We start from the raw sequence: 144,179 nt of genomic DNA, 5'->3' as shown, positions 1-144,179 counted from the left end.
CTATAAAAACAAGGCTCCACGCCCAGCCTAGGAGAGCTCCTTTTTGGACTTGGAAACTCAACCTAGCTTTTCTTCCGAACCCGATTTTTGAACTTTGGAATTCACGCCCCCTTGAGCTCAGTGGAGAAGATGCAGTGAAGTGCCTACATCGCTCGTGCAGTGGCCAATCTGATTCAAGCGTGGGTCGATCTTGGTGAATCATCCGAAGCCCGGATCGAAGGACGAACGAAGCTCGTGATAGTCGTCCCTTTCAAGAGCTTCAAACGCTGCATAACGAAGCAAGGTGCACCTCTTTTCCTCTTGATTTCATATCATGATTTGATTCAAGAGTCGTTTGAGGAAAGAGCTCATCCGAGGGATGGATTGAGCTATTCTCATAAAACGACATATATAAAAATACATGATTATGCTTCCTTGATGATTTTTAGCATTCATGCATTTAGCTAGATTTAATTTGGATTTTATTTCGTTAATTTAGCATGTTTCATGAGTTAATTATGATTAATTTAGCATTTATTTCAATTCTGCTCAGTTTCAGTAGTTCTCTGTTTTTAACAGTTAGTCCACACGTCATTTCATGCATTTATATTTCATTAAAATTTCTAAAAAAATCATGGAATGCCCCCTTAGCTGTTCCTAGAAACGTGCCAAAAATTCGGAGAGATTTGAATTCTTTTACTATTGTAAATGTTCAAAAAGGTGAGTCGGGTTTTATTACTCGGGATGCATTTTAAAATATCTTTTTCGACTTGTAAAATCGAGATCGCCATCATGGGAGATCCGATTTTTATCTGAAAAATGTTCTGAACTCGGGAGGATGTCTAGTTTGTAACATGATTTTCTCAGATATTTCTGTTTTATTTAATGTCTGAAAAAAATCCGAGAGTTTGGGACACGTGTCAGAGCCTGATTTGGGCCTCTGAGACTTTGGATCGACTTAGGTCGATGGGTTCTCTTTGAGTATTGATCTAAATCCAAATCTGTAAAAAATGAATGTTATTTTTAAGATGTCTTCTGTTTGAATATGAAAGCCTGTAATTTTTAGAATAGTTGTGATATCTGTTTCGGATTTTTCTAGACAGTCATCTGTTTGGTCACATTTGTCTGTTCTGTTATTTTAGGCGTGAAAAGTTATATTTTTATCTGTGTTTATGTTGATCAAGCACCAAAGTCATGAACATAAAAGTTGTCCATGTAGTTGTCATGAGTAGCTCTGTTAAATATCAGAAATTTCCATGGCTGGTTTCTATTTATTTAACATTTTATATTGGATTAGGTCGATTTTACCTCCGTCAGAACCAAATCCCTGTTACCGAACTCACCATGGCTCAAATTCTGAGGCTGTAAAAACCAAAAATGTTCCATTTCGGGTCCTTTAGCAGTCTGCAAAATATCAAAAGTTTTCATGATGTAAATTTTGCATTACCATATTAAGCATTGCATTTGGTTCGGGTCCATAGGCGAAATCCACCCTTTTTAGGACTTTCTTTAAATTTTAACATTCAAATCATATCATTTTGTAATTTTTAGCATTCTAGAATGTCTATCAGAGTAGTTAGATGCTTCATACCGAATTTGGTGTGATTTGGAATTCATTTGAGGCTTGATTTAACCATATCATCAAAACAGGGCCCCGCGGGACCCAGATCCAAGCGAAAAACAAGCGAAATTCATTATTTTGGATAAATTGCAAAATGTCAAATTCTGATTTTACAGTTCTAATGTGTTTAGCAGCTTGTCATCATATCTCATTATGCATTTCATCATCATTTGATTCAATTTGAATTTCGAAATATCAATTTTACCAAATTTTTCTTCAAAAAACCTTGATTTTAAAGGTATAACTTTATAATTAGGGGTATTTTGGTCATTTTGACCACCATTTCGAATTTCGAACTATTTTCTACTGAATTTCCTGCATTTACATCATTTCAAATATCAAGGAAGCATGGGGATAGGGTTTATATCCAATTAAATCTAATAATTTCATAATATTATTGGAAAATCTTGGAAAAACCCGCATATTTGAGCTAACCTTATTTCAAGTTTCGCAGGGACATTCAAAAGAAGGAATTAAAGTCTGCAATTTCTTTTATTTCATTTATTTAGTGATGTAATAATGTAAATTTTGGAATAAGATTTTAATTTCCTGCTTAGACTAGGATGCATATCATATAGTTTGAATTTATGCAATATCCTGCTTAAATGATTCATGCATTTTATTTCAAAAGCACTATGGATGTACACGAATGGCACGTGCACCAACTCTTAGGGAGTTGATGAACTCGGTGGAATCCATATTTACGGCCCTAGTCGGAATATGGACGAGACCCAGATCCATCATCTTTGTACCGGTCACACTGAGCCTACACTCTTAGGCTATCTTAAAATGCACATCATATTTCCAATTTTGCAAAGTATTGTGCATTAAATCAATTAAACTCTGAACATATTCATGGCCACAGTCAGAATATGTGAAGGATTTATTTTGACTTAATACACATTTTTTCAACAAATTTCTTAGAAAATCTTTCAAAGTGCATTCATTCACTCATATCATTTGCATCATGAAATCATTGGTTTTCTCATAATTTTCTTAAGAAAACTTCATTCTCAAGAAATCAATTTCTCAAGAAACTCTCAGAATTTTTCAAAATCGGTTTTCCCAAGTCAAGTTTTTCCACAGTTTTCCATGGAAAAGGTTATTTTCCCAAGATTTTCAAAAGAAGTCTCTCACCTTTCTCAAAGATCAAAATCAATTTCCAAGTATTTCAAGGGTTAGATTCCAAGGATTTCAATTTCCCAAGTTCAGTTTTTCTTCTCCAATGAGTTCTCCTATAATTTTTCCATCATTTTCTTAAGAAAATTCTCAAAGTCTGAGTTTTCCTGAGAAGTGTTTCCCTTTTCAAATGTTCTCCCTTTTCTCAAGAATCACTTCTATTTTCCCAGAATTTTCAACTATTCATGATTTTTCCACATCTTTATGAACTTTCTCGTGATTTCAAAAACCCTTTTTCATCCGAGTTTCCTGAGAAATTGACCTTTTCCCTGATAAATATCTTTCAACTCCAAAGGTTTTCTGAGCATACATCATGTTTTCCAACTTACATTTTCTAAAGTCTCATAGCACATGCCTGAATTCTCTGTGCATTTAGGATAGAACACGATTTCGATAATTTCACTAAAGTCAAGCACAATTTTGGTGCTTGGTTCGATTACCTCTGTTAAAGGCGGCAGGAACGGTCGAACCTCGTACCGACAGGTCGAGCCCCCATCCCATGGATTTTCCCGCAAATTTTAAAACGGAGGCGAGTATTTCAAAACAATTTCCAAAATCCGGTCAAGTTTGAAGCGCGAAAGCATTTTCCCTCTCTCTTTCGCAAGGAAGAGAAGACGGAGAAAAATTTTGCGACGATAACAACATCTAACTTTTATTATTGTAAATCGTTGTAATGTTTAGCATTCTCAAGTAATCATTGCATTCAACATTTTGTTTTCTTTAGTACAAATCGTTATCACATTCACATCTAACTTTCATTACCGTAAATCATTGTAATGTTTAGCATCCTTAAGTAATCATCGCTTTAGGATTTTGTCTTCTTTAATGCAAATCGTCATCGCCTTTGCATCTAATTTTCATTATCGTAATTCGTTGTAATGTTTAGCATTCTCAAGTAATCATCGTGATTTCATTATCTTTAGTTAAATCGTTATTGCATTTGCATCTAACTTTCATTACCGTAAATCATTGTAATGTTTAGCATTCTCAAGTAATCATCACATTCAACATTTTGTTTTCCTTAGAACAAATCGTTATCGCATTTGCATCTAACTTTCATTACCATAAATTATTGTAGTATTTAGCATTCTCAAGTAATCACCGCATTCGACACTTCATTTTCTTTAGTACAAATTGTTATCGCATTTGGATCTAACTTTCATTACAGTAAATCGTTGTAATGTTTAACATTCTTAACTAATAATCACATTCAACATTTTGTCTTCTTTTGTACAAATCATTATTGCAATCAACATTTTGCATGAATAATTATATTTATATCTAAACCACAATCTTGATTATACAAGTTGTGTGGAGACCTTATGGGGATGAGGAGGACGAGGATGATGAGGTTGTTGTCGAGGTTGTGAGACTGTCTGTATGCGATATTTGGCTCTTTAACCAATGTGAAGCCGAGATGTAGCATGCTTTTCACTTTTTTCGCGAAAAGCTCTCAAAATCTTCGTGTCTGTTTTTAGAAAAATCAAAATTTCAGGAGTTTCAGTCGAATTAGGACTCTGTCTCAGAGTTTTGATCGGATCAGAACTCTGTTCTGATGTCTATTTTAACTTCCATTCTTACCTGTTTTTAAAACCTTTTCGCTTGTTTTCGAAAAAAATCCAATTTTGTAGAGTTTTAGTCAACTTAAGGCTCTATTTCAAGTGTTTCAGTTGAACTAGGACTCTGATTCTAACTTCATTTTTTCAGCTCATTTTATCAAATTCTAAGAAAACCTTTTAAAATTCCTTTATTTATCCTTCAAAAATGCCAAAAATCTAGAGTTTCAGTCTGATCAGGACTTTGTCCCAGAGTCCTAATCCAGTTAGGACTCTATTCTGAATTTATGTTTCTATTTCCATTTTCATTATCTTAACTTATTTTTTAAAAATTAGTTCATTTTGCATATTTCCAGATGATTCTAGACTCTATTTTAGAGTTTCGGTTGAGTTAGGACTCTAACCGTGACTGCATTTTCTGACTTATTTTCACTAGTTTTGAGAAGATCCTTCAAAAACTTCTTCGTTTGGCTTTCAAAAACCTCAATTTTAGAGTTTTAGTTGGTTTAGGACTCTGGTCTTGAATTTCAGTTCGCTTAAGACTCTATTTCAAAACCTCTGATTTTTATTCGGTGATTTTAACTCTGTTTTAAAACCATTTCCAAACTTTATCTCAACTTTTTCAAAACCCTTATGTGGGGCCTACACAGTTGGTGCCATATCTGGAGGAGTCCCGATCCATTCAGAACTTCGATGGATTCGAAACTTTCAGTTTTAAATCCAATTTCCTTTTAACCTCTTTTAAAATATCTTATTTTTCAGTTTTAAAATCGTTTTGAAAATCAAGTGGGGCCCACTCTGGGTGGCACCACATTTGAAAGAGTCAGGGTTTGATTTGGGTTAGTCAGTGTCCTAATTAGGTTAGGAGTTTGAAAAGGTTAAAATTGATTTTAAAACTTCATTTTTCTTCACTATTTTTAAAACACATTTCAACTTTTAAATTCAAGCCTTTAAAAAACCAAATGTGGGCCCATAGAGGTTGGTGCTACATTTGGATTAGTTTAGAGTTTAATTAGGACTTAGGTAGGTTAGCTAGAGTCCCACCTAGGCTAGGAGTTTCTCAAAAAAATCCCCCCGTCCCCCATATGCTTAATCTTAATTAATTAAGAGGAGTTCTAGTTAAACTAGAACTCCCTCTAATTAAACCTAAAAATTTTCTATAAAAAGGGTGGATAGGAGGGGTTGACCCCTAGGTTTTCTTCTCTCCTTTTCTTGCTCCCTCTCTCTCCTCCAGAAACACTCCCTCCGTTGTTGCAGCAACATCCAAGGTGAGTTTTATTTAAATTATTTCATTAATTTTATAAGTTTTTTTGCTTTTTTATGAGTTTTCACCATTGCCGCTCCCTTGTGTGTTGGATTTAAGCTTGGCTTTCACCCAAGAATCATAAAATCGATTCAAGAAAGTCATCTAATGCTGTTTGAGGGCATTTTCCATGATTTCAATCCGTTCAAATAATTGGAAATACCGTCTTTTATATTTAATCTCATTAAAAGATGAGATTCATTCGTTAAATGGGTGAAATCTCTCTTTTTGAAGGCTAAATCAAATCCAATCATGTATTCCATGATTTTTTTTATTTTCTTATTATATTAATATTTATTTTACATATTCAAGCATCAAATCCAATTTTGTTGTGTTATTTACATATTTTTTCATTATTTTTCGTATTTAGATTATGATTTTTAATGTTTTATCGAATATCCATGTGTTTCAATCCCGGGCACGCAAAAATTATGTTATTTCATGTTTAAGTTTCTTTCAAAAAAATATAATTTTTTTAGGATTGGTCCACGGGTTTGTCAGTGACTTTTCATAAAAAAATTAGATTATTTTGGGTTCTGGAACCTTGTCAAAAAAATAGAATATTGAACCTTGTTTTTTACACTGTGAAATCGCTATACGGATTTGGGAACAACTTGCAGAGGCGATATCTCTCTTGTTAAAGATTCGATTGACAATCCGTAAGTTGTAGTGGTTTTTTCTTAATGTCTAGTATTTTTATGCATCAATTTACTATTTTTCCTTTGTCAGAAAGTATAATCAATTTTTCAGAGCTTGTTATACTTTGTTTAAACCCTAGATCGACTTGTGTAGCTTGTATCTCCTTAACTGGAGATCCAATTGATGATCCATAAAAAGAAAATTCTTCTTCTATATATTTGTTGTTCACTGCTAAAATTTTATAATTTTTTAATATGATTTGTTATATTTTCTTGTTCCCAAAATCGGATGTACTTATTTCAACTTGTTATATATTCGTCAGAATTGAGCCTATATTGCCGGAATGATATCTCTTTAACCAGAGATTATTTTATCAATATGTAAATAGGTAAATCTTTGTTTTTCTATCTAGTATTTTTCTGTAAATTTTTATAAATTTCTATGATGATTTGATCCCTGATTTGGGTCTCACACTGTGACAGTTATGTGCCCACGAGCAAAATTGCATATTTTGGGGGTTTATTCAATTTTTGTGTTAAAATAATGTTAGAAACATATTTTTTTGAATGAAATTTAATTTTAGGGTTATCATAAGTGTCCATGTTGATTTTTATAGATTTTTGAGTTCATTTGATATATTATTTGATTAAATCGTGAAAAGGGTGCCCGTAGAGTCCCGATTCAAGTAAAACACTCGCAAAAAATACTGTTTTCATGATATTTCAGTTTTTTTAGAAAATGTTTTATATTTTTAGGGTTTTATCATGTTTATAATCATCTTAGGGTACTTCATACCCGATTTGGCTTTTATTTGAATCCATTTGAGCCCTAAATCTAATGTTTTACAAAAATCTTTTCTGAAAACCCTGATTTCAAGGCCATAGTCTTGTTTTTAGGGGTATTCTTATCATTTTTATCCAAATTCTAAATTTTAAAGTTATTTTTATTATTATTTCTTCAATTTTACATTATCTTTTATTATGTTTATCTCAGTAAAATATGAAAAAAGGCTTATATTCGGATAAATCCAGTAATTTTCAGATATTATTGGATAAATGCAGAAAAGCGAACATATTTTTACTAACAAGTTTTTCTAGTTTTGCAGGGATATTCAAGATTGTATTTTTTTTATTTAAAATCAATTAGTGATGTAAATTAAATGTAAACTTTGGAATAAGAGTTTAAATTCCTGCTTAGATTAGGGTTTGCATGTGCATATAGTTTAATTTTTTAATAAATGTTAATTTGTGATGGATGATGATTCATGCATATTCGAATTCACCATGGTCTACACGAATATCATGTGCACTAGCTTCTAGGGAGTTAATAAACTCGATTGAGTTCGTATTTATGGCCATAGTCAGAATACGAACAAAATCTAGATTTATCTTCTTTTAAGCCACAACTAGCCTACACTCTTAGGCTATTTTCAAAAACCATTGTATATTTCAAAGTTTTCTAAATATTTTTTTGCTTTTAGAATTAAATGGATTAGATTCAATACATATATATGGCCATAGTCAGGGATATGAGAAAAATCTATTTTATTGAAATTCTATAAGGCACATAAAAATTCTTTTTTTTAAAACAATTTTCTCAAACGTTCTTCAGAAAATGTTTTCTCAAATTGCATTCATTCATTCATCTAGGTTAGATTACACCATGAAAGGATTTTCATAGGGCGACACACCCATCTCTTCTGATATATTTTCCAAATTCATCTCAAAAAAATCAATTTTCTCAAAGTTATTTGAATTTCTCCAGAAATTGATTTTCTCAGAAAGCACTCCTTTTCTTCATAAATAATTTTTTTTCTTTAAATTATTTCTCAAATTCTGATTCACGGTTTTCAAAGCTTCTACTTTTTTAAACATTCTAAAGTATTTCAAGCATACATCATGTTTTTCAATAAAAAATTTATCTAAGTCGTAGCACATGTCTGGTTCTTTGTGCACTTAGAAAATAAAACATTGATTTAGACAATTGAGCATAGCAAAGCACTTGATTGAACCTTGGTTCAATTACCCCTGGTTATGGTGCCAGGAATGGTTGAACCTCGTACCGCCAGGTGAGTCCCATTCTACGAATTTCTCCTTATTTTAAAAATAGAGGCAAGTTATTTTAAAACTTTTTTAAAGGTCAGTTTGACTTGCAAAAGTAAAATTTTGTAATGATAACACCTGGTAAATAAAATATTGTTGAAAATATATTTTCATTTAGAATCTTTATTTTGTGTATTTTTTTTCAGATTTCTTCATTTTCTTGGTCAAAACTGAGTGGCAAGATAAAGTGCCACCGATGAAGTGTCATTAATTAAGCGTTGTTGATGTATGTTTCGACATAAATAGTCATCGGGGGAGAACGGGGTTTGAGGACCACTGGTTGGGGACCATAAGAGACCCTAGGTTAAGCAAAAATAGTCCTGGGTTACGCAAAAATAGATTTAAGAAACAAAACATCGTATTTAGTGTTGCAATTTTCGTAATAATTTTTGCAAGTAGTATCACGATTCAAGAATTTTGCAACCAACGTGAAACTCTTGACGAAATTCACAAGTAGTGTGACAATTTTCGTACTATAGTACCATGATTTTCGTATTTGAAAAGGAATTTTGCATTTATAGTACAAAAATCATGATACTACTTGCGAATTTTGCGTTATTGGTTGCAAAACTTCTCAAAAGTTTGCGAAATTCACTAGTTTCTCATGAGGTGATGCGGAATTCCTTTTCAGATACAAAAATTATGGTATTATAGTATGAAAATCGTGACATTACTTGCGAATTTTGTCAAGAGCTTCATGTTGTTCGTTGCAAAATTCGTGAAAAATTGCAGAATTCCTTAAAGGTTTGCAAAATTTATGAGTTTCGCATATGGAAATGCGAAATTCCTTTTTAGATGTAAAAATTATAGTACTATAATACAAAAATTGTGATACTACTTGCGAATTTCATCACGAGTTTGACATGAGGTGATGAAAAATTTTATTTCAGATGTGAAAATTATGGTACTATAGTACAAAAATCACACTACTTGCGAATTTCATCATGAGTTTCGCATGAGGTAATGCAAAATTTATTTTCAGATGCGAAAATCATGGTTGTGACATTACTTGCAAATTTTGTCACGAGTTTTGCATGCAGTAATGCGAAATTCCTTTTTCATATGCAAAAAAAGTGGTCGCAACATTACTTGTGAATTTTATCATGAGTTTCGCATGAGGTGATGCAAATTTCTTTTAGGCTGTGAAAAGTGTGGTACTATAGTACAAAAATCTCGACATTATGAATTTTGTCAAGAGTTTCACATTATTGGTTGTGAAATTCCTGAAAAGTTTGCAAAATTTTTTAAAGGTTTGCGAAATTCACAATTTTCGCATGCATTTTCAAATGCAAAAATCGTGATACTATAGTATGAAAATCTCAACACTACTTACAAATTTTGTCAAGAGTTTCGCATTGTTGATTGTGAAATTCTTAAAAATCATGACACTACTTGCTAAAATCGTTATGAAAATTGTAACACTAAATGCAACGTTTTGTTTCTTAAAATCTTTTATGTGCAGGGCTATTTTCGCACAACCTTTTGAAAAGTTTTTAGTTGGAAACCAAGTCTTTTCTCAACTATCTGTTGAAAAATTTCAGGTGCATTAGATTTTTGAGCCAACATAAAGATCTAAGAGAACCATGATCCACCATACCCTTCTCAAGAGAGCGGGAGTTGGACCCTAGAAGTCAGCATGCGCGATCTCTAGTGGTGCTTGAGTTTCAGTCTTTTTACTTATTAAATGGAAGTTTGTGACACTTCCCAAGGAAACAACTTGAACACACTGAAATATTAAAGTCACCAGTCACTTAATAACAACTTGAACACACTGCAAAGAAAATCTAAAATTTTCAGATGTGGATGCCTGAGAAGCCGATGCCAACCTTCCAGCGTTATTTTCTTGCTTAGAAAAGCTGCTAGTCTTTTATTAACGCCAGCCCCTGCCTGGTCTTTATTTTTGTTGTTAGGAATGAATGTGTATAACTCTTCATGCATTGGCCCTTGGTGTAACGTTCGACCCGTTTGTTGATCCTTAATAGCAAAGACAAATTTACTGAAAATAAAAGCACAATTGTTGTTGGGTAAATTTTACTATCGAAAGAAGATTATGCACTATGTTCTGAACATACAAGACATTTCGAAGAATGAACTTATTACTATTGAAGGCAAAAAGAGAGTACCAATGTTTGATATTGACAAGTGTGCTCCATTTCCTACCATCACCAAGTTTGGTCTTCCATATTCAGCCCTTTGTATCAGATCTTGGTCATCAGAGGTGACATGATGAGTGGCTCGATGCCACATCTACTCAGAGTTGGAAGGCACGGCTAAAGCAGAAAATACCTTTCCAATGTTATGATTTCAACGTCCACAATACTAATACATAACACTCCCTACAGATCCATTTTGTTGTTGGTTCTGATTGGCTCAACTATTGTTTAATGAACCCCCTTGAGATCCACCGTGAGACTAGTTAGTAAATGGCCAGTTGTTTTCTTGGGATTTATTGCCCGCATGATCATTGTAGTAACCCTTTCCTTTCCCTTTACGGTATCTTTCTCTTTGAGAAAAGAAGGGCAACCATATTGGATTTAGCAGGCTAAAGAGATCAAATCTATTCAAGTCACCGCTCTTGGTTTACCAACATGTAAATCTCATAAAATGTTGGTAAAATTTTGTCGATGGTGATAGTAGTGATGAACATAATCTGACGAAAGTCCATTGTTAGCATATTGAACACGATCACCTTCTCATATCAGTTCATTCACAACAGCCAATGAATCAGCCAAAAATATCACTTTGTTAAGACGAGAGACCACATTGTCACTTCCCTTCTTAATTTCACAGAGTTGATCTTTAAGTTGGATAATGCATAAACTGGAGTTTGACACATGATTTCCCGAAAGCTAACCAAGATTTCCTAGTTGTTGACATCCGAATAATATGTCCAAGAACATATTCAAAGACACTGGCCTTGGTCCAACTCAAATCTAGTTGGTCAGATCTACAATAGGCCAAAAATTTATGATCATATGACCGAGCTGATTCATCAAGAAACTTAGTACGAGCTGGACAAGTTCTATCAATGAATTTTAACAAATCCTGTCTTAGCATCACAGATTCGATCGGTGATCTCCATAATAAATAGTTGTTATATCAAGTTTGATAGAAACCGAATTAGCAAACTTGATATGTGATCTGGACAATAAATAGTTGTTTCTATTGATTGAAGCCAAATTAGCAAACACATTCTATTGTTATGATCGACAAGGATGACAACAATCCATTTGTAGATTCCATGACCACTCCTAAAACACACCAATGAGAAAGGAGAACAACACATAGATCACCACATAGAACAACAACACGAACACATAGAACACCACCTCTTTGATGGGTTTGATACCATCCAAGAAAAATAGAAAAGTGAAAAGATTGCACACGATGTAACGTGGTTCAGTTCGAAATGAACCTACATCCATGGTCTAAACTCACTGATAATAATCTCTCATGAGTGATTATTTTCATTAGGTTTCTTAAGGGGAGATTTACATGAGTTGTTACAAAAAGAATTTCTTGTAGCTTCTGCTACATTATTGGGACATCTTCATTTGATCATAGGAAGTGCATAATAGAAAGATTATCTTCTTGCCTCATCTGTTGAGTTGTACTCAAGTTATCTTGATGTCGCCTTCCATGTTGAACAATCTTGCTCATTTGGTGGATCTTACTCTTTAGATCTTTTTCATAAACATTTGATTGTCCTGCTCCAATATCTCCAACAACCTCATGGATGTGTTCAACATGGTCAAAATAGTAGGACTCGACCTTTGGATCATATACTTTTCACGTAAAAATATGTTGTTTGGAGATTTGAAATTTTGTTAGATTTTAGATTGTTTATTTTTAACCCTAGTAAAATTTTACATATACATTAGAAAAACATGATCCTAAGGTCATTTCTACTAAACTTGATATAAAGATAATATCTAGAGGGTCAGATGTGCAAAAAAATGAGAAAAAACATATTACATTTTTCACTAAGGGTTAGTGGAGTGTTTAAAAGATGTGAAAGTGGTCACAATCGGACTTCCGCATTGCATAAGGTTAAAAACTCGATTTGGATGGTTGATCCACCTTTTTATCGATATCTTTTATTATGATATCTTCATCTCTTAAGATTTATATTAGAACATCTGCCATTTTTCTTGGTTTTAATAATATCTAAAAATTGGCAATATAAATAGATTTTTCATGTCATTGACATACTTAGTTACATTCTTACGCATTTTTGAAGAAGAATGGTCTTTATTTCATTGAAATAAGAGTTATATCGAGCCTAGTATGCACTTTACAAGTTTTAGGGGTATTTTAGACAATTTTTGTCCTTACGAGACACACATCATTTCTGATTTGTTTTGGAACAATTCTACACGTGAGAGACACATCCAAAATTATTTAATTTATTTGAATAGCATTTATGTAGTTTTTGGTTTTGGAAAAGGTTAGAAATGAGCCTAAATGACTCATTTAGCCAGGATTCCCTTTTTGAGGGCATGTTTGTTTTTTTGTTGGGGCTGCCGCCCAGCCCAGCCAATCCCAGCAGGTTAGACCTACCAGGTTCAGCTGGACCCAACCAAGTTGCAGGGCTTTTCTGTTGGCTGTCCTCTTTTTTGGTTAGGCCAACTAGGTAGGAACCTAGTTACCCCAACTAGTGGGCTAACTAGGAACCCACACCCCTAGTTGGATCCCAATAAGATCTAGACCTAGTTTGCCTAGATCCATACCCATGTTATGAAGTTTTATTTGAACTTTCCTAAGGCCACATCCCTCATTTTCTCTCTTTTGGCTGAACTTTCTCTCTCCTATTGCATACTCCCTACACTCACCTTTCCTCACTCCCACCTTCTTTTTCCTCACCTGTGGAGCTTTGTTGCAGCTAGAGCAGCATTTTGGAGGCACCCCAATCTGTGTGAAGGCCTTGGGTTGGAGGAACAACCTTCCTAGCTCGTGTGTTGCATTTGGAGAACTCGAGTTTGTGTGTGTGGGAGCTGTGTATAGTGTGTTGGTGTTATTTTTTTAGGATTTAACGAGCAAGGTATGCACTCGATTTTCCTGTTGTAGATAGTGAGCATGTTAGGATTGCATGTAGTTTGTGATGTGGTTTTGTGAAAATAGCATGCTTACAATGTTCTCATATGTTAGAATATCGATTTTGAGGGATGTTTTAGTTGAATGATGTGTTTAACCGATTTCAGACACTTCTAAGAGTGTTGGGGATGATTTTTGTTTGAGTTGGATGCATCCAACCCTGAGTTTTTGGTGTTCTGAAAGTGTGGAACCGAACTAAAATGTCTCGGAGATCCACTCCTGCATCATAAGGGTCGACTTCTCATTCTTAAACTCTGTTTAGTGTTGTTGAAAGACAGCGAGAGTCAACTCCTGTAATTAAAGAGTTAATTCTTGCATCTTGTGAGTTGACTCCTAAAGTGAAAAAGTGGACTCTGAAATAAGAGAGTCAACTTTTATATGTTATTCAAGTACTATCCAGCCTAAGGATCAACTTATGAATCAAGAGAATCGACTCTTGTGTGCTATTTTGTTATGTTTGGCTCATGAGTTGATTCTTAAACCTAGGAGAGTCGACTCCTGAGTGAGTTATACGATGAATATAGCGGATTTTTGTGTGATTAAGGACTGGTTAGCTGGAGATTTGGTGGAAACAGCCCGCAACAGTCACACACAGGTTGGTTGGACCAATGGATGTTATTGTTTTGATTTGCACCCATGTTTTCATAAATTTTTGGCTACTCGGTTGGTCGGAGACTTACCCGAGATGACTACATGCTCATCGATGGTGGCTTTGTGCCTGTCCCTCTTTTCTAATTTGTCTCTTTGTTACCCTCTGAGACTAAGATTTACACACCAAATTTGGTGGTGTCTGCATCCCCTTTGCTTGATGTTATGCTCATCTACACCCTTCTTCGGTGTTCAATGATTTTCGATGACCCGAGAAATGATTCCTTTGATTTTTAATCTTGTGCTTTTTTATTTCTCTATTTTTGATATTTTTTTTGTTTAACAGAAATCAAATATGGTGGCTGTTGCCAGACATGGCTATAGCGTTTGTCGGTGATAGACCTGAGTGAACGTAGGTCATCCAAAAAATTCTGGTATATAATTTTTTTTGTACGCTAAACAAATCAGTGCTTCCACAACAGGAATCCTTGGTTCACTGTTTGCCAAAAACAGAAATTAAAAATCAATGACCTTTTTAGCTAAAATTCCCCTTTTTTGTTTTATTTTTATTTTCATTTTCTGGTGGTGACTGAGACTTCGGATGCGCACATGATCACCAACAAGGGAGGGACCCACCAGACTCTTTATACCACTATAAGGAGTTGAAAATGCCTACGGAAGGGTGAATTCAAGGTTTTGGGCTTGCACAGTTATGCAGAAAATCACTAGTGATAGTTTACTCTAAAACACATCCTCATGCCTTTCTTGATTTATGTAAATCTAAAAATATATGAAGACTAGTTTTCTTGTGTATTGATTCACTTCTTGTGTCTGTAAATCCTCCTCTAAGGGCCATATATACCAGAGTTATCGTAAGCTTCTTAGGTAGGTGGGAAGCTCGCTTCTCGGAAACTCGCTTCGAAAGCACAATACTCCTCGCTTCCGAAACTTCATGGGAAGCTCGATTCCCCCACGCTTCTCATACAAATGGTCTATGCATACTATATGTTTTTCTCACATTTCTTTTCATCTTTTTCATGTATTTTCTCTCACGCTTTCACTCACTTTCCATGTACTTTCTTTAAATTGGTAACCATCATTGTTAGATTTTAACAAAAATTTAACTCAAAATCATGATATATAAAAATGATTAATTATATTTTAGTTTTTATTTGTTTCTTGTTTGATTTCATATTATTTTATTTTTTATTTATATTTCGCTTTTAAATTGAAACTTCACTTCCCGCTTTGTATAAATTTTAAAATGCCTCGCTTCCGCTTCCCATATCATTTTCCGCTTCGGCTTCTTAGTTGGGCAACCTTGATATATACACTTGAAAAGGGGGTGGACTGGGGTCATGTCCAATGAAGACCCTTTACCCCAAGGATAACAACCTTAATCAAACTATGTAATCATGTCTTTCATGTAACTTGATATATTATCTTGGTTTATGTTCATTTTTAACTGTTTTGATAGTTAATTGTCTTATAGCCATTTATTCTTACAATCTAATCATGCACAAGAGTGTTGTGGACCCTGAGAATTACTCGTTAAAATATAAATCCTTCTGTTAAAGATAACAACGATAGAGATAAGGATCATAATGATAGGGCCAAAGATACTGGTCAAACCAAGACTCTCGTAGCCCTGAGGACTCCTCAAGATTGATCATCGTTACGTTAGGAGTGTTCTGTTAAGGTTATAAATAGTCTCAGCCAATATCGGCAAGACAGTATTTTCTTCAACTGGTTTACGTGGTAACTGGCGTCTTTTCAAACCCTTTATTTAAAGTTTTTTTTTTCTAAAGATGTTAACTAAATATCTGCTTCTGTCCTTCATCACGAGGCAGACCCCAAATATTATAATTGGGATGTGCTGTTAGCTAGCTAGCAAGAATAGAAAAGTATGCTCAACCTCGTTGACTCTGTCAAAAGATGAGATAAATGTTAGGTCGATATGGTCCAATCGGATGCTTGTTAGTGTCATGGTCCTTAGATTTTGCCTGCGTTTGAATCCCTCGGGTATGAGATCTGAGAATCTCTTGTTCGACCCGACTTGCCATTAATTGGTCGGGTATAACCCCATCCTAACCCATATTGGATCCAGCAGGGAAAGATTTGGTAACAAAGGAAGGGTTCCAACCCCACTTGCCAATCTCGTGAGGTTTGGTATCATATGGGCTAGGTATGGTTTGCGAAATTTTATAAAAATCCTGGATCTGACCCGAGGGATTCAACCAAGATTTGCAAGTTTTCAATGCAATTAAAAAACATAAAAAATTTATTTTATCAGGTTTGGTTTATGTAAGTCTTATCGAGTCTGGATATGATTTTCTTATAAAAGATCTGATCAGAGCCAGATCCAAATCCGACATCAGCACCTCTTAGTCGGATTCAGGTCTAGACCCACCCAATTTGGTGTGGGTGCAACCCTTAAAAACCCTTCTCCGTCTGCCAGGTTGGATTTCAAACTCAAACCTTTCTCCTTTTGGCTCACAAAAGCAAGGATCTCAAATTCAAGCTAACATCGGATTTTTTCTTTTTAAAGGCAAGCTGGGGTTAGGCAGACCCCCCACCAGTTACACAAACATACCATTGGGTTTTGAACTTGCAAAGTCCCAACACATGGTGACGTGCACTAACAGCTCCTACCAAACAAGCGGAGCTCTCGTTGGTAGATACTACATTAGTGGTTTTTTAACAATATGAAATTATACACTTTTTTTTTAAATCATAGTCACAATATTACACTTTTTTTAAACATCGATCACAATATTAAATTAGTTTTTGGCTGGCATTAAAAATTGTACTCACAATATTACAATTTTTTTAAAATTATTGCAATTTTATAATAGTATTTTAACAATATGAAATTATACTGAAACAATGTGATATTTTTTAAGTGTTGCCCATTTTAAAAATATAACATTTTTAACCCAATATCAATGCTAAAACATTTTTTTCTTATTTATATTTATATTTCTATTTCTATTTTATATATTCATATTCTAATATTTTCTTGAGATTTTCCAAAAAAAAAAAAAACTTTTGTTAAACTACCGCATGATTTTCCTTCACTGATATTTTCCAGAGAACAAAATAGAACATGACCAAGAAGTTCTATTTAAAGTTCTCTTTCTTTTTTCTTATTTTTGGAAACATGCACATGTGAAGATGAGTGGTTATTATTGGGACTAGGATAAAAATTCACCAGGCGGTTACGAGGGTGAGAGAACTGGAAAGGAAAAATTTTCTATATGGACTTTGACATTAAAAACAAATTTTAATTCGAATAGTTCTCATTGTCGTTATTGTGTTTGTTTCATGCATGAGAAATAATCGTTTTCACATAAAAACATCGATTCTTACACAAAGTGCAACCTTTAGTGTGAAAGACACGCCCTTCCAAATATAGCACTGCCTCCCATGAAAATGCCTGGAGGGAGGGAGGGAGGGAGGATATGAAATGGTTTTCATAGGAAACTGACCATTTCTTTGGAAATTGTGGGGCCCACTTCTTATATGTTACGCCATTTATTTCGCCAATGACACCAAAAAAGGACTCACTATTGTTCGTGGCTTTTCCCATGAAACAAAGGAGACGAGGGTTGCAAATGGGAGGGTGTTGTGTGTTCTCCTCCGAAGACGCAGGGTTTGCTACAGTGCATGTTCAGGGGTCCGAATGAGCATCACGTATATAAGCACGTGGGGCTTGTATTCCTGTGTATGTCGGCATCACTTAGCATCGGAGTCTGGTGCGGTTGCAAAGACTTAAGTACCCTTTTCTGCTATTCTCGCTATGAAACGATGGTTCGAGCAAAATGACAAAAATGTCCTTCATTCAAAAAAAAAGGAAACGATGATTTGAAAAAATAACAAAAATGTCCTTCATCCAGAAAGTCGAGGATGATGTTAACTTTTCAAAGTCCAAACGTTCTGTTTTCACCCTAAGCAGTAAACTTTTGCACCATTTGTTGTAACAGGAGCTCCCTTTGACGACATACCCTTTACCGTCGTTTGTTGTTGCTGGAGCATCCTTTGTCGTCGTCTCGAGTCCAGGTTCCTGCCTTGGTTTTTAGCTTGTATTACAACACATTGCCGCCTTCTCGTTCCTACCTCGTGTTACAAAACATTCTCGGGTTCATGATCGACTGGTTCGATCATTGGTGGGCATCATAGGGGCATTTGTCGGCCATCTCTTTTTACAATCTTCTCTTCTTTTTCATTGTCGTTAGGCAGTATGAAAGAAAACAATGACGCACAAACAGTCCAACAAGTGCCATTAAGGCGTCGTGAGTACCTTTCCATGTCATCATGCTATTGTTAAAGAACGTATGTCATCGTGAGTGCCATTAAAGCATTATTTTGTTATTGCGGATGGATATTGTTTGTTCGACTGTTGGAAACTTAACGATATTTGTAAGATGTTGGGACCTGTTGACAAGAATGCTTATTTACAGATGTGAGGAAGGGCCTCTACCCCATCCGGTATCGTCCATTCACTTAGTATATGCAATGTATCATAAATCATGGTTGTAGTAACATACTACCGATTTGTGAGATATTATTTTGTTTGTTAATATCGATTTGTAAGCTATTATGCTGAATTTCTGTATCAATTTGTAATATATTTTGTGATATGTATATCGATTTGTAAGATATTATGTGTTTTGTAGTGTTGATTTGTAAGCTATTATGCAGAATTGTCGTATCGATTTGTAATATATTATGTAATATGTATATTGATTTGTAAGATATTATGTGTTTTCTAGTATTGATTTGTAAGATATTTGTAAAAAGAATTTTAAAACGTGTGCATGCGGAAATACATTATTGTGCGCTTGCGATGACGATTTTTGTATTCAAATCACTGCTCATTTAACAATTTCTATTAAAATCACTTCACAATGTCGTAGATATAATTAAATCGTTGTCACGTGAATCGTTATCGTCAACACACATATATGACAAATCGTTTCTTTTATTGGTATGGTAAATAACAACTCAATGCATAGTATAAGCAAATAACAAATCAATCTTGCTTTTATACTGTGATTCATTCAATCATTTCTTTGACTTGATTTTGACTTGCTTAATCTTATCAGTATCCATTTTTATATGCATCTTGAATAAATCGTAGTAAACGTATGTGCTGACTAACGCAAATTGATATCTTGATTATAACAGTGGTGAGCTTATCATATGGTTGTAATGAAGATGATCTATCTCAATCAATGAAAAGTAATGGAGAAGTAAACATTTGTACTAATGACGCACCCAAAGAAGTGAACATGTGCACTAATGATGCACATGATACGAAGGGTGCAGGCATTGGATTCACTCTTGACTTGAATGTTCCAGCAGAAGAAATATAATTCGATAATGAGGTAGACGATTGTGACAATACACTTGACAAAGGTGTAAGCACTGGGAATGTACATGATAGTACACCTGACTCTATTCCCGTAGAAGAAATGCATTATAATAATGAGGAAGCTGCATATAAATTTTACAATGATTATGCCTTAAAACTTGGCTTCAGTGTTAGAAGATATCTTGGTCAAAAAATGCATAGGGTATCGTAGTGAGAAAGACATATGTTTGTTCGAAAGAAGGTTGAAAGAAGTCAAGTGGAAATCCAATAAGGAGCAAGTTAGATTCAAGATGTGGATGTCCAGCGAGAATGGTGTTAAAAAGACTTTCAAATGGGAAATATGTAGTTTGTACCATAATTAGTGATCATAACCATGATTTATCTGTTTCATTTATGACTCCTATATTAAGGTCACATCATAAAGTAACTGCAGTGCATGCTGCAATTACTGAAATAGCTGATAGCGCCGACATTGCACCAAGGGAGACATACAATTTATGCGCGCACATAGATGGTGACCACGAGAATGTGCCATTCACACCTATGGATCTAATAAACTACTTGAGAAGAAAGAGGACACATAACATGAAAAATAGAGAAATATGTTCTTTGGTTGATTACTTACAAAAGAAATCAAACATTGACTCTGGTTTCTTTAGTGCAATGCAACTAAATAAAGATGGATATGCTGTAAATATGTTTTCGGCAGATTTAAAGTCAAAAGTAGATTATAAATGCTTCAATGATGTGCTTATTTTTTATATGATAGTGAAGATTAATACTGAACAATGGCCATTTGCGCAGTTTGTCAGAGTGAACCATCACTCACAGAGTTGTATATTAGGTGACACTTTTTTGTATGACCAAACCAAGGAAGGCTTTGAATGGTTGTTCAAAGTATTTACACAGGCAATGAATAGGAAGCAACCTGAAGCTGTACTTACAGATGGTGATCACATAATTGCGGTTGCAGTGTCTCATGTATGGCCAAATGCACATCATCGCCTATGTTTATGGAATATCCTTCAAAATGCAACAAAGAACATAGGACACATATTTAATCAAAAGACAAGGTTTGGCAAAAACTTTACAAGGTGTGTACTTGATAGCGTAGACGAGGTTACCTTTATGTCTCATTCGGAGGAAATGATTCAGATGTACGACCTTGAAGACTGTCTGTGGTTACAAAATTTATATATAGAAAAAGAGAAATGAGCATTGGCATATGGAAGATGATACTTTTGTGTAGGTATGATAAGTACACAAAGAGCTTACTCTATGCATGCCACACTGAAGAAAACCTTGTATTCATGTTTAACAATATTTTACTTCATGGAACAATATGAATTATTTGTAGACGGTTTTAGACAGAATGAGCTTGAACAAGATGTGAAATGCTTCAATACACGCCCTGTAACTTTGGGCATGAAAATATTGATGTGACCTGCAGATTTGTATACACTAACTGTATTTTAATGGATTAAGAATGATGTTATATAGGTCATGAATTGTAACATAGAAGGATGCGTGCAAATTGAGAATATGTATAAATACCATATTGTATGGGAGGGCAAAGAGCATAAAAAAAGGCAAGAAACACATGTCACGTATAATGTTGACAACAAATAAGTTGAATGTACGTGCAAAAAGTATAAATTCAAAGGTATTTTATGTCATCATGCATTAAAGGCACTTAATCAAGAGAAGATACAAGAAATACCTGAGTCATATTTAATGCGAAGATAAAGGAAACAAGCAAAGATTGAACTACTGGATACAGATAATGTAAGTCAATCTGGTGTTGATGAGAAGTGTCACATAGTCTTCCGTTACCAACAACTGTATAGGTCATTTATGCATGTTGCAGATTTGGCATCAAAAAGTGAAGAAGCCTATATATGCATGAGACAAGCGTCAAGGAAGATACTTAAAAATGTGTAGTTAATTTACCATCAGTCTATTGTAGTTCATGAAGACCAATCCAAGAAAATGGGAGCGAACAACGGAGGTGAAAATCATGCTTCCCTTGACACTCATGAGAAGTTGCACCGAAGCGTAAACATCATCTTTAATAAGTCAGGAGTGATCGTTGTAGATTATGATAAAAAAATTCACCAAGGGAAGGGTATCAAAAGAAAACCTGCCTTTGATCGCAGTTGTCGAAAGACAAATGGTTTACTAGAATTGGTTGGCAAGAAAAGGTCTAAGAAACAACCAACCTTTAAGCAAAAGCAACGAAGCCCTTCGCATGAACATGTATGTAAGACATTATATTGCTTCTCATGTAAATTGCATTATGTGCAGCTTATCAATATCTAACTTGTGTAATTTTCAACATACAGCAATACCCTACAGACGTAATTTCTAATGTTATAACCTTCAATCATCCCGACCAGTTTTTTGAGAACGACAGCTTCAGTTTTACAAGTCTTTTGGTATGTAATCAATGTTTAAAGAATGTTTGCATTTCTTGTGAAACTTAATGTAGAGTCTTATATTGCTCCATTTCATGACAGGTTCAGATCAATTCGAAAGCGAGCTATGGAACACAAGAATCACATATGAATTTTGTTTAAGTCTTACCATAAAGTTAGTTGTCATGCCTCTTTGCATGACCCAATTTCCACATTGTCGGATTTGTTAAGAGTTTAACAAATCAGGAGGTGAATATGCTTATACACTGGATGATTTTATCAAGAAAGAGTTTTTGAATGAATCCATTTTTATGAATCGTGAGCCACAAAAATAAAATTATTAATATTTTTGTGGAACATCATTCATGAAAAAGGCTTCATCTAAAAAGCTATGAAATAAAGGAATCGAGTGTGAAATTTGTTTAATAATGTATCATTCACATGTATAAATCATTGTAATATGTATCATTCACATATATAAATCGTTGTCTCATCTAACATACAGAACTACAATTTTGATGCCGTAAGTAAATTGTTATTGCTCAGTGCTTATACAATTAGTGAAAATCATTATCTTATCTAGCCTTCACATATACAAATCATTATACATATACTGCAACATCTATATTGTATGGGAGGGCCTCTATACCATCCAGTATTGTCCATTCACTCAGTATATGCAATGTATCACAAATCGCAAATCGCTGCTATAGTAACATAATACCGATTTGTGAGATATTGTTTTGTTTGTTAATATCATTTTTTAAGTTATTATGATGCATTTTTGTATCGATTTTTGTAATATATTCTTCCATGCGTATAACGATTTGTACAACTGGATGGAAATCGCAATGTGCATGAGTATAAATCACGATAAAAGTGCATCTACAAATCGTTGTCTCATCTACAAATCGTGTTAAGATGAAAAAAATTGAGGTAAATTCGAAGTGATTTACAACATGATACTGATTTATGTTTTATAAAAAAACAATATTATAGTAACAATTGTAAATCGATGAGTAAATCGTGATATTATATATCGATATCGTTCACAAAGACAAACAAAGATATATCGTTGTCGCGGTAGCTTCTTACATATTAGTATCTATTTACAATACATCATGACCAATGGCCGAAAAATGACTGATTAATAAATGACCAAAAAGAAAAACAATAAATAAAGTCACACGATGTATAGACTTAGTAAAGAACAAATCGAGAATAATTCAACGATATAAATTAAGGTAACTTTAAAAATACAAATCAATTTCGTTCACAAAGACTAAGAAAGACATATCGTTGACGCTGTAACTTCATAAATAAAAATTGATTTCGTTCACAAAGACTAACAAAAACATATCGTTGTCGCGGTAACTTTAAAACTATAAATCGATGTGATTTACAACCACAATCATTTACAAAAAAACCTAGTCTTTTTTACTTGACCACAATGGTTTGGCTTAGATAAAATACATGACCATCATCATAAAAAAAAACATATATCATCACCAGTAGATAATTAACGAGACATCTAATTGTATTTATAAGTAACTGCGACAACGATATGTCTTTGTTTGTATATATGAACGATATCGATATGTAATAAAGCGATTTACTCATAACGTTATACAACTGTTACTTAAATCAATTTATACTTTACTAAGTCTAAACAACATGTCGATTGTTGTATATGTGCGTAAAACCCTGCAAAATGTAAAACCCTAATATAGATCTATATATAAAACCCTATTTGACCGGACCCGTTGTTCAGGTCTAAAACCCTAATTTATTTAACCTGTCTTCCTTTTTCTTTTCTACGGCGACACAACTTCTTCTTCTTCTTTTTTCTCCTCCGCCTTCGTCTTCTTCTTCTTCTTCTCTTTTGTCTTCTTCTTCCTTGTATTTTTCTTTCTTCTTTGTTCTTCTGTGTTCCTTCTACTTGTGCTTGATAGATGGGGTTTGATGCTGATAACGTAGTTATTTCACGCCATGGGAAAAGATTTGTATAATCTTTGATATACTTCATGACAAATACGTAAAAGCGATTTATCATGTAGCCCTTCGGCTCCTTCAAGGGAACGGTGCCTGAGCTTAAGTTGTGAAGCTTATTGTCAAGAGCGCACCAATGCTAGAGTCTCTAAGAATTGGCCTCAGTCCGAGAAAAATGGTACAGTGTGTTGCCATTACTAATGATCTCATTTTCTTGGAGCGGATGTATCCTCAGCTGCACATAGAATCACTTTGCAGCATAGATATGTTTTGGTGATCTCTTTTGTAAAAATGGGATTCTCTAAAAGATAGATATGTGCTTGACGAAAATGTCATCCCATAGATATTATAACTAAATACTAATATTTTTTCTATATGAATGTGGTTGTAAATCATGTAAATAATGTAAATCATGTAAATCTTGTAGATTTGTAGTTACAAAGTTATGATGAGAACGATATGTCTTTGTTTGTATTTGTGAATGAAATTGATTTGTATTTAAGAATTTAACTCATTTTGTATCGTTGAAGTAAAACTCAAAATCCTTAACCCCTCAACCCCAATCGCTCGTAAAAGCAATTAGAAAATATTGTTAACATAGACATAGCCCATAAAAGCAAATCGTGATAGCATGTAGCCTTCATATGTCACTGTATAAATCATGATGGTACGTATCATTCACTTAGACAAAACTCATTGTCTAAAAGACATACATCATTGTGTAAATCGTGATGGTATAACGATTTACACAATGACATATATGTCGGCCACAACTGGATGAAAATCACACTATGCATGAGTACAAATCATGGTAAAAGTGCACGGTCAATGTTTATGCAAATCGTGATCACCGTTTATGAATGTTTGTACAAATCATTTCACCCTTAAATAAATGTTTGTTCGATTTTAATTTACAAAGGACGATCATTACAATGATTTTTTTAGTGACATTTGTGTGCTACACTGATTAAAATAGATTTATACACTTATAGACAATCACGTTAAAAAAAACAGCTCGTTTTCACTGTACACAATGCTAATCACTTTTACGTTTTTCAATTACGAAGGGCGAACATAACCATGATTTACTTTTACTATATAACAGTCCAACTTTTGGCCTGTTTAGTAAAATTGAAATTTTATTTATTTCAACCAATAGATATTTACATAATTTGTATACACAGTCTTACAAATTTTTTTATACAAAATTTGGTTGTACATTCTAAAAAATATGTTAGAAGTCAATGTACATCATATTACTCCTGGGTGGGGGGGGGGGGGGGTCGTGTCGTTCGTTGCCTTCTAGGTATTCTTGCCGGCTGGTTTTTTTTCTCTTCCGCAATTAGAAACTCCATTAATGTTTCACATAGTTCAGTGCAGAATCTCGGTATATCATCAAAAAAAAGTAATGTGACACCAATATATAAATTGAGTCCCCAATAATAGAAGATAATAAAGAGCATACAACGTCGAAATCAGGTTCTCATCCATTGTATATTGCTTCAATATACTTCATTATAAATACGCCACAATCGATGCCATTATTTTGTAAAGGAGAATCATGTGCTAAGCGAAACCTCTACTCGCCAATGTCGAGACCCAAAACATCTTTGACGAATCCCACCTGTGGTTAATGCAAAAGAAAGTAAATTCATTGCCACCGTACATGATACGATACCCTTATAGATGGAAACTTACCAAATGCAAAATGTCACGATGTACACCACTGTGTAAGTCCAATGAATTGTAGCACCATAGTTTTTTTCTCGTAAATCCATCACGTATAAGACTCAATGCTTATCAGTTTGCCAGAGTGTAGAAATCAATATCTGCAAATCAATAGTACACATTGTGTTAGGACTGTTATGCCTAAACCTTGGACAAGAGGTTTGTTCACATACCTTTTCACTTGACCAAAAGTCTCTGAAATGATCATCATTACCCCCGTATGATAGTCCATCTTGAAATCCAATGGAGTATGGCAATCAACGAATGATACTCTGTTGAACAAAATAGTGATGATAGTAATGCTAAAACACGAAGCAACAAGAGTAAATCAAAAAAGAAAATAAACATATAAGAGAACCAATATATCATGAAATAAGGGCTGCTGATGCGTCTAGTATTGGTTGTTGTGTTGCTTTGAATATACATGACAAAATCGGATATAGTCTGTTTGCAACAAATATGAACTTGTTAACATACATACCCATGGCATACATAAATATATAACTGATAGTGGTTTCATACGTACAAAATTACTGAGAGTGTTCCCTTCTACAATTTCGTTTTGCATCCGTTTGATGTTATCTTGGAGTTCTTTCCTGGGTTTTTGGGCACTGCTTTTTGTGGATGTTCCACTGACATGAGCAGAATATTCAAGAAACGATATTGAAATTCCATTCTATAGTACACAACACAAATCGAATATACACCATAAAAAAACAAAATTTGAAGAAAATCGACACAATGTTTAGACAATATATGTATGATTGACCATCGTTGGTCATGTAGATGTCATCTTCTCCTTCCTCGTCTTCTTATTCAATATCGATTCACAAACACATCGTTTATAAAGGAATCGTCGGTTTGTTTGTTCCTTGTTCACGAAGCAAAGCAAAGCCACACTGTTCTGAACTTGTGCGACGTGTCATTCATATATAAACGAAACATCGTTTCACAGACCGCCAATTTTCAAAAAAATATTTCATGTTTTCAAAAAGCATGAGCAAATAAATTGTATTGTGCATTAATTAAATTAAAAATTGTCATTCCATCTGCCTTTTACAAATCACGATAGGATATATCAGTCAAATCACAATAGCACGTCTCATGTCGATTTGTTTTTCAACCTCATTTTCAACTTTTATCTATCATTGTGTAAATCACGATCTGAAAATCGTTAACTTAGACAAAGCTCGTCAAAACAAACCATGATAAGAAGTTTGTCACAAATCATCAATCGCAATATTATATATCGATATCCTTCATAAAGACAAACAAAGCTATATCGTTGTCTCGGTAGCTTTTTAAACCCTAAACCCTAAATCCTAAAACCTAATCCCTAAACCCTAAACCTTAAACCCTAAATCCTAAAACCTAATCCCTAATCCCTAAACCCTAAACCCTAAACCCTAAATGTCTTTGTTTGTTTTTATGAACGAAATCGATTTGCATTTAAGAAGTTAACTCGTTTTGTATCGTTGAAGTAAAACCCAAAATTTTAAAACCTAAAACCTAAACTCCAAATCCCAAACCCTATTTCCCAATCGATCGAAAAGCAATTAGGAAATATCGTTGACATAGACATTGCCTTTATACGCCATTGTGTAAATGGCGATGGTATTACTGGAAGAAAATCGCATTGTGCATGAGTACAAATCGTTGTAAAAGTGCACAGACAATGTTTGTGCAAATCGTTTCAGCCATTTATGAATGTTTGTGCAAATATTTTCAGACTTATATAAATTCTTATTCGATTTTAATTTACGAAGGCCGATCATTACATTGATTTGTTTAGTGACATTTGTGTGCTACACTTATAGAATGTTACGTTACAGAAAATAGTTCATTTCCACTGTACACAACGCTAATCACTTTTAGGATTTTCATTTACGAAGGGTGAACATTACAAGGCTTTATTCACTGAACACTACAAGGCTTTGTTCACTGAACACAATGGTAATCGTTTTACGATTTTCATTTACGGAGGGTGAACATTACAACGATTTGTTAACAATATGCAACGATATTTGCTTTTATGATTTTCATTAACAAAGGGCAAACATTACACCAATTTATTCACCGTACACATTGCTAATCCCGTCTACGATTTCATTATCTTAGTAAAATGCCTATAGTATTCTCTACCTTTATCTGGCCTGACTACTTTTATAACTTTGCCAGTATGTTTCTATAGTTTTCTATTGAAGTCCTTAAAAACTTGAAAGACTTCAAATTTCTCAAATTGTAAGTAGACATACATGTACAAAGAATAGTCGTCTATAGAGGTGACAAATAAGAGTCCAACTTATTCGCATGTTTAGTAAAATTGAAATTTTATTTCAACATAGAGAGATTTACATAATTTGTATATAGTCTTACAAAATTTGTATACAAAATTTGGTATACAGTCTATAAAATCTGTTAGAAATCTCTGTACATCATATTACTCCCGATGAGGTCGCATCGGTCATTGCCTTGTAAGTATTCTTGCCGGCTGATTTTTTTTCTCTTTTGCAATTAGAAACTCAGTCAATTTTTGGCATAGTTCTGTGCGGAATCTAGATATATCATCCTACAACAAAAATGTAATATGACACCAATATATAAATTGAGTCCCCAATAATAGAGGATAATAAAGAGCATATAACGTCGAAATCAAGTTCTCGTCCATTGTATATTGCTTCAATATACTTCATTACAAATATGCCATAATCGACACCATTATTTTGTAAAAGAGCATGGTCTGCACAGAGCAAGCTCCACTCGCCAATGTCGACACCCAAAACGTCTTTGAAGAATCCCTTTTGTGGTTAATGCAGAATCAAGTAAAATCTGGGCCACCGTAAAAGATACAATACACTTATAGATAGAAACTTACCAAACGCATAATGTCACGTTGTATACCAGAGTGAAAGTCCAATGAATTGTAGCACCATAGTTGTTTTTCCTATAAATCCATCATGTATAAGACCCAATGCTCCACAGTTTGTGAGAGTGTAGGAATCAATATATGCAAATCGATAGTACAAATTGTGCTAAGACTGTTAGGCCTAAACCTTGGACAAGATGTTTCTTCACTTACCTTTTCACTTGACCAGAAGTCTCCGTAGTGATCGTCGTTACCCCAGTATGGTAGTGCATCTTGAAATCCAATGGTGTATTTCTTTCGGCAGATGCAAGTCTCTTGAACGAAACAGTGATAATAGCAAGGTTAAAACACAAAGCAACAAGAGTAAATTAAAAAAGAAAATAAACAAATAAGAGAATCGATATACCATGAAATAAGGGTTGACGATGTGTCTAGTATTGCTTGTTGCGCTTCTTTTAATATACATGACAAAATCAGATATAGCTTGTTTGCAACAAATATAAACTTGTTAACATATATACTCATGGCATACATAAATATATAATTGATAATGGTTTCATACATACAAAATTACTGATAGTGTTCCCTTCTGCAAATTTATTTTGCATCCATTTGATGTTATCTTGGAGTTCTTTCCTGAGTTTTCGAGCACCACCTTTTATGCATGTTCCACTGACATGAGCAGAATATTCAAGAAACGATATTGAAATTACATTCTAGAGTACACAACACAAATCAAATATATGCCATAAAAAAGATAAATTTTGAAGAAAATTGACATGATGTTTAGACAATATACGCCTGATTCACCATCGTTGGTAATGTAGTTGTCATCTTCTCCTTCCTCGTCTCCTTCTTCGATATTGATTCACAAACACGTAATTTATAAAGGAACCATCAGTTTGTCTGTTCCTTGTTCATGAAGGAACGCAAAACTACACTGTCCTGAACTTGTCTGACATGTCATTCATATATAAAAGAAACATCATTTCACCTACCGCTCATTTTCAAAAACTGTATGCAAATTAATTGCATTGCGCATTAATTAAATGACAAACTATTGTTTCATTTGCCTTTTACAAAACTAGTCAACGTGATAGGACATATCAAGCAAATCGTGATAACACTTATTGTTACAGTTAAATCGATTTGTAACTAAGTCTCCATTTGTAGTTTACTAAGTCTAAACATCGTGTACATTTATTTAGACGGTGTTTTTTTTTTTGGATTTTATGAATCCATAATTATGTAAATCGCGATAGGATAAATCGTTCACGCAGACAAAGCTCGTCAACGCAATTCGCGATGACATAAATCAATTTGCAACTCTTACTTAAATCGGTATCAAGTTATAAAACGATTTGTATTTATGAAGATACCTCAATTTTACTTTGTCTAGTCTGAACATCGTCTCGATTTGTTTTTTTTTCTTTTCCGCTATTTATGAATCAATCATTTTGTAAATCACGATAGGATATATCGTTCACATTGACAAAGCTCGTAACAACAAATCACAATAGAACAAATATTGTTAAATTATGAAACTTAAAGTATTTTTGTTGTAAGTCGATTTGTATTTATTAAGTTACCTAGATTTATAGTTTACCAATAAACATCATGGCAATTCGTATTTATGAAGTTATCTCAATTTTTACTTTATCTAGTATGAACAACATCTTGATTTGTGTGATGGGTTTAGGTGGGGGAGTATCCCGACCTGACCCGTTGTCCCGGTCTAAAATCCTAATCTATTTAACCTCTCTTCCTCTTTTTTTTTTGAAGCAGAGCAACTTCTTCTTTTTCTTCTTTTTTCTCCTCCGCCTTCGTCTTCTTCTTCTTCTTTTCCTTCTTCTCCTTCCTTGTATTTTTCTTTCTTCTTTGTTCTTCTGTGTTACTTCTACCTGTGCTTGATGGATAGGGTTTGATACCGTAGTTGTTTTATACCGTGAGAAAAGTTTTGTATAATCTTTGATGATGATTATAGTGGTTATTTTCTGTGGATACATCAATATATTCATGATATATATGACTGTGATGTATTTGTCATGAAGTATATCAAAGCTTACGGAGAATATGATGACCATAATCATCTTCAATCTTTGCTGCCATACCAAAGCAAGCACATATATTCTGCATAATAGACAAGAGGATGTTGATGACCATCTATTTGATCTATTCCTACTGCCGGGCCCTCAATCGTTCGCAAACCATACTTTGAGATAAGGACCTCCATTAGTAGATAGATTTGCCTTCTATCGTTCCCAGTGACTAGCAAAGGCTACTTAGTAAACTGAAGGTGTTGATGATGATGATGCTGATGATGATGATATCTGTTTCGAAGCACATCACTATTTGGACGTGGGGATGGTGTTGATGATGATGATGGTCATATATTGTATCTAAGCCAAACCATTGGTGATGATGTATTGTAACTAAATACTTATGTAAATGAATGTGGTTGTAATGTATCGTTGAAGTTAACTCAATTTGTATTTATCAAGTTACCTAGATTTGGACTTCACTAATAAACATCGTATCGATTTGTTTTTTTCTTTCTACTTTTCGCTTTTTATCAGTCATTGTGTAAATCGGGTTAAGACAAATCGTTGTACATATATTGTATCTAAATCATTATACCAGATATTGTCTCAGAGCGATATACACAATGACATCTATATCGATGAAGTTAACTTAATGTGTTCTTTACTAAGTCCAAACATCATGTCAATTTGTTTATTTTTTCTTTTTCTACCATTTTCGAATGTCATTGTGTAAATCGCGATGGAACGTATCGTTCTCTAGGACAAAACTCGTGAAGGAAAATCGCAATAGGATAATCAAACAGGTTTGGTTCGATTATTTGATGGGTTTAGGTGGGATGACTCTACAGATCGGGATAGAACTGTAACACCCCAATTTTTATAACCTGAAATTGGTGGAATTTTTTTTTTTGAAATACATTTAAATCTTTTAGCAGTTAACAACAGAAAAACACATTGGGCATAAACTTGGCGTGCTACTTCAGATGAATGCTTGCAAGCATATACTTATGGAATTTAAACTTTAATAACTAATTAACTATGCATGAAATAAAATTCAAATTTCACAATATCCAAAATTAATCACATTTGTCATTGAATTAAATTAAAGTAAAATCAGAGTTCAGAATTCATAAAGCAGAGGAAAGGTAGGCTCAGTCCCCGTCGCAACCTTCCGCCTTCACACGTAAGTACCTACTCATTACCTGAAAATTTTTATACCATATAGGGTCAGACAACATGTCTCAGTAGAGTAATAATGCTAAACTTGTAAAACAAAATAACAAGACAATGATTTCAATAGAAATTTCATGGTTTAATATTTAATTTAACTTAACCAATCATACAACAATCATGCATGTTTAGAATTTTCATATTTAACAGAAAGACATAAATTCATATATTCAAAATACAAAATGCATGTACCATTAAAATGCATGACTTACCATATGCAGAAGCTCTTTCAATGCATGCATATTTTCTTATATTTAGTTACATTTTCTTAATTAGATGATGCATGTGATGCCAAATTAATGCACACACCATTTAAGTTATCACTTCTTAGCCCTGCTTATATGACACAAGCATACATTTTCAGATCAGAACCATGACACAGAACGTGTTTTACATACAGGGGTGGCTTTAGCCTGGCCAAGTCCATTCACTAAGACAGGGTGAGGGACGTTAATACGAGAGAGATTTCCAACACCTTTCAAACCGATGCATCAGTTTTTCCTCATGAGTACTATAACCTCTACGCTGCAGTCTAATGCAGAGGTTTTCCCCCTAAAATCGTGGGAGGGGAGGAGCAACCTTCCGTGCCCGTAACAGAACTTGCCCCACGAAGTTTTGTATCACCTGCTACTCTCCAAACAAGTATCTTGAGTTTAATGTCACATGATTACTTGATTACAGTCATACTTTTTATGCAACATCAAACTTAAACCACTTTATGGTAATGGATGCATTCTTATAAAGCATTAGACAAAGTCATATAATTAAACTTGTAACAGACATTTGAGCACATGCGTAGCATAAACATCTTATTCATTTTCACACATCATAATGCATATGCATGTACATGGCCAATGCAACAAGGAGAATATATATGAATATCCATATCAATGAAACAATCATATCATCACGATATCATGGACATACATGTAGTCAACACATTTTTAGAATTTAAAACATAAACTTGTATTCATTGGACCTTTTGATCCTAAATCTTAAATGTGTAACCTTCCATTTACAATTCATGCCATAATCATATAAGATTGCATAAAATCAGACCTGCATAATCATTCACATAATGCATACTAATTCTATAAAGAAATTGAATAAAAACATATATACTATGCACCCTTTGAGCCTTGATTTATGAATTTGCCCTAATTTTTTTCCAATTTCATAACTATGTCCGACTGCTATAGAGCTCACAAAAAATTTTTGGCTCCATAAACAAAGCTAAAATTTTTACAGTATATAGGAATTGTTGTCAGCTATCCATAGCCGCAAACCGTTTGTAAAAACTCCTCCGTATGAGAGAGTTATGCATGTTTTACTACAGACCTATTTGTTTTTGTTTCGACTGTCACAGAGATGTGCTCGGTAGATGAACAGAGCCCAAATTTCTACAGTAGATGCACAATGGAGTTAGATTTCAAACGCAATAATCCGTTCATCAAAACTCCTTTGGACAAGAGAGAAACGACCATTTTACTGAATGGAGGTCAAGTGGAAAACCTGGAATTCCGAGATTTGCATTTGGGTGAATCAAACCGAGTCACCCGAATCCCAATAAAAATTAAAAGAAATAGGGAATACGTCTGAAATAAAATTTTAAAAATTCTAAAATATTCACAGTAGATGGAACACTTCATAATATATCAATCCAAACTAATATTTGCATAAAAATCATGGAATAAATCAAATACAAATATATTTTACGAATCTATTTCTAAGAAACCGATTTTTATGATAAACCCGATTTCAAAAATGGTTTTCTTCAAGGAAAAACGTGTTTTTGCCATGGATCATTAGATTTGAGTCAAACCCACGATTAGGAGGGTTTGATCATGATCTAAACTCATGAAAAAGCATCAAAATCCATGCCAAGAACTCCGTTCTTGCAAGAAAAGCATAGAAACCCTACATTTTGTTGAAAAAAATGTATTTCTTGATGAATGAATGGCCCTTTTTGCTCGATCCACCGATCAGCCCTTTCTTCCAGCAAGGTGAGGACCTTAGATCTCCTCTTCACACCCCTTGAGGCCTGGATCTTGCACTCAAGAACCAAAAGAAACCCTAAAAGAAGAGAATAGGGAAGGGAAAGACAGGAGAGAGAGAAGAGGGTTTTGGGGGGAGAGAGAAGCTTTCCTTTTTTTTCCAGCACAAATGAGGAGGGCAAGGGCTATGGGAGGGTTTTATAACCCTTCTTAAACTAGGTTATGTGCTGGAATTAATTCCAGCCCTTGATCTCATTAATGAAATTCATTTGGAGCCCTTGATCTCTACTTTGACTTTTCAAACTTTAAATAACCTTGAAAATCACTATACCTTTATTTTCAATTTGAATTTGAAGTAAGATGTCACATAGGATGGGACGGCCCACCTATGGGCTTCTACTAAACTAATAAAAAATGGATTTTAATTTATAAAAAAAGAAAACTATTATATTAAACTATTATTGAATAATCATAAAATTCAAATTAAAAATTGTTTTTTGTTTTATATAACCACAACTCATGTGAAAATGTAAAGGAATTTAATATAAGTTAATTCCATCTTATTAAGCATATTAATATGTGTATTTTTTAAAATCTACTTTTGTTAATTTACTTTATTTAAATAATTTTACTTAAAAGAAAAATCAACATTTTCTTTTTAAGTAAGACGTTTTTAATTAGACATCACTTAGAATTTTCTCATATATCCAAACCATGTAGGGTTTATATTTACTATAATTCAATATAATTAAACCCCTTAATCCTTACGAATATACTCAAACATTAATTTTTTAAAGAAATTATGGTTCTATATTGGCACGAAATTCAAGACATTTCATAATGCTATAGAAAAGAACTTAGAAATTTTCGGATATTACAAGAACACTTTCTATAAAAAACAAATCACGCTCTCAATCATGATCTCTTATAAAAAACAACTGCAATCACTTTTATTTATGAAGATCAAACATTACAACAATCTGTTCAATGGCACTTGTGTGTTACACTTATTAAAAAAAAATTAAAGAATGTCACGTTACAAAAAATAATTATAGAATTACAACAAAGAATTATAGAATTATAATAAATAATTATCGGGATAAAAAGAATCACAATCATTTATTCAGTGGCACTTAACGACTCAGATGGGCTATGACGACATACAAATCGTCTCTTTCTTTTTCTTAGTGGACTCTCTATCCTTGGTGGCCTCTTGGTTTCCTCGATCTTATTATAAACACTGGTCATCATCTCTACTAGTGACCACATTTTGAAAGTGCACTAGGATCGAGGCAACGAGCACTAGAGGGGGGGTGAATAGTGCTTTTAAAACTCTCTGCGGAATATTGAATGATTTTGCAAATCTCAAAGCAAACACACAAAGAACACAAGATTTTATCCTGGTTCGGTCAAACCCGACCTACATTCAGTCCCCAAGCAAAACCCGCTTGAGATATTCCACTATCAACCTTGTAAACTACAAGATCACACAGACCATAACCGGTCCCACTTTCAGTAACAATCCTACTGAAAGCAAACAACTCCTTTACACTAAGGAGTCCTTCTTTTTACACAAAAGAAATAACAACTTACAATACAACCTATGAGCCTTCCTTTTGAATGCAAATGAGATGCAATTGGCTATTAAAGTTGTTGAAACACTCTACTCACGAATTCACTATCTCTCAAAGTGATTTGAGTGAAAAACTGAAGTGAAAATATCACGTGAGTGAGAAAACAAATACTTGAATGAATAGGAGTGAAAAGCAAGATTCAAATCGATTGAATTGTTGTTTTTTAGTGTAAAATGCACTCATATTTACAATTAAAAGATTCCATACGTTGAGAGTATGAAAGGGTGTCAAAACGGTCTATTTTGAACGATCAAAACGTTTGAAAAATGAAAAGACACGCCTTTTTTGAAGTTTCAGGAAAACGACAAAATTAGTCGACTGAAACATCAGTTAGTCGACTAGTAGTTAGTTATTAGTAGACTGACAGTTATCGTCGGTCGACTGGTCTGTTAATCGAGCCGTTTGAAAATCTGAACTTTTGAAACTTAGTCGACTGGAGAAAAGTTAGTCGACTGATAATATCATCAGTAGACTGAAAAACCTTTTAGTCGACTGCTGCTAAAAACTTCTGAAAATCAAACATTCTGTTCGGTCGACTAATAAAAAGCATTAGTCGACTGCTGCTAAATTTTTCAGAAAAATACATGTTCTGTTCAGTCGACTGAAAAATCATTAGTCGACTGCTGCTAATTTTCTAGAAAACAGACATTCTGTCCAGTCGACTGATAAAACCTTCGATCGATTAATTTGACAAGAATGACTTTTTAGAAAATATGGCGCGAAAGGATTAGTCGACTGATAAGTCTATTGGTCGACTAATAAACATGAAAATTTAAGAAAAGAGTTTTCTAAAAAGTTTTTCAAAAGAGTTTCTTTTAGAAAAGTTTTTCTAAAGACTTTTAAGGTGAAATGCAACCTAAATATGCACTCTAAGTAAGGCTCTTACAAGAATCTAAGACTTTTAATGAATTAAACATTTGCACACTAGTCTTCAAGGATTCTTCACTGAATTCTTCAATTTCTTCATAGCCTTAGCTGAAATGCAGTTGATTCTACTTGCTCATCATCAAAACCTTGTACTTGAAGTACCATGTATGGCTTCATTGTCGTAACACATTTGTCTCCCCAAATTCCTCACCTCCTTTCGAAAGTCCTTATTCTCCCTCTCCAATATCTCGAACCTTGTACCGAAGACTACATTCTCTTTTATGAGTTGTGTTCGCTCCTCATCGTGTACTATTACTGAGGTAATCATTTTTGTAGCCAGAGGGAGACGATGGACGTGCTTTCTAAGCTGGGATGCGTATGATGGGGGACAAAAGGGAGGCATGGGTTCTCAATATTCTCAATCTCTAGATTTCGATGCATGGGTTTCCAATATTTTTAGAAATAGTTGGGATCATATTATCGTTTGTTATAATCATACGCTATGGCACGAACACCTCATTTGTTCCAGCCATCCAATTATTCCCTGTAGCATTCGTGTCAATTCACGTTCCTGGCTCCACCACTATTCATCTTCCTTCTCTCTTCTACATGCTTCTTTGGGATAGACTATCCCAAGCCAGATTGTAGGAGAACTCGACTACCATGCTGCAACTCGGCTTCAAATTGCTAAACAACCAAATATCGCGGTGAGACAGTCTCGCACCCTCAACAACAAGCTCTTGGTCCTCGTCCTCCCCATCTTCATACAGTCTCCACACAACCTGTACATTGGAGATTATAGTTTGGGTATATACAATTATTCATGCTAATGAAAGTTAAATATTAAAATTATTTATAATAGCATGTTAAATATATTACAATGATTGTTACTAAGAATGCTAACGATTACAACGACTTACACTAACGAAAGTTAAATGCTCAAGAGATAACGATTTGTACTAAGGAATACAAAATTCTGCAACAATCATTACTTAAGAATGCAAACGATTACAATGATTTATAGTACTGAAGGATAAATGCTAAAGCGATAATGATTTGTACTCACAAAGACAAAATCCTGTAGCGATGATTACTTAAGAATGCTAAACATTTTAACGATTTATACTAATGAATGATAAATGCTGAAACGATCGTAAACGATTTTAAACCATTTACCATATTTAATTGCAAACCATCTAAAATGAACTTAGCATTATCCTCCTTGACATTTATTCTAGCCCATCGACCGATCTTTGGAAAACCACAAATTGCAGGGCCACACTGAGGATGCAACGCGACAATATGCTTCCATGCCCAGGTCTACAAAAATAATAAATTAGTAACACTATAACCTTCAACGAGCTTAGTCTACAAGTATTAAATATGTAATAAACAAATACATGAACAAGTAGCCAAAACTCTGAGACGATTTTTGTACCCTTACTCGCACAATAAAGTTGACTGTAGAAGTGTGCGAGCATAGCAGCACCCCATGCCCAATTATCGACTTCATCTAAGTCTTCGAGGAACTGCAACCACAAGTAACTTATTCTAGAACCAAAACAATCGAAAAATAAAGTCCAAAAAATAAAGAAGGAAGTTGTGCAACTCTTGGTAAGCTCTTTCATATGCATATGTAGCAGACCGACCTTCTCATTTATTACGAAAAGAAAAAACTTTCATCGATGTGGAATTACTTCCACTAAAAATACATTGACTCCAGTCGTCCATCGACATTCTTAGAAGGGTCGTGCACTTTTTTCTTGCATTATAGTTTGAATCCCGTAATAGGACAACACTTCCATGATACTTAAGGCCAGTAATCCGCACCACATCTTATAGGGTCATGGTGATCTCAAAATAATCAAACTAGAATGTGTTCGTCTGATGATTCCACTTATTTACTAGGTGGGTCATAGTGTTCCAGCATGTTTTAAAATAATGCTGGTCTAGAAGGCCGCTGGAGTGCATATTTTGTAATCGATCATTCTGATATTCACCCAGTTGTCCATACCAAGACAGAACTACAGGCCACTGACACCGCTATCCGAGCTTTTCACCTGGTCCTCTACTTCTCTTCTAACCTTCCTGTAACACAAAATAACATATTATTCATATAAATTATAGATTAGTTCCAATTGTACTTATATACCTCATTCTACACAATAATCGCTATAAATAATAATTATTGCACACACGTTATCACAGTAATCACTATATATAGTAATCGCTATCACAATAATTGTTATACATAGTAATACATATTACAGTAAATCATTCACAGTAACCGCTATCACAATAATCACTATACATAGTAATCACTATCACAGTAGTACCTATCACAGTCAATTGTGATAGACAAGAATGATTTACGTACCTTGATCACACTTTTCTCTTATTCATCTCCTCTTTTTATCCTCTGTCTTTCTTGTTGCTCTGTCGCCTTCCTCCTCTGCTTTTCAATTTATTTCTTCCTTTCCCTTTCTTTCTCCTGCTTTTTTCTTTCCATTTCCTTCTTTTCCTCCTCCTTCCTTTGCATTTCCTTCTCTTCCTCGTCCTCCTTCTCCTTTCTTTGCCTTTCCTTCTCTTCCTCATTCTGATGCTTCTTCCTTTGCCTTTCCTCTTCCATCTTCATCATTTGCCTTTCCTTCTCTTCCTCCTCCTCCTCCTCCTCTTTATTCTTTTTTTGTTTTTCTCTCTTCTTCGCCTCCGTCTTCATTTGCCTTATCCTTTTTTGCTTTTTAAAATATTTCAGCTTCATCATTTGCCTTTCCTTCACTGCCTCCTCTTTCTTCTTTTTTTTTAATTGCCTTTCCCTCTCCTCCTCCTCCTCATTCTTCATTTGCCTTTTCTTCTTTTGCTTTTCATTCTCCTCCTCCTTCTTCCTTTGCCTTTTCCTCTCTTCCACCTTCTTCCTTTGGCTTTGCTTTTCATTCTCCTCCTTCTTCCTTTGCTTTTCATTCTTTTCGTCATCCTTCTTCTTCTTCTTCTTCTTCATCTTTAGTTCTTCCTCATTCTTCTTTTGCTCTTCAGCCTCAATATCTGATGGATAATCCTCTACATAATATAATTCAAACGCTTTGTCTTTGTCTTTATCATTCTCAATCTTCATTATATTTTGGTACATTTCATAACACTCATATAGATGAGACTCGCAGATAACTTCTCTAATAATCATCCCATAGAACGGTGAGGGATTTCTTAACTCACGAGCTTTAGACATTGCTAACCTGCACAACACATAAATTTAACCTCATCATTATACGTTATAACTGCTTCCCCAAGTATATAATAATACAAATTATCCCATTTGTTACACAATCACCAACATTACAAATCGTTGCAATATTTGGCTTCATAAGTAAACATCGTTATAAGATTTAGCAAACTTAAGTACAAATCGAGGTAACTTCATAAATACTCATCACTAGTGCTTTAAATGTATAAATCGTTGCTGCTTCAAACTTACAAATCTATAAATCGCAAGCTTCATAAGTATATATCGTTGTAATGTTTGGCTTCATACGTAAACATTGTTGTACAATTTATCAAACTTAAGTACAAATCATGGTAGTTTCATTAAATCGTTATTGTTTCAAACATATAAATTGTTGCTGCATCGAACATACAAATCGCTACTGATTTAAATGTATAAATCGTTCATGTTTCAAATGTACAAATCATTGTAGAAATTTAGCCTTTATAAGTACATATCGTTGAAATGTTTGGCCTTCATAAGAATAAATCATGCTAACTATTTTTCGACGTCTAGAAGGTGGATATGTACATATGATTTATTTCAGTATGAAAATAGGTGTTATTTAGCATGAATAGTAAAACCAATTGTAAGATTTAGCATTCAGATTTATAAATCTATTTGTTTGCATAATGAAACCTTGGTGATCCGACAGTGGAGGAGAAACACCCAGAAGGTAGATGCAGCTGATGGTGGTAACGATGCTGCCACTACGCAGACGACGACAAAAGAATGCTTCGACTGTAGCAGACGACGACAAAGAGTGCTCCAATGGCAGCTTTCGACGACAAAGGATGCTTCAGTGTAGACGACGACAAAGGATGCCCCAACGGCAGCAGACAACGACAAAGGAGGGTCGGGTGGCAGCAGACGATGACAAATGGTGCATCGTCAAAGGGAGCTTCTGTTACAGCAGATGGTGCAAAAGTTTAATGCTTAGGGAAAAAATGGAACATTTGGACTTTAAAGAGTTAACATCATTCTCAAACCGACATTTTAGTTTTCTAGATGGAGGATCTTGAACCGTTGTTTCCCTTTTTTGAATAAAGGACATTTTTGTCCTTTTCTGCTTAGGGCGAAAATGAAACATTTGGACTTTGAAGAGTTAACATTATTCTCGAACCGGCGTTTCACTTTTCTAGATTGAGGATCTTGAACCGTCGTTTCCCTTTTTTGAATGGAGGACATTTTTGTCCTTTTCTCAAACCGTCGTTTCATGGTGAGAATGGAGGGAAAGGGTACTTATGTCTTTGCAACCACACCAAATTCCGATGCTAAGTGATGTCGACACACACGGTGATATGTGCCCCATGAGCTTATATACGTGGCGCTCATTGGGACGCCTGAACACAGACTATAGCTAACAACTGTCTTCGGGGGGGGGGGGGGGCATATAACCTGCTTCAGTTTGGAAATGGGATGATTTTACAAATTTTGACTGTCCCAGATTGGAACTGAATAGAACAAACTCTCCAGTATATTTTCTGATCCGATCTGAATCATTCTGCAACACGTTTGGAAGAGAAAAACTCTCATAGAAAAAGAAAAGTTTGCCTATGAGAGTTTTTGATATAATAAGTTTTTCAAAAGAAAGTTTTTTGCATGTTTCTTAGGCATGAGAAAAAACAAAGTGGGAAATTGTGAAAAAATGAGAGAGAGGATGCGGAGGGTGGCGGTGGTGGTGGTGAGATGGGTGGTTGGGAGTATAAAAATAAATTTTCTTTTGGTAGGAAACATTTCATCACCCCCAAGAAATGTTTCATATGAAAAAATATGTTTTTTAGAAAAACTCTTTCAGTGAAAAAAGTCTCAGGTTTGGAAGGGTCGAAAAATCCATACATATTCTTCATTTTGCATCACTTTTCTAAATTCTTTCTCGCTTCAAAAATTCCTTAACAGGATCCTAGTTGATAACAGTGTGACAAATATCGTGAGAAATTGCCTGAAAGTTTAAAATGGCAGTTTTTTGCGAGTTTTTTATAATATTGCGAGATTTATGAAAAAACATAAATACCGTGATGTTTACGTTTTAAACGGCTATTTATCATGAAAAAAATCCTATATTTTTATTTTTAAATAATTTTATTAATATTTTCTTATAAAAAATAATTTTTATATTTTTAAATTATTTTTTTATTGCCGAGATTTTGCCAAAACAATGAGAGATTTATGAAATTTTTTCAATTTCTCACGAGTTTTTAAAAAAACGAGAAATTGCCGATAAAAACTTTTGTCACTATGGTTGATAACAAGCCTTAACTGAATAATCCCTCAAAAAACAAAACATCCTTATCCTAAACAAGAACGGAAAAAGGAAAAAACTCATATGAGATAAGTACATTCTTTTTAACTGACGGGACGTAACTTGAGACTGGCACTCTAATCCCAAAATTCTAAGTCCTGTTTTGGGATCTGAATATGGATCTGATGTACCCCCACAGATGGCAGTAACTTGCTGAAATTCATAAGTAAGCAGGTCACGTCATAGTTAGCAATACGTGAATATTTTTTGGAAAGTATGAATACATAATTAAAAAACCTCTTGCATAATAAATAAATAAATATCATTCAAAATTAATTTTATGAAATGAGATTAATACGTGCTTATGGATGCACTGAGAATTGGTTTAATGAAATATTTTCTTGTCTTCCAAAAAATAGGAATTGAGGACTAGATCTGCTAAACTCACATCTAATTAAAATATTGTGAGAAGTATATTAGGAAATATAATTCTTTGATTTCTAAATGTTTTTGGCGAAGTTTTTTTTAGGCATTAAAAAAAAGTACGTCATACCATTTTATGTTTTTTTTTTAAATTCATTAAAAATTACATGTTTTAAACAAATTTGCTAACCATGCCATGTTTTCAAAGTCAAAAGTCAATACCGAAATTCTTATACCCGTCCGTATCTGGATCTGGTGAAACCACAGAAGGTCGGGTCCAGATCCCGCTCATGTTCAACCCGTTGAAAAACTTGGGAATTCCACAAAGCATGTGGGACCCACTTGACAATTTGCAGCTTAGTCCTTAAAATCGTCCTCTAACACCACTCATCCACGTGTCAAGCCAAGGACACAACTGCCCAAATGACCAAACTGCGTTCATACCTCTCTCATGTGCGACAATCTTTCGGGTGCCACCCCCACTTTACGATTGCAGCTTTAAGCCTCCAACCACCCATCTCTCCACGTGTCGGTCAGCAATGCAACTCCACAAATCACCAAACTGCCCTCGCACTTCTCTCACGTGTGAATAGCACGTGCGGATATCTCTCGGTGTGTGTGGGGGTAGGGACTCTTAAGGTTGGTTGGCCGGGCCAACACATGTGAACAGAGAAAGCAACCAACTTTGAGCCCACCCCTGACCTCTCTCCTTCATTCGTAATCCTCTTTGGTCTCCCTCAGCAAAACGTCTCTCAAAAAGCGCTCGCCCATCTGAGAATTTAATTCTTAGTTTCCTAGTTGACACAAATTGCTGTCCCTGGGAGGGCCCTCTGATTGAAAATTTAGCCGTCTTTGAGGTTATTTCATTCATTCTGATTTACTCCCCTTCTTTTTCTGGATCCAATCTTTTGTGGGTATTTCTTGGTCTGTTAACTCATAGGGAGGATCTGCTTTCCTGAATCGAAAACAGATTTTTACTAGGAATTTTTTATTTTTTGCTTGGCTTGGGAGTTGGGTCTGTCTCAAATTGTTGGAAGGTGGAATTCTTGCCATTGACCACTTTCCTTTTTGGTGTTTTTTTTTTCTTTTTGGATTTTTTTTCTTAGGTAAGAATTGATTTTCAAAGTGTTTTGAACGCTTTGGTTGTGAAATATTTCATGATTATGATTTTTTTGATCTTATAAGAACTGGGTTTTTGTTCGTATGTTAGGATTTGATCATTCTTGCTTTGATTAGATTTTGGGGCAATTTTTCTCTTTCCTGTTTTGCTTTTTTCATGTTTATCTCTTGGTTGGTAGAAGTGAATTGGTTGTCCTGACAGATTAACTTCTCATGGGCGAAGGAGATCCCCAGGAAGAAGTAAGATTTCTTTGTCCTGAGTTCTTGATTTTTGCCTCCTTGATCATTTTTTGATATTCGTTTGCATGTGAGGCTGCTTTATTCATGTCATGTTAATCTTGTTGACTTTTTTTTATCCCTGTACTGAAAATTTGGAAATCAATTGTTTTGTGAGATTTGATGATGGTGCCTGATTAATGACAGATCCGAACAAGAAATCAGATAAGCTAGGATCTGTGGTCGATTATGATGTTTTTCATTTCATTCTTATGTCACTCTTGGGCTTATTTTTCGTTCCTGCAAATGTAGCTCCATATGGTAGCCTTTTCATGGAAGCGGCACTCTTTGACAGAATTAGGGTTACGGCTGTTAGTTCAGAATATCAAGAACTAACCATTATCATCTAAGGACTAGAAAATGTAGCAATGATTCGAACTGTTCAAAATTACATTTTGCCATGGAATGTGGAGATAGGCCGCTTTACTAGATATTGAAATAATAAAAAAGATTATAGTAATTTCTATCCCTAGTTTGAGCAGGGTATGTTGACAATAGTTTCCAGTACTTAAGCATATAGCTTGTTTAGTATTTCTTGCTGGAGCCAGACTCGTATAGACATCGTTGGTGTGCTTTCGCTATTGAGCAGTTGCAAGTTGTAACATGCAATAGGGTAATATTCATGCATGTGAAATAGTAACCATATTTATGAGAAGGATTCACACGTGCCCAGCCGAAGATAGAATCCACCATGTTTATGGCAAGGCATTTGGCTTGTGTCTCAGGGAGGCTTTATGCTAATCTCAGATATGTATAGCCTTATTCCTTATCAAGTTTCTTTTAGGTGTAGATGGTTATGTTGGCTTCATCACTCTCATGGTGAGAAATGTTCTCCTTGTTTCTCTGCCTTCCGAATTTCTTTCGCAGTATGTTTTGTGTCTTCAGTGCTTAGGATGTTCAAATCTTTTTGCACTATATCTTACATCACAGGCACTGACATTTTTCTTTTCCTTTACCTTTTTGATTTCCTATCCTCCATCTCAACATGCAAGGTAATGTAAATTCCTTTTTCTTCATTCACAAGTTTTGAGGGTGAACTTCTCATGTCTACTGTCGATATGGCTGTAAGTGCTTGGATTCAGGCATAGGTAATGGGTACAATCTGAAATTGGAGGTCTGGTATAGAAAAATGTTGAAGAAACCAACTTGGCTAGATAAAAGGCACTGCTAGAGGTTTTTCATGTGTTAATGGAAAGCCATATCTGAAGATAGGAAAGACTCATGTAAAGGTGTGTAATTTTTCAAAAATATAAAATTATAAGCTGAAAGTTTTGCAGACAGAAAAGCATAAAGGATTTAATAGTTGTGTCATATACTGCATCGTCTGAAGCTGCAAAATATTAGAGGTAGATCAAGATGTTGATCATGCGACAATCCTTATTGTAGGATCATGTTGATTTCACAAAAACTTGAAGCATTTGTGGATTTTGACTTTGGTTTCTTTGGAAATGACATATCCATATCACTCGATTATTTATAAGAACTTGAATTATTTGATTGTATATATGACCACATGCTTCTGAGTGCCATTTCGAAGATCTCTGTGACTACATGTTCCCAGAAAAAAGGATGAACACCTAAGAAGTACTTGCATGCGGTATGCAAGCATGTGTTTCACTGCAAAAACACCTTTACCCTCTTAGCATGATCTTAAGTTAGCTACGCTACCAACCAATCCACATCTAAACTTGGTAAAATTTTAGACTGAGTTTGATTTTTAAGGTTTATTTTCAGTTGTAACTTTGTCTATGTATGGATTATCTGTTATTTCATTCACTTCAAGCTAAAAAGGAGCATGATTGGACCGTTTAATTTTTCTTTTCTACAAGAAAGTGTATGGAGCTATGCATGTATGTTTGACATTATATTTTGAAATTTATCTTTCTGTGTATTGTTAATCCATAAGTTCCTTCATTTTTAAGTCTTGATAGTGTTATGTAAAATTGAAGATGGTGAAAGGAATGGTCAGAAATTTAATGCGAAGTTAACATGGACATCAAAATCTCACAACTATCATAATTGTCGCATATAATAACCATAGTCACTTGTATCGTTAAAGGTAATTTCTTGGCGAGGGTATTTCTCGGACAGATTTTAAAAAGTTGATAAATCTCAGGAGTTTAAAAATTTGAAAAAAATATAAATAACAACAAAAAGCTAAGAAAATAATAAGTTTTGCATTTTTTTTTTCAAAAATATAAAGAAACATGTTTTTGAGGTTTTAAAATACAAAAGAAACATAAAAATAGGGAATGCAAACTTAAAAGAAAAATATTTTTCTCAAAAAATATTGCAATATTTTGTTTATGGCGATATTTTAAAAAGATTGCGATATGTTTCCAATACTATCGGCTACCTTGAAATAGCTGATAATATCGCTATATTTTCAAAATATCGGCTATATCAGTGACAGTGATACTTGAAATGAGATGATGATCTTCCAAACACGAGCTGAGATTCGAAATGATGTCTTAACAAGACATTTAAGCATAACCCTTAAGAAGGTCTTGACAGTATCTTTGAAATTTGTGTCTATATATTGCTTTTTTATTCCACATATGTAGCATATTTATGTTGTTTTTGTTGTCACAAATGGTGTTCATTAGATTATTTTTCATAGGTAATGAGATATTTTAAGATCTGTTGGATTCAAAAGTTTTGTTATCAGAAATTTTCCATGTTTATATAATTTTCTCCTTCTTTTCACACGTCATGACTGGACAATTGTCTGATATTACAAAAGGTGTTTGCAAGATGGCGACCTGAAGAAGCTTGTAGGCCGATCATCGATGAAGCCCCTGTATTTTATCCAAGTGAAGAGGTAAAGTTATGGTCTTTATCATTTTTCAGTGAACATTTTTTTTGTCATAAAGCAACTAAATGTAAAATCATTCTTGTTTCAGGAATTCAAAGACACACTTAAATACATTAAGAGCATTTGCCAGAAGGTGGAAGCATTTGGTATATGCCGCATTGTGCCACCTTCTTCCTTTAAGCCACCCTGTCCTTTAAAAGAGAGAAACCTGTGGGAAAATTGTAAGTTTGAGACTCGAATTCAAGAAGTTGACAAACTTCAAAATAGGGAACCATCAAGAAAGAAACCTAAAAGCCGCAACAGGAAGAGGAAAAGGAGACAGTCATGGACAATGGTGCCTCGTAGGCGTAATAATGCTAACCGATCTGAAGTCAGTGAACCTGCAGCTTCTGATGAGGATGAGAGGTTTGGGTTCCATCCTGGCTCAGAGTACACTCTAGAAACTTTTCAAAAATATGCAGACTATTTTAAGAAACAATATTTTGGAGTTAAAGAATCCTCTAAGGATTTATGCTCCAGTAATGATGAATCCAAAAGGAAGAAGGAATTGTCAGTTGAGGATATTGAAGGTGAATACTGGAGATTAGTTGAGAAAGCATCTGAGGAAGTTGAGGTACCCTCTATTCTATATCTGGAAGCTGGTTATCCATGTCCTTACTTTATAACTTAAATTATCATTATCATTTTGAATTGTCAAATCTTTTTGTAGGTGCATTATGGTGCTGATTTGGATACTGAAAAGTTTGGCAGTGGGTTTCCAAAGGCAGCTTTGACTTGTCAATGTGATTCTGATTATTATTTAACATCTGGTTGGAATTTAAACAATTTTGCACGCCTTCCAGGATCTGTACTTGCTTTTGAACAGGCAGATATTTCTGGTGTTCTGGTTCCATGGCTATACATAGGAATGTGTTTCTCATCATTTTGCTGGGTAGGTCGATATGGGATCTATAATCTGGTTGAAACTTGTGCTTTAGCTTTTCTTCACTTGGTGTAGGATCAGACACTGTCCCAGTCTTAATAATACATGACAAATAGATTTATTTATGCTATACTAAACACAGTTTGTTATGCATACCATTTTTTAGTGGCATTAATTGGTTTTGTGTTGTGCTTATGCTACCTTCTTTTAATGTGTTTCCTTATTATGGTAGCATGTTGAGGATCACCACCTATACTCATTGAATTATCTCCACTGGGGGGATCCAAAGCTATGGTATGGGGTCCCAGGAACTGATGCTTTGAAGTTGGAGAATGCAATGAGAAAACATTTACCGGATCTGTTTGAAGAACAACCTGCTTTACTGAATGAACTTGTGAGTAACATTTTTTTCTCATTAAAAATTCCTTGCATTTTAGCATACTCGCTGCTCTTACTGCATGGTATTGCTCATTTCAGCTTTCACAAAGAGTTCTTTCTCTTTGCATATAGTTTCTACAAAGGGACTGACCATCTATGGGATTTCTAATTATAACTTCAAGGACAAATGCGACTTATCCACTAAACTTCCTGACATTGTGACTAAGAATGTTTTAGAAGTGACTTGCTGCCTGCCTCAACCAGGCACCAAGACCCTCTAACAAAGGATTGACATTATTGATTTGGAATTTGTGGAAAATAGAATTGATTCATGTGAAGAACAAAAAATGAAAACCAGATGTACTATAATATTGTAAATAATCATTGTTAAAATGTTGACATAGAAAACATATAGTGTAATTCTTTAGTCCCAAAATGTATTTTGATGTTTGTAGTGTACTATGTGAAACCATAGTCACCTATATCGTTCAAGGTATTATCTCGGTGAGGGTATTTCTCCGAGAGATTTTCAAAAGTTGAAAAATCTCTGGAGTTTAGAAAATTAAAAAATATAAATAATAACAAAAAAATAAGAAAATAATAAGTTTTGCATTATTTTTCTACCAAAAATATAAAGAAACAAGTTTTAAAGGTTTTAAAATATAAAAGAAAAAATAGAAAATGCAAACTTAATATATAAAAAAGAGTTTTTCCTAAAAAATATCATGATATTATCACAATAATATCGCGGTATTATGTCTTCTGATGATATTTTGAAAATATTGCTAGATATTCCTTTTAATATTGGCTACCTTAAAATATTAGTATTTCTCACAATATTTTCAAAATATCGTCGATATTGGTGACAGTGTGTGAACCTAAGCCGTGATCTTCAGTAGGATATGTGGGCGGGAAGGGTCAGGCATGGTGCCAGAAGTGTAATTCGAGATGATTGAACCATGTATAGGCTATAAGTTTACTCCATTGGTTGGCAGCTGATTTCTGAAGTTAAAAATTGCTAATCACTTGATTACAAAAGCAATATCTCGTTACAAATTTGTTTTATCAATTTAATGTTTAATCCTTCCTATATCATTGAGTCATAATAATTGGAATATATTAGCTTAGGAAGTTTTTCCGCAATGATGCTTCTAAGGGGAAATTTTATTTATTAATCTAGCATGAATCTATTGGATAACTTTCACTTTCCATTGGCTTTGCCAACCATTGACATGCTAAGAGATACATCTAGCTGATTATATGCTATTGGATATACATCGTGCTGATTATGTGCTATACCTGTAACTGATTATATGGTTTATGATATACATATTGAAGTCCATATATATTCAAATTTCATTGATTATCTATCATTTCTCATTCACTTATTGCACTGCTTTGTAAAATTTAAGCACATTTAGCCCATCTAATGGATCTAGGCAGTTAAAGCCCCCTAATTAAGCACCCCTTACCCTATGGAAGATGAAAAATGTAGATTTTCCATTGTGATGTGGCTAGGCCGACTGTTGTACTATAGGCTGCTTCTAGCTTCTATAGTGACCCAGGTGTCGCTGTAGTTAGTACTGGAATAGAATGAACACTTCAAACAAAAGTGAGCAGTAAAAGCCCTTTGTAGGTTCTCTCTCTCTCTCTCTATATATATATATATTGGCTACTAATGAAGGTAAGGAAGTAATGAGTAGAAATCACTCTTTTCTTCAAAAATTTCCAATTTTTTGTAGATCAAATGTTACAGATGTGATCTGCATGATTTTTTTAGTAGGAAACTTGTTTTGAATCATGTGATTATGACAAGTAATTGGATTTTTAAAGGGGTCCAAAAATCAACTGCCCACAATGTGCCAAAATTTCATAACTCAAAATATCACATTTTTACATTAGAAAAACACGATCCAAGGCTTGACCTTAGTAAACAAACCATGCTTGAACACATCTATGTGGTTAGATCGAGTCGATACAACTTGCACCTGTGCTTTCTAGCTCATTAGTTCCGTACCTTCATTAATAGAAAATATTTTCCACACACGCACGCACACACACACACATATATATATATATATATGTAATGAAAAGAGGCGGAAGCACCAATAGAGCAAAAAGCACTCTTTAAGAGTGACCTCAGGAGCCAAGAACACAAACACTAAAAGTGCACACACAAAACTCTCAAAAGTAGAAAATGACTTAAAGTCATAAGTTGGATTTATTGAAGAAAAGAAGAGAAGGGTGAAAACCCATTGCTTACAAGAGGAGAATACCTCCTCTATTTATAGAGGAGGGAGTGTAAAGGAAGGGACCACAAGGGGCTCCTATGTAGTCGTTGGGAGCCCCAATGGTCATAAATCTGACCGTTGGGGCCCCAACAACTACATGTGTGGGGCCCTTGTGGTCTTACAAAAAAGAGAAAATAAAAAAGAAAAAAGGAAAAAGAAAAAAGAGAAGAAAGAAAAATATAAAAATAAAAAGGTTACATTGTGGTTTTACCAAAATACCCCTATCGGGTATTTCAAGAAAAGGGAAACTATATATATATACATATACATATATGTATATATATACTTATATATATACGAATGTATATATATAAGTATATGTATATATATATACATATTTTAACACGCCCCCTCAAACTTTACGGGGAGAAGACCGAAAGTTTGCTAAGAAGAAACATAAATCGTGGAGTTGGGAGCGCCTTGGTGAAGAAGTCAACTAGTTGATATTCTGAAGTAACATATGGTAATGAGATAGTCCCTCTGAGATATTCGTCTCGAACATAATGGCAATCCATTTCGATATGCTTGGTCCGCTCATGAAAAGTGTGATTGCTGGCAATGTATATCGCACTTTTGTTATCACAACAGAGCTTGGTGGGAGTGGAAATGGGGACGCCCATGTCACCAAGGAGACTCCTGAGCCACACGATTTCCATAGTTGTCATTGCCATGACCCGATATTCAGCTTCAGTGGATGACAGTGAGACCTTCTGCTGCTTCTTGCATCTCCACGAAATGAGAGATTCACCTAAAAAAATACAAAGACCCGTAATTGAGATACGATTATTGGGATTTTCTCCCTAGTCAGCATCAGTAAAAGCAGTTAAGTCAAGAGATGAGGAAGAGGATAAGAAGAGTCCCTTGGAGATGGTATTTTTGATGTATCGCACAATTCTCATTACGGCCGCCATATGAACCGAAGTAGGTGCATGCTGAAACTGGCTTGCTGCATGAACCACATGAGCTATATCTGGACGTGTGATGGGTAGATAGGTGAGGGATCCGATTAATTGACGGTAGGGGGTTGGATCCTCAAGAAGAACACCATCTTCAAGTCTCAGTTTCGCATTGATAATTTCGGGAGTCTCAACTTTCTTTTCATCAGATATTCCTGATTTGGTACAAATTTCTGCAGCTAATTTCATTTGAGATAGGATGTATCCTCGCGCGGAATAAGCCACTTCAATTCCTAAAAAATATCTCAAATATCTAAGATCAGGCATATCAAAAGTTTCTTTTAACATAGACTTTACATCATTTACTCCCTTTTTGTCATTCCCAGTGATGATCATATCATCAACATACAGCAGAAGCATAATATTGGAGTCACCTGTCCTTTTAACAAAAAGAGCAGTGTCAGTATAGCAAGAAGAAGATCCTAAATTGATTAATATATTACTAAACCTGTTATACCAAGCTTTAGGAGCTTGCTTAAGTCCATATAAGGCCTTTTTTAATTTCAAAATTTTTCCATTTAAATTCATACATGGAGGCGGTTCCATATAAACTTCTTCATTTAAATTACCATTCAAAAATGCATTTTTGACATCAAGTTGAAAGATTGACCATTTTTTAACAGAGGCTATAGCAATAAGAGCTCGAACACTAGTCATTCGAGCAACTGGGGCAAAAGTTTCATCATAATCTACCCCATACTCTTGGGCATATCCTTTGGCTACCAACCTAGCCTTATATCTTTCCAATGAACCATCACTTTTAGTTTTTACTTTAAAAACCCATCTACATCCAATGAGTTTCTTGCCATTGGGAGGATCAATGATTTCCCAAGTTTGCGCCCTTTTAAGAGCATTAAGTTCTAGTTCCATAGCTTCATTCCAATGAGCATATTGTTTAGCATCATTGTAATGAGATGGTTCATGAAAGGAGTGAAGAGCAAGTAGGCATGCTCGAAAGTTAGGAGAAAAAGAATCATAAGAAACAAATCTATTGGGTATTTTGGAAATACGATTTGATTTTCTTTGAGAGGTCTCTTCGATTGACTCACTTTGAGAGAATTTTTCAAGGGCACAAGGAGGATTTCTTTCATTCCTTCTAAAGTAGACTTGTATTTGTCTTGAAACATTTTCTCCTAAGTTTTGATCATCATTTGGATGTTCAAAATGATCTTCACTAAGAGGTTCACTAGGATCAATATGATCATCTATGATGTTTTCTTGAGGCAACAAGTCAAATAAAAAGGAATAATCAATATTTTCATTTGGTTGGTGCGAAAAACCATTTTCTTCTTCTAGGAATGTGACATCTTTTAAGATATAAAGTTTGTTCTTGAGCATGTCAAAACATCGATAACCATTTTGTTTTTCGCCATATCCTAAGAAAATACATTCAATAGCCCTAGGAGAAAGTTTATCATTTTTGTGAGCTAGAACAAAGCATTTACATCCAAAAATTCTTAGTCTTTTATAATCGGGAGACATATTGTAAAGTTTTTCAAATGGAGAAAGATTTTTCAAAGAGGATGAAGGGGTTCTATTGATAAGATATGTTGAGGTTAGAACACCTTCGGCCCAAAAGGATTTTGGGATATTTTTTGAAATTAATAACGTTCTTGTTTCTATTATGTGTCTATGCTTTCTTTCCACAAGACCATTTTGTTGCGGAGTGTTGGGACAAGAACGTTGATGACAAATTCCATTTTCTTTTAAATAACTTTGAAAATCATTGGACATATATTCGCCTTTGAATCGGACCTAAGAATAGATAGATTTCCCAAAAAATGATTTTTAACCATTGCATGAAATTCTTTAAAGAAGGAAAAAACTTCAGATTTGCGACTTAGGAAGTAAATCCACGTAAATCGAGTGAAGTCATCAATAAAGACCACATAATATGAAAATCCTCCTTTAGACAAAATAGGGGAAGGTCCCCACACATCGGAATGAACAAGTTCAAATGGTCGAGTGGTAAAGTAACTTCTTTGAGGAAATGGAGTAGCTTTAGATTTCCCAAAAATGCAATCTTTACAAGTCATGTGATTGTCTTGACAAGTATTGTTCAAAAACAAAAAAAGAGACATTTTTACAAAATTTGGATGACCAAGTCTCTCATGCCAAATTCCAATACTTTTGTCTTTTACAAGATTGCAAGATGACTTAGATGGAAGAGTCAAAAAGTCCATAAAATAGAGATCACCCCTTCTATGGCCTTGCCCAATCAGCTTCCTTGATTGGAGATCCTTCACGGTGCAATCTTTAGGTGAGAAAGAGACTTGGCATCCATGATCGGTGATTTGAGAAACGGAAAAAAGATTTAAATTAATTTTTGGAACGATTCTTACTTTAGGAACGAAAAAGTTTTGAGAATTTTTAAAATCAAGTGTTCCAATACTTTCAATTTTCAATGATGTTCCATCGGCCGTTGAAACATAAGAGGATATGGGTTCGGAAAAAACATTTGAAAGAGAGTTTTTATGAGATGTCATATGAAAAGAAGCACCAGAGTCTAGTATCTACATACCTGGAGGTGATGAAGAATAGGCGATGGCGGCTCCGGATGTTGAAGAAGAAGTCTTGAGAAGATGTTGGAGAACTTCAGAGATATGATTAAGAGTTTCTTTGATATCTCCTTCTTTGGCACTTTCTTCTTCCTTCTTTGGAGAATTTTCTCCAACCGCGGCTACTTTTCTCTTAAGTTTGGGACAAACCGGTCTAATGTGTCCCGGTTCATTACAATAATGACATATTATTCCCTTTCTAGGCCCATTACTATTTTTGTTAAAGTGAGGAGGTCTATAGGCTTTAACATTTGATTCGGGCCTAGTAACAGCCAAAACTTCATCACTCTTAACGTTTAAGGCAAGTCGAGTTTCCTCTTGGCATATTTCGGCAAGGGCGTCTTCAATAGGTAGAGCTTTGCTTCTATGGAGAAGAGATGCCCTAACTTGTTCAAATTCCGGGCGAAGACCATGAAGAAATTGAAAAAAATGCTCCTTTTCAATTTGTTCCCTTCTTAACTCAATATTTTCCGGAGCCACCCATTTAGGCTCAAGAAGAGCAAGTTCATCCCAAAGAGAGGTTAGAGAGCTAAAATAATCCCGGACACTCATATCCATTTGTTTGGTAGAACGGATTTTTTCTTGACAAAAAAATTGTCGAGCAAGATCCTTTTGGGTATACATACCCTTAAGGAAAAACCATGCCTCATTGGCCCTTCTAAATTTGGCAATATTAGCACAATTTTTAAGGTCAACATTGTTCATAAACCATGCCAAAATTTTGGCATGGTTACTTTCCCAATCCTCAACTTTGGATTGATGGTCATTGATAGCTTTGATGCGCTCATCGCCATCTAAAGCTTTTTCAACCTCATTTTCGATTTTAGTGAGAACAAGAGAGGGTTCGAGAGTAGTTCCCATAACAAAACCCCAAAGTTTCTTACCTCTTAGATGATTTTCCATAGCGAAGGCCCACATGAGATAGTTGGACCCATTTAGCTTAAAAGAAAGCTCCACTTTAGAATCACGTTCCATCGACACCAAATATCCTCCCTTTCTTAAAATTTGAGAGGCACACGTTCCAAGATAACAAAGAGAAGCCCAATCACCAACCGAGCTCTGATACCATGTAATGAAAAGAGGCGGAAGCACCAATAGAGCAAAAAGCACTCTTTAAGAGTGACCTCAAGAGCCAAGAACACAGACACTAAAAGTGCACACACAAAACTCTCAAAAGTAGAAAATGACTTAAAGTCATAAGTTGGATTTATTGAAGAAAGGAAGAGAAGGGTGAAAACCCATTGCTTACAATAGGAGAATACCTCCTCTATTTATAGAGGAGGGTGTTAAAATATAGCTTGCGTATGGATCTGGATCCAGATCCATACGCATGGTATGTTAATAAAACACATGCTGTATATTTCTCATCAATGGCATCCTTGTAATATCTCTGATATTACAAGGATAGTTGTATATCTGCTATATATATATAATGGTTAGGGCTTGGAGGTCGTGCATTTTTGAGTGCCGCCCCAGCCATTGTGTTTTTTTTCCTCTCTCTCTCTCTGTTTCTTGTAGATGCTGTACCAGATATCAAATCTGATATGGTATCAGAGCCTTAGCCATCCTGTGCGTGAAGAAGCTCTGAAATAGCAGATCGTGAACAACGTGCGTGAAGAAGCCTTGAAATAGCAAATCGTGAACAACACCAACAGCGTGCGTGAAGAAGCTTTGAAATAGCAGATCGTGAACAACACCCACCTCCTTTCAGCGTGAACAACATGTTCATCGAGAACAGCGTGAGCAGCAGATCGTGAACAGCAGCACTGCGTGGCCATCCTGTGCATGAAGAAGTTCTGAATCAGCAGATCGAGAACGACAGCCTTTAAAATCTCATCCTCTGAAATCTCCCCTTCTGAAAGTTGGTACATTTCTTTTCCTTTCAGCGTGAACAGCGTGTTCATCGAGAACATCGTGAACAACAACTCATCGACTGTGTTCATCCCAAGTTCCTTCTTTTCTGTTACTCTATCGTCTGTGTTGGTTCCATTTTTTTTTCCTAAACATCACCGACTGTTGTTCCCTTTTTTATTTCAAACCAGTTTTTGATTCCACAAGTTTCCTTTCCTTTCTTTCATTGCTGTTTTAGTGTTCTTTGTGGAGCACTTTTGGTCGTACAGGTATATGCGTTATTACAGTTTTACTGATTGATTAAGTGATCTCAAATCTATTTATTTCTTTTCATTCATCTTGTTTGCTTATTCATTATTCCACTGATATGGATTACTCTTCGTCTTCGTCATCCGGTCCCTCTGCCAATTTCTTGAGTCAGCTCGTTACAGAAAAACTTACTCATTCTAATTTTTTGACCTGGAAAAGGCAAATCCTTCCTTTTATACAGAGTCAGGATCTCGATGAACATTTCGATGGTTTAGTTCCTATACCACCACGACTTATTTTGCAGGAAACCAAGGATGAGAAGGGTGACACAATTACCATTTCCATTAAGAATCCAGAGTATACAGCTTGGAGGAAGCGGGATCAGTCTTTGGTTGCTTATATTACGTCAACACTCTCTCAAGAAGTGTTGGTTACTCTTTCAGATGATTGCACTGCGGCGGATCTGTGGAGTAAGCTGTCACAGACTTACTCTCAGATATCAGAATCCCGAGTTATGTTCTTAAAAAATGAATTTCAAAGTTTGAAGAAAGGCTCCATGACAGTCATGGAATACATAGGCCGCTTGAAGAGTATTACTGATCAATTGGCTATTGTTGGAAGTGCTATTGCAGATAAAGATAAAGTTCAACAACTTCTCAATGGATTGGGTCCTGATTTTGACATGTTTACCACAACTTTATCATGCCTTTCTCACTTGCCCACTTTTGACGACCTCCAAGCGAAACTTCTCCAGCATGAGATGATTATTAAGCAAAGGGCAGAAGGAAATGAATCAGCTCGTCCTCATTCAGTTTTGGCCATGGACACTTCTGTAGGTTTTGGACAATGGAATGGTGGGCATCAAGGAGGCAGAGGCCGCGAACGTTTTGGGCAGGGAGGACGTGGTATCTTGCCTACACCTAATATTTCAGGGGTTTTTAATACAGGGAATCAGAGGAGAGTGCCCACTCGTTTCTTATGTAACAAAAGAGGACATGTGAAAGCTGATCGTTGGTTCAATCTACAGAATAGAGGAAAAATAAACAAAATTGAAAATAAATCAGCTACTATTGTGGACACAAAAGTGCCATCCACAGATGTGCAACAACTTTTGTTATCAGCATTGTCACAGATGACGATCAAGCAAAATGAACAAGGCGAATGGTATGTTGATTCAGGTGCCGCCACACATGTTACGGGTAATGCGGGTAAGTTATCTCACTTATTGCCTTACTTTGAAAAAGGTAGTATAGTTACGGGAGATGAAACTTATCACTCCATTAGTCATACTGGCAATGCACATATCCCTATGTCAAAGTCCTCACTTCACTTGTCCAATGTCCTTCTTGCTCCTAATATTAAAAAGAACATTGTTTCTGTAGCTAAACTTATTGACGATATGAATTCTTCCGTCGAATTTACTCCCTCTTCTGTTTATGTTAAGGATCTACGAACGAAGGAGACGTTCGCTAAGGGGGAGCGACAAGGAAATATGTACGTCTTCAAGGAGATTCCTTCAGTGTCTTCGTCTTCAGTCCCAGTCCTCCAGTTGAAGTCGTCCAAGCATTCTTCAGTGTCTTCGCCTTCAGAGTCTTTGTTTTTTCCTTCATTGGAAGTTTTTAATTCATCTCATTGTAATAAGCCAGATATTTGGCATAGTCGTTTGGGACATTGTAGTCGAGGTTTCGTTGAAAATCTTGTATCTGATGGTCTCCTTCCAGAGTCTAGTTTATGTTCATTTTCTGATAATAATAATAAATGTTCTTCATGCGAACTTTGCAAAAGTCATGTTCTTCCTTTTCATATTATAAATAAAAGAGCTTCAAAGCCATTTGAGATTATTTGTTCTGATGTTTGGGGACCCGCACCTATTCCCTCTCTTTCTGGCAGTCGTTACTATGTTACCTTTATTGATTCCTATTCCTGTTATGTAACAACCTAAATTTTTAGGCTTTTATTTAAAAATATTATGGTATATATTTCATAACAATGTGATTTGGGCCCGAGATCCAAGTCGCGGATCCGGGACCCATAAAGGGGTCTTTATATATGTATTTATCTCGTAAAACATATATGTACTTACATAAGTGCAAATTTTTTTAATTAGGCAATTTATTCAAGAGATAACTACGTATATAATGTATATATGGGCTTGGGATCCACATTTCGGATCCAATACCCAGATAGGATCCATATGGATATAGGTAAAATACCCTATATATTTGTATACATGATTAAATATATATATAAAAATATATATTATATGAGTATTTTTAGGGGATCCACGATTGGATCCATTTAGATCCAATCCGTGGATCCATATCAAGTGGGAGGCAAGGGTCCGGTCGGGTTTGGATCCTGAGCTGCAGGTTGCAGACCCAGACCCGACCCTCTCGTTAAAAGGAAAAAATATAAAAATTTAATTTAAAAGCAAGAAGCTCTTGGACCCGGGTCGGACCCGACCCGGATCCATAACCCGATAGGGTTTTTAAAACCCTATATCGGGCTGCAGTTGTTTTAAAAGAGGGATTTTCTGTTAAGGGGGCATATGAAGGCCCGATAAAATGAAGGGGTTAGGGTGAACCCTAACCCCTGCATAGGGATATCGCAAAGGGGGAAGAGGGCTGGAGCGCGCCGTTGGGAGGGCAGTGTGCTCCTGCCTCTTCAAATGGGGGTCTCGCCCCTCTTCCTCCCCACCTCTGCTCTCTTCTTTCTTTCTCTTCCTCTCTCTCTCGTCTCCCTCTGTGCAAGCCATCGACGCTGCCCTGGAGTTCGCTGGAGCCTCTCTCGTCGGCACCCTCGCTACGTGTGACTGGATCGATGCCGCCGCCCCTGCCGAGCCCTTCTCTCCCTCTCGATCTTCACCTCCTCTCGTTGTAGCAGCAACCATCTCGTCGGAAAAAAGGTAGGTTTTCCTGTTGGGTATTCTGTGGGTCAAGCATACGATGAGGGTGTAGTGAATCCCAAAATCCGAAAGGGTTTTTTTGGGTATTTGGGTTTTTAAGCCACCAGAAATGCCAAATCCCTGATTTGGGGATTTTGGATTATCGATAGTAGGAGTCATTACGCTGGGTGTGGGTTTAGGTTTCGGCTGCTGTGAAAAATATAGATGCTACAGGAGTTTTCAGATTTCTGTTAAGGGCATATACCCTGATAACCATGTCCTCCCAATTTTATTTCCCTAATTGATTCATGAATGTCCATTTTATTTTGTTAAATCACTGAAACTATCCACTATTAGTTACAATGTTATGTTACTCCTACGAGAGGGAGCACGTCATTCTAATTTCACGGTTGGAGGGCTGTAAATCAAAGTCGATTAACCTCTGTTAATATCAAGGTGTGAAAAAAATATATATATGTATAAGACACCCGATCAGTGTGTTACAACTATGGAACCTATATTAAACTATCTAAAATGAATTCAGGTTCAAATTAATTTTTGTCCGAATTAATGTAAGTTCTGAAAATTTAATGCTTAGAATATCTCAATGTTGTGATTCGTTTATATGCATAAATTTTTAGTTGAGTTAAATGCCTTTAATCAGCCTTGACACCTATTACGTGATAGTAAGGTTTATCTGTCAACGGTTGGAGTTATTTACATTTCAGTTTGTATTCAAGTCTTATAAATATCCTTGTCTGTAATTCTGCAGCACACTTACATACCTAGCTCATGACAATTATTGTTATGCACATTATTGTACACTTACATGCACACATGGGAATATTACTTGTAGAATTTTCTTTCACCACTTTCTTGTCTACACATGAAAAGGACTTCCATAGCATGTATATCTGCATTTGGGCGCTGGAGCGTATTCAGTTTTACCTATAGTGTTATGCTGTTAGACCCAGCCGGGTGTTCGGCTGAGTATGAGCTGGACGATTTAGTAGAGAAAAACATGGAATACATGGTGTACATGTATGTTGATTTAAAATTCTTTCACAGGTTTCCTTAATTTATATGGGTAAAATTTTCTCCTGTGTAGGTGTGTAACTGTTTCTTAATTGTGGAATGTTTTAGCTGCATACTTGCTCAATAATCATGCTTCCTATCAGATATATGACCGTGTAATTGTTCTTATATATATATATATATATATATATATATAGGCGGGTAACTGTCCAGCCTCGACAGCACACACAGGCTGGGCTGGGCCAGTGCAGGTGCTGTCAGGCCCCAGCCAATGGGGTTGGCTGGGCTGGCTTAGTTATCCAGTCTGTTTGCCAGACCCGACCCAGCTGACTGGTGTCGACTGAGCCTGGTTGGTACCTCAGTCGACTGGGTCGGCTGGAGGTGAACCTCTTGATGAAGGGAGACCTTCGTACTCTAAATACAATTGTAAATATATATAAATATAGGTGCTAAGAATCGGTATTTGCATGTTGTTTCTACTTGACCAAATTATGCAGAAGATAGGCATGCACTTAATGAAATTTTGAAGTTGACAATTAGGTGGAGCTTGATAGAAACTTGTGTTGATGGGCATATGACATTTCCAAACCGAGCCAGGGCCTTGATAGTTACACACATTTGAAAGAATATGTGCATTTGACGTTTATTTCAATGAAAAACATGCATTTACAAGTACGTGTGCACATGATGGGAATATGCATTGATATGCTTACGCAATTGTTGTTAAGATCATGGAATCAACGTGTGCTGGGTTGCTTTTCATATATGTTTAATTGCATCACCTAAACTACACAGGTTAATACTCAGATCACAGTGTATGTTGAGAAACTTTGGGTTTTTGGCACAGGGTAATGTCTAAGCATGTACAGGGCATACATAAATTATTCAATGTTAACAAATTTGTGCTGATAACTTTATTTGTTATTATGTACGTAAAGTTGAGTTTTTAAAGTAAAGTTGAGTTTTGAATATTTAATGACACTTGTTAGCATGCCTTGTAACATGTGAGATATTTGATTTCCGCAAAGTTGGCTTGGTACGAGTGCGTACATGACATCGATGATATTGGCGTGTACAATCTTGCATAAATGTCCTCATGTGTTTATGAAATCTTGGACGAATGCATGTGTGTTAGGTGATTTCATGAAAGCACTTGCACATGGATGGTGAACACATGCATATGATTATGGTAGCTCATGCACATTGTTAAATTAGTGTGAATGAATGTGCATTTGGAAACACTTGTCGTGGAGATTTATGCTTTCACTTGACTGTTATGACTATGGTACGCATGAGTGTGAGCATGATTCAATTATTAGTAAGTCTTCTTGAACATGTACACTTGATTGATATGTGAAATGGTACATGTACACTCATACACTTAAAGAAACCATGGATTGGTTAAGACCCATATGTGATGTAGGTAACATACACATATTGAAAATGCATATGAATGAATTATGACATGCATATGTTTGGGTTTATATTTGCATGAATATATATGCTTTTTGGCATTTTGGCTTAGTGTTATGATTTAAACACTACTTGGTTTTATTATGTGATGCATCGATGACCTAATTGGACCATCACCGACCTGGAGAGCTGTGGGTTTGGTTTTCTTTTACATATGTTTTTAAAAGCATCACTTAAACCACATAAGATGGTTTGGCACATTACAACACTGTTCTAATGGTTTATACGGGCTGGAGTCCCGAATGGGTCCCTGCAAGGGAGGATGCGGGGTTTTCACTTTACTTTTGCATATTGTGTTGCAAACTTAAAGAATGAAATTAAATAAAAATATAATGAATAAGAACAGTGTAATATACCTTCTGGGATATCTCATCTGGAGTATGAGAATCTTAGTTATCCAGTCTTGGGGAGACTGTGAGGATACAAAAACTCCGTGTGCGTTGTTGCCCCTGAACCCGATATTGAGGTTCTTCTCCTGACCACGGTTTTAGGGAGAGCCCGCCACTTTACCCGGGAGTGGTGTGTTAGTCACAACTGTGAGTTTATGGTACCAAGGAAGTGACACTTGTGGGCGTGGGGTGTCCCTTGTGTCCCCGACATTAAATGTGGAGGTCTAATGTTCCGATGGATGGTGCTGTTTCCTGATATCGGTCGAGGGCTAAGTGGGAACCCAGTAATAAAATACAAATTGTGTGTTAAGCTACCCTGGAAACCTACTTGACCTCGGGGTTTGTACCCGTTTGGTGTATCCGCGGGCCACGGTAATTAAAAAGAGGAACTTAAAGATGTATGCATTTAATAGGGCATGCATATGAAAAGATGAAACTTATATGAAAGATAACAAAAGAAATCATGCATTTCACATAATCATTCATTTTTCTATTATACATTAGAACATGCATATGTTATTTGTTTCCTTAATTGTTATATGTTTAGTCGATGCATGATGTTTAACTGTCAATGTATGTTTAAGGTCTTGTTGTACTAAAATGATGCATCATGGGATGATTTAATGTTTCTTTATGCATAATGGATGTACCTTGTGGTGTGAATGCGTACCTGAATTATAAATGGTCATAATTGCATTTCTTGGAATCATTGTATGAATTCGTATATGTGGTTATGGGATATTTAAATGATTGCTTTTGATGATACTTGTCAGATTGCTTCTAATAAATTGTTGACTGTTGTAGCGTAGTTCTTTACTTATTCTTGTATGGGTTGAAAATTACATTTGGCACCCACACCATATACTTGACACATGACATATCTACAAGAAAAATTACAGTAATTTCTACTTAGACAGTTGTAGTCTAATTCCTATAAATTTACAAGTGAAGAGTTGGATTTAGGAACGACTGCGGGATGAGGCTTCGATCGGGATTTTTGGATTTACTGTTCCAAGGATAGTGTGAGAACTCTGATCTTAATTTTCATTGATATTGAAATGAAAAGAATGTTTTGATCTTGCTCCATCTGTAATGTTCTGGAATGCTTAGCCCTACGGTATGACTGGTTTCCGCTGTATTGAAAAAAAAAAATTGTCAAAATTTGGGTTAAGATTTCGGGGCGTTACAGTTATGGTATCAGAGCATTGGAACACTAAATCAAAGATCACGGTCGCGCCATACCCTGCAATCGCTCTGTAAGTAAATTTTATTCTGATTTTTGTATTAGTCGTGATTAGCGTATGGGTGAGTTCACGTCTATATAGTTTTATATTGTAGATGATTGCATTATAGATGACTATATGTAGGAATCTATTATAATGCATATCATGATTGATGTGTGTATCATGAATATTCGACTAAAGCTCTTAGTAGACATTTGTGTGTGTTTCCTGTCGAAATCATTGAATGTGATATGATGTCAGAATTATCAAAGCACATGAAATAATGAAATAATCTGAATGTCTTAGATGCATATGTGATTGAATCTTGTGTGCATAACTTGAATTACGCAGAAGTTACGTGTCTTGAGGTTTAGTTAATTCTTGATATATAAGGGATCACATTTTATAAAACTAATGTTTTGGGTACACCTGTTTTGAAGTTATGTTTTGGACTTCTCTAAAAAGATGGAGACATTTTGAGAAATGGAAATAAGTGGAGGTTATTCAGGACAGAGTCTCTTAGAAATTTCGCGGACGAAATTCTTTTAAGGGGGTAGGGATGTAATAACCTAAATTTTTAGGCTTTTATTTAAAAATATTATGGTATATATTTCATAACAATGTGATTTGGGCCTGGGATCCAAGTCGCGGATCCGGGACCCATAAAGGGGTCTTTATATATGTATTTATCTCGTAAAACATATATGTACTTACATAAGTGCAAAAATTTTTAATTAGGCAATTTATTCAAGAGATAACTACGTATATAATGTATATATGGGCTTGGGATCCACATTTCGGATCCAATACCCAAATAGGATCCATATGGATATAGGTAAAATACCCTATATATTTGTATACATGATTAAATATATATATATATATATAAATATATACTATATGAGTATTTTTAGGGGATCCACGATTGGATCCATTTACATCCAATCCGTGGATCCATATCAAGTGGGAGGCAAGGGTCCGGTCGGGTTTGGATCCTGAGCCGCAGGTCGCAGACCCGGACCCGGCCCTCTCGTTAAAAGGAAAAAATATAAAAATTTAATTTAAAAGCAAGAAGCTCTTGGACTCGGGTCGGACCCGACCCGGATCCGTAACCCGATAGGGTTTTTAAAACCCTATATCGGGCTGCAGTTGTTTTAAAAGAGGGATTTTCTGTTAAGGGGGCATATGAAGGCCCGATAAAATGAAGGGGTTAGGGTGAACCCTAACCCCTGCATAGGGATATCGTAAAGGGGGAAGAGGGCTGGAGCGCGCTGCTGGGAGGGCAGTGTGCTCCTGCCTCTTCAAATGGGGGTCTCGCCCCTCTTCCTCCCCACCTCTGCTCTCTTCTTTCTTTCTCTTCCTCTCTCTCTCGTCTCCCTCTGCGCAAGCCATCGACGCTGCCCTGGAGTTCGCTGGAGCCTCTCTCGTCGGCACCCTCGCTACGTGTGACTGGATCGATGCCACCGCCCCTGCCGAGCCCTTCTCTCCCTCTCGATCTTCACCTCCTCTCGTTGTAGCAACAACCATCTCGCCGAAAAAAAGGTAGGTTTTCCTGTTTGTTTTTCTGTTGGGTATTCTGTGGGTCAAGCATACGATGAGGGTGTAGTGAATCCCAAAATCCTAAAGGTTTTTTTTGGGTATTTGGGTATTTAAGCCACCAGAAATGCCAAATCCCTGATTTGGGGATTTTGGATTATCGATAGTAGGAGGCATTACGCTGGGTGTGGGTTTAGGTTTCGGCTGCTGTGAAAAATATAGATGCTACAGGAGTTTTCAGATTTCTGTTAAGGGCATATACCCTGATAACCGTGTCCTCCCAATTTTATTTCCCTAATTGATTCATGAATGTCCATTTTATTTTGTTAAATCACTGAAACTATCCACTATTAGTTACAATGTTATGTTACTCCTACGAGAGGGAGCACGTCATTCTAATTTCACGGTTGGAGGGCTGTAAATCAAAGTCGATTAACCTCTGTTAATATCAAGGTGTGAAAAAAAATATATATATGTATAAGACACCCGATCAGTGTGTTACAACTATGGAACCTATATTAAACTATCTAAAATGAATTCAGGTTCAAATTAATTTTTGTCCGAATTAATGTAAGTTCTGAAAATTTAATGCTTAGAATATCTCAATGTTGTGATTCGTTTATATGCATAAATTTTTAGTTGAGTTAAATGCCTTTAATCAGCCTTGACACCTATTACGTGATAGTAAGGTTTATCTGTCAACGGTTGGAGTTATTTACATTTCAGTCTGTATTCAAGTCTTATAAATATCCTTGTCTGTAATTCTGCAGCACACTTACATACCTAGCTCATGACAATTATTGTTATGCACATTATTGTACACTTACATGCACACATGGGAATATTACTTGTAGAATTTTCTTTCACCACTTTCTTGTCCACACATGAAAAGGACTTCCATAGCATGTACATCTGCATTTGGGCGCTGGAGCGTATTCAATGCTACCTACAGTGTTATGCTGTTAGACCCAGCCGGGTGTTCGGCTGAGTATGAGCTGGACGGTTTAGTAGAGAAAAACATGGAGATCAGTAACCACACCAAGATACATGGTGTACATGTATGTTGATTTAAAATTCTTTCACAGGTTTCCTTAATTTATATGGGTAAAATTTTCTCCTGTGTAGGTGTGTAACTGTTTCTTAATTGTGGAATGTTTTAGCTGCATACTTGCTCAATAATCATGCTTCCTATCAGATATATGACCGTGTAATTGTTCTTATATATATATATATATGTATATATATATAGGCGGGTAACTGTCCAGCCTCGACAGCACACACAGGCTGGGCTGGGCCAGTGCAGGTGCTGTCAGGCCCCAGCCAATGGGGTTGGCTGGGCTGGCTTAGTTATCCAGTCTGTTTGCCAGACCCGACCCAGCTGACTGGTGTCGACTGAGCCTGGTTGGTACCTCAGTCGACTGGGTCGGCTGGAGGTGAACCTCTTGATGAAGGGAGACCTTCGTACTCTAAATACAATTGTAAATATATATAAATATAGGTGCTAAGAATCGGTATTTGCATGTTGTTTCTACTTGACCAAATTATGCAGAAGATAGGCATGCACTTAATGAAATTTTGAAGTTGACAATTAGGTGGAGCTTGATAGAAACTTGTGTTGATGGGCATATGACATTTCCAAACCGAGCCAGGGCCTTGATAGTTACATGTAAAATTGTCTACGAAGAGACAATACGCATACAAGCACAAATACTTTAAAAAAGAAGTGCACGAAGGCACTTTCACAACACTTGAACACAATACGCGAAAAGCGTAAAAATAATAAACATGCAATAATGCATGTGTTTCATAAAGAAAGAGGAAATGCTTGAGACTCTCAAGCTTAAAGATTTACAAGGGGGAACACCCCTATTTATACAAGAAATGAGAGGTGCAAGGGGGCTCCCCAAAGGAGTTGTTGGGGAGCTCCCAACGGTCACAATTGTGACCGTTGGGGGCTCCCCAACGACTTTATTGGGGAGACCCCCAAGGCACCCTTTTGAAATTTCAAAAAGGAAAAAATAAAAAAATAAAAGAAATTAAAAATAAAGAAAAAAGTTACAACATATTCCAATTGGAATATGCGCAAAAATGTAAAAGGACTAAAATACCCTTTTCGGGTAAAAAGGGGAAAATGTATAAATATATATACTTATATATAGAGATACGTATACATATAACATATGTATACGTATCTCTATGTATATAAGTATATATATTTATACTTACAATAATGTTTTTGAGTATACATTTTAACACCCCCCCTCAAACTTACGGTGTGATAACCGCAAGTTTGTCAAGAAGGAAATGAAATCTAGGCGAACAAAGTGCTTTTGTGAAGAAGTCCGCAAGTTGATACTCAGACGTTACGTATGGTAGATCAATGACCTTCTTCAAGTATTCTTCCTTGACATAATGGCAGTCCATCTCTATATGCTTTGTTCGCTCGTGAAATGTGTGGTTCTTGGCATTGTAGATTGCACTTTTATTGTCACAGCAAAGCTTTGTTGGTTCTTTGACAACAACTCCCATATCTTCCAAAAGGCGTCTAATCCATACTATTTCCATGGTGGTAGATGCCATGGCTCTGTATTCGGCTTCAGTGGATGATAAGGAGACCTTCTGTTGCTTTTTACATCGCCACGAGATCAAAGATTCTCCTAAGAAAATACAAAAGCCAGTGGTGGAGTGACGGTTACTAGGGTCACCTCCCCAATCTGAGTCAGTATAAGCAAGCAATTTTAATTCAGAAGAAGAGAATAAGAATACTCCCTTATTCACCGTTCCCTTCAAGTATCTGATAATGCGAAGCACAGCACTCATATGAACGGTTGTAGGAGCATGCTGAAACTGACTGGCGATGTGTATAGCATGTGACAAATCAGGTCGAGTAATGCTAAGATACATTAAAGAACCTATCAACTGCCTGTAGGGAGTAGGATCGGTTAGAGGAACACCATCGTCAATCTTCATTTTGGCTCCCACAACTTCAGGAGTTTCGCATACATTGTCATCAGAGATTCCTGATCTGTCAATAATCTCACAAGCAAGTTTAGACTGAGATAGAAAATAACCACGTTGCGAATAGGCAACCTCAATTCCAAGAAAATATGTCAGAAAACCTAAGTCTGACATCTCAAATTTTGAAGTCAAGACGGACTTAATACCCTTGACTCCTTGAACATCATCACCTGTAATCAACATGTCATCAACATATAGTAACAATATTACAATCCCTGCTTTAGATTTCCTAGTAAACAAAGCAGTATCAATATAACATGAGGAGAAACCATTTTCTAGCATTACACTGGTAAATCTGTCATACCAGGCTTTGGGGGCCTGTTTCAAACCATAAAGAGCCTTTCGAAGACGAAGGACTTTATCTTTAGGAATCGTCATGCCTGGTGGGGCTTCCATATACACCTCTTCGTTAAGGTCACCATTTAAAAAGGCATTTTTCACATCCATTTGAAAAATATTCCAATTTTTAATAGATGCAATGGTAATGAGACATCTAACTGTAACCATTCGGGCTACAGGAGCAAAGGTTTCTTCATAATCAATTCCATACTCTTGCCTATACCCTTTTGCAACTAAGCGAGCTTTATACCTTTCCAGGGATCCATCGCTTTTAGTTTTAACTTTAAAAACCCATCGACAACCTATAGTTTTCTTTCCTATGGGTAGAGTTTGGAAATCCCAAGTTTCAGCCCTCTTGAGAGCACTAAGTTCTTTTTGCATGGCTTCTTGCCATTCTATACATTTTTTAGCTTCTTCAAAATTCCTTGGCTCAAAATAAGAGTGAATGGCACTAAGACAAGCCCTATACCAGGGTGAAAATGAATCAAAAGAGACAAAACGAGTTGGCGGTCTCCTATTCCTCTCAGATCTCCGGTGATCGAGAGTAGGTACAAGCTCACTATATTGGTCAATGGCACTTCTAAAGGTGTCTTGGTTTCTACGGGAGTAGGTTATCGGATCACTTGAAATCCTGTTTTCTTGATCATTGGGAGGGTTATGTTCTTCGACATCACCATCATTTTCCTCATCGTGATTTGATGGTACATCATCATCACTAGATATATCATCATTACTAGCCAATAAATCAAAAAGGAATGAGTAATCAAAATTTTCTTGTTGAGAAACATTTTTTTTCAAATCCACTCTCATTTTCTAAGAACGTTACATTTCTAGAAACATATAATTTATCATTTCGAAGATCATAACAACGAAATCCTTTTTGAGTTTCAGAATACCCAAGAAAGGCACAGGAGATAGCTTTGGGAGATAGCTTGTCATTTTTATCCGTAAGAATAAAACATTTACACCAAAAAACATGTAACCTATTATAATCAGGTTCAAGTTTATATAAGATCTCAAAAGGGGATATTTTTCCTAATATCCTAGATGGTAAGCGGTTTATCAGATAAACAGAAGCGAGGGCTGCTTCAGCCCAAAAGTTCTTAGGAATATTTTGAGAAATAAGCAGGGTCCTAGTGGTCTCAATGATATGCCTATGTTTTCTTTCGGCCAATCCATTCTGTTGAGGGGTTTTAGGACAAGACCTTTGATGAATAATTCCGTGATCCTCAAGATATGTTTTAAATTGGTTGGAGATATATTCTCCTCCAGAGTCACTTCTAAAAATCTTTATATTACTATTAAATTGATTCTTGATCATTGAATGAAAGGTTTTAAAACATGTAAAAACTTCATGTTTGTACTTTAGGAAATAAATCCATGAATATCGGGAGAAATCATCCACAAAAATAACATAGTAAGAAAAGCCTCCTTTTGAAACAACAGGTGCGGGTCCCCAAACATCGGAATGAACAATTTCGAAGGTTTTAGATGAGAACATAGTTCTTTGCTTAAACGGTAAACTTTGCATTTTTCCGAGAATACAATCATTACATGAAAATGAACTTTTACATAAATCCTTCACAAAATGTAAATAAGATAACTTGGTGGCATTAGGATGACCAAGTCTTTTGTGCCATATGTTTATATCTTTGTTCCGGGCAACATTACAAAATGATTTGGGAAACTTGGAGAGATTCCATATAGTATAAGTCTCCTTTTCTAAAGCCTTCCCCAATCAATTTCCCGGACCGACGATCCTGTATTAAACATTTGTCACATGAAAATTTAATATCGCATCCATGGTCCGAGAGTTGAGAAACAGAGAGAAGGTTTAAGTTAAGTTTAGGTATAAATCTAATTTTTGGAATGGAAAAACTTTGAGTTTCAAAATTACCTATTCCTTTAATTTCAAGAGAGGTTCAATCCGCAGTGGAAACAAAGGATGGAGAAACATTTTTTGAAAAATCGAAAAGTGAAAACATGTTTGGGGACATATGAAAAGATGCACCTGAGTCCAAAAGCCAAGAGACTTTACCTGGAATGGAAGAGGTAGACACGGCGGCACCGGATGTAGCTCCCTTGAGAAGAGGTTGAAGGGCTTCCACTATTTGATTCAACGAGAGTGACCCACTTGATGATGCCTCTTCCTTTTGTGGTACACCGGTGGTGGCCATAGCGAGAAGCCTCTTCCATTTGGGACATACGGGCTTGATATGCCCCAGTTCCTTACAAAAGTGACAAATAGTCTTGCTATAGTCTCTCTTTCCTCTTTGTCCACCATCTCCTCCTTGATTTTGGAATTTGAAATGAGGACGATAGGTCTTTACATTATTTTCGGGTCTTGATACGGCATTGACCTCATTGTTTTCTTCAAGATTACAAGGAACCACAAGAACATTTGATCCTTGTTTACATAAGCTCATACGAGTTTCCTCACCACTTAATTTGGTGAGAACATCTTCAAGAGATGGAGGAGAAAATGAGGATAGAAGAGATGACCTTATTTGCTCAAATTCCGGTCTTAACCCATTCAAAAAATTGAAGAACCGATCTTCTTCAAGTTGCTTATGGCGGAGTTCAATTGCCTCTCCACTCCATTTTGGTTCAAGCATGGAAAGCTCATCCCAAATGGAGGAGAGGTCGGCATAATATTCCCTAATGGACATTTCACCTTGAGTAAGGGAGAGGGCCTTCTTTTGAAGGTAATACTTATGAGATAGATCTCTTGATGTATACATTTTCTCGAGATAATGCCAAGCTTTGGATGCTTTCTTGAACTTGATAATGTTGGCATTAATCTTTGTTTCGACGGATGCGAAGAACCAAGAAAGAATCTTGAAGTTCTTCATTTCCCATTCGTCGTGCTTCTTGGAGTATTCTTCAAGAGCTTTGACCCTTTCCTCTCCCTCAAGAACCTTGATTTCATTTCCGTCCATCACGGTTGTTTTGGGTTCCGGTTCCGGAATAGTGCCTTGCACATAACCCCATAATCCTTTACCTTTTATGTGAGCCTCCATGTTCCCGGCCCAAATATGGTAGTTGGACCCATTCAACTTGAAGCCAAGGGCGAAGTGAGACTCTTTTTCACCCATTAAGGAGTAAAGAAAAAGAGAAGAAGGCGTACCAACACAATGTTTCAACTTCTAGCTTGCACAAGCTCCTTCTAAAATATTTGAGAAGCAAGATCCACCACTTCAACTTCCAAAAATCCGAAGGCACGGTTTTCGAGGCACTCGAAAAAAGAAGAATCCCACGATCCTTAATCACCAACCGAGCTTTGATACCATGTAAAATTGTTTACGAAGAGACAATACACATACAAGCACAAATACTTTAAAAAAGAAGTGCACGAAGGCACTTTCACAACACTTGAACACAATACGCGAAAAGCGTAAAAATAATAAACATGCAATAATGCATGTGTTTCATAAAGAAAGAGGAAATGCTTGAGACTCTCAAGCTTAAAGATTTACAAGGGGGAACACCCCTATTTATACAAGAAATGGGAGGTGCAAGGGGGCTCCCCAAAGGAGTCGTTGGGGAGCTCCCAACGGTCACAATTGTGACCGTTGGGGGCTCCCCAACGACTCTATTGGGGAGACCCCCAAGGCAGCTTTTTGAAATTTCAAAAAGGAAAAAATAAAAAAAATAAAAGAAATTAAAAATAAAGAAAAAAGTTACAACATATTCCAATTGGAATATGCGCAAAAATGTAAAAGGACTAAAATAACCTTTTCGGGTAAAAAGGGGAAAATGTATAAATATATATACTTATATATAGAGATACGTATACATATAACATATGTATACGTATCTCTATGTATATAAGCATATATATTTATACTTACAATAATGTTTTTGAGTATACATTTTAACATTACACACATTTGAAAGAATATGTGCATTTGACGTTTATTTCAATGAAAAACATGCATTTACAAGTACGTGTGCACATGATGGGAATATGCACTGATATGCTTACGCAATTGTTGTTAAGATCATGGAATCGACGTGTGCTGGGTTGCTTTTCATATATGTTTAATTGCATCACCTAAACTACACAGGTTAATACTCAGATCACAGTGTATGTTGAGAAACTTTGGGTTTTTGGCACAGGGTAATGTCTAAGCATGTACAGGGCATACATAAATTATTCAATGTTAACAAATTTGTGCTGATAACTTTATTTGTTATTATGTACGTAAAGTTGAGTTTTTAAAGTAAAGTTGAGTTTTGAATATTTAATGACACTTGTTAGCATGCCTTGTAACATGTGAGATATTTGATTTCCGCAAAGTTGGCTTGGTACGAGTGCGTACATGACATCGATGATATTGGCGTGTACAATCTTGCATAAATGTCCTCATGTGTTTATGAAATCTTGGACGAATGCATGTGTGTTAGGTGATTTCATGAAAGCACTTGCACATGGATGGTGAACACATGCATATGATTATGGTAGCTCATGCACATTGTTAAATTAGTGTGAATGAATGTGCATTTGGAAACACTTGTCGTGGAGATTTATGCTTTCACTTGACTGTTATGACTATGGTACGCATGAGTGTGAGCATGATTCAATTATTAGTAAGTCTTCTTGAACATGTACACTTGATTGATATGTGAAATGGTACATGTACACTCATACACTTAAAGAAACCATGGATTGGTTAAGACCCATATGTGATGTAGGTAACACACACATATTGAAAATGCATATGAATGAATTATGACATGCATATGTTTGGGTTTATATTTGCATGAATATATATGCTGTTTGGCATTTTGGCTTAGTGTTATGATTGAAACACTACTTGGTTTTATTATGTGATGCATCGATGGCCTAATTGGACCATCACCGACCTGGAGAGCTGTGGGTTTGGTTTTCTTTTACATATGTTTTTAAAAGCATCACTTAAACCACATAAGATGGTTTGGCACATTACAACACTGTTCTAATGGTTTATACGGGCTGGAGTCCCGAATGGGTCCCTGCAAGGGAGGATGCGGGGTTTTCACTTTACTTTTGCATATTGTGTTGCAAACTTAAAGAATGAAATTAAATAAAAATATAATGAATAAGAACAGTGTAATATACCTTCTGGGATATCTCATCTGGAGTATGAGAATCTTAGTTATCCAGTCTTGGGGAGACTGTGAGGATACAAAAACTCCGTGTGCGTTGTTGCTCCTGAACCCGATATTGAGGTTCTTCTCCTGACCACGGTTTTAGGGAGAGCCCGCCACTTTTACCCGGGAGTGGTGTGTTAGTCACAACTGTGAGTTTATGATACCAAGGAAGTGACACTTGTGGGCGTGGGGTGTCCCTTGTGTGCCCGACATTAGATGTGGAGGTCTAATGTTCAGATGGATGGTGCTGTTTCCTGATATCGGTCGAGGGCTAAGTGAGAACCCAGTAATAAAATACAAATTGTGTGTTAAGCTACCCTGAAAACCTACTTGACCTCGGGGTTTGTACCCGTTTGGTGTATCCGCGGGCCACGGTAATTAAAAAGAGGAACTTAAAGATGTATGCATTTAATAGAGCATGCATATGGAAAGATGAAACTTAAATGAAAGATAACAAAAGAAATCATGCATTTCACATAATCATTCATTTTTGTATTATACATTAGAACATGCATATGTTATTTGTTTCCTTAATTGTTATATGTTTAGTCGATGCATGATGTTTAACTGTCAATGTATGTTTAAGGTCTTGTTGTACTAAAATGATGCATCATGGGATGATTTAATGTTTCTTTATGCATAATGGATGTACCTTGTGGTGTGAATGCGTACTTGAATTATAAATGGTCATAATTGCATTTCTTGGAATCATTGTATGAATTCGTATATGTGGTTATGGGATATTTAAATGATTGCTTTTGATGATACTTGTCAGATTGCTTCTAATAAATTGTTGACTGTTGTAGCGTAGTTCTTTACTTATTCTTGTATGGGTTGAAAATTACATTTGGCACCCACACCATATACTTGACACATGACATATCTACAAGAAAAATTACAGTAATTTTTACTTAGACAGTTGTAGTCTAATTCCTATAAATTTACAAGTGAAGAGTTGGATTGAGGAACGACTGCGGGATGAGGCTTCGATCGGGATTTTTGGATTTACTGTTCCAAGGATAGTGTGAGAACTCTGATCTTAATTTTCATTGATATTGAAATGAAAAGAATGTTTTGATCTTGCTTCATCTGTAATGTTCTGGAATGCTTAGCCCTACGGTATGACTGGTTTCCGCTGTATTGAAAAAAAAAATTGTCAAAATTTGGGTTAAGATTTCGGGGCGTTACATGTTATACTTGGATATATTTCTTAAAACACAAGCATGAAGTTTTTCAAATATTTCGGGAATTCCATTCGATGGTCAAAACAAAGTTTGCTTGTGATGTTGTGCATTTACAATGTGATGGTGGAGGAGAGTATTCATCGAACGAGTTTATTGCCTTTGTTCGGGATAAAGGAATAAGTCGACAGGTTTCTTGCCCTCATACTCCTCAACAAAATGGGGTTGTAGAGAGGAAACACAGGCATATTGTCGAGAGCGTGATGAGCATGTTACATGATAGCAATGTGCCCGTTAGTCTCTGGACAAAAGTTTTTCACACATCTGTTCATATCATAAATCGTCTTCCTAAGGCACTTTTGGATCGGAAATCTCCCTATTATACTTTATTCGGGCAACATCCCTCTTACGATAAACTGCATGTTTTTGGTTGTGTATGTTATGTACATGTTGATTCATCTCTGCGAAATAAGTTTTAGGACAAGGCTGTCAAGTGTATATTTGTTGGGTATGCAGATGAATACAAAGGTTATCGATGCTATGACCCTACTACAAAATGTATTAGGACCTCCAGAAATGTTGTTTTTGACGAACAAAATTTTCAGGTTAATGACTCTGCAGCGTTGCCATCTCGAGAATTAGAAGTATATGATCCATGGATGAGCGCATATCTTTTTGCTAATATAGGAGAAACATGTCAGACAAATTGTCCTTCCTTCAGCTTGAGTAGGGAATTGAATGACTCACAGATGCATGTTGAATTCCGTCACGCATTAAGCATCAACGATGGGTGAGTTATGAGACCTTCTCCCTTGATTTCCAGTTGTTTATGTCTCAGCTCACAAAACAGGATGAACCCACTTGTTTTAATCAAGCTCTTCAATCCTGTCATTGGACTGAAGCTATGAATGAAGAAATGAAAGCTCTTCATGAATGCCAGACTTGGGAAATAGTCCCTCGGCCAGAAGGAAAGAATGTAGTTGGCTCAAAATGGGTTTATAAAACAAAGTATAAGCCTGAAGGAAGTATTGACAGATATAAGGCGCGACTTGTTGCTCGAGGATTCACACAACAATATGGTGAAGACTACGATGAAACTTTTAGTCCGGTAGTCAAAATGGGTACTATTCGTGTCATCATATCCCTAGCAGTCGATCAAGGTTGGAACCTTAGCCAGATGGATGTTAAAAATGCATTTTTGCATGGAATTTTAAAGGAAGAAGTGTATATGGAGCAACCTCCTGGTTATGCCGAGAAGGATCCTACTGCCTGGGTGTGCAAACTAAGGAAATCTCTGTATGGGTTGAAACAGACGTCTCGTTCCTGGTTTGAAAGTTTCTCTATGCAAATTCAGAGTTATGGTTTTAGAAGATGCTCTCTGGATCACTCACTCTTTATTTACCAAAAGGCAGACATTGTTATACTTTTTCTTATATATGTTGATGACATTGTGATCACTAGGAGTTCAGATAATCATGTGCAAGACGTGAAGCAGTTTTTAATGAAAACTTTCAAGATGAAAGATTTAGGGGAGTTGAGGTACTTTCTTGGTGTGGAAGTTGACAGACAACAAGACACATTGACACTCATGCAACAAAAGTACACTCTTGATCTTCTGGAAAGAGTCGGGATGACGAATTGCAAACCAGTCAGTACTCCTAGTGTATTACATCAAAGGCTGAGCTCTGAAGATGGTCATCTTTGTGTCAACCCTACAATGTATAGAAGTCTCGTGGGAATGTTACAATACTTGACCTTTACCAGACCTGATATAGTTTATGCTGTCAATCAGATATCCCAGTTTATGCATGCTCCAACGGAGGGTCATATGGAAGCTGTGAAGTGCATTGTACGCTATTTAAAAGGAACTATAGGAGACGAACTTGTTTATCGTAAGAACGATAATCTGCATAGAGGACATGAACTCATCACTTATACAGACGCAGATTGGGCAGGGGATCCAGATGAGAGACGATCTATCTCTGGATATTGTGTATATATTGGACACAATTTAGTGTCCTGGAGCAGCAGAAAACAAAAGGCAGTGACACGATCGAGTACATAGGCTGAATACAGATCGATGGCTGCAGGCACGGCATAAGCCACATGGATTAGACACTTATTGAGTGATCTTGGGGAGACAATTATTCAATCGTTTCTTCTATGTGACAATCAAAGCGCAATAAACATTGCATGTAATCCTATCCAGCATAGCAGAACAAAGCACATTGAGATTGATCAACATTTCATACGGCAGAAAGTCAAGATGAAGGAGATAAAACTACGTCATGTTCGAACAGAAGATCAAGTGGCAGACTTGTTTACCAAGGGGTTAACAGGACATCAATTTTGGCTATTGAAGAGCAAGTTGTACATGATCCAAAATCACGTACAACTTGAGGGAGGGTGTAAAAATATAGCTTGCGTATGGATCTGGATCCAGATCCATACGCATGGTATGTTAATAAAACACATGCTGTATATTTCTCATCAATGGCATCCTTGTAATATCTCTGATATTACAAGGATAGTTGTATATCTGTTTTATATATATAATGGTTAGGGCTTGCAGGTCGTGCATTTTTTAGTGCCGCCCCAGCCATTGTGTTTTCTCTCTCTCTCTCTCTCTTTGTTTCTTGTAGATGCTGTACCATATATCAAATCTGATAGAGGGAGTGTAAAGGAAGGGACCACAAGGGGCTCCCATGTAGTCGTTGGGAGCCCCAACGATCATAAATCTGACCGTTGGGGCCCCAACGACTACATGTGTGGGGCCCTTGTGGTCTTACAAAAAATTGAAAATAAAAAAGAAAAAAGGAAAAAGAAAAAAGGAAAAAGAAAAAAGAGAAAAGAGAAAAAAGAAAAATATAAAAATAAAAAGGTTACATTGTGGTTTTACCACAAGGGGCTCCCATGTAGTCGTTGGGAGCCCCAACGATCATAAATCTGACCGTTGGGGCCCCAACGACTACATGTGTGGGGCCCTTGTGGTCTTACAAAAAATTGAAAATAAAAAAGAAAAAAGGAAAAAGAAAAAAGAAAAAAGAAAAAAGAGAAAAAAGAAAAATATAAAAATAAAAAGGTTACATTGTGGTTTTACCAAAATACCCCTATCGGGTATTTCAAGAAAAGGGAAACTGTATATATATACATATATGTATATATATACTTATATATATACGAATATATATATATATATATATATATATATATATATATATATATATAAGTATATGTATATATATATATACATATTTTAACAATATATACTGCTACTGTCTATTGTATATACAATCTGATTGGAAAATCATAGGTGTAAGTTGTATCTGCTCGATCTAACCTCATAGATTTGTTCAGCATGGTTGGTGCTAGGGGTCACACTTTAGATCATCTTTTTTGGATGTAAAAATATGATCTTTTGAGTCATGAAAATTTGGTACATTATGGGCCTTTGATTTTTAAAGCCCTTGGAAAACCAACTTAAAATGACCAAAAACCTGTTTTCTACTAAAGAAACTATGTAGACATCTATAAGGTTAGCACTAACAAAAAAGTGGGTAAAATGTGGAAAAAATTGTGCTTTCTACTAGATTGCATGTACGAATATGGTAGCAAATCTATTTTTTGTATATAGCTTTAAACTATATATGTAATGTTAGCAGCGTTGAACTGATTGAAATGAACAAAATAGCTTTCAAAGCAAAGGGATCTTTGAAAATACATAATTACTTTTTTGGGGTTAAAAAACATCTTTTACTTTTCGAATTCAAAATTTTAGAGTACACGTTCCTTTTTAGAAAATGTGTCACTGTTTGTTTTCCTCCAAAATGAAAGACCTGCTGTATCCTAAAAGAAGTAACAACACACACACATGTATATATATATATATATAGATATAGAAATAAAAGTGATTCCTAAGCAGTCTAATCTCCCAAACCTACCTAAACAGCTTCAAATGGCGAAATTTTTGGTGTTACCTTAATTTGAACTTACAAATATATTCTCCATAGCTTACTTGGCAGAAGATGTAGATTGCACTAAAACTTGTGAAGTAAAAATCAAGTTTCATGTTTAAATGTGCTTTTAGTGTGATAACAAATCAACGACTCATATTGCATTAAAACTTTATGAAGTAAAAATCAAAATTTCTCATGATTCAATCCTGAGCATGTTTTATTAGTAAACAAGCAATGACAAACACATCTTCAAGTTTAGATGAAGTGAAAAACACCTTCAACTAAGTTTTTTTGTAGTGTTTAAGGTGTAGAGGACATAAAACTGTTTAGGAGCTGCTAATTTTTCATATACATAATTTATGTGTAGAATTGTGCATTTACTGCCATGGTATTTGGCACCTCAATTTTGCTAGTGCTGAATTATTTATTGTACCATTTTGGTTGGTTAAATGTTGAGCCTTAGAATGAGAGAACATGGAAGATAAAGGGGCAGTTGGGTTCTTAGCGGGTCATGATTCCCACTATCATTGCAATCTTGTTTTTCTTTATTTTAAGCGCAATAAAGAATATTACATTACTGCCACTATTTTTTTGAGAGAGCACAAGGAAAAACTGCCACTGTTAAGTATGGTGTCCACAAGACAAGCATCTTTGACTTCAATATAAGCACAATAAAGATGCAAACACAACAAACACAAATCTATAAAAATAACATAATCTCATTGTGTATGGATTTTAACCTATGTCACATAGGTGCGGGAACGGATGCAGCGATGCGGTACTTTAAAAAAACTTGGGTGCTGGGGTGCAGGGAGGATACATATATATATATATATATAAATTTTTTAAGTTAACACTATGTGTATTTATGTATTTATATATATATATATATATAATATGGATAAAAATGGACTTGAGTAGGGTTAACTGAATATACTTTTGGATAGAAATGGACCTCAGTGTGTTTGACTTCACCTAACACAGTGCAGTGCCCTGTTAGAAGAGTCCGTGTGACAGATTTTAACCATGGACTTAACTTAGACTTCAAAAACCAAAACTCTGTCACAATGATTCGTGGACTCCAGGATGCGGGATTCAGATTCAACTCGAAAGTTCAAAAAAAAAATTCAAAAATGGGACACAAGGACATGGGATTTTTTGATTTTTTAATCAATAAAAAACTATTTTTTGAAAATTTTAACATTGAAAATAGCTTTTTTATTAAAATAAAATGAAAATATAATAAAATATTATTTAAAAATTAAAATAATGCTGAGTGTTTGAGTTGGCTGTAAAGATGCAAGGAACCTTCAATCACGAACCAAAATGTCCAAAAATATCAAGCGGACAAACACAAAACTGTTCTCCAAGGAACACACTTACAAAACCCACAAAGGGGTACACACAAGAAAGCTCACAATATAAAAATAATATTCTTTATTGATTCACAAAGTATGCAAAAAGCATACCATATAAAAGGGGAAAGACCCCTATTATATATACAAGAGAGGAGAGGAGAGAGGGCTAAGAGCGCCAAAAGAAAGAGAGAGAAAGACCTTCCAATGGCTAGAAATATAGCCATTGCGAGCTTAGTCAAACTTAGTTTGACTAAGCCCAAAAAAGTAAAAAATACAATAAAAAAAGAACTATAATATATATTTATACATATATACATATATATGTATATACGTATAATATAGTATATACATAAAATATATATATATATATATATATATATATATATATAATTTAACACTCTCTCTCAAACTTACGGTATAATGATTGAAAGTTTGCCTAGAAGGAAGTGAAACCTATGAGCATTGAGACGTTTGGTGAAGAAGTCTGCTAACTGGTACTCTGATGTGACATAAGGCAGATCAATGATCCCTTGAAGATATTCCTCTCACACATAGTGACAGTCCATCTTGATGTACTTTGTTCTTTCGTGAAAAGTGTAGTTGTTGACAATGTAGATAACACTCTTATTGTTGCATCATATCTTTGAAGCTCTTAGCATTTGGATTCCCATATCAATCAACAACCTTCTCAGCCAAACTACCTCCATTGTGGTTGTGACAATAACTCAATACTCAGCTTCAGTTGAGGAAAGAGAGACCTGTTGCATTTGCTTTTTCACCTAAGAAAATATAGAAACCCATAGTTGAGTGCCTATTATTGGGATCACCTCCTCAATCTACATCAGTATATGCAAGTAATTCCAATACAAATGTAGAAGACATAAAAAGGCCTCTAGAAATAGAATTTTTAAGATATGTATTAATACACAAAATAGCTTCCATGTGAACAGATGTGGGAGCGTGCTGAAACTGACTAGCTGTGTGTACGTGTTATATCAAGTCTAGTAATTGGTAAGTAAGAAAGGGCTCCAAGAAGTTGTCGATAAGGGGTTGGATCATCTAGAGGCTCCCCATAATCGTTTTTCATATTGACATTTGTCACTTTTGGAGTATCAACATTCTTGTCATATGTGATTCTAGACCCGAGAACAATATTAGAATCAAACATAGATTGAGACAATAATTAACCTCTAGGGGAATAAGCGGCCTCTATACCTAGAAAGTATTGTAAAAACCCTAAGTCGGTCATTTCAAAATTTGTTTTTTTTTTTAATATTTTTAACTCTTTGTTTGTCGCCTCCAATGATTATTATATCATCAACATAGAGAAGCAAAATGATAGTACCTGCAACAGAATTCTTAACAAACAAAGTGGTGTCAGTCAAACTGGATCTAAAGCCAATATCAAGCATAACTTTGCTAAATCTATCATACCAAGCTTTGTGTGCTTGCTTTAATTCATATAATGCCTTTTGTAGGTGAAGGGCCTTCCCTTGTGGAATGCCCATACTAGGGGGTGTCTCCATGTATACTTCTTCTATAAGATTTTCTTTGAGAAAAATATTTTTAACATCCATTTGATATATGAACCATTTTTTAATTGAAGCAATTGTAATAAGTTTTCTAACCGTGGTCATGCCGGCAACCGGTGCAAAAGTTTCTTTATAATCTATGCCATATTCTTGTAAATATCCTTTGACAACTAGCCTAGCTTTGTATCTCTTAAGAGTCCCATCAATCTTGGTTTTTATCTTGTACACCAACCTACAACTTATAGGTTTCTTTCCATATGAAAGATTTTGAATAGACTAAGTTTGAGCATTTTCTAATGCTTCTCGTTCTACCCTCATAGCTTTAATCTATTCAGAGTATTCTCTGGCTTGAGCATAAGATGAGGGTTCAACATATAAATGAATTAATCAAGGTTATAAGTATCATATCGTTACCCTTATCGATCAGGCTCAAAGTAACACCGTATTGTATCATAAACATATCGTAAAATTTTAATACAAAATTTTCAAAAATTCTAAAAAAATCTAACAAAATAAAAAAATGGCAAAAATTCTAAAAAAATCATCACATAAAACAATGATGAATTGCACTAAATACAACCATAAAATCACATATAAAGGCAACTACATAATTTAAATTTTAAACATAATTAAAGCCTTAACTAACAATATTAAATTAACATCTAAGTCATACTAAAATGTAACTAAACTACTAAGAGTTCATGATAACTAAAAATATTACATTTAACCAATGTCTTACATGCCAATCTTCATCTCTAAAGTTCTAAATTATAAAGATCCTAAAACTAAACTATCTTTTAGAGCCTATTTTCCAAACATTAGGACAATACTTTCTCAATGTTGCATCCAACTGCCGCGCGATGATCTCTTTATTTTCGGTCATTTTTTGGCAATTGAGTCATCGCCATCATCTTCAAAATTTGAAACAATGGTTGGAAGTCCTTTATCTTTGCATTTTTGCAAAATTCTTCTTCTTCAAATTTCTTTTAGTTTAACAATAACATCAACATGAAAAGTGACAAAATAGACGGAGAATCACATGAACATACATTTTGATCTTGACCTGCAATATGTTGCTTAAATCTATGAAATTCACCTCTAATAATAGCATCACAAAACAAACATCCCTAGTCGTGGTACATCATCAATGCTTCTGCAATATTGCCATGCAGGATCATCTCTATGATATAAATGTGAAGACGACATCGAATGTTCTAAAATAAAACATAACTAATTAAAAAACTCAATAAAAAGCAAAGAATAAGAAAGCACCGGACAACAAACACACCTTTCCTAAAAAACTCTCAATACAAATTGAAGAACAAAGATTTTGTACCTTAACCCACTTCCTTGAGTGGAGAAATGATGAAAATGCACTCTTGATAAAATCATAAAAGCCCTCTCCCTTACACACGAATCAACCCCCAAATTAATCTCAAGAAACCTAGGGTGCGTGAGTTTCCTTCTAACAGACTCTAGACATATGGACAACTTGGCCCTCAAGAGGCCTTTTAAACCCAAAATGAAAAAAGACAACTTTCAACCTTTTTTAAGTGCACCGATATTGTATCATATGATACACAATGTATCATACGATACAAAACGATACATAAGTGTATCATACGATACACCCGATATAGGTACGATACACACTCGTATCGCGATACGAGTGTGTATCATATCACAAAACCCAAAAGTAACGATACGTATCGTACGATACGGTACGATACATACAACCATGGAATTAAGGCTATGCATGCTTAGTATTTTTAGGAAAATGAGTCATAGGATACAAATTTTGACAGTGGTTTTGATACTCTAGATGATTTCCTAGTTTGCAGTTCATTTTCACTAAGGCCAGAAAACTTTTCGAGTGCACATGGAGGGTTTTGGCTTCCTTGTCTAGAATATTGAATAAAGGTTTGATCATCATGAGACAATTCATCAAGAGAATATCTCTTGATTCAATAACATTCTCAAAATTATACTCACAATCACAATCATCAATATCTTGTTTGGAAACAAGATCAAACAAAAAAGAATACTCAGTTACTTCCTTAGATTGATCTTTATCAATTTTTTTCCAAAAATGTTATATTTCTTGAAATATATAATTTTTTATTTTTAGAATCATAGCACCTATATCCCTTTTGGTTACCAGCATAGCCAAAGAAAGCATAAGCGATAGCTCTAGGATAAAATTTTTCATTCTTATTTGTTAAGATAAAACGTTTGCAACCAAATACTCGTAATTTGGAATAATCAAGAGTGATTCTAAGAAGTTTTTCAACAGGTGAAGTATTTTGTAAAAAAGAGGATGGCATTCTGTTTATAAGATAAACAACAATCAAGATAGCTTCTGCCTAGAAAACTTTAGGTATATGGCTAACAATAAGCAAAGTTCTTAATGTTTCAACAATATGCCTATGTTTTCTTTCAGCTAAGCTATTTTGTTGAAGTATGTGAACAATATCTTTGATTTGTGATGCCATGTAAGTTTAGATAAATTTTAAATTCTTTTAACAGAAATTCTCCCCCTGGGTCAGTACAAAATATAGATATTTCATTTTTGAATATATTTTTAACCAATTTATAAAAGTTTTGAAAGTGAGAAAATACTTTAGATTTATGCTTAAGAAAGTAAGTCCAAGTATATAAAAATAGTAAAGAATATTACAAGACTGCCACCATAAGTATGGTGTGCACAAAAGGCTACAACACCTTGACCTCATTGTAAGCACAATAGCTGTACAAACACAATAAACACAATATACAACACAAATCTAGTTATGATAGTCGACCTTTTGGACTTGGTAACATCGCATGTACCTTAAGAAATTGGCTAATATAAAGTGTTGCTGATTTGTGATGGATAGAGACATATCAAAGTTTCATTCCAACTCATGAATGGACTAATACTGTTCAGGAAGAATATCGTTTTCTAGGTTATTTAAGTCCTCAAAACCAGAGAGTACACCATTTTCTGATATAGGTGGTTTTGTATTTTTCCATATCAGAGTTTTGCTTCATCGTCCCTCATATTTTCTTCCTTTCTATTGCACTGTATTTTTTTCTTTTCTTTTTTCAAGATGAAAGTATGCTGCTTTTGGATTACATGAAAGGAGTGACATGCTAATAATGTATTTGGATTGATTTGACTTGGACACAGAGAAGAATCAAAACATTGTTTAAAGGTATTAAGTGTTTTAGAAATAAATTATCGTAATAAGTAAAAATGGAAAATGTTAAGGCACTAAAAAATACTTAAATTACTGACATACTAGAAACAAACTATTACTTTGTTGCCATGGAAATATGTAAGCATCAAAGTGGGTGATAATGAATGTCCATTATCGCCTTTATCTATAGAAACTAAAGAAAGATAAATGGGAAATAAAAGGTTACTTGTTACTCTTGCTGCCATACTTCTCTTCTGAAAAGTGAATCCAAAGAGGTTCTGCCTGCAATTAACATGTTGATCCAGAATCATTATTAATTCAATAAAATGAAAGAGCAGCAAACTCCTTTTTACCACATTGAAGAGATAAGATCCGAGAGATGCGTAACCATTCCTAGGACAAATAGTTTTTCTTCATTCAACCTGCTTTCCACTTATGAATGCTTTTTTCCCGTAGAAAGAAAGGTTTGGATTTATGCTGTCTTTTTGGTTTTGTTGTCAATAGAAACATGTTAGATTAATTTGGAGGAATCTAGATAATACTCCTGTATTAATGCTTCATAAGTTTTGTAAACTATAATAGCTTCACAGTTTGAAAGATGAGTCATCACATTTATCATCATCTCAGTAGTAGGTCAATCTTCTCTTAAAGTTTGTGTTGTGTTTTCAATTCATCATTAATATCTTTTACCGTGCTTTGCAACAGGTCACACAACTGTCTCCATCAGTTTTAAAATCTGAAGGGGTCTCTGTTTATCGTACTGTTCAACATGCTGGGGAGTTCGTTCTTACTTTCCCCAGGGCATACCACTCGGGATTTAACTGTGGTTTTAACTGCGCTGAGGCAGTCAATGTTGCTCCAGTTGACTGGTTGCCACATGGACAAAGTGCTGTGGAACTTTACAGTGAACAGTATCGAAAGACATCAATATCCCATGATAAATTACTCCTCGGTGCAGCTAATGAAGCAGTCAAGGGTCTCTGGAAGCTATTATTACTTGAGGAAAGTAAGAAAGAAAGTTTGAAATGGGAAAGTGCATGTGGGAAGGATGGAGTACTGACAAATGCAATTAAGGTAAAAGTGTGCTTATACATTATTCATCAACTAATGAATTAACCTGTGTCCATTCTAATTTCTTCTTGGTTGTAATTGCTGTTATTCTATAGACACGAGTTTTGATGGAGCAGACAAGAAGAGAATCACTTCCTAAACTTTTTGCAGCAAGGAGGATGCATACAAACTTTGATTTGGTTGATGAGAAAGAATGTTTTTTATGCTTTTATGATTTACATTTGTCAGCAAGTGGTTGCGAATGCTCGCCAAACCGCTTCTCATGTTTAGAGCACGCAAAGCTACTCTGTTCATGTGATCCAAGCAAGAGATATTTCCTCTTCCACTATGATTTGAATGAATTGGACACCCTTGTGAAAGCTTTAGAAGGAAATGCGAGAGCTGTATACAATTGGGGAACTCATCAACTGTCCATTGTTGATTCATCAGTGGCAGCACCTGAAAATTCATATGATTTGGAGCCAAAAGCTTTTTCTGATTGCAGCAATTTCATCAAGTCAGGTGCTACAAACAGTGGAACTCTTACCACTGTGCCATCAGAGTCTTCATGTAAGCTAGAGCGAAAAGTTGGACTTGATCACACTGATTTCTTGGAGACTATTGAGAGGGAGTCAGGTAAGTTTTCAATCAACAGAAATTCAGTTGCTACCAATGTCCATTTTTTAGAACTCAAAGTAGACAGGAAAAACAATGCACTTGAGTCTCCTATAGAGGGCATGCTTGATAGTGCAAATAGTCTGGAAAAAGTCCCTGACATGAATGAACGATGCAAGTCTGAGAATAATGGATCTGATGTTTTTGAAGCTTTTCAATCAAATTTGAAAGGTAATATTGGCGTAGTTTCACCTATTTTCAATAAAGTTGATATTTTGAGCTCTGTGGAAGAACCCTCAGCAACTGAATCTGATAAGCATTGCGAGACTGATCTGGTTCAGCAAGAATTGAGTTTTGAAAAGCTTTCACACCTTAAGGATGGTAAAGTTGCAATTAACAGTGATATTAAAATTGATGCATGTATCTCTGCTTCAGATAATGAAGCACCAGTTTCAAAACGCAAAATGTGCATTCTAGATGGACCTCATATTTCTGAAGATGGGGATACTGATGGCTATTGTAGACAGAAAAAACATAGATCGGAAAGCAGTGGTACATCTGGTTCAGAGAGAGAGAGAAGTACAAGTGGTAAGGTATTTAAGGGAAGATCAGAGCAGTTCTTGTTGTCTGAAGATATTGATCTGAATAGTTCTATAAGCAGTAAATGCTTACATGAACATGGGAGTGATGCATCTGATGCTAAAGGGGAGAAAATTTTGAATGCTGCAATGTGCAAAGAAGAAATCCAACATGCTGAAACCATGGTTGTTGATGATTCTGAAAGGGACAAGCCATGCATGGAGTACGTCTCCAGAAGTGCAAAAAATAGTTCACCTCTTGTAGATGGGAACATTAAAAAAAGCATGCACGGTAAAGTGGAGAAACTTTTTGGAGTCGATCTTCAGCTTTTTCAACCATTTTCTTATGAATCATCAAATAGCATACATGTCAAAGAAGCTAGTTCATGCATATATGATATAAAGAATGAAAACAAACACAAATCAGATGAGGCTTCATGTCCAACCTCTGGAACAGGAGCTTATAAATCTGCCTTTGATATTGAAGTGATGTTGCATCAACCAGGATGTCATGTCATACCTCTAAGTTTTGGAAGTGTGGTTTCTGGAAAGCTATGGTGCAGTAGTGAAGCCATATTTCCTAAAGGTATGCTTTTAGTCTCCTATTTTGATCACATTTTTACTATAAATGCCATGAATTCTTCCCAGCTATTGCAGAATTTATATGCTGTTGCTTAACCTTCTGCAGGATATAGGAGTCGTGTCATTTTCCGTAGTGTACTTGATCCAACACAAATTTGCAGCTATATCTCTGAGGTCCTTGATGCTGGATTGCTTGGACCTATGTTTAAGGTGAGCACTGCTTGTTTTAATCAAATTGGTGATGTAGCTGAGGACATAATGATAATATTAGTGTTCCTCGTTTAGGAAATATTGATAATATTCATTGCCTCAACCAGTGTTGTAAGTATCGTACCATATCGTATGATATGGTACAATACGATACATATCATTACTTTTGGGTTTCGAGATACAATACACACTTGTATCATAATACGAGTGTGTTTCGTACCTATATCGTACGATACACCCTTTATCTGTAATGAAGTGCCAAGCCAAATAAGTGAGGCGATATCTCCAAGAGCAAGCACGAAAGCACGTACATACACAAGAAGCCACTAATGGGCAAGATTGCAACAAACCACAAAAGTGGTAAAACACACAAAATAAGGTGAAAAAATATATTCCACTCACATAAGGCTTCACTAGAAGCTCAAAGAATACACGGGGCCAAGCCCCTTATTTATACACACTAAGGGACCCAAGGAGGGGCTCCCATGGAGTCGTTGGAGCCCCTCCAACGATCATATTTATGACCGTTTGAGGGGTCCAATGACTCTATGTGGACCCCTCTCAACCAATAAAGAAAGAAAAGAAAAAAAAGGTAAAAAGAAAAAAGAAAAAGAGCATATCTTATAGGATATGCGTGTACAATGTGAAAAGACTAATTTGCCCCTATTGGGTATTACAAAAGAAATATATATATATATATATATATATATATATATATATATAACATATTTTAACACCCCCCTTAAACACATGGTGAGATCACCAAGAGTTTGCTAAAGAGAAAGTAGAAACGAGGCGATGACAAAGCTTTGATAAAGAAGTCCGCCAACTAATACTCGGTAGGAACATATGGCAGTTGAATGTTGCCCTGTAAGAACTCATCACGAACATAATGACAGTCCATCTCAATGTGCTTTGTTCGTTCATGAAAGGTGTGATTGTTGGCAATGCAGCACAACTTTGAAGGAGTTGAGAATGAGACGACCTGTAAAACCCACATTTAAAAAAAAAAAAATTATTGGACCCGACCCGAGCCCCTCTTCATTAGGGTTTTAATAACCCGACTCAGGTCCTCTTCCCGAGCGCCGCAACACCCTTACCCCCCCCCCCCCCCCCTCTCCTGCGATTTCGGGAGGATAAGGGGAAACCCATCGGGGTTTCCCCATTCATCGTCCTCCCCCTGAGGCCTTTAAAAACACTGCAGGGGGGCAAGGGGAGGCACACAACACTTCGCCCCCATCGCGCCGACCTCCCCCTTCCCTGTGCCGCCGTCGCTGCGCCCAACGCCGACGCCGGCCATCGCCTCCCAGGTACGCCGTTCTCCTCCTCACCCCCCTCTCTGTCACCTTGCCGGGAGGCCGACAGGCGGCGCATGGCCCCTGCCGCGCCCTCCCGGCTCTCCTGTGCTCATCGGAGGCCCGACAGGTGGCCTACGAGGCCCCTGTCGTCCCCTCTTCCCTCTGGGGGTGCGCCGGAGTGCCGACAGGGGACCAATGGCCCCTGCGACACCCCCTCACCCCTGTGGGTGATAGGGAAACCGACGGGAGGTCGGTTGCCCCCTGTCACCTTGTCCCGAGCTCTCTCCCTCTCTATGTCGGCAGGGGTTGGCCCCCTGCCGCCTCTCGACTGTCGGCAGGGGTCGGCCCCTGCCTCCTTGTTGCTGTCGGCAGGGGGCTAGCCCCTGCCGTCTCTTGGCTGTCGGCAGGGGCTCAGCCCTTGCCGCTTTAATGTTGTCGGCAGGGGTTGCCCCCCCTTGCCGCTTCGATGCTGTCGGCAGGGGCTGGCCCCCTACCGTCTCGTGCTGTCGGCAGGGGCTGGCCCCCTACCGTCTCGTGCTGTCGGCAGGGGCTGGCCCCCTGTCGTCTCGTGCTGTCAGCAGGGGCTGGCCCCCCTGCCGCTTCGATGCCGTCGGTAGGGGCTGGCCCCCCTTGTCATCTCGTTGCTGTCGGTAGGGGCTCGACCCCTGCCGCTTCGCTGTGGTCGGCAGGGGCAGGCCCCCTTTCGCCTTGTTGCTGTCGGCAGGGGTTGGCCTCCTGCCGCCTCGCTGTTTTCGACAGGGGCTCATCCCCTGTCGCCCCGCTATTGTCAGCCGGCAGGGGCTCGCCCCTTGTCGCTTTTCCGTTTTCGGCCAACAGTGGCACACCCCTGCTGTCTCTCTCTTTTTCGATCAACATGCCTGATTTTCTTTTCTTCGCATGATAAATAATGTAACGCTGAATACTCATACTTTTGCAGATTTTGTATCGAACCCCGCTCTGGCTCCGTGGCCTGAGCCTCGTATCATCTACACCCGTAGACGCACGCAGCTGCACGACATCCCGAGGTAGAGTGAAGTCGCACAAAGGGCAATAAATGAACCTATTTAAGTTGAAATAATTAAGATGCCCATGCTAGATATGCTTAGATTTATATTGCTTCTGCATTGCATATTTTTTTGTCTGCATATTTATGAGTCGAGGTATGATTTTACTCTTTGAGTATTAATTTGCATATTTGCTTATGTGGTTGAAGGTGGTTTCGTACTTTTTGCAATACTTATACCTTTAATTGCTTGCATATATACTTGCCTGTACGTTCCTATGGGTCGATATACAATTTCATTCTTCGATCATTATTTTGCATAGTTGCTTATGAGTTGAGGTGTGGTTTCGTATTCTTGAAATACATATGCCCTTGTTGCTTGCATCCATTTTTGCCTGCACGTTTCCTTTGAGTGAGGTACGACTTCGTGTCTCGTGTATTACTTATGACCTTATGTGTTTGCCTATCTAAGTGGTCAAGGTATGGTTTTGGTACCTCATGTGTTACTTATGTGCTTTTCGCTCGATATGCAGTATTGCAAGTCGAGAGTTGCTTGTTGTCAGGTTATAACCTACATGCTCATATTTATGGTAAATATGTACTTACATAAACGTAGTCTTGTGCCTATCCTGATATCACTTGTTTTCAAAACACTAGAAGTTGTGTTTGTGCATTGCAGTTCTTTAAAAGCGAGTTTCCTTCTGTCAACCCAGTGTTCTTCAAATTGCACAACTTTTGCAAAGTTAAGTTTTAAGTCTCACAGTATTGCGAAGTCACATTTGGGCCCTCCCAAGTCCACACTTGGGAGAACTGTTTTATAACCCCGATTCGAGTTGCGACCCAATTCGAATAACCCCGATCAGGGGCATGAGCCTATTAATGAGTGGGGTTCTGTTGAAGGACCCATTCTTCATTTATCAATCTAGTGTCGCATGTCGATACTAAGATAAATTTTTGGATGCAAGATTGATAATGTTGCGCCTTGTGTGAATGACTTAATGTGGCATTGTGGCTTTTAAGGATGGATCGTGCCAAATGAGCACTCCTATATTCTTTGGATCGTTATGAAGTTGTGTGTTGGGTGTTCCTTTTGAGAAGCCTACGCACCTCCCTTTTTCAGTGTTGCGTACTTTTAGACATGCACGACCTATTAAGTACTTTGTTGATCGGACGAGAGATCCGAGACGACCTTGTATCATGAAATATGCAAAATATTGTTAAAATGAATTCAAGACTTATCTTGTCAAATTGTGTTGTGTTACTTCTTATGCAGATAATATCTGTTGGGGTTTCCTTGGTGAAATCATATTCCTTTCATCGTAGTCGTACTTTTGACAAGTACGTCCGTACTTTTTGACAAGTACGTCTTCTTACGTTCGATGATTGGATGAGTAGGTTGTGGCAACCTTAATGAATGCAAATAACAAAATGCTGAGATCACCTAAATAAGTGATGATTTCCGCCTTCATCGGCAAGATACTCGAGTTGGGTCGAAAGACCAGAGTATGTAGAATGAGTCTTCAGTTAACTACCCCTGATGTACTCATTCGAACCGCTGACTCCTATCAGGAGAGAGGACAGGAAGGTACAAAAACTTCGATGGACAAGCCATTAATGACAGTTACGAGCAAAAGACTCGGCTTCCCCAGTCATCGGAGTTAGGGGAAAGGGACTACCATAATTATCCTAGGTGGTAGCTCTCCATGTTCGGGATGCATCCATTGTTTATGCTACTTTGGGGATTTCGCTCTTGGTCACTGACCGTCCCCTTAGGTGCGGACTCAGTCAGCTATCCGGGTTATCTTAAAACACATAGCATAATAAACCCCCGGATCAGTCTAGGCTATTTCTAGAGTCGTGCTTTGTGCGTACCCACTTGGCCAGTTAATATCGAAACATAATTTAAATTCGATCACACAATTTGTTGAGTTATGCACGTATGAAAGCTATAGCATGCAACGAGTTTCAATACTTATGAAATTGTGTGTGTGGTTGATGTAGCATTGTATTTTGCTTGCTTATGCAGTGCTTTGCTTATAATAATTAGCCTACTTGTGCTAGTGAAATGCTTGTAATAGTTTTTGCATTTTGCTCATGATAGTTACTCCATGAATCTGTTGAAATTAAATTGCTATATAATTGCCTGTCTACTTGACATATTAAATTATTTTGCTTAACTATGTTCTATATCGTCCTGTATGTGCACCTACCAGTTTTTAGTGAAACTGACCCATTTTATGGGCATGTGATGTATAGGTGATACACTCTGCGATGACACGATGAGATCAAGATAGAACTCTTTCCCTGACGTTTCGCTCCTGAGGACATGTTGGTAAATTTGGTATAAAGTGTATTTCAAAATTTCTCTTTTTATTAAACCTTGAGTTACTAAAACTGTTTTAGTAAACTTCTTCTTGGTTTCAATAAACAAATTCTCAATCATTGAAATTGCATTTTAAAACCATTTGATTTCAATAGTTGTGCGGAATTCGGTAAAAGAAAGTTTACGCTGTAATGCGCTCAAGGTCCATCGACTTGTTGTTTTAAAAACATCATTTTTCCGCTGAAGTACTATTTAGACTCTGATAATTGTATGATTTCAAAGCTTTCTAAATTATTCTAAAAGTTACAAGTCTTGGATTTTTGGGGCGTTACACGACCATATCTTTAAGCAAGCTTCTTAACCATACAATCTTAGTGGTAGTAGTGGTCATCGCACGATACTCTGCTTCGGTAGAAGAGAGAGAAACTTTTTGTTGCTTCTTACACCTTCATGAAATAAGTGTCTTTCCAAGAAACACACAATAACTTGTAGTGAAATTACGATCATCAGGGTTACCCTCCCAATCAGAGTCAGTATAAGCAAGTAAAGTAAGAGATGAAGAAGAGGGTAAGAATAATCCTTTAGTTATGGTGCTTTTCAAATATCTGATAATCCTCATGATTGCGGCCATGTGAATGGTAGAAGAAGTTGTCTGAAATTGGCTTGCACTATGAACCACATGAGAAATATCGAGTCTGGTGACAGATAAATATGTTAGTGACCCAATCAACTTACGATAAGGCGTGGGATCTGCTAAATGAGTGCCATCACTGGCTCTCATCTTGGTGTTGATCACTTCTGGAGTCTTCACCTTCTTGTCATCTATCAGCCCAGACCGGGCAATAATGTCAGAGGCAAGCTTCATCTGAGAGAGACCATACCCCTTGGGGGAGTATGCAACTTCAATTCCTAAAAAATACCTTAGAAAATCAAGGTCAGACATATCAAAATTTTCTTTGAGAATATTTTTAATAAGGGCAATACCCTTTTTATCATTACTTGTAATAATCATGTCATCAACATATAACAACAAAATTGTTATGTACTCATTAGAAGTTTTAACAAACAAAGCACTATTAGTATAACATGAGGAAAAACCATTATCAAGAACTACTTTGCTAAAAAGATCATACCAAGCTTTTGGTGCTTGTTTAAGACCATAGAGAGCTTTATTTAACTTTAGAATATTTTCTTTATCAATTTCAAGACCTGGCGGAGGATCCATAAGAACTTCTTCACATAGAGTTCCATTTAAAAACGCATTTTTAACATCAAGTTGATATATCGGCCATTGCTTAATGGAGGCTAAGGCAATTAATGTTCGCACACTAGTCATTCTAGCTACTGGAGCAAAGGTTTCTTCATAATCAATCCCATATTCTTGGGCGTAGCCTTTTGCAACCAAATAAGCTTTGTATCTTTCTAGAGATCCATCACATTTGGTTTTGACTTTATATACCCATCTACACCCAATTGCCTTTTTTCCTAATGGTTGAGGAATAATGCTCCAAGTTTGGGCTTTGTTAAGAGCTTCTAATTCAGTTTTCATGGCTTCAATCCAATGTGGATGATCTTTAGCTTCTTTAAATGAAGTAGGCTCATGATACAAATGTATTAACATGAGACATGTTCTATAATTAGGTGAAAAAGATTCACAAGACACAAATTTTTGTGGTGGCCTGCTATTACGAGAAGATCTCCTAGGTTGATCAATAGGTTCTTCTAAAGAGAACTTTTGAGAATATCTTTCAAGAGCAGGTTGATGTTCATTTCCTAACCGCCAGGTATATACATTTATATCATTAAGGTTCTCATTTTGAGAAACATTACCATGTTGTGGCATATCATTATGATGTAAAATGCCATCACAAGTATTATCGCAAATAATTGCATTAGGGGACTCAATTCTAGGAGCTAAGTCAAATAGTAAGGAATGATCAATGTCTTCTCTAGATGTGTGGATATCAAAACCATTTTGTTCTTCAGGAAAGTTTACATTTCTTGACACATAAAGTTTATTGTTTCAAATATTATAGCATCTATAGCCTTTTTGATTTTCACCATAGCCAATAAACACACATTCAAGAGCTTTGGGTGATAATATATCTTGTCCTTGAACATGCACAAAGCATTTACATCCAAAGATCCTTAGTCTATTAAAATCTGGACTAATTTTAAATAATTTTTCAAAAGGTGATATATTTTTTAAAGAAGAAAAGAGCATACAATTGATAAGATATGTTGCAGTAAGAAGAGCTTCGACCCAAAAGTTTTTAGGAACATTTTTAGAGATAAGAAGTGTTCTTGTAGTTTCAATTAAATGTCTATGTTTTCTTTCCTCAAGACCATTTTGTTGCAGAGTTTTAGGACAAGATCGTTGGTGCAAAATTTTATTTATTTTGAAATAATTTTGAAAATCTTTAGACATGTACTCACCTCCATAATCGGATCTAAATATAGCTATATTGTTTTGAAATTGATTTTGAATAAGAACATGAAATTCTTTAAAATTAGTGAAGACATCGAATTTGTTTTTAATAATGTATACCCATGTATATCTAGTTAAGTCATTAATAAAAGTAACATAGTAGGAATATCCCCCTTTGGACATAACGGGTGCCGGCTCCCATACATCGGAATGCACAAGTTCAAAAGGTCTTTTTGACACAAAATTACTATGCGAATACGGAAGCGACTGGATCTTTCCAAGAATACAATCATTGCATGTAAATGTATTTGTATTACAAAATTTTTCCAAAAAAAGAAAGAGATACAACTTGGAAATATTTGGATGTCCAAGCCTTTTATGCTAAGTCTCAATATCTTTGGATTGAACATGATTACAAAATGATTTTGATGGCAAAGATAAAATTCATATAATAAAGATCCCCTCTTCTATAGCATTTCCCAATCCACTTCTCGGACCGGAGATCCTGCACATAGCAATGAGTAGGTGAAAAAGTGACATCACATTCAAAATCGGTAATTTGAGAAACGGAAAAAAGATTTAAATTAAGGTTTGGAATAATTCGGATTTTGGGAACAAAAAAATCTTTGTTTTGGTCATAAGTTTTTTCAAGGTTTCCAATGCCTTTAACATCTAAGGATGTTCTATCGGCGGTGGAAACATATGATTTGAATTTATTGAGACTTGGTTTTGACAAAAGTGATGCATTTGGAGTCATATGAAAGGAGGCACCCGAGTCAAGAATCCAAGAGGTCATACCTGGAAAAGAGGAGATGGCGGCACCGGAAGTGGAGGGTAAGGAGGATGATGTAGAGGAATTCATCTTTATAAATTGTTGAAGAGTTTCTGTAAGATGAGCGATGGACTCCTTTATGTCTCCATCTTTCTTTGAGTCTTCATTCGTGTTTGGAGGAATTTCACCAACGGAACCCATCTTCTTCTTGAATTTGGGACAATCTGGACGAATATGGCCCGGTTCATTACAATTATGACAAATAAATTTTCTTCCTCCACCACCATTATTCTTCAAAAAATGGGGTGATTTATATGATCTTACATTGTTACCGGGTCTAGACACGGTATGGACTTCATCAACATCTCTTTTCAAGGCCAAACGAGTTTCTTCTTGACATAAGTCGGCCAAAATGTCATTTAGAGGAGTAGAAGTCCTCTAAGTTGCTCAAATTTGGGACGAAGTCCATGAATAAATTGGAAAAACCTCTCTTTTTCCATTTGCTCTTGCCTCATGGCAATAACACTATCTTCTCATTGAGGTTCGAGAAGAACAAGTTCATCCCATAAAGAAGATAGGGCACTATAATAGTCCCTAATACTCATATCACCGTGCTTGGTAGCTCTTATCTTTTCTTGTAGAAAGAAATGCCTAGCAAGGTCTCTTTGAGTGTACATGCCTTTCATAAAGAACTAAACTTCATTAGCCTTCTTGAGCTTTGCAAGATTTGCACAAATCTTTAATTCGACATTATTCATGAACCATGCTAGAATTTTAGCATGCTCACTTTCCCAATCTTCCATTTTTGAAGAGAAGTTAAGAATAGCCTTCTCTTTTTCCTCTTCGTTTAATGCTCCTTTCTCATTTTCTTCAAACTTAGTTAACTTCAATTGTGGTTCCGGAATGGTTCCACACACATAACCCCAAAGTTTTTTACCTTTGAGGTTATTTTCCATAGCGGCCGCCCACATTCGGTAGCTCTTATCTTTTCTTGTAGAAAGAAATGCCTAGCAAGGTCTCTTTGAGTGTACATGCCTTTCATAAAGGAACTAAACTTCATTAGCCTTCTTGAGCTTTGAAAGATTTGCACAAATCTTTAATTCGACATTATTCATGAACCATGCTAGAATTTTAGCATGCTCACTTTCCCACTCTTCCATTTTTAAACAGAAGTTAAGAATAGCCTTCTCTTTTTCCTCTTCGTTTAATGCTCTTTTCTCATTTTCTTCAAACTTAGTTAACTTCAATTGTGGTTCCGGAATGGTTCCACACACATAACTCCAAAGTTTTTTACCTTTGAGGTTATTTTCCATAGCGGCCGCCCACATTCGGTAATTGGTTCCATCCAATTTGAATGAGAGGTCGATTTTTGCATCCTTGTTGGCCATTTATAGAAAAAGAGTTTAAAAGCAAGAAAGAAGAGTGATATTACTTGTCAAGAGAGGATCCGATGAAACTTTCTCAGCCAAGGCTCTGATACCATGTAACGAAGTGCCAAATAAGTAAGGCGATATCTCCAAGAGCAAGCACGAAAACACGTACATACACAAGAAGCCACTAATGGGCAAGATTACAATAAATCACAAAAGTGGTAAAACACACAAAATAAGGTGGAAAAATATATTCCACTCACATGAGGCTTCACTAAAAGCATAAAGAATACATGGGGCCAAGCTCTTTATTTATACACACTAAGGGACCCAAGGAGGGGCTCCCATAGAGTTGTTGGAGCCCCTCCAACTGTAAAATCCCATTTAAAAAAAAAAAAATCTGTTTGGAGCCGGGCCGGGTCGGGTCCGGACCCGACCCGGGCCCCTTTTTTATTTTAGGGTTTTGCGTAACCCGACGCAGGGTCCCGAGCGCCGCACTCCCCCCCCCCCCTTCTCCCCCTTCTCTTGCGGGAGGATTTGGGAAACCCACCAGGGGTTTCCCCTTCCGGTGCCCCCCTTCGCCTTTAAGAGAGAGGTCGGAGGGCGAGGGGAGTCTCGCCTCCCTCTCGCAGCCCTCTCGAGCTTCCTCCCCCGTGCCGGTCTCCTTCGCTGCTGCGCCCGCCGCCGACGCCGGCCCCCACTCCCAGGTATGCTCCTCCCTCTTCTCTTCTCCTCCCTCTTCTCTTCCTCACCGCCCTTCCTGTCACCTCGCCGGGAGGCCGACCGACGGCTCACAGCCGCTGCCACGGCCTCCCACCTCCTCCCTGTGCCATCGGGGCCGATAGGTGGCTTACGCAGCCCCTGTCGTCCCCGCCTCTCGCTGGGGATCGCCGGAGTGCCGGCAGGGGTCCGGTGGCCCCTGCGGCAACCCCCCCCTTTTTTTTTTGTTTGTTTTTGTTGCCACTTTGTGGCTTTCGGCAGGGGCTGGCCCCCCTGCCGTCCTGTGTTGTCGGCAGGGGTTGGCCCCTTGCCGACCTGGGTTGTCGGCAGGGGCTCAGCCCCTGCCACCTCGTGCTGTTGGCAGGGGTGGCCCCTTGCCGACCTGTGCCTCCGGCAGGGGCTGGCCCCCTGCCATCCTGTGCTGTCGGCAGGGGTGGCCCCTTGCCGACCTGTGCTGTCGGCAGGGGTGGCCCCTTGCCGATCTGTCTTGTCGGCAGGGGCTCAGCCCCTGCCACTTCGTGCTGTCGGCAGGGGTTGGCCCTGCCGACCTGTGTTTTCGGCAGGGGGTGGCCCCCCCTGCCGTCCAGTGCTCCCGGCAGGGGCTGGCCCCCTGCCATCCTTATGCTTCCGTCAGGGGCTGGCCCCCTGCCATCCATTGCTGTCGGCAGGGGCTCAGCCCCTGCCACTGTGTGCCGTTGGCAGGGGCTCAGCCCCTGCCACTTGGTGGCCGTCGGCAGGGGTGACCCCCTGCCGCTGCGCTATGTTTAGGCAGGGGCTTGTTCCCCCACCGCGTGTCTGTTTTCGGCCAGCAGGGGCACACCTCTGCTGCCTATCTTTTTCCTATAGACAGGATTGTCCTTCTTTTGCTCCGCATTATTATTAACATAGCACTGTTGCAGACCTCGCATTGGACCCTCGCTCTGGCTCCGCGGCCCGAGCCTTGTATCATCTACACGCGTAGACGCACGCAGCTGCAAGACATCCCGAGGTAGGGGAAAGTCGCACGAATAGTATGTATGAACAAAATAAAATAAGACTTCTGAGATAGAATAGTTGTTTTGCATACTTGTGTATCTGAAGAAATATTGACTGGTCAAAGTTTACTCTTTGTGATTCTTTTGAAATTGCATAATGTAAATTCTTTGGGTAGACTCATCAAGTAGTTTAATTGGCATGCCTGTTTACGTGTAGGATTACTTAACTGATAATTGTCTATTTTGCATGATTACTCCTTTGAGACTGCATACTTAAGGTAGACTTTGTGAATAGACTCAGAATGCACTGCAATTGCTATCGTAATCGAACCTTAAGGCAGGTACGATATGAATTTTATGTAAGATCATGGAGTGTATTGAAGTATGAAATTTACACTTTATTGGTTTTGATGTGATAATATCGGCCTTCACGGGCCAAATTGCTCAGAAAAGCAAAACATGTCATGTAGGAAACAAAAGAGTCATAAACCATTATGTTGCCTCTCATCGTAATTGTACCTCTAGGAAGGTACGATCGTACTTTTGGACAAGTACGTCCTATGTGGGTTACGATGGTGGGATGATGAGGTTGTGGCAACCTCGATGAGTGCAATTAGCAAAATGCTGAGATCACATAAAATGGTGACTATTTCGCCTTCACAGGCAAGATGCTCGAGTGGGTCTAATGGACCAGAGCATATAGGATGGGGCGGCGGTTAAGAAACCCCATCGTACCCATCTGATCTTCACGGTTCATCAAGGGAGAGGATGGATGGTACAAAGACTCCGATGAACAGGTTGTTAACAACCACCCCACGAGCAAAAGACTCGGTTTTCCCCAGTCATCGGAGTTAGGGGAATTGGGATTACCATAAATTATCCTAGGTGGTAATTCCCAGGCACTTCTGCAGAAGTTGGATGCATCCTTGGGCCACGAATGCCTTTGGGGATTTACTCTCTTGGTCACTGACCGTCCCCTTAGGAGCGGACTCAGTCAGCCATCCGGGTTAATGAAAACACCTGACATAATAAACCCCCGGATTGGTCTCGGCTGTTTCTACGTTTCGCGTCTGTGCGTACCCATAGGCCAGTTAATATCAGAACTTAAATAATATATTCATGAATAGATATAGATGACTGAGACTTACACTGCTTCTCTTTGCACTTATTACATTTGCTAGAATAGACTACAACTGCTTTAACTGCTTAAATATCATAATTGCTTATCCTATGAATGTCCTGTTTTATTTTCATTCTACTTATCTGTTCGTGCACCTACTAGTTTGTTATGAAACTGACCCATTTCATGGGCAGGTGAGGAGTAGGACTTCACTGGCGGCCGATGGCGTGGTGCAACGTGGATCAAGATTCATTTCCTTTCTGCTGGCGGATTGGCTCTGGGACTTTTTGGAGTTTTTCTTAGATTTATTGAACTTTGGAATAAAAGACCCATTTTGTAATAAACTGCAGATTTTAATCGATTGCCTTATTTCTTAAATTCCTTTAAGATGTTGTACATGTGAATGATGGTTTTTCAGCTAACGTACCCAGGATTGTTGACTTGTGTCCCTTTCTAAATGTCTTCCGCTGTTGTTTTTTAAATAATAAACTTTAAATCTTTGAAAGGTTTTTCGATAAGGTTTTCGAAATCACAAGTCGAAATTTTAGGGCGTTACAACTTGGTATCAGAGCCAGATCAGAAAGAAGTGAATCTTGACTATTGAGCATCCCATCGCGCTGTAAGTAAATCTTTGATATTTTATAGCTTGTTTAGACTAAATGATATTCTTGTTTTATTCGTAGTACCGTTGGATATATGAATCCAGTTACTGGTTCTAATGGTATTCGCGGTAGGAGCACGCGTAGTGTACGTGGTCGTTCCGTAAGGGGGAGGGGCGGACGTGAGATGTTCGGGGCTGGTTACTGGGCTAACCGCCCTCCTCTACCCATTTTTACGGATGAGCAAGGCTTTGCACTACGAATTAGACAATGCCGCAAAAGGGATAGACATAGGATAGATCCTAGAATTAAGTGGTGGGCACTGAAAGGAGCTAAACAAGGAATGTTTGTAGAGCAGGTAGTTAAGGAAGTTGATTGGTGTCTCGAGGAGGATTCAGAATCAATGTGGAATAAGATAGCGGGTGGTATGAGAAAAGTAGCTAAGGAGGTATTGGGTGAGTCTAAAGGCGGTGCACCACTAGGTAAGGATACATCATGGTGGAACGAGGATGTCAAATTAGCTATTAAGGTTAAAAGAGAGTGTTATAGAAATCTAAGTAAGAGTCGTGATAATGAGAATTTGGAGAAGTATATGATAGCAAAGAAGGAAGCTAAAAAAGTTGTTCGAAACGCGAGGGCTAAGGTATATAAGGAGGTTTATGACAAGTTGGATACCAAAGAAGGCGAGAAGGATATTTATAGGCTTGCAAAGATGAGAGATAGGAAATCGAAGGATTTGGGTATGGTTAGATGTATCAAAGATGAAACGCAAAGGGTTTTAGTCAAAGATGAGGAGATTAAGGAGAGATGGAAAGATTATTTTGATAAGCTATTTAATGATAGTCATGCTCAAGATCTTGGAGACTTCTCCATTCCTTTTCATGAGATAAATCGTGACTTCATGCGCAAGATTCAAAAGAAAGAAATTGCAGAGGCTTTGAAGAAAATGAAATCAAGAAGGGCAGTTGGCCCAGATGGTATACCTATCGAGGCTTGGAAATGCTTGGGAGAGAAAGGTTTAGAATGGTTGACAAATCTTTTTAACTTGATTTGGCGAACAAATAAGATGCCTAATGAGTGGAGGAAGAGTACTTTGGTGCCTTTATATAAGAATAAGGGTGATATACAAGATTGCACAAACTATCGTGGTATAAAACTCATGAGTCATACTATGAAACTTTGGGAGAGGGTGATTGAGTCTAGGTTGAGGAAGGTTGTCATGATATCGGAGAATCAATTTGGTTTTATGCCTGGAAGATCAACTATGGAAGCTATACATCTTCTTAGACAACTTATTGAAAGATATAGAGAGAGGAACAAAGATTTGCATATGGTTTTTATTGATTTAGAGAAGGCATACGATAGAGTACCTAGGGACGTTCTCTGGTGGACAATGATGAAGAAAGGTGTTTCTCTCAAGTACATTAGTATAATTAAAGATATGTATGAAGGAGTAGTAACCAATGTCCGCACTTGTGGAGGGGTGACAACCAATTTTCCGATAACGGTTGGGTTACATCAAGGATCTGCTTTAAGCCCTTTCCTATTTGCGATAGTGATGGATGAGCTTACGAGATCAATTCAAGAAAATGTACCGTGGTGTATGTTGTTTGCTGATGATATTGTTTTGATTGATGAGTCTAGAGCTGGGGTTAATGCTAAGTTAGAATTATGGAGACAGACATTGGAAGCTAGAGGTTTTAAGTTGAGTAAGAGTAAGACTGAATATATGGAATGTCGGTTTAGTAAGCAACGAAGTCGGGATGGGAGTGTAGTGAAGCTTGGTGAGCAAGATATACCGGTGAATGATTATTTCAAATATTTGGGATCCATCATTCAAAAGTATGGAGAAATTGATGGAGATGTAAATCATAGGATAAAGGTTGGGTGGATGAAATGGAAAAGTGCTACTGGAGTGCTGTGCGATCGTAGAATGCCATTGCGGTTGAAGGGAAAGTTTTATAGGACGACTATTAGACCCGCTTTACTATATGGTACGGAATGTTGGGCTGCCAAGAGACATCATATTCAAAAAATGAGTGTAGCTGAGATGCGGATGCTTAGATGGATGTGTGGAAATACAATAAAAGATAAGATTCGGAACGAAGAGATACGTAAGAAGGTAGGTGTTGCACCCATTGAAAATAAGATGCGAGAGAATCGTTTACGGTGGTTTGGACATGTTCGGCGAAGGCCTAATGATGCTCCAGTTAGAAGGTTGGAGAAATGGGAAAATATATTAGTTAAAAGAGGTCGGGGTAGGCCTAGGAAGACTTGGATGGAGATGATAGGAAAGGATATGAATGCTTTGAACCTCACCGAGGACATGGCGTTGGATAGAAATGATTGGAGGAAAAGGATTCATGTGGAAGACCCAAAATGAATTTCTTTTTTGGTTCATATCGCTGACCCCAATTGTTTTGGGATGAAGGCGTAGTTGTTGTTGTTGTTGTTGTAGCAAGGCTTTGCACTACCGATCGCCTTCCAGATACCCTTGGCAGCAGCGTGGGCTGAAGTGCATGCTCGAGAAGGTGGTTTCGCGCCTTCACACATTCAGGTGCACCATCAGACACCACAAGAGTCATCGGGAGATTTTGTTCCCCCTGAGTTAACAGAGGAGTGTGGTTTCTGCGGAGAAACAGGCCACACCATGGATGCTTGCTTCCACAAGGCTGAGCATGACGACAAGATCGCAATTTCGACTGCCGGCGAGCAACCGCCACCTCCGGCAGACCCAGTGGGCGGTGTATCATCCACATATACACCTGCGACGGATTCTTCAGATTATAGTCTTGGCTCACCGGAATATACTCCGGCGACGCCTCTTTACGGGCAGGAGCCCTCCTACGATGAGCCACTTCCCTTCACCCCTAAGCGCAGATTCAGGCGCACAGGCAATAGAAGGGAATATCTTAGGAAGTATTCTAGTCGTCCCTAAGGGGAGGTAGCACGCACCCAGTTTTGTTGGAGTCTGTGAACTCATTTATAACTGCGGAATATAACTTTTGCTTATGTACCAGCACAGCTGGATTCTAAATATTTGACTCTCGGAATAAAGATTTATGTTATTGCCTTTGTTTCTATACTTATGCCTACTGGTACGTCTTCAGTATTTTTGATTTTTATCTTGGTTGCTTTTTAAGGATGGCGGGAAACTCAAGCCACAGCATGGCCGATGAGTTGCGTGAACAGAGGGGATTCATGATGGATACCCTCAACTCCTTAGCTGAGGCGATTCGTAACCAGGGTCGCCCCCATCAGGATCCAGGTTCCCTTGCTGGGAATGCACCAACCGCCACATATGAAAAATTTCTAAAGCTGGACCCTCCTACTTTCTCGGGCAAGGTTGATCCTGACTTGGTGGAGAGTTGGGTTAAAGAGGTGGAACGGGTGTTCCAAGTGTTGTCCGTTCCTGATGATAAGAAGACGATGTTCGGGTCCTTTCGTTTGAAGGACGATGCTCGCGAATGGTGGGACACTACGCGGGAGGTGCAGTTTCCGGGTGCTGAGGTGATTCCGTGGGAGGCCTTCCGAAGGGTTTTTCTCGGAAACTATTTCCCTCCTCATGCGAGGGAAAAGAAGAAGGTGGAATTTCTGGAGCTGTGCCAGGGCAGCTTGAGTTTGAACGATTATATCGCCAAATTTCAACGGTTGGAGCGCTATTGTCCTCACCTATTCGAGGATGATCATGAGCGGGCCGGGAAGTTTATTCGCGGACTGAAGGAAGGACTCAGGCATAGGGTTCTCACCAGTATGCCCGCAACTTTTTCTGCGGCAGTAGCGGCAGCCACCCTACTGAACGAGGATTGGGAGCGTTCAAAAAGTGTGCAAGCCAAGAAGTCAACCGCGTCAGGTGGTGAGCAGAAGAAGACCTTTCCCGGCGGCCCAGGGCAGCGACCACCTTTTCCAGAGAAGACTGAAGCAGGGAAGAAACAGTTTCCCCCAGCAAAACGCCAGCGACAGCAGGGCCCTCCACCGCCCAGGCAACCTTCGAGTGATAACTGCCCCAGGTGCAAGAGGCCTCATGTGGGACAATCTTGTCCGCGGGACACTGGCGGATGCCTGTACTGTGGCAAGATGGGCCATTTCATACGCGACTGCCGGAAGAAAGCATCAGATGACCTCAAGCGAACCGACAACGTATCTCAGCCTCCTCGACCACCTCATCAGCAACAATAGCGAGCACAACCAAGCAGTGGCAGAGAGCCGGGTCGAGTTTATGCAGCCACGGTCGATCAATTGACCAAAGGGGATCTCGTTCAAGGTACCATTCTTGTTGCTGATCAAGCAGCTTTTGCACTCTTTGATTGTGGTGCCACACATTCGTTTGTTTCAGAAAAAATCGTAAAAAAATTGCATATAACGGTAAAAACGCTTGATAATGCATTAGACGTGTATAACCCCGTTGGGAAGAACACGGTTTGCACCACTTTCATACCTGAATTGGACGTAGTTGTCGCAGAGCGGCACTTGCCTGCTTGTGCTATCCTGCTGGAGATGACTGAATTTGACGTCATCCTAGGCATGGATTGGTTGCACAAGTATCATGCCAAGATCTTTTGCCGTGATGGCAAGATCGTTTTATCACCTCCAGGCTCTTCGAGAGTAGAATTCAGAAGTCCCAGACCTGTTCGAGCAAGCCGGATGATCTCGGCACTTAAGGCACAGAACTTCTTGCGGAAGGGATGCACTGCCTTTTTGGTTAGTGTTATCCAGTCAGATCCAATGCTCATTCCCATCAGTGAGCTTGATATTGTTCGCGATTACCCCGACGTTTTTCCTAAAGAGCTGTCGGGACTTCCACCGTCTCGTGAGGTAGAATTCAGTATTGAATTGCTACCAGGTACGACACCAATCTCCAAAGCACCCTACAGAATGGCGCCAGCTGAGCTTGAGGAGCTGAAGAAGCAGTTGCAGGAGTTGTTGGATCAGGGATTCATTCGCCCCAGCGTTTCTCCTTGGGGAGCTCCTGTGCTCTTCGTGAAGAAGAAGGACGGGACTTTGCGATTGTGCATCGACTATCGAATGCTCAACCAGGCCACAATAAAAAACAAGTACCCTTTGCCGCGTATCGAAGACTTGTTCGATCAGTTGCAGAAGGCCAAGTTTTTCTCGAAAATCGATCTTAGGTCCGGATACCATCAACTCAGAATTAGGAATGAGGATATTCCTAAGACGGCCTTTCGGACGAGATACGGACATTACGAGTTCACAGTCATGCCGTTCGGACTGACCAATGCCCCCGCAGCTTTCATGGACTTGATGAATAGGGTGTTCAAGCCATTTTTGGACACCTTCGTGATCGTGTTCATCGACGACATCTTGGTGTACTCAGAAAGTCGAGAGCAACATCGAGAGCACCTAACAGTTGTGTTGGAGACCTTGCGAAAGGAACGTTTGTATGCCAAGTTCTCTAAATGTGAATTCTGGCTCGAGGAAGTCATGTTTTTGGGACACGTTATTTCTAAGGAAGGAGTGTCCGTGGACCCTGCAAAGGTGGAGGCTGTACTTGGTTGGCAGCAACCAAAGAACGCGCGTGATATCAGGAGTTTCCTTGGACTAGCGGGTTACTACAGAAGATTCATTCAGGATTTTTCTAAAATTGCGTTACCCCTGACAAAGTTACTGAAGAAAGAGACTAAATTCTTATGGGACGAGAAGTGCGAGGCGAGTTTCCAGTTGTTGAAGGAGCGACTTACCAGTGCTCCTATTTTGACCTTACCTTCTGGTAAGGGCGGATTCGTGATTTATACCGATGCCTCTGGGTCAGGCCTAGGGGCCGTGCTGATGCAGAATGGGAAGGTGATCGCTTACGCTTCTCGACAACTTAAAATTCACGAGAAGAACTACCCAACTCACGATTTAGAGTTAGCTGCGGTGGTGTTCGCACTGAAGATATGGCGACATTACTTGTATGGGGAGCAGTTTGAAGCATTCACCGATCATAAGAGCCTTAAGTACCTATTTTCACAGAAGGAATTGAATATGAGACAACGGCGTTGGCTTGAATTCCTCAAGGATTACGACTTCACCCTCTCCTACCACCCAGGAAAGGCGAACGTCGTGGCTGACGCTCTCAGCCGCAAAGCACCGAAAATCTCGATAAATGCTTTATTTGCTGGATGGAGGTTGGTCGAAGACCTAGCCTCATGGGAACCTTTCGCGGTCACTCAAGGTTTAATCGGCTTATCTCACCTTGTTGCTCAACCTGAGCTGCTTGCGAGGATCATCAATGGGCAGAAAACTGATGCACGCTACGAAAAGTTGAAGGCTCAAGCGATATTGGCAGATACACCTTTTCGTCTGAAGGAGGATGGAAGTATATGGTTGAGGGAGCGCCTTTGGGTTCCTGATGACCCGGTTCTTCGAGATGAAGTTCTTGCGGAAGCCCACAAGTCTAGGTACACAATTCACCCGGGTAGCACGAAGATGTTCAAGGACCTGCAACGCAGTTATTGGTGGAGTGGTATGAAGCGAGACGTGGCTGAGTATGTCTCGAAGTGTTTAACGTGTCAGCAAATCAAGATCGAGCACCAGAGACCCGGTGGGGTCATGCAGCAGATAGAGATCCCTCTATGGAAGTGGGAAGATGTTACCATGGACTTTATAGTCGGTCTTCTGAGGACGCGGAGAAAGCATGACGCGATTTGGGTGATCGTCGATAGACTCACCAAATCGGCTCACTTTCTACCTATCCGTCTCAATCAATCGTTGGATAGTCTCGCTGATCTCTATGTTAGAGAGATTGTGAGATTGCACGGTGTTCCAGTCTCGATTATCTCCGATCGTGATCCTAGATTCACTTCAAGGTTTTGGGGACAACTTCAGTTGGCGTTTGGCACAAAGTTAAAGTTTAGTACTGCGTTTCACCCTCAGACGGACGGGCAGTCGGAGCGTACGATTCAAACCTTGGAAGACATGCTTCGAGCCTGTATAATGGACTGGAAGGGAGAGTGGGATTCCCACATCAGTTTGGCGGAGTTCGCGTATAACAACAGCTATCATGCGAGCATCGGGATGGCCCCATACGAAGCTTTGTATGGGAGGCCATGTCGATCACCTGTTTACTGAGACGAGGTTGGCGAGCGAAAATTGGAGGCACCTATAGTCTTGCAACACTATACTCAACAAGTGCAGATGATTCGAGAACGACTCCGTACCGCTAAGAGTCGGCAAAAAAGCTATGCAGATAAACGCCGACGAGAGCTTACCTTCGATATTGGTGAGATGGTTTTTGTTAAGGTATCTCCGACGAAGAGCGTATTTCGGTTCGGGAAAAAGGGAAAGCTGAGTCCTACATACGTCGGACCGTTCGAAATCCTGGAACGGATTGGAGAAGCAGCTTATCGCGTGACGTTACCTCCGCAGTATGCTCAGATCCATAATGTTTTTCACGTATCCATGTTGAGGAAGTATGTTCACGATCCATCGCATATCATTCATTATGATGATGTGGACATTAGAAGGGACTTGACATTCGAAGAAAGACCAGTGGAGATCGTCGACCGTCGTGACCAAGTGCTTAGATCAAAAACCATTTCCTTTGTAAAGGTTCGGTGGCAACATCATGGGATTGACGAATGTACTTGGGAACCCGAGAACGATATCAGGGAAAAATACCCTGACCTGTATTTTGATTCTTCAAGGTAATAGATATTTCGCGGACGAAATTCTTTTAAGAGGGGTAGGATATAAAATCCCATTTTAAAAAAAAAAAAAAAAAAATCTGTTTGGACCCGGGCCGGGTCGGGTCCGGACCCGACCCGGGCCCCTTTTTTATTTTAGGGTTTTGCGTAACCCGACGCAGGGTCCCGAGCGCCGCACTCCCCCCCCCCCCCCTTCTCCCCCTTCTCTTGCGGGAGGATTTGGGAAACCCACCAGGGGTTTCCCCTTCCGGTGCCCCCCTTCGCCTTTAAGAGAGAGGTCGGAGGGCGAGGGGAGTCTCGCCTCCCTCTCGAGCTTCCTCCCCCGCGCCGGTCTCCTTCGCTGCTGCGCCCGCCGTCGACGCCGGCCCCCACTCCCAGGTATGCTCCTCCCTCTTCTCTTCCTCACCGCCCTTCCTGTCACCTCGCCGGGAGGCCGGCCGACGGCTCACAGCCGCTGCCGCGGCCTCCCACCGCCTCCCTGTGCCATCGGGGCCGATAGGTGGCTTACGCAGCCCCTGTCGTCCCCGCCTCTCGCTGGGGATCGCCGGAGTGCCGGCAGGGGTCCGGTGGCCCCTGCGGCAACCCCCCCCCCCCCCCCCCCCCCTTTTTTGTTTGTTTTTGCTGCCACTTTGTGGCTTTCGGCAGGGGCTGGCCCCCCTGCCGTCCTGTGTTGTCGGCAGGGGTTGGCCCCTTGACGACCTGGGTTGTCGGCAGGGGCTCAGCCCCTGCCACCTCGTGCTGTCGGCAGGGGTGGCCCCTTGCCGACCTGTGCCTCTGGCAGGGGCTGGCCCCCTGCCATCCTGTGCTGTCGGCAGGGGTGGCCCCTTGCCGACCTGTGCTGTCGGCAGGGGTGGCCCCTTGCCAACCTGTGCTGTCGGCAGGGGTGGCCCCTTGCCGATCTGTGTTGTCGGCAGGGGCTCATTCCCTGCCACTTCGTGCTGTCGGCAGGGGTTGGCCCTGCCGACCTGTGTTTTCGGCAGGGGGTGGCCCCCCCTGCCGTCCAGTGCTCCCGGCAGGGGCTGGCCCCCTGCCATCCTTATGCTTCCGTCAGGGGCTGGCCCCCTGCCATCCATTGCTGTCGGCAGGGGCTCAGCCCCTGCCACTGTGTGCCGTTGGCAGGGGCTCAGCCCCTGCCACTTGGTGGCCGTCGGCAGGGGTGACCCCCTGCCGCTGCGCTATGTTTAGGCAGGGGCTTGTTCCCCCACCGCGTGTCTGTTTTCGGCCAGCAGGGGCACACCTCTGCTGCCTCTCTTTTTCCTATAGACAGGATTGTCCTTCTTTTGCTCCGCATTATTATTAACATAGCACTGTTGCAGACCTCGCATCGGACCCTCGCTCTAGCTCCGCGGTCCAAGCCTCGTATCATCTACACGCGTAGACGCACGCAGCTGCAAGACATCCCGAGGTAGGGGAAAGTCGCACGAATAGTATGTATGAACAAAATAAAATAAGACTTCTGAGATAGAATAGTTATTTTGCATACTTGTGTATCTGAAGAAATATTGACTGGTCAAAGTTTACTCTTTGTGATTCTTTTGAAATTGCATAATGTAAATTCTTTGGGTAGACTCATCAAGTAGTTTAATTGGCATGCCTGTTTACGTGTAGGATTACTTAACTGATAATTGTCTATTTTGCATGATTACTCCTTTGAAACTGCATACTTAAGGTAGACTTTGTGAATAGACTCAGAATGCACTGCAATTGCTATTGTAATCGAACCTTAAGGCAGGTACGATATGAATTTTATGTAAGATCATGGAGTGTATTGAAGTATGAAATTTACACTTTATTGGTTTTGATGTGATAATATCGGCCTTCACGGGCCAAATTGTTCAGAAAAGCAAAACATGTCATGTAGGAAACAAAAGAGTCATAAACCATTATGTTGCCTCTCATCGTAATTGTACCTCTAGGAAGGTACGATCGTACTTTTGGACAAGTACGTCCCATGTGGGTTACGATGGTGGGATGATGAGGTTGTGGCAACCTCGATGAGTGCAATTAGCAAAATGCTGAGATCACATAAAATGGTGACTATTTCGGCTTCACAGGCAAGATGCTCGAGTGGGTCTAATGGACCAGAGCATATAGGATGGGGCGGCGGTTAAGAAACCCCCATCGTACCCATCTGATCTTCACGGTTCATCAAGGGAGAGGATGGATGGTACAAAGACTCTGATGAACAGGTTGTTAACAACCACCCCACGAGCAAAAGACTCGGTTTTCCCCAGTCATCGGATTTAGGGGAATTGGGATTACCATAAATTATCCTAGGTGGTAATTCCCAGGCACTTCTGCAGAAGTTGGATGCATCCTTGGGCCACGAATGCCTTTGGGGATTTACTCTCTTGGTCACTGACCGTCCCCTTAGGAGCGGACTCAGTCAGCCATCCGGGTTAATGAAAACACCTGACATAATAAACCCCCGGATCGGTCTCGGCTGTTTCTACGTTTCGCGTCTGTGCGTACCCACAGGCCAGTTAATATCAGAACTTAAATAATATATTCATGAATAGATATAGATGACTGGGACTTACACTGCTTTTCTTTGCACTTATTACATTTGCTAGAATAGACTACAACTGCTTTAACTGCTTAAATATCATAATTGCTTATCTTATGAATGTCCTGTTTTATTTTCATTCTACTTATCTGTTCGTGCACCTACTAGTTTGTTATGAAACTGACCCATTTCATGGGCAGGTGAGGAGTAGGACTTCACTGGCGGCCGATGGCGTGGTGCAACGTGGATCAAGATTCATTTCCTTTCTGCTGGCGGATTGGCTCTGGGACTTTTTGGAGTTTTTCTTAGATTTATTGAACTTTGGAATAAAAGACCCATTTTGTAATAAACTGCAGATTTTAATCGATTGCCTTATTTCTTAAATTCCTTTAAGATGTTGTACATGTGAATGATGGTTTTTCAGCTAACGTACCCAGGATTGTTGACTTGTGTCCCTTTCTAAATGTCTTCCGCTGTTGTTTTTTAAATAATAAACTTTAAATCTTTGAAAGGTTTTTCGAAATCACAAGTCGAAATTTTGGGGCGTTACACCAACGGTCATATTTATGACCGTTGGAGGGGTCTAACGACTCTATGTGGACCCCTCTCAACCAATAAAGAAAGAAAAGGGGAAAAAAGAAAAAAGAAAAAAGAAAAAGAGCATATCTTATAGGATATGCATGTACAATATGAAAAGACTAATTTGCCCCTATTCGGTATTACAAAAGAAATATATATATATATATATTTATATTTATATATGTAGATAGACACATAGACATATATATGTGTATGTGTCATAATCTATATATATAGATATATATATGTATAACATATTTTGACAGTATCATGCTGCATCGTACATGCTGTATTGTATGATACACCCTCAGTGCACTTTAAAAAGACCGAAAGTTACTTTTTTTTTTCATTTTGGGTTTTAAATACCTTTTAAGGGCCAATTTCTTCATTTGTCTATAGGCCATTAGAAGTGCATTTCCACCATTTTTTCACCCAAAGAAGCGGGTTAAGGTAAAAAAAATTGCATTTTCAAAATTTTCACTCAAGAAAATGGGTTAAGGAAAAAAAATCTTTATTGTAAGTAAAATTACAAAGCTACTCTAGATATTTGCGAAAATTAAAGATTTATATCAAGGTAGAAATCAGGCTTCACACTCCTCCAACAAAGATGGTATAAGATGATCTCTTATGACAATGACACACTCAAGTAATGAGTGAAAACCGATTATAAATCGAGTGCAACGATTGCCATAATATTTTTTGTTTATGTAATATGAAAGTATGAGTTTTGTGGCATGTTCTTAATTGCAAGATATTTAATATTTTGCATTGTTCTTGTGAGATATACATGAAATATTATCCTATGATTCTATATTAGTTGATGTTTGGCGATGTCTTATGTGGATCATGGAGACATAAATGCTTCATATGTGATTTTATGGTTGTGTTTTGTGCAATTCATCATTGTTTCATGTGATATGATTTTTTTAGAATTTTTGCTAATATTTTCTAATTTTCTTGATTTAAAAAAAAATTATTAAAAAATTATGATACGTTTACAATACGATACAATGTTGGCTTGACCAATACGGGTAACAATACGATACTTACAACCTTGGTCTCAACCACTAATTATGGACATAGTTGGAAGGTGTATTGCTCCAAACTGTATAATTTTCTCAATATTAGTACTATAGATCAACTTGATCACAAAGTTTTGCAGAACCATCCAAGTATGAGAGGGAGCTGAGGAAACAATAGTGAGAATTGAAATGTGAGAGAGGGTTTTTGCATATCTATTATCCCATTATTATGGAACTCTTTTGGTTGTTTTTTGACTGAACCAAACTAATTCTCCCTTAATTCTTCATTATTTGGAATTGTTTTGGTCAATCTGGGGATGTTAATGGGTTGGACTACAGTCAACCCTTATCTGCCTGTATATGTAATGGTTGAGGTTGGATTTAGGTATTGTCGAGTCAGATAGTCATTCCCGTACCTCAGCAAACTTGCAAGTTTTGTAAACTGTATTTCAAGTTCACCTGATCCTGACCAAGCTTGACTCGTCTTAGTTCTAGTCTGCTTAAAAGGGTTATTATACACACCTCACAAACACGTGAGAGCACACATGCGTGTATATTTGTGTGTGTGTGTGTGTGTGTGTGTGTACGGATGCATGCATGTATGACATTGCTATCAAATGAAAATTTCTTTAGCTGTTTTCTTAATGTTGTTTCTATTCAACTGATATTGAACAATCTTTATAAAGTGACTCTTTTTTATAGAATCCATGTCATATTAGCAAAAACTTTTGCTGGAGTGGTTACTCGTTCTGGTTCTTCTTTAAGCAGATGAAGTCTGAACATGCGTCTGATCGGACTTCGGCCATTGCTCCCAAAACCCTCTTTCTTTTTCAGCTAGGTCTTCTTTTCTTGCTCTAATGATCAGATCCAGGCCAGCCAGGCACTGGACGTAATATCTGACTGATTGACATCCCTATTCTAAATGTCCACTGCTTTGCTGTGAATATGATGATTCTTATGTACAGAAGCTCATATACACTTTCTGACTTCTTTGTATATCATAGGTTACAGTGGAGGACCATCCAACTGAAGTCTTCATGCACGTTTCTCCTGGGAAGTGCTGGGAAATGGTGCGTGAGAAGCTTAATGAAGAGATCAGGAAAATGCAAATCCTTGGGAAACCGAACTTACCACCATTGCAACCCCCAGGATGCCTTGATGGGCTTAAAATGTTTGGATTTTCCTCCTCACAAATCATCAAGGTATAGCATGATTTTCTATTCTTTAAATGTACGTTTCACATATTACAAGTATGCTATGGTGATTGTCCTAGATGTCCAGATAGCAGCTTGTGTTTCCTTTCTAGCCATAGCGTAATTCTTATCCGAACCTCCTTGGTGGATAATGATCGTTTCATTGCATTCATGGTTAAACTTTTTTAAAAAATGTAACATGATATAATAATGAGTTAGCAGGTGGCAGAACTGATGATGACAATTTCCAAATGTCCAACTTATTACATATCCATCGATAGTTTCTGTATTTTATTTACCCAATCATCATGAGACGTTTGCTCTGCCTGTATACTTGGTTGCATTGAATGTCAGTTTCTTTTGAAGCCCATTCTTACTCTTACCTGAATTCCTGCAGTCCATTGAGGCACTAGATCCATCTCATCAGTGTTCAGAGTATTGGATGTCAAAATCACATCGGTTGCCAAGCTTCAAAGAATGGAACTTGAACAACATGCCTGAGGAAAAAACTGAGTGCTTTAGAATTGAAATCAGTCTGAATACTTATGATCCAAACCAAAGATCTTCTCATGCCAAGACTGAGAATGCACTTGCATCAAACAGGATTAACCAGGGCCAGGATAACAAGTGTGCAGAGGATGACATCTCAGCTGTGAAGGTTCAGCATGTGCTGTGAGGCCTGTTCAAGAAGGGAAGTGGTGAGGAATTAATGATGATGCATAAGGTACTTTGCAGTGAATCATGGAGTTCTAACTGGAGAGTGGCATTTACTTCTCTCCTTGAAGAGATTCAAGAGTTGTGAAGAGGGAACAAGTAACCAAATGGGTGTCTTTTCAACGAGCTGCTGCAGAAGTTGCCAGTCGGATTTGATACATTGCCACCATTTTGACATTCTTTGATTCAGAGATAATTATCTTGATTTAGTTGAGTTTCATATTCTTTTAGAGCTCCACACACCATAAAGGTTCTTGTAGTTCATTCTGATTCACCCTTCACATGACCATGGACTCTTTGCTTCCCAATTGCAATGCGATAATGGCTGAATCTTGATCAGAGGCTGCTGATGCAATGCTGTCAATCCACTTGGCTATTACTTTCACAAAGTGAAATGTCCAATCTATTCTTTAAAAGCGTAACAGATTCATGACTTGTTCCATGCCTTGGATAAGCAAGGCCTGATACTCCAGCTGTGCATTCCACCCAAGAATGAGAAAATAGAAAAATGGACAATGGCGAGCAACGTATTCTGTTTGGACCACCTTCAACTCCTAGATATTATTGGGTAGTGTTTTGATCTCCATTGATTTTCAGAAACTTGGCTGTGGCGGGATGTCATACTTCATTTGGCTTAACATCTAACCAAATAACCATCTCTTCATTGTTCCCATGGCTATAGGCATCTGATTTAATGTACATATTCTGAACTAATAATGAATTCCTTCAGATTAATTTTTGGATTGTAGCACTAATATTGTTCTATCATTTACTTTGTAGCTAAGTCACAGGGATTTGGCAAAGCAGGTGCCGCACCCGCGTCCATGCGATGCGGGTGCGGCACCCGGTGCGGTCAACACAACCCTGGGTGCGGTCAGTGCACTCAGGATCATTTTCGTTTAATTTTTAGATGTAAAAAATAAAATAAAATTTTGCCCGATCAAAAGGGCTGCAAAAAAGGATTAGGGCAATTTTTTTTTGCCCTAATCCTCTCTTCTCCAACGCATCTCTGCTCTCTCGCTCGCCTCCTATCCTCTCGATGTCTCTCAAGGGAGCTTGACGCCACCTCCTCCTCTCTCTCGTCGCAGACCTTCGGTGTCAACCCCACCCGCAACCCCGACGACGCTCGAAGCCACCTCCTCCTCTCTTCTCAGGTAACCTCTCCCTTGTCCCCTTCCTTCTTCTGATCTTTCCTCATGTTGTACCCTCTCGCTCTTTTTCGCTCTCTTGTTGGGTTGGCAGGGGAGGGGTCGACCCCCCTCCTGCTCCCTCTGATTTCAGGGGAGGTACCGAGCCCCCCTCCCTGCTCCCTCTGATTTCAGGGAAGGGGCTGAGCCCCTCCCTGCTTCCCTGTTTTCGGCAGGGGAGGCCCCCTGCTCCCGTCGAGCCCTCCTCCTTGTTTCTTTTGATTTCAGTGGAGAGACCTTATTTTCAGTAGGGGAGGGGCCGAGCCCCTTGCTCGTGCCGAGCCCTCCTCCTTGCTCCTTTTGATTTTAGGAGAGGGGCCGAGCCACTCCCTGCTTCCCTGTTTTCGCAGGGGAGGGGGGTGAGCTCCTCCCTTCTTCTTGTTTTTTCGACAGTTAGGAGTGGGGCGAGGCCTCAACCCTTCTCCCTCTTTGTTTTTTCTGTACGGATCGGGAGCTGGGCTCGACCTGACAGATTGAGCCTACCCCTCAACCTTCTTTTGATTGATATTTAAGTTGATTTATGTAATTGTTTTACTTATTTGATTGATATTTACGTTGATATATTGCATGCACGATGAATGATATTATGACATTGTTAACTATTAAAAATTTAAAATTATATATATAATTTTTTACATTTTTGTCACCCAGCATCCAAGGTTTTTTAAAGTGCCACGCATCCGCACCCATGTGACATAGCTTTGTGGTCTTCTAAGACTAAATTTCCTGTTTCTTGGATGATTTTGATGAACATTAATGCCCCTGCATATACTCTGCGATTCATCAATGAAATCGATGACCATTGACTCCTGTCACATCTAAACCCTGGAATTTGTGATTTACAAATTCTGTCATGGCACACGACTTTGCCATTTTTTCACAGTAAAATATGATTAAATAAGCATTGCACGCGTTCTGGATGGGTTCATAATTTCTAACTGCATTCTTGGAAATAAAGTTCATATTTTGTGGGAAAAGCTAGACTCAACGTTTCAGTTTCTGTATCAATGTAGTTGTAGAACCATGAACATTTTCCCCACTTTTATTGAAGATTGTGTTTTAATGACCTGGATTGTACAGGCGCTATGGGCATGCAACGAACACTTTCTATTTTCTACTGAAGATTTGATTATGATAAGTTGTACTGGTGCAACCTCTCTCTCTCTCTCTCTCTCGGGAAAAACCCTCCCCCCTCACCTAGTTCCTCCTCCAGCCACCGGTGCCACCCCACTCCCCCGTCGGCCTCCAGCAGGCCGACAGCGCCCTCAATCTCTCGGTTTTGTTTTCTTTCTCTGTTTTCGGTGCCACCCCACTCCCCCACTTTCGATTGGTTCGCCGGCCAACCCATCCGACCTCCACCCGTCACCACCACCACTCCGATGACCTCCTCAACCGGTGCATCTCTCTCTATCGCTCTCTCTCTCTCTGCAAAACCCTAGCAGCAGACACCCGACACCCAGCTCTCTCTCGGAAAAACCCTCACCCGACACCACTTCCTCCTCCAGCCACCGGTGCTTTTCCGCCGGTGCCACCCCACTCCCCCGTCAGCCTCCACCAGGCCGCCGACACCCTCACTCTCTCTGTTTTCGGTGCCACCCCACACCCCCTCTTTCGATTGGTTCATCAGCCAAACCATTCGACCATCGCCCGTCACCACCACCATTCAGATGACCTCCTCAACCCTAGCTGCAGTCACGCCTATTTTCCCCTCTAAAATCAAGCACCTTATGAACTCCACCACGCTGTTCGCCGCCAGGAGAGCGTACAGCCTTGACCGCACCCCCAACCCCACCGGCTTGTCGCTGCGATCCAAGGTAACCCCAAGAGCCCTGGTGAATTCCTCATTTCCGTCCGAGAGGAACAGTATCTTGTCTCCCGCCTTCAGATCGACCTTCCACGCCTTCATCACAAAGGCATTCTTGACGAAGATGCAGGTGATGGTGTCGACCCCTTTGGCCTTCAGCTCCCCTGATTTTTGGACCTTGATGACTTACCTTCATTCCCTAGTAGGGTCTCTCTCTCTCTCTCTCTCTCTCTCTCTCTCTCTCTCTCTCTCTCTCTCTCTGCTGATGAGAGGCAAGCCGCTGGTGTCCGATCGGTTTTGGAGTCTCTCATGTAGTCAGTCGGTTTCTCACAACAAACAGACTCTCTTGGAGTTGGCGGAGGGGATTAATGCTTGGGCCTTCACAGTGTCGCTCCGGAAGTGGGGGGCTCTGGTTAGGGTCCCGTTCAGGCGATCTCAGAGATTCTTCGCATCATTATCTGGGTTCCTGGTCTGCGGCTTGCATCGACGAACACTTGATTTAGGGGACGTTCGATGGTTTATCAAGTCTCTTCGCAGGGAAGCTTTGGAAGACAACGAGATTCAGGGGGTAGCTCAATGCTCCTTTTTTCCAGCCGTGCTCTAACAAGGATGGAATTTGGTTAGGCCGGCGTTGAAACCTTAGGCGACTGGCGAATGTGTGCCGAGCGAAGCCGGGGGATTGGTGGTGTACTGTCTGTTTCAATCACAACTTCTGTTCAAGAGTTTTCTGTCATAGGTGTGGTTCAGATCGTTCGAGAATTCGACATATTGTTTGCCTCTCTAACGAGTCTCGTATGCCAGAATCTTCACCATAGGCCAGGCACTGGGCCACTGCTCCTCGTCGACCTGTTGTATCTTTTTGTGATGTGGCGCATGTATGTACCTTAGAGGCAGGCACCTCGCCATTTTCGGTGGTAAAGATAGGATCACTCTGGGTACCGTTGAAGGTATCCGGTGCTGTCTGTTCGTCCCGTGAGGCCGTTCGTTCGTCAGAGTTCTACCGCTCGTATCCTAGAGCATCCATCGGTAAGCGTCCTTCTAAGCCGGCAAGTTGTCACATTCGCCCTGACGAGTTAATGAGTACAACTGTTCTCGAGATGGAGTGTGGGTCCACTTGCGTTGAGAATTCTTCGGGCTCTATACGTTCATCCAGTTTGCCTCTTCGACTATTAGGCCACCAGCACAATCTTGCTTTTGGGAGTTATGCTACATTTATCGCCCATGATGGATCCTGAGCCCATTCATTTTTGGATGATCGTGGGATCTTTTGTTCTACGGATTCTACACTTTGTATTCTGACGTTATTCCTACCGTGCAAAGGCATCCTGGTGTGCATGGGGTCCGCCCCGACGTGTTTTTTGGGTTTTACCTGCATGGTCTCGTTATCACCTTGCATGCCACAACAAACCCACTTTCTATGTTCGGCGAACTACCTGCCCGATCAAGATGAGGGATGTCCCGTGGAGGTTATCGGGGGTCTCCTGCTTGCAACCCATGCATCCACAACCTTGCCCAGATTCGTTAGGTTTGGGTGGTGGGTCGTAGGGGGTCGATGACATATTTGACATATGGGGTATGTCCTTCGTCGAGGCTGCACGGGCACTAGGAGTGCAGATTTCATCCGGGTAGCTTTCTTCGATCCAACAATAGATTGTTTCTCGAGCACGATCGGCGGCCAAAGTCGCAAATAGTCTTCGTAGAGCTAAATCATTGGCCCGTTCGCAAGCCCAACTTCAAGAAGATGGCTCTAGCTCAGTTCGACGCTCAACCAGGCAAATGTGTACTAGGGTGTTGCCTGATTATTTATCATGAAGATGTGCATTTGGAATATTAGGGGCATGAATTGCCCCTGTAAGTGCTTGTTTTTAGCTAATGAGATTAGTTATGAAAGTCCGGATGTCGTTGCAATTTGTGAAACCAAAATGAGAGATATTCCATTATCATTGGTATCTTATTTATGGAGAGGTGCGACATATGCTTTTGAACCGACTGTTTGGTTGGCTGGGGGCATCCTGGTTCTTTGGAAAGCTTCTCTTAAGGTGGTGATAGTGGATATTGGTCATTATTCCATCTCCCTCTCTGCAAACTTGCTGCCATCGCTACAAGATGTCGTCTTCACATTTGTGTATGGCCCTATCGTGTCTGTCTCGTGACCAATATTTTGGGCTGATTTGGACCGAGTTTCAGTTACATTTGGAATGCTTCAGTGTTTAGGAAGGGATTTCAATTGCCTATTGTCCACGCAAGATTCTAGTCTACCGGTTCTTAACCCCTCCATTAGGGGGTTTCAGGAGTTTGTTCGGTGGAACCAGCTTTACTCGGTACCTCATATGGGGGAGCAATTCTCGTGGTCAAATATGAGGTCTCACCCTTGCTTGCAGATACTTGATCGTGTTTTTATCTCCCCAAAACTATTTCATGCAGTTTCGGATGTCACTGCATGCCTGCTGCCGTGGACCCTATCCGATCATGGACAAGTGACTGTTTCTTGGGGTGCAGGCTTCAAAGTGTGTCGTAGATTCTTCTATGAGGAGTGGTGGCTTCGTGTGCTAGACTTTCAGCAGCTGGTCGGACAAGCATGGGCTCAACTTGCTACGGGATCTTGGGCGGCCATCTGCATCCATGCAAAGCTTCTTCGTCTTCGACAATGTATTAAGGAATGACTCAGATTTAATAACCTGAACAAGTTTGGGTTCATCGGCCAGTGGGAAGCTGAGCTCTCCTATCTGGCCCAACGTCAGGTTGATCTTGTTGGTGTGACAGATGGTCAAGTGCTTCAGTTACAAGAGTGTATCATCGTCCTCTCTGCCCTCATTGCAGAATGGAGAGCTTGAGATGAGCTTAGATGGAAGTTGAGGGTCAGAGTTGCATGGTTGGCTAATGGCGATGATAATACATGATTTTTTCACATAAACGCATCAAATAAATACAGTAAGAACCGATTACTCTCGGTCGAGATCGATGGATGCCAGTTTGGTCAGCAAACTTGCCTGCCAGCTATTACTTCTTATTTCTTCAGGTTGTATTCGGCCGACTTAGGCGTCAGGAGGGAGGGTCATCGACAATATGGGCTATAAGCGGTTGGCGGCAAACCAATCTGTTGCTCTGCAGGCTCGATTCACCGAAGTTGAGATTTCGAATGCTATTAGCGGACTCTTGGGATGGAAGACCCCAGGACTTGACGGTTTCCATGTTGACTTCTTTAAAGCTTTTTGGTCAATTGTTAAAACTGACGTGCTCCACTTGTTCGATGAATTCTATCGTAATGCGAGGCTGCCTAAACCATATCATGTGACAGTCATCTCTTTGATTCCTAAGAGGCAAGGGCGTTAGACATATCCAACTTCAGGCCGATTTCGGTGATGGTTGCTCTGTATCACATTATATCTAAGGTGTTGGCTAATCGGTTGTGCGCTGTCATTGATCAACTTGTCTCTCTGAACCAGGGGGCTTTTATTTCAGGTCGAAGTTTGCAAGGGTCTTTTATTTGTGTAACTGAGCTTCTTCAATCTTTACAGTCGACTGGAGCACCGTACTTCATGATAAAATTGGATTTTCACATGGCTTATGATAGTCTAGCATGAGATTTTTTGATTGAATCTCTAACAAACATGGGGTTTGGCAGCTGGATTATAGCATGAGTTAAGAAGTTGGTCACAAAATCTGTATCGTCGGTTTGCATCAACGAACTGAGAGGGGAAGAATTCAAGTTGGCTAGAGGTGTGCGACAAGGTTGTCCCCTAGCCCATATTATTTTTAATATCGCGACAGATGGTTTACCTATTCTCATGAAAAGGGCAGAATAAACAGTCTTCTTGGATTCCTTGGGCATTCCTGGTTTTGTTGGTCACACAATTCAATATACAGACAATGCTTTAATTTTTGGTCATGCGAATGTTAATCAAATGTCTAGGTTGTACTTCATTATTAAAGTCTTCACTACAATTTCAGGCCTTCGCCTGAACGAGAGTAAGTGCGCTTTGGTCTTACTCAATGCTGACCCTCTTCTCCAATCGGTTGCCGCAAGGATCTTCAACTGCCCAATATCCGACCTTCCTGTCAATTTCTTGGGTCTATCGTTGCACTCACTACAACCGACGAGAACTTCATCTTGGATTCTACTATAGAGCGAGTGCAAGGGAGATTGCAGTCTTGGAAGGCCCGATATTTATCTTTTGCAGGATGATTGATGCTAATTCGCCATGTTTTGTTCCGATTACTAGAGTTTCGTATGAGCATGTCTATTATACCGACGACAGTAGAACGGACGATTAACCGTTTGCTTTCGCACTTTCTTTGGTTTGGGAATGTGTCTCACAAAAAATACCCACTTGTTTTTTGGCAATAGATCGTTCTCCCGAGGCAGCGAGGCGGCTTGGAGATTCTTGCTCTAAAAAAGAGGAGCATCATTTTAGTCTTGAAGTGGGCTTGGGTAGCTTCCACATCTCAATCTCCTTGGGTTACGTTTGTTAGGCAAAAATATGGTAGTCTACCTGACTCCCTTCTTTCGACGCCCAGTTCAGTGTGTCATTCGTCCCTCCAGAGAGACTAATGACACTTCGGTCCTTCAGTGGCAGGGATCTCAGGCCTGTCCATGGCCACCCGTGGCTTCACTGGGCCATGACGAGTGGAGATAGGTTCTCCATTAAGCAAGTCTACCATTCCTTGTTGCCATCCGGGATGGACTAGTTTCCTAGTGATTGTATGTGGGGTAAGGGGGCCGCTCCAAGGGAAAAAGCTTTGGCATGGCTTGTGGCTCTGGATCGTGTTCAAATCTAGATTAATGTCAGGAAATGAGAGATTCAATTTCTCAGCATGTGTGTTCTTTGCGAGAAGGCAGTAGAGGACACAACTCACCTATTTTGGCTCTGCCCTGTCATTCTAGACTTATTTTTTCAAACTTGGGGTGCACTGTCTGTTCAAACTCGTCCGAGTTTCGTTATTCGGGATCTCTTGCTTGGTCCCATGATTTTACGGCACAAAAAAAATGGAGATTATTGTGGCGAGTATGGTTGTTTTCAGCATGGTGGGTGATCTAGACTGAAAGAAACAACATCTTCTTCAGGGGCATCAAATTCGATTTCGGAAGGCTTCGCCAACGGGTCATGTCTGATGTGTATCTGGCTCTTAAATTACATAGTAGAGAGGGGGGTTTGATCTGCTTGTACTATGAACTGTGCACAATCATCATCTAGATTGTGGCTGTCTTATTCCTATGTTTCTCTCTCATCCAATATTCTGTTGGATGTATTTTGGTAATGTTGAATGGTGAACTCTCTCTCTCTCTCTCTCTCTCTCTCTCTCTCTCTCTCTCTCTCTCTCTCTCGTGTGCACACACACACAAGAAGTGTTGTAGCCTTCTCAACCAGAAAGATAGTCCATTGAAAATGTTAGTTTGTTCATCACTGAAGAACACCATTTAAAATCTTTTGCTTCTTCATAATTGAAGTATACACCATTCTGATTTTTATCACTTCTACCTTTGAAATGGTTTTTTGATGATGGACATGTTGCACAAGATATGAAAGGTCTTGCCCAGAAATCTATCATGTTGGTCAAAGTAACTATCATAAAACTTTCTGCAATTCACTTGAGAAATGGAGAAATAGGATGCAGCATCGCATTCCATTGTGATCTATCAACTTCAAGATCGCATTCCATTTTGATCGATCAACTTCAAGATCAGCCGAACACCACTGCTATTCCTTTTAATATTCTTGCTTAGGCTGAAAAAAAGTTGGATATGGGTCCAGTTGGGATTGGCCCATGTCAAAACCATCAACTAGTGTGAATCCATATCTGACCCATATCAGATACGCCTTAAATCAAAATAAAGTTTGTCTTGGAATCCCTACATCCGTCCCAATCATACATGATTACGTTGCCAAGTACTATAGACATATCCAAAAACCACCTAATGTAAACTTTAGACCGAACCCGACTTACAAGAGCAGGATTTGGACTACACAGAATAGTTTTGGATCTGTAACAGATCCACGAGATCCACTTACACAAACAGATCATGGATCATCGTTTGGCTCTATTAGTGGACCCTCAGAAGTAAATGCTTATCTAGACCGTTCATTCCCTACCAAATCAGCCAATCGAAAGCACACAAAAACAGCCTACTTTTCTAAGTAATTTACAAAAAATAGTCATAAAGCGGTGTAAATCTTGGATAATTATATTCAACCACCTGCTTCACTATTGCAAAAGCCACACCTAAACTGACCATGTTTCACTTAATTATAATGTCTGAAAATTTCTTCAACAATTAATTTAGTATCAACACAAACGGAGTTTGGCAATTTCATCATTGAAGAGCAAAAAAGAGATTTTCGTGCCCAAAGGGAATGAGATAACAGGGACAAGTCTCTTCCGAAATTTATGCTCTAGGGATCCTTGGATAGGAGGTGTGTTGTGGTTTCCACCCATGCTCTCTGCTGTTTGGGATCAATGGTGTTGCCAAAACACTGGATTGAGAATGGAGTTGGCAGACCCAACACCATTCACAAGTGGCAACTACATCGATCCTCAACACTACATTTTGGTGAAACCAACCATATGAATTATAAAAAGACACCAAAGTATAAGTTTATTTACACCACACATCCCAACTTTTCAATTATTTCAGTTAGCCAACTTTTGTCCATTAACCGCCATTTTTTCGTTTTTGGAGTAAGGTCATGGTTGGCCTTGGCCCTATAGGAATAGGTCTCGTAAGTGAGCCGAACAATCCCAATGATCCATGTTCAGCCTCGGCTCATTTACCAGTGGATTGAGCTCGTGACTCGATTCTTGCTTGTGTTTAGCCGAACTCAAGCTCGACTTATGCCTGAATGAGGTGAGCTGAACACGAACTTTTTTTCTCATGAAGGATGGGGAAACCACCCTTGAGATTAGAGACCTAGTCACACTGGCTAAGCATGCAGTATTTACGGTGGCTGTTTCAACGGTATAAACCTGTGGCACACCCCTTCCCCTATAGAGTTTCCAAGCATCGGCTGAGCAAGTGCTTATCTCTTGCCCTCTGACGCTCATGAGAATGAAACCCTGATCACCCACCTAGTGGCCTTGGCCCCCTTCACTGCACCAGACCCCTTTGGGCAGCCGAACATGAGCCTGATCTTGTAAAATATTTCATATTATTTATTACATAAAATATATATTGCACTTAAAATTGTATATATTTTTCATGCATCTCCCACTCTCTATATTATATGAGAGGGTGGTGTATGTTCGCCCCCGATGATTCACTGAATCCCACGTCTGTGTTCGGGGCTTTGAATGAGCACCACGTATACAAGCACATGGGGCTCGTATTCCCGTGTATGTTGACATAACTTTGCATCGGACTCTGGTGTTGTTGCAAAGACTTAAGTACCCTTTCTTGCTATTCTTCTCATAAAGTGATGGTTTGAGAAAATGACAAAAATGCCCTTCATTCAAAAAAGAAAAAAGAAACAGTTCAAAAAAAGGACAAACATGTCCTCCATCCAAAAAGTCGAGGATGATGTTGACTCTTCAAAGTCTTCTTCTTCTTTCTCTGTTCAAAAAAAGGACAAACATGTCCTCCATCCAGAAAGTCGAGGATGATGTTGATTCTTCAAAGTCTTCTTCTTCTTTCTCCGTAAAACACTGTAAAACCCTCTCTCTCTCTCTAGAGAAGAAATCAAGGGAGGCAAAGAGTTCTTCCTGGAGAAGGCCATGAACATCAACCCTCTCACTCTTTCTCCCTTCTCTCTCTACTTCTGTGCACATCCAACAGACGATCCTACATTGCTCCATCGCCATCTTCTTCTTCTTCCTTCTTCGTAAAACACTGTAAAACCCTCTCTCTCTCTAGAGAAGAAATCAAGAGAGATAAAGAGTTCTGCCTGGAGAAGGCCATGAACACCAACCCTCTCACTCTCTCTCCCTTCTCTCTCTACTTATGTGCCTGATTTAGAGTTTTTGCCCTTACAGGAGGGGGGTCCGGGGGCTCCCCCCCGGTGCAGATCCCGCTGCGCGGTCAGCGGGCGGGGGTCCAGGGGGGGCCGCCCCTGGCGGGGGGCTCGGGGGGCAGCGCCCTCCAGACCAATTTTTTTGGGCCTTCCAACAATGTTTTGTAGTACTATCGGGCTTTCCTACAGCAATTTGTAGTATTTTCAGGTCTTCAATGAAACGCTATAGTGATTTGCGAAAGACACTACAAATCGCTATAGCGATTTGCGGAAGACACTACAAATCGCAAATCGCTATAGCGATTTGTAGTGTCTTCCGTAAATCGCTATAGCGATTTGTAGATTCTTCCGCAAATCGCTATAGCGATTTGTAGTGTCTTCCGCAAATCGCTATAGCGATTTGTAGTGTTTTCTGCAAGCAAATCGCTACCCGAATTAGGACCAACTTGTCAGGGCCATATCTCCCTAACCGGAGGTCATATTTCAAATCCGTAAAAAGTGGTGTCTTCGTTATTGAGTCTAGTTTATTTCTGTAAATTTTCAGCGATTTCTATTGTCATTTCATTCTCCATTTTAACTTCAACGATACATTACAACCATAATCATCAAAAGAAAGATTGCCCAAGCTAAGAGTCTTGAGAGAGTAGAGGAGGGCCTCACCACCCACCGAACAAAAAAAAATACAATGACTCAACTTCAAGTGCAGTAAGGATCCAGAGTCGAATAAATTTAGAGGTAGCTCATCAGTAAGGACCCACAACAGTCAATGTGCAGGTCAGTCGGTGCTTGATGGAGCAATGTAGGATCTTCTGATGGATGTGCACAAAAGCAGAAATAAAAGGGAGAGAGAGAGTGTGAGGGTTGATGAGCCCCCGGACCCCCCTCCTGTAAGGGAAAAAGGCCATGAACACGCTGGGAGGAGCCCTCAGACCCCCCTTCTGTAAGGGTAAAAACTTTGAATCAGACTCCATAACTCTTCAAATTGAATGATGCTACCCACACTGACAGGAGCTCTCAGACCCCCCTTTCTGTAAGGGTAAAAACTCTAAATCAGACTCCACAACTCTTCAAGTTGAATGATGCTACCCACGCTAGGAGGAGCCCCCAGACCCCTCTCCTGTAAGGGTAAAAACTCTGAATCAGGATCTACAACTCATTTAGTTGAATGATGCTACCCACGCTGGGATGAACCCCCAAACCCTTCTCCTGTAAGGGTAAAAACTCTGAATCAGGCTCCACAACAGTCAATGTGCAGGTCAGTCGGTGCTTGATGGAGCAATGTATGATCTTCTAATGGATGTGCACAGAAGCAGAAATAGAAGGGAGAGAAAGAGTGAGAGGGTTGATGTTCATGGCCTCCTCCAGGGGAGATTTCTTTCTCGGATAATCCTGCAGTGCAGAGACTGTGTCTTAAATAATCATCTTTGGGGCACTTAAGTCTTTACAACCACTCCTTTTCAAGAATCGTCATTTTTTTTGCACCAATGGAGGAGAGGGTACTTAAGTCTTTGCAATCGCATCAAACTCCAATGCTAATTAATGCTGACAAACATGGGGATACGAGACGCACATGCTTACATACGTGGTGCTCTTTGGGACCCCCAAACATGAGATGTAGCTAACTGCCTTGTTCGGGGGGGGGGACATATAACCTGCTTTGTATATATATATATTCTCTGTGTTCTTCTCTTTATATATTACACATAAAATATATAATATTTTATCCATACGAGCTCACCCAAACCAAGAACCAAGCTGAGCAGAACACCCTGTATTCGGGTTTGACTCGTTTAAGCCATATGAGCAGATGGTGGCTTGGCTCACCAGTTATATGAACTGATCACGAACGAGTTTATAACGAGCTGCTCAAGCAATGAAATATGCCTTAAGGGAAACACCTACACACGGTTTTGAGTATGGGTGAACTATATGTGGACGTAGGTCTATTGACTGAACCACATTAAACAATGTGTTTCGCTATCTTTTAGAAACGCATAGCCATGATGCCACATAATTAGCAACTTTCTCAAGTTTATCTTGAAAAGACAGAGAGCATGCACATGCACACACACACACACACAAGAGATCAAGAATGAACACATAGAGTTGCATGGTTTGGTCAATGAAACCTACGTCCACAGTTAATGGCTGCCTCACACTCTCTCAACCTTTTACCTCCTTTATTTAAGGACTTTTGAGAGATTTACAATGGAAGGGATAATCAGGCCACTTAGTTTTCTATCCAGAACTAGATTTTTGTGATCTTCTATATCTTTAGAATTTCTACACTTTCCCTGAATCATGAAACTACCATCTTCATGAGCAAGTCTTTCTATCTTGGTCTTTGTGTCAACCTTATCTTGAATGATTCTGGAAGGCGTTTGACATTTGGAAGGTCTTGTGAGAACCTGATTAGATTTGGACTTGTAGGACTATTTCAGACTTGTTACTCTAACACGCACCCTCAAACTCAACATGTCTAGTACACTATTGAGTTTGTTGTAAAGATGCTTGAACCAATCTGAACTTAAAGGCTTGGTGAAGATATCATCAATTTGATCCTTAGTATAGATATATCTGATCCTCAAATCTCATTTTGTAATCTTGTCCTTGACAAAGTAAAATTCTATTTTCACATGCTTACATCTGTAATGATACACAGGGTGATTGACAAGATGAGAAGCTCTGTAAAGTCAATGCCATGACTTATCAAAACTGAGATGCTTGTTCACATTCATCAGGACTAGGGTGTGGACTCTTTTCGAAGGGAAGGAAAATTTGTGGGAGGCATGCCAAATATCTTTAGGCACACTCATATATTTATAAAAAACGGTATTTTAAAAGTCCAATTTGATAAATGCATTTTAAAAAACATTGCTAACGGGTTTCAGTGTTTTCCGGTTATTTAAAAGAAAATCTAGTTTTACCAAACTTTGACCCACAAAATAACATCCTCAACCTTTTCAACTGAAATTAGAAGTTTCTAGCTTTTCAACATTTAAAATAAAAAGTTATAGCCAAAACATGTTTTTGAAAATAACCTTTTTAAAAAGTAGAACTCGCTTTTAGGGCATTTTTGGCATTTTAAATGATCAAATTTGGTGTCGAGCATAAAATACCAAGGATGTTAGCTTCTCAACGTACCAAATTGTTTGTCAAATGGACTTATAAATAAGTTATATGCTTTTTCTCACAATATGTCAAACCATATCCATATTTGTTTAGATTTGCATCAATATTAAGCACTATTACTGCTTCATACCCAGATCCCAATGGATCCACATCAGTGCCAAGCATTGGCACTAATCCCTTTGGGTATGGACCCAATTTGAATCCAAATCGACCTGATCTAGATTCAATACCAAGCACTTGTGTCGACCTGATCCAAATCTGGATCCAGATCCAGATCCAGTAGATCATAGACTGTGACACTTGTTAAGCATGTTCTTGCAAGTTTCCTACTTCACTTTGTGCAAAACTTTTTAGTCCCTAACAAGACAAGGTGAAACCACTGAGGGTGGACTTGGAATTCGGGAAGTAGGACATTAGAACTCGGCCTTGCTATTCAAATGGCCTGCTTCACATTGGTATGGCATTCAACAACGCCATGTTGGGACGCACCTAAGGATCTAAGGGGCGTCAATATGGCCACCCATCTTCAACGCTTTGGGAAAAAATTATCTTCATATGGCGCTGCTTCGTTTTGATCTTGTGGCATCAGATATGGTTGCAGCGCAATAATAGAAGACATTCAGAGGACCTAGATGGAACCAGACTTGGACCCAATTTTCTGGTATGGTATCAGGACTGTACCCGGGTTTACTATAAGAGAAACCATATCCAGATCTGATAAAAACTAAATAAACCAGACCTGATAAAATAATAATTTTTATCATTTTTTTTGAAAAATTATTGGTCTTAATCGGGACTTGGGTCTGGTATAAAATTTCACAAACTATACCCGGATCAATGTATTAATCGAACCTTCGGGTCCTAACCCCTGTCTTAATCAAGTCTTCTTATTTATCACCATACCCGGACCCTATAAGGTTTGGTCTGGGTAAACCCGACCCATTGACACCCCTACTTAATACATCAATAATATGAACATTTTTCATTCAAAAAAAATTTCCACATTCCTATGAGATCTTTTAAGAACACCTGCTTAGGGCTAAAGGTAATTCTCTCATACAATTAACGACAACTTTGACAGAGTTAAACTTTGGGCCTTTTTTAATTAACAATGGAAAATTTTAGGTGTGTTTTTAACGGTTTAGAAAACTTAGATGTGTTTTCTATTATCTCAAATAGTTTAGTTTATGTGCGGTTTTGAAAATTTCCGATTCTTAATTTTTCGATTTTATCAAAAAGGATTTTTTCTCGTTGGCAAACCTGTTTGTTTGTTTTGATCGGCTCACAATGAGTTCATGGGCTAGCTCAGCCTGGTAAAAAATGGATCAGGCCGAGCCAGACCAGCCCATAGCCCAAACCCACTTATGCTGAGCTGTATAATAGTTTTGAACTAATATCACTGATAATTACAACTTATGCATGGTAAAGTTAGTTGCTTTAGCAATAATTGTAAGGTTATAATCTCCGTCATAAAACCAATTGGGGGGGGGGGGGGGGGGGGGGGGGGGGGGGAGGGGTTCTGCTTGCCTGATGGGAGCAGCTAGTGCAAGTCACCTTATGTTGGGATGTTGCAAGTGTTACGACAATGAAGCCACACATGATACTTCAAGTACAAGGTTTTGATGATGAGCAAGTGGAATCAACTGCATTTCAGCTAAGGCTATGAAGAAATTGAAGAATTCGATGAAGAATCTTTAAAGACTAGTGTGCAAATGTTTAATTCATTAAAAGTCTTAGATTCTTGTAAGAGCCTTACTTAGAGTGCATATTTAGGTTGCATTTCAACTTAAAAGTCTTTAGAAAAACTTTTCAAAAAAGAACCCTCTTGAAAATCTTTTTAGAAAACTCTTTTCTTAAATTTTCATGTTTATTAGTCGACCAATAGACTTATCAGTCGACTAATTCTTTCGCGCCATATTTTCTAAAAAGTCATTTTTGTCAAATTAGTCGACCGAAGGTTTTATCAGTCGACTGGACAGAATGTCTGTTTTCTGGAAAATTAGCAACAGTCGACTAATGGTTTTATCAGTCGACTGAACAGAACATGTGTTTTCTGAAAATTTAGCATCAGTCGACTAATGCTTTTATCAGTCGACCGAACAGAATGTTTGTTTTCAGAAGATTTTAGCAGCAGTCGACTGAAAGGTTTTTCAGTCTACTGATGATATTATTAGTCGACTAATTTTTCTCTAGTCGACTAAGTTTCAAAAGTTCAGTTTTTCAAACGGCTCGATTAACAGATCAGTCGACCGACGATAACTGTCAGTCTACTAATAACTAACTATTAGTCGACTAACTGATGTTTCAGTCGACTAATTTTGCCATTTTCCTGAAACTTCAAAAAGGCGTATCTTTTCATTTTTCAAACATTCTGATCGTTCAAAATGGACTGTTTTGACACCCTTTCATACTCTCAACATATGAAAAACTTTAACTATAAATATGAGTGCATTTTACACTAAAAAGAACAAGAATTCAATTGATTTGAATCATTTACTTCTTGCTTTTCACTCCTATTCATTCAAGTATTTGTTTTCTCACTCACTTGATATTTTCACTTCAACTTTTCACTCAAATCACTTTGAGAGATAGTGAATTCGTGAATAGAGTATTTCAACAACCTCAAAAGCCAATTGCATCTCATTCGCATTCAAAAGAAAGGCTCATAGGTTGTATTGTAAGTTGTTACTTATTTTTTGTAAAAGAAGGACTCCTTGGTGTAAAGGAGTTGTTTGCTTTCAGTAGGGTTGTTACTGAAAGTGAGACCGGTTTTGGTCCGTGTGATCTTGTAGTTAACAAGGTTGATAGTGGAAATCTCAAGCTGGTTTTGCTTGGGGACTGGATGTAGGTCGGGATAGACTGAACCAGGATACAATCTTGTGTTCTTTGTGTGTTTGCTTTTCAATTTGCAAAATCCTTCAATATTCCGCAGACAATATTTAAAAGCACTATTCACCCCCCCTTTAGTGCTCTTTGCCTCGATCCTTGTGCACTTTCATTTGGTATCAGAGCAGGTTTGCTATTATTTTGATTTGATCATCATCTAGCATGACAATTACAACATCTCAGCACAAAGAAGGATGCTCCTCTGTTCGTCCTCCTCTCTTTGACGGAACAAACTATGGTTACTGGAAAGTAAGAATGATAATATTCTTGCAATCCATGGATCTAGATATTTGGAGAGTTGTTTCAGAAAAGTACCAAACTCCATCAACTGATTTCAGCCGATAGACCGATGAAGAAAAGAAGACTGCTTCACTTAATGCCAAGGCAATGAATGCATTATATTGTGGCATTGACAAAGTAGAGTTCAATTGCATCTCCCAATGCTCTACATCAAATGAAATCTGACATACTCTTCTCGTGACTCACGAAGGTACGTCAAAGGTAAATGAATCAAAAATTGCTTCTTTAGTTCATAAATTTGAATTGTTCAAAATGAAGCAAAATGAATCTATATCGGACATGGTAACTAGAATGACCGATATAACTAACACTTTGAAATCCCTTGGAAAAGAATATTTACAAGTGGATTTAGTTAGAAAGATCCTAAGGTGTTTAACTCCTGAATGAGAGAGAAAAACCACTACTATTGAAGAAGCAAATGATCTTAACACTCTCACTCTTGAAGATTTGGTTAGTAACCTTATGGCATATGAAGTCCAACTTCAAGACAGACGAGAAGAAGAACCCAAGAAGAAATCTCTTGCTTTTAAGGCTACTTCTGACTCAAAAAATTCAGAAGAAGATGAAGATGGAGATATTGCCCTCATCACAAGGCAATTCAGAAGATTCATCAAAAAGAGAAGATTTCAAAGAAAGGTAAAGAAAGCAGATTCTTCCAATCCCAATGAAGTCAAGTGCTTTAACTGTAAAAAGGCAGGACATATCAAGAAAAATTGTCCTCTTCTCAAAATCAAGCCCAAGAACTAATCTCTTACAAAAAGAAATATCTAGTCTTAAAGAAAAATCAAATGATCTTCTTTCTATAGTGACCAAATTCACAAATGGTCAAGAGAATCTAGAAAAACTTTTTGGTTCTAAAAAATGCTCGGTTAATAAAACCGGATTGGGATATAGCTTCTTTGATACTCAAAATAGACCAAACTATGTGGTGAAAAATCAAAGACATTATTTTCAACCTTTTGTTCATAGAACTAAACTTTCTAGTTCTAATAGAAATGCATCTAATCATGGAAACTATAATGCTTAGATGCATAAACATGATTATTCTAGACATGATAAATCCTTTTATAGAAAGAATATTTATTATTAAAGGAAACCAAAATCCAAATGGATATGGGTTCCTAAGACTAACTCTCATGGACTCGAAAATAGAAAGGGGTCAAATGCTCTGTTTTCTAATTTTGTTGCAGGTACACAACATAAGGAGCAAATGAATATTGGACAGCGGTTGTTCCAAACATATGACTGGAAGGCCGGAGTTATTTTTCACCCTCCAAAATAAGGATGGAGGAACCGTCACCTTTGGTGACAATAACAAGGGAAAAGTAATAGGTATTGGTAATATTGGTAATCCAAAATTTTCCTTGATAGAAAATGTTCTTTTAGTAGATGGTTTAATGCATAATTTAATATCTATTAGTCAATTATGTGATAAAGGTTTTCATGTTTCTTTTGAAAATGATTTATGCTTAATTTCTGATTTTTAATCTAAAAAGATCATTTTTAAAGGTAAAAGAAGGAACAATGTGTATGCACTATATCTAGATGAATTACCCACTTTTAATGAAAAATATCTTATTGTTTCAAATGAAATTCAATGGTTATGACACAAGAGACTTGGACATGTTAACTTTAAAATTATTTTAAAGTTATCCAAGAATGATCTTGTAAGAGGCCTACCTAGAATACCATATAAGAAAGATCACTTATGTGATGCTTGCCAAAGGGGTAAACAAATCAAGAGTTCTTTTAAAGCAAAAGATATTGTTTCAACAAAACATCCTCTTGAACTTTTACATTTAGATCTATTTGGACCATCTAGAATTCAAAGTTTGAATGGTAACAAGTATGCTTTTGTTATAGTAGATGATTATTCTCGATTTACATGGGTAATTTTTCTAAAAAACAAAAATGATGCTTTTTCGGAATTTTCTAAACTTTGTAGAAAAATTACAAATGAAAAATCTACATCTATAATTAAAATTCGTAGTGATCATGGTGGTGAATTTGAAAATGAATCTTTTCTAAAGTTTTGTGATTTACATGGTATATCTCACAATTTTGCTTTTCCTAGAGCGGCTCCACAAAATGGAGTTGTTGAAAGAAAGAATAGAATTTTGCAAGAATGTGCTAGAACCATGCTTCAAGATAAAGATTTACCAAAATACTTTTGGGCTGAAGCAATAAATACAACATGTTATGTTTTGAACTGTGTTCTTATTCGACCAATTTTACATAAAACATGTTTTGAATTGTATTATGATCGTATACCAAAGATCTCATATTTCAAAATTTTTGGTAGTAAATGTTTCTTGTTAAATACCAAAGATAATCTTGATAAGTTTGATTCAAAATCAGATGAATTGATATTTCTTGGATATTCTTCTAGAAGTAAAGCTTATCGTATTTTCAATAAAAGAACATCTTGTATTGAAGAATCTTTACATGTTGCATTTGATGAGATTTGTGAGCAGATTATACCTCTAAGCGAAGGAGAAGAAGTAATACTTCAAGAAGAACCCTTGATAGAGAGTACTTCTCAAGAAAATATTCCTCTTCAACCGGTTTGGAAAGAAGTTCCTAATCATCCACATGAACAAGTTATTGGTGAAATAAAGAGTGGTGTCCAAACTAGAAGGCAATTAGAAAAATATATTGCAAATGTTACTTTCATATCTAAATTAGAATCAAAGAATATCAATGAGGCTTGTGATGATGAATTTTGGCTTTTGGCCATATCTGAAGAACTTAACCAATTTACTAAGAATGATGTTTGGGATCTAGTTGATAGACCAAAAGATCATCCAGTAATTAGAACAAGATGGGTCTTCCGAAATAAGCTGGACGAAAATGGTGAAGTCATTCGTAACAAAGCAAGGCTAGTAGCACAAGGCTATAATCAAGAAGAAGACATAGATTTTGATGAAACCTATGCACCAGTGGCTCAATTAAAGTCAATTCGAATGTTGTTTGCTTTTGCTAGTTACATGAACTTCAAGTTATATCAAATTGATGTTAAGAGTGCATTCTTAAATGGACACATCAATAAAGAAGTTTATGTAGAGCAACCTCCAGGCTTTGAAAATGAGAAATATCCAGAAAAAGTCTACAAATTGAAAAGAGCTTTGTATGGACTCAAACAAGCACCAATAGCGTGGTATGAAAGACTACGAAATTTTTTAGAACAATCTAGTTTTTCCATTGGTCGGGTAGACTCCACTTTATTTATTAAAAATCTTAATTCAGATATTCTTATTATGCAAATTTATGTTGATGACATAATATTTGGTTCTACTAATGATTCTCTTTGTCAAGAATTTGCTAAAGCTATGCAGGAAGAGTTTGAAATGAGCTTGATGGGCGAATTAAACTACTTCCTTGGACTTCAAATAAAGCAAACTGAATAAGGAATCTTCATCAATCAGGTTAAGCATACAAAATAACTTCTCAGGAGATTTGGGATGGACTCATCGAAATCAAGATGGAATCCTATGAGTACAACTACTTCTCTCGATAAAGATGAAAATGGTAAAAGTGTAGATACTAAGCTCTACAGAGGTATGATCGGATCTCTATTATACTTAACTGCTAGTCGACCTGATATTATGTTTAGTGTTTATATGTGTGCAAGATTTCAAGCTAATCCAAAGAAATCTCATTTAACTACAGTAAAACAAATTCTTCGTTATTTGAAAGATACTTCAGATTTCGGTTTGTTTTACCCAAAATCATCTTCCTTTGATTTAGTTTCATATAGTGATGCAGATTTTGCAGGGAGTAAATCTAATCGCAAGAGTACTAGTGGAACTTGTCATTTCTTAGGAAATTCTTTAGTCTCTTGGTTTAGTAAAAAGCAAAATTCAGTGTCACTCTCAACAACTGAAGCAGAATATATATCGGCTAGTTTAGCATGTTCACAAGTACTATGGATGAAACAGACCTTAAAAGATTTTGGTTTGAATTTCTCCACAACAACTATTTATTGTGATAACACTAGTGCTATAAATCTTTCGAAAAATCCTGTTCAGCACTCAAGAACTAAGCATATTGAAGTTAAACATCATTTTTTAAGAGATCATGTTTTAAAAGGAGATATTTCGTTAAATTTTATTTTCACTAAAGAACAACATGCCGATATCTTCACTAAACCTCTTAAAAATGAAGATTTTATGAGAATTAGGAGAGAACTAGGTATTTGCTCATTTTTGGATTTGTAAAAGTGTTGATTTTTGAACAAAATCTCAAAATCGCACTATATTAGTCAACCAATAAAGTTTTAGTCGACTGATGTTTTAAAATTTTAGAATGAATCGCACCATATTAGTCGACCGATATATTTCTAGTCGACTGATGTTTTTAGAATGAGTCGCACATTCTTAGTCAACTGATAAAGTTTTAGTCGACTAATTTTTTTTTTAAATTTTAAATGAAGGGACCCGATACCCCTTGGATTTTTTTTAACCCGTTTTTTTAAATAGGCATCGTTTCACTTCAATTTCGTACCTTTTCATTTTTTTCTTAAAAACGAAACCCTTAAAACGAAAACCCTCTTTCTCTTTTGCCTCTCTCTTCCAAAAAATCCTCAGAGTGCCGTTTGATCCCATCTTCGCCAGGATTCTCTTGCCGTGACAGGGAGACGTCAGAATCTTCTGGCCGTGATCTTGAAACGCCAGAATCCTCTTGCAGTAACTGACGCATCTTCAAAACACGCCGGAACCCTCTTGCCGTGACAGTGTATTTTCCGCCATTGCTGAAATCCCCTTGTGGCCGACTTCACACTCGCCGTCAGCCATCGTGTCCTCTTCTGTTTCTGTTTCACAACGCCGGACAACGTTCTCCTTCTGCCGGAAATCGTTTGGAAGCCGACATTTTTTGGTAACTTTGTTTTTAACCATGCCTCGTACGAAGTCTGCATCTGCAAAAGGTTTAGGTTCTCCTCTTCCTACACCTTCAAGACATCGTGTCCTCTTCTGTTTCTATTTCACAACGCCGGACAACGTTCTCCTTCTGCCGGAAATCGTTTGGAAGCCGACATTTTTTGGTAACTTTGTTTTTAACCATGCCTCGTACGAAGTCTGCATCTGCAAAAGGTTTAGGTTCTCCTCTTCCTACACCTTCAAGACATGGATTTTCACTCAGATTACTCAGAAATCCTCTTTTGTATGATACTTTTGGATCAATTTCTGCACTACCTATTTTACCAGGCCGAAATGTTCTATTTCACTTGTTTTCTCGTTACAAAATAAGAGAATTATTTTCTGGAATTTCACATCTTTTTGATGCTTGTGCAGATACCCTTCACTATCCTTTTCTTATTCACTTGTTTTACACGAATTTATAAATTAATCATGAAATTGGAGTTTTATCCTCTCTTGTTCGTGATGTTAAAATCGAGTTTGATTCGAAACTACTTGGAGAAATTCTTGAAATTCCACCTTCAGACACTCTTTTCAACACTATTGAATTAAATGATGAAAGAGTTTTTGAACAAATTCTTCTTCCAGACGCACCTCACTGCCCTCCTTTCAAAAATACTAATCTTCAAACTCGTGCACGCATTGCTGGACGAATCCTTACCCACAATGTTCTTCCTAAAACTGGTTCTTTTGATTATTATTCCACAGATCTATCTACGGCTCTTTATGTTTTATTTGGAAATATTTCTGTCAATTGGGCCAATGTGTATTTTACAAATTTGTGGAAACAAAAACCATTTCTTCCTTATGGATGTCTTTTAACTCGTATTTTTAGACATTTCAAAGTTCCCTTAACAAATGAAAAATATATTGAGCAAAAAGAGTTCTTTGATAAAACAATTTTTAAAAGAATGAAAATTAAATATCTGCCTCCTTTAAATGTTGATCAAATTGAACCATCTGATCCTACTGAACCATCAATTTCTGAACCTTCACCTTCTGCGACATCTTCATCTCATGCAAAAAGAAAGAAATTTTTTACAAGTCAAGACAATGATGAAGTTATGCAGAGACTGGAAGCTTTGGAGTTGCATCAACACACTTTTCGTGAAGATGTGACTCAACAACTATCTTCGATTCAGAAAGAGATTACTTCAATCAAGGATTTGCTTAACTCACTTTTCTGATCTTTGTTGTTTAAACTTTCATACTTTATGGGTTATAATATTTTAAACTTATATCTCTATTTTGCTTATGCTATTTCTACCCTTATTTTTTTTTATTATGACAAAGGAGGAGAAAAAGATAAAAGATATCATTACATTGAAATTGCAGGAGATCTTGCAAGACAGATGTGAAATTAAGAGAAAAAGTAAGCTTTGAATGAATGCATTTGTAAATGCATGAAGTAATGATGAATGAAAATGCAAATCAATCAATATGTGATATATGTGCTTTAAATGTGCTAACTTTTAATGTTTTGCAGCATATTGATAGGGGGAGTAAAATCTCCATCTATGCATCTAAATGCTTCATCTTTGATTAAGTTTGTCATTATCAAAAAGGGGGAGATTGTTACGACAATGAAGCCATACATGATACTTCAAGTACACGGTTTTAATGATGAGCAAGTGGAATCAACTGCATTTCAGCTAAGGCTATGAAGAAATTGAAGAATTCGATGAAGAATCTTTGAAGACTAGTGTGCAAATGTTTAATTCATTAAAAGTCTTAGATTCTTGTAAGAGCCTTACTTAGAGTGCATATTTAGGTTGCATTTCACCTTAAAAGTCTTTAGAAAAACTTTTCAAAAAAGAACCCTCTTGAAAATCTTTTTAGAAAACTCTTTTCTTAAATTTTCATGTTTATTAGTCGACCAATAGACTTATCAGTCGACTAATTCTTTCGCGCCATATTTTCTAAAAGTCATTTTTGTCAAATTAGTCGACCGAAGGTTTTATCAGTCGACTGGACAGAATGTCTGTTTTCTGGAAAATTAGCAACAGTCGACTAATGGTTTTATCAGTCGACTGAACAGAACATGTGTTTTATGAAAATTTAGCAGCAGTCGACTAATGCTTTTATCAGTCGACCGGACAGAATGTTTGTTTTTCAGAAGATTTTAGCAGCAGTCGACTGAAAGGTTTTTCAGTCTACTGATGATATTATTAGTCGACTAATTTTTCTCTAGTCGACTAAGTTTCAAAAGTTCAGATTTTCAAACGGCTCGATTAACAGATCAGTCGACCGACGATAACTGTCAGTCTACTAATAACTAACTATTAGTCGACTAACTGATGTTTCAGTCGACTAATTTTGCCGTTTTCCTGAAACTTCAAAAAGGCGTGTCTTTTCCTTTTTCAAACATTTTGATCGTTCAAAATGGACTGTTTTGACACCCTTTCATACTCTCAACGTATGGAAAACTTTAACTATAAATATAAGTGCATTTTACACTAAAAAGAACAAGAATTCAATTGATTTGAATCATTTACTTCTTGCTTTTCACTCCTATTCATTCAAGTATTTGTTTTCTCACTCACTTGATATTTTCACTTCAACTTTTCACTCAAATCACTTTGAGAGATAGTGAATTCGTGAATAGAGTATTTCAACAACCTCAAAAGCCAATTGCATCTCATTCGCATTCAAAAGAAAGGCTCATAGGTTGTATTGTAAGTTGTTACTTATTTTCTGTAAAAGAAGGACTCCTTGGTGTAAAGGAGTTGTTTGCTTTCAGTAGGGTTGTTACTGAAAGTGAGACCGGTTTTGGTCCGTGTGATCTTGTAGTTAACAAGGTTGATAGTGGAAATCTCAAGCTGGTTTTGCTTGGGGACTGGATGTAGGTCGGGATAGACTGAACCAGGATACAATCTTGTGTTCTTTGTGTGTTTGCTTTTCAATTTGCAAAATCCTTCAATATTCCGCAGACAATATTTAAAAGCACTATTCACCCCCCCTTTAGTGCTCTTTGCCTCGATCCTTGTGCACTTTCATTTGGTATCAGAGCAGGTTTGCTGTTATTTTGATTTGATCATCATCTAGCATGACAATTACAACATCTCAGCACAAAGAAGGATGCTCCTCTGTTCGTCCTCCTCTCTTTGACGGAACAAACTATGGTTACTGGAAAGTAAGAATGATAATATTCTTGCAATCCATGGATCTAGATATTTGGAGAGTTGTTTCAGAAAAGTACCAAACTCCATCAACTGATTTCAGCCGATAGACCGATGAAGAAAAGAAGACTGCTTCACTTAATGCCAAGGCAATGAATGCATTATATTGTGGCATTGACAAAGTAGAGTTCAATTGCATCTCCCAATGCTCTACATCAAATGAAATCTGACATACTCTTCTCGTGACTCACGAAGGTACGTCAAAGGTAAATGAATCAAAAATTGCTTCTTTAGTTCATAAATTTGAATTGTTCAAAATGAAGCAAAATGAATCTATATCGGACATGGTAACTAGAATGACCGATATAACTAACACTTTGAAATCCCTTGGAAAAGAATATTTACAAGTGGATTTAGTTAGAAAGATCCTAAGGTGTTTAACTCCTGAATGAGAGAGAAAAACCACTACTATTGAAGAAGCAAATGATCTTAACACTCTCACTCTTGAAGATTTGGTTAGTAACCTTATGGCATATGAAGTCCAACTTCAAGACAGACGAGAAGAAGAACCCAAGAAGAAATCTCTTGCTTTTAAGGCTACTTCTGACTCAAAAAATTCAGAAGAAGATGAAGATGGAGATATTGCCCTCATCACAAGGCAATTCAGAAGATTCATCAAAAAGAGAAGATTTCAAAGAAAGGTAAAGAAAGCAGATTCTTCCAATCCCAATGAAGTCAAGTGCTTTAACTGTAAAAAGGCAGGACATATCAAGAAAAATTGTCCTCTTCTCAAAATCAAGCCCAAGAACTAATCTCTTACAAAAAGAAATATCTAGTCTTAAAGAAAAATCAAATGATCTTCTTTCTATAGTGACCAAATTCACAAATGGTCAAGAGAATCTAGAAAAACTTTTTGGTTCTAAAAAATGCTCGGTTAATAAAACCGGATTGGGATATAGCTTCTTTGATACTCAAAATAGACCAAACTATGTGGTGAAAAATCAAAGACATTATTTTCAACCTTTTGTTCATAGAACTAAACTTTCTAGTTCTAATAGAAATGCATCTAATCATGGAAACTATAATGCTTAGATGCATAAACATGATTATTCTAGACATGATAAATCCTTTTATAGAAAGAATATTTATTATTAAAGGAAACCAAAATCCAAATGGATATGGGTTCCTAAGACTAACTCTCATGGACTCGAAAATAGAAAGGGGTCAAATGCTCTGTTTTCTAATTTTGTTGCAGGTACACAACATAAGGAGCAAATGAATATTGGACAGCGGTTGTTCCAAACATATGACTGGAAGGCCGGAGTTATTTTTCACCCTCCAAAATAAGGATGGAGGAACCGTCACCTTTGGTGACAATAACAAGGGAAAAGTAATAGGTATTGGTAATATTGGTAATCCAAAATTTTCCTTGATAGAAAATGTTCTTTTAGTAGATGGTTTAATGCATAATTTAATATCTATTAGTCAATTATGTGATAAAGGTTTTCATGTTTCTTTTGAAAATGATTTATGCTTAATTTCTGATTTTTAATCTAAAAAGATCATTTTTAAAGGTAAAAGAAGGAACAATGTGTATGCACTATATCTAGATGAATTACCCACTTTTAATGAAAAATATCTTATTGTTTCAAATGAAATTCAATGGTTATGACACAAGAGACTTGGACATGTTAACTTTAAAATTATTTTAAAGTTATCCAAGAATGATCTTGTAAGAGGCCTACCTAGAATACCATATAAGAAAGATCACTTATGTGATGCTTGCCAAAGGGGTAAACAAATCAAGAGTTCTTTTAAAGCAAAAGATATTGTTTCAACAAAACATCCTCTTGAACTTTTACATTTAGATCTATTTGGACCATCTAGAATTCAAAGTTTGAATGGTAACAAGTATGCTTTTGTTATAGTAGATGATTATTCTCGATTTACATGGGTAATTTTTCTAAAAAACAAAAATGATGCTTTTTCGGAATTTTCTAAACTTTGTAGAAAAATTACAAATGAAAAATCTACATCTATAATTAAAATTCGTAGTGATCATGGTGGTGAATTTGAAAATGAATCTTTTCTAAAGTTTTGTGATTTACATGGTATATCTCACAATTTTGCTTTTCCTAGAGCGGCTCCACAAAATGGAGTTGTTGAAAGAAAGAATAGAATTTTGCAAGAATGTGCTAGAACCATGCTTCAAGATAAAGATTTACCAAAATACTTTTGGGCTGAAGCAATAAATACAACATGTTATGTTTTGAACTGTGTTCTTATTCGACCAATTTTACATAAAACATGTTTTGAATTGTATTATGATCGTATACCAAAGATCTCATATTTCAAAATTTTTGGTAGTAAATGTTTCTTGTTAAATACCAAAGATAATCTTGATAAGTTTGATTCAAAATCAGATGAATTGATATTTCTTGGATATTCTTCTAGAAGTAAAGCTTATCGTATTTTCAATAAAAGAACATCTTGTATTGAAGAATCTTTACATGTTGCATTTGATGAGATTTGTGAGCAGATTATACCTCTAAGCGAAGGAGAAGAAGTAATACTTCAAGAAGAACCCTTGATAGAGAGTACTTCTCAAGAAAATATTCCTCTTCAACCGGTTTGGAAAGAAGTTCCTAATCATCCACATGAACAAGTTATTGGTGAAATAAAGAGTGGTGTCCAAACTAGAAGGCAATTAGAAAAATATATTGCAAATGTTACTTTCATATCTAAATTAGAATCAAAGAATATCAATGAGGCTTGTGATGATGAATTTTGGCTTTTGGCCATATCTGAAGAACTTAACCAATTTACTAAGAATGATGTTTGGGATCTAGTTGATAGACCAAAAGATCATCCAGTAATTAGAACAAGATGGGTCTTCCGAAATAAGCTGGACGAAAATGGTGAAGTCATTCGTAACAAAGCAAGGCTAGTAGCACAAGGCTATAATCAAGAAGAAGACATAGATTTTGATGAAACCTATGCACCAGTGGCTCAATTAAAGTCAATTCGAATGTTGTTTGCTTTTGCTAGTTACATGAACTTCAAGTTATATCAAATTGATGTTAAGAGTGCATTCTTAAATGGACACATCAATAAAGAAGTTTATGTAGAGCAACCTCCAGGCTTTGAAAATGAGAAATATCCAGAAAAAGTCTACAAATTGAAAAGAGCTTTGTATGGACTCAAACAAGCACCAATAGCGTGGTATGAAAGACTACGAAATTTTTTAGAACAATCTAGTTTTTCCATTGGTCGGGTAGACTCCACTTTATTTATTAAAAATCTTAATTCAGATATTCTTATTATGCAAATTTATGTTGATGACATAATATTTGGTTCTACTAATGATTCTCTTTGTCAAGAATTTGCTAAAGCTATGCAGGAAGAGTTTGAAATGAGCTTGATGGGCGAATTAAACTACTTCCTTGGACTTCAAATAAAGCAAACTGAATAAGGAATCTTCATCAATCAGGTTAAGCATACAAAATAACTTCTCAGGAGATTTGGGATGGACTCATCGAAATCAAGATGGAATCCTATGAGTACAACTACTTCTCTCGATAAAGATGAAAATGGTAAAAGTGTAGATACTAAGCTCTACAGAGGTATGATCGGATCTCTATTATACTTAACTGCTAGTCGACCTGATATTATGTTTAGTGTTTATATGTGTGCAAGATTTCAAGCTAATCCAAAGAAATCTCATTTAACTACAGTAAAACAAATTCTTCGTTATTTGAAAGATACTTCAGATTTCGGTTTGTTTTACCCAAAATCATCTTCCTTTGATTTAGTTTCATATAGTGATGCAGATTTTGCAGGGAGTAAATCTAATCGCAAGAGTACTAGTGGAACTTGTCATTTCTTAGGAAATTCTTTAGTCTCTTGGTTTAGTAAAAAGCAAAATTCAGTGTCACTCTCAACAACTGAAGCAGAATATATATCGGCTAGTTTAGCATGTTCACAAGTACTATGGATGAAACAGACCTTAAAAGATTTTGGTTTGAATTTCTCCACAACAACTATTTATTGTGATAACACTAGTGCTATAAATCTTTCGAAAAATCCTGTTCAGCACTCAAGAACTAAGCATATTGAAGTTAAACATCATTTTTTAAGAGATCATGTTTTAAAAGGAGATATTTCGTTAAATTTTATTTTCACTAAAGAACAACATGCCGATATCTTCACTAAACCTCTTAAAAATGAAGATTTTATGAGAATTAGGAGAGAACTAGGTATTTGCTCATTTTTGGATTTGTAAAAGTGTTGATTTTTGAACAAAATCTCAAAATCGCCCTATATTAGTCAACCAATAAAGTTTTAGTCGACTGATGTTTTAAAATTTTAGAATGAATCGCACCATATTAGTCGACCGATATATTTCTAGTCGACTGATGTTTTTAGAATGAGTCGCACATTCTTAGTCAACTGATAAAGTTTTAGTCGACTAATTTTTTTTTTAAATTTTAAATGAAGGGACCCGATACCCCTTGGATTTTTTTTAACCCGTTTTTTTAAATAGGCATCGTTTCACTTCAATTTCGTACCTTTTCATTTTTTTCTTAAAAACGAAACCCTTAAAACGAAAACCCTCTTTCTCTTTTGCCTCTCTCTTCCAAAAAATCCTCAGAGTGCCGTTTGATCCCATCTTCGCCAGGATTCTCTTGCCGTGACAGGGAGACGTCAGAATCTTCTGGCCGTGATCTTGAAACGCCAGAATCCTCTTGCAGTAACTGACGCATCTTCAAAACACGCCGGAACCCTCTTGCCGTGACAGTGTATTTTCCGCCATTGCTGAAATCCCCTTGTGGCCGACTTCACACTCGCCGTCAGCCATCGTGTCCTCTTCTGTTTCTGTTTCACAACGCCGGACAACGTTCTCCTTCTGCCGGAAATCGTTTGGAAGCCGACATTTTTTGGTAACTTTGTTTTTAACCATGCCTCGTACGAAGTCTGCATCTGCAAAAGGTTTAGGTTCTCCTCTTCCTACACCTTCAAGACATCGTGTCCTCTTCTGTTTCTATTTCACAACGCCGGACAACGTTCTCCTTCTGCCGGAAATCGTTTGGAAGCCGACATTTTTTGGTAACTTTGTTTTTAACCATGCCTCGTACGAAGTCTGCATCTGCAAAAGGTTTAGGTTCTCCTCTTCCTACACCTTCAAGACATGGATTTTCACTCAGATTACTCAGAAATCCTCTTTTGTATGATACTTTTGGATCAATTTCTGCACTACCTATTTTACCAGGCCGAAATGTTCTATTTCACTTGTTTTCTCGTTACAAAATAAGAGAATTATTTTCTGGAATTTCACATCTTTTTGATGCTTGTGCAGATACCCTTCACTATCCTTTTCTTATTCACTTGTTTTACACGAATTTATAAATTAATCATGAAATTGGAGTTTTATCCTCTCTTGTTCGTGATGTTAAAATCGAGTTTGATTCGAAACTACTTGGAGAAATTCTTGAAATTCCACCTTCAGACACTCTTTTCAACACTATTGAATTAAATGATGAAAGAGTTTTTGAACAAATTCTTCTTCCAGACGCACCTCACTGCCCTCCTTTCAAAAATACTAATCTTCAAACTCGTGCACGCATTGCTGGACGAATCCTTACCCACAATGTTCTTCCTAAAACTGGTTCTTTTGATTATTATTCCACAGATCTATCTACGGCTCTTTATGTTTTATTTGGAAATATTTCTGTCAATTGGGCCAATGTGTATTTTACAAATTTGTGGAAACAAAAACCATTTCTTCCTTATGGATGTCTTTTAACTCGTATTTTTAGACA

General features: G+C 37.8%; 1 protein-coding gene across 3 annotated transcripts; it reads left to right on the top strand.

The window, feature by feature from the left end:
* The first annotated feature begins 42,781 nt into the window (after window positions 1–42,781).
* LOC149822592 (lysine-specific demethylase JMJ18-like) lies at window positions 42,782–113,819 on the top strand. 3 transcript variants are annotated; one of them, XM_089981665.1, is made up of 11 exons: window positions 42,782–42,977; window positions 43,442–43,479; window positions 46,259–46,336; window positions 46,419–46,943; window positions 47,040–47,261; window positions 47,485–47,646; window positions 84,477–84,845; window positions 84,938–86,600; window positions 86,703–86,806; window positions 112,171–112,368; window positions 112,757–113,819. In XM_089981665.1, exons 2-11 carry the CDS (start codon window positions 43,453–43,455, stop codon window positions 113,033–113,035), a joined length of 3,627 nt encoding a protein of 1,208 aa, XP_089837791.1. In that variant the 5' UTR covers window positions 42,782–42,977; window positions 43,442–43,452; the 3' UTR covers window positions 113,036–113,819. The 3 variants fall into 3 exon arrangements, with proteins under 3 accessions (XP_089837791.1, XP_089837792.1, XP_089837790.1); XM_089981666.1 differs by lacking the exon at window positions 42,782–42,977 and adding an exon at window positions 43,064–43,157; XM_089981664.1 differs by lacking the exon at window positions 42,782–42,977 and having other exon boundaries at window positions 43,185–43,479.
* Window positions 113,820–144,179: the final 30,360 nt, after the last annotated feature.

This window comes from Nuphar pumila, chromosome 11 (genome assembly GCF_984573655.1).
Source record: "Nuphar pumila chromosome 11, dmNupPumi1.hap1.1, whole genome shotgun sequence".
Classification (NCBI taxonomy): Eukaryota; Viridiplantae; Streptophyta; class Magnoliopsida; order Nymphaeales; family Nymphaeaceae; genus Nuphar; species Nuphar pumila.
This window is presented reverse-complemented; position numbering and strand designations above follow the sequence as displayed.

Coding starts and splice junctions, on each gene's coding strand:
- LOC149822592 (XM_089981665.1), top strand. CDS start 43,453: ATGGGCGAAGGAGATCCCCAGGAAGAA. Junction 47,262..47,484: donor GTTTCTCATCATTTTGCTGG/GTAGGTCGATAT, acceptor TTATTATGGTAG/CATGTTGAGGATCACCACCT. Junction 86,601..86,702: donor TGAAGCCATATTTCCTAAAG/GTATGCTTTTAG, acceptor AACCTTCTGCAG/GATATAGGAGTCGTGTCATT.